This window comes from Delphinus delphis, chromosome 5 (genome assembly GCF_949987515.2).
Source record: "Delphinus delphis chromosome 5, mDelDel1.2, whole genome shotgun sequence".
Classification (NCBI taxonomy): domain Eukaryota; kingdom Metazoa; phylum Chordata; class Mammalia; order Artiodactyla; family Delphinidae; genus Delphinus; species Delphinus delphis.
The window spans coordinates 64615368-64726065 of record NC_082687.1 but is presented as its reverse complement, the minus strand read 5'-3'; the positions used below and the strand labels follow the sequence as shown (position 1 = coordinate 64726065).

The following is a 110698-nucleotide window of genomic DNA, read 5'->3' as shown; positions in this document are numbered from 1 at the left end:
TGGTGTTAATTATTAAGCCAAGATAAGACATCCTGCAGGTCTTCTTCAGTGTCCTCGTATTACATATTTTCTCATGATGAATTCTTCTGTGATTACTATTAAAACATACATAAGCCTCATAATATATTTTTCTCACTTCTCTTCATGATTTAGAAACTTACATCGTATGACTTACAATGTCATACAGTTCTAATAATTCTGTTGCCTAACTGTCAGTATACTTAGTAAATCAATATTTTCTAACTTAATAATAGAACAACTATTAAAAACTACAACAATGAGTGCAGAAGTTTCTTGTGTACTTTTCAGAACCTTTAAATTGCATTTTTTCTATTGATTGGTTATTTTTTTTTAATAGGTAAGAGATTTCGAACAAAAGTCATATGGTCATAAATTTAAGTATTTTCATTCAAAGCCCCTAAATAATAGACTTTAATATTGATTGAAGTAAATTAAATGAAATTTCATGGTTCTCTTTCATCATTTTTATCCACAGGCCTCTTTGGAAGTGAGCAGGCAACACAGAGGACTTGTAATATTTTTGTTTTTGTCCAATAAGGATCCGAAAAAAGATAAATCACAAACAAATATTAAGGGTTCAGTACAAATTCTAGTTTTGTTGGAGGCAATGAATATTCTAAAATACCTGAAAGTTTTTATAATGACATATAAGCTATAATTCTAATATAAAAAGAAATTTATTTATGAATTTTCTGATCTTTGATTATAAAGGCAGTGGCAAATAAAATATTCCATATATAAACACTTTAAAGCTATTTATTAAATATTTCTATTTGGTATCATCATTATCACTGTTTGAGCTATTAGTATCATCATAAATAGAAGTGTTTCTAATTGAAGATACCATCACATCTACAATGACTCTTTTGGGGTTTTCTTCCAAATCAGTCTGTATTGCTCCAACTTCTGCTAGCTTCCATTCAAGTTCTGCAATAAATAATCCATCAATAAATCAGATAAAAATCTTGGAACATCTATATGAAACAGAAGTTGACTCTAAGAAAATTAATGTGGAAATGATGACATATTTAGAACTAGATTACAATGAAAGTACTACAATATCAAGATACACATTGGATACAGCAAAGTTATACTTAAAGGGAGAAATTAGGGTTAAAATGTTTATTTTAAAATGACTGAAAATAGTGCTTTGAAAGTACAAATCAAGAAGTTAGGAAAAAAATAAAGTAAACCCAAAGAAAGCAGAATGAGGCATATAATGAAGAAAAGACTTTAGCAAAAGTAGAAAAACAAAATCAGTAGAGGTGACCAACAAAATCAAAAGTTGATTCTTTGAAGAGACTAATAGACACAATTTGGGCAAAAATGATCACAAGTAAAGGAAAGAAACCAAATAATATAAAGATTTTACATGGGGAATAACCAAGATAAAGATTTTAAAGCCATGAGACTACTATGAGAAAAAAAGTATGCCAATACATTTGAAAATTTTAGTGGGAAAATTTCAACAAAAATGTGAATTACGAAAACATATTCAACAGGGAAACTGAAAAGAATTGAACTGATAACCAAAATCCCCCAACTCTGCAAATTCCTTATTTGTTAAATTTATTCCTAAGCACTGTATAAATGAACAGACCATTTGTGAGGAAAATTACAAAATACACTTATGAGGAAAATTACAAAATATATTACATTATGAAAAGTAATACAATTGACCCTTGAACAACACAGGTTTGAACTGCAGGGGTTCACTTATATGTGGGTTTTTTTCAGTAAATGTATATTATAGTACTACATGATCCATGGTTGGTTGAATCCACAGATGCAGAACCGCAAATATGGAGGGCCAACTGTAAAGTTATGTGTGGATTTTCGACTGCATGGGGTCAGTGCTCCTAACCCCTGTGTTGTTCAAGGGCCAACTGTAAATATATTATATTTATGAGGAAAACTACCAAAAAATGAAAGAAGACCAAAATGAGTGACATGCTATATCTTATTCATGGATAGGAACATTCACTATTATTAGGATATCAAGTCTCCAACAATTAATCTATAAATATAATTCTAATAACTAACCAACAGTATTTCTCACAGAACTTGACTAATTCCAACATTTATATAAAATTTTGAAAAAGACTTGCCCTACTAGAGACAACTAGATTGTTACAAAGGTACAGTAATTAACACAGTGCTATATTGATTCAGGGATAGACAAACAGACCAGTGGAACATAGTAGAAATTTCAGAAACAGATTGAAGCATTTTTTTTAATCCTGAAAAATGACACTGGAAATATTAAAAGCCAGTGGGGGAAAAACACATCACATACATTAGGATGGTTACTATTTTAAAAAACAAAACAGAACATAACAGGTGTTGGTGTGGATGCAGAGAAATTAGAACTCCTGTGTACTGTTGGTGGGAGTGCAATATGGTGAAGCCCCTATGGAAAACAGTATGCTGTCGCTCAGAAAATTAAAGTAGAATTATCATATGATCTAGCATCTCTACTTCTGAGTATACATTCAAAAGAACTGAAAACAGGGACTAGAACAGGTTATTTGCACGTCCATGTTCATAGCAGCATTATTCACCACGGCCAAAGACAGAAGCAACAAATCTTTCCATCAACACATTAATGGGTAAACAAAATGTGCTATAAAAACATACAATGGAAGATTATTCAGCCGTAAAGCCTTAAAAAGGAAGGAAATCCTGACCCATGCTACAACATGGATTAACCTTGAGGACATTATGCCAAGTGAAACAAGCCAGTCACAAAAGGACAAACACTGTATGATTCACTGAGAGGAGTCAAATTCAGAGGTAGAAAGCAGAATGGTGGTTGCCAGGGGCTGAAGGGAACAGAGAATAGGGAGTTATTGTTTAAGGATATAGAGTTGCAGTTATGCAAGATGCAAAGAGTTCTAGAGATGGATAATGGTGACGATAGCAGCACAACAGTGAAAATATATCAATACTTAATGTCACTTAAAGATATACTTAAAAATGATTAAATAAAATAACATTATTTATAAATTAAGTCCCAGGTATGTAATGTATACCACAATAACTACAGTTAATAATACTGTACTGTATATTTTTAAATGGTTAAAATGGTAAATTTCATGTTATGTGTATTTTACAATTAAAAATTTTTTTTCAAATGTAACAATTTTAAAAAGCATGGACCCGATAACACACTATTCATGATAGTGATTGCTTAGTGAGGCAGAGAGGGGAACAGGATTAGGAATGGAAATACAGGCAACCTCAACAATATCTGTACTGTTTTTTTCAATAATAAACAAATAGCTGAAGCAAACATGAACAAATGTTCACATTTGTTATTTTTGGTAATGATTACATGAATATTTACTATATTATTGTCTGTATTTCTATGCAGTTTTTAAATTTAGAGGATAAGGTACAAGCTGAAAAAACAAGGTAGTAAAACAAAGAGGGGCCTTAGAGACTGGGAGAAGGAAAATTCTGGAACAATCAAAATACTGGAGGCCTTAGTAAGGCCAAAAGCAGTTTTAGGGGAATGAGAGAGTGAAAGGAAAGCTGTTAAAAATAGCTATTCACAATGGCTTTAATACGATTGTCTGAGAGAAAGATTTTAATAATACAGGATTAAAGCAGTTCCAAGAAATGACTAACTGAAGAATATGGTCTTAGAACTAGGTTAGAAAGTAAACATTATTTAAAAAGGTAAAAATATAAAGTCCTGTGCTGTGTACTGTCAAAAAGAAAATAGTAGTAGGCATAGTCCTTGTACCTGTTAGGGAGACAAAACTCAAAGGGAATTGGTTAACCAACAAAATCTGACAGTATGTAGGTAAGTGGAAAATAAGTTGTATAGAGAATATATGCTATAGAAATTCAGTAGAGAAGATGAAAACAGATTAGAAATTGGTCCAGAAACACATAATGGAATAAATGGTAACCTAGGAGACCCATGAAGGAATAGGGTTTGGATGGAAGAAAAAAGTAGGGTGAGGTATTTGGGGTATAGGGAAAGAGTATGAAACAAAGTATAAAGCCATAAATGAGTTAAGTGCATCTGGGGTAGTGGTTGAAGACCAGCCTGGCTGGAGCAGCAACTAGGAAGCACTGAGAAGTATAATTGTATAGATGGGCTGAAAGTTTCAAGCATATGATTCTGAATTTTTAACTTATTTGAAACAAGGAACCATTAAGGATTTAAGCAAATGCATGTTATGATAGTATTACTGTAGGAAAATTAATCTGGAGGCATCTAAGAAGAAAAAGAAGTAAGAGAAAATAAGAAATAAGAGGAAAAACCTTATGTTTTATGAAAATAAACTTTCATGATATATGTTAATTTATAGAATTTTTACAAATGAATTTAAAAGTAACATCATTACCTTCTAGCTTGAGATTTATCCCTCCACATTCTATAATTCCAATGAATTTGCCTTCTATCTGACCATTTTTATAAACAAAAATTGTTGGTAAACAATTGTCATGGTAGTGTTGAATACAGCTATTCACAATGGCTTTAACAAATTTAGTTTCAGGAAACTTTCTTGCTAGGAGACTAAGATGCTGGTTAACCAACGAACACATTGGGATGCTAAACAGAGAAACAGTACACACAACGTTGTTAAAAAACAAGACTACTCATCTCAATCTAATAAAATAAGTGAAACATCTCCATGACAAAAATATATCTTTAGATATTCTTTTAATATAAGAGCATATCAATTGCTATCCTCTATTTTTACCTTTAGTAAGGATGAACTATAGAGTTCTCTGATTTTTAAAAAAATATATTTATTTATTTATTTGCCTGCACTGGGTCTTAGTTGTGGCACGCAGGACCTTCGTTGCAGCATGAGGGATCTTTTAGTTGCGGCATGCAGTTTCTTTAGTTGCGTCTTGTGGGATATTTAGTTGCGTCTTGTGGGATATTTAGTTGCGTCTTGTGGGAGCTTTAGTTGTACCTTGTGGAATTTTTAGTTGCATCCTGTGGACTCTTTAGTTGCATCTTGTGGGATCTAGTTCCCTGACCAGGGATTGAACCCGGGCCCCCTGCATTGGGAGCACGGAGCCTTAGCTACTGGACCACCAGGGAAGTCACAAGTTCTCTCATTTTTATTACAAACACCGTCATAGCCTGGGAATGAAGCTTGCTACCACGGGAATTTGCTGCCTAACTGAAGCTAACCACATCTGACTTAGCATCAATTTAATCGAGCCAGTTCCTAGTTTATAGCACATGGAGGGGGTTGGGGGGTAGTGGGGGGGGAGGAGAAAGAAAGAAAAAAGAAAAGAAAAAAACAGGACATATCTAGGGACTCCTTAGCAGCTCTGAATTGAAACAAGGGGATCCCAACTCTTCATCAAGGGTTTATTTCCACATGAGATCATCACATCTGAAGTTATTTCAAGCTTCCTTGAATTCCTTTACTCTAACAAACTTCATCCATCCTTCTCTTTGACATGCCACATCCTGTTCCCCATCATCCAGAACTATTCTTCATCAGAAATTTAAAATTGATTGGAAATGTAACCAAAACCTACAATTCTTCCTGCTCTATCACTTAACTCTCATTACACTCACACGTTAATTAGTCCCTTTTCTCTCAGTCTATCACTCACTCACAGATTTATCAAATACTTTCAAAGCTAATCCTCTGCTTTATCCCACACTCTTTCCATTTCCTATGGGGCCTTTATTTGTTATTCTGCTTCCCTCTCTTCCTGTTTTCTTAACCTTTCCTTCTCCACTTTACATAAAATTACTAAATTTTTAAAAAAGTCCCTTTTAACTCTCCCTCTAATAAACTACTCTCTCTCCTTCTGGTCACAGCCTAGATGAAAAAGGTAAAAAAAAATCTCTATGTTCTGTTCACTTCCCTTGTTAAAGAGTTCTCCTTTTTTGACTTCTGTGATAACACTTTCTATTAATTTCCTTTTTACTCCTTTGACTTCCTTCTTCTGTCTATACCTCAAATGTAGATATTGCTTGTAATTATGTCCTAGACCCTTTTCTAATTCTAGACACATTCACTGGGCAGTCTCACCCATTCTGATATCAACAGCGGATGAACTTCATCTCCCCTCCTCCCTCAAACAAACAAACAAAAAAATCTGATCTTTAAAAAAAAAAAACACTGAATTTGATACATGTATTTCTCCTTTGTATGCATTTTCTCATCATTCATATAGAGCATATTTGAAACAACAGTGTAAAGAAATATTTGTGTGAACTGATGTTAATTAGGGAAAAGTTCTTTAAACAGACAAAATTAGTACTTTTTTCTCTTGTACTACACTTTATATGTCCTTTCAAAATATATATATAATGTTTAATTGGCCTCCTGTACTATACCATAAAAGCATCTTATTCCCCTTTGTATTCTCAACTCCTAAAACCTGTCACACCTATAGTTGAAGTCGAAGCTCTTTTAACTGAGTGGCTCATGCCAGGGCATACTGCATGCCCCAGGCAGGTGGTAACCCCTCTGGACTTTTGTCTGTTTTTTCCCTCTACACCTATTTATGCCCATTGCACATTTTATTATAATTAACAAATAAATAAAAATAGGACAACAAAAATCATTGTAGTTCTTACGAAAATCAAATGCATGCTTTGGAAAAACTTGATAAAGCTGAACCACTAAGAAAAAAATTGCAGTTTAGTTCATTGTAGGCCAGACAAACATAAATGATAGAGGAAGAATAAGGATTTCTGCACTCAAATTGCTTCACATGTACTTTTGAGTTCTTGCTCCATTTTTAAACAAACCCTGAAAACTGAAATCAATGGTAATGCGCTAGGTCTTATCAATATTTGGGGGAAGACTTGTATATTTTTTAATTTGGCTTTTCTTTATCAGTTTCTGGCTTTTATCCTCAATATATTTTGCTAAACTTGTTTCACAAATTTAAAAAAAAAAAAATCTCAACAAAGTGGGTATAGAGGGAATGTATCTCAACATAATAAAGGCCATATATGACCAGCCCACAGCTTATGTCATACTCAACAGTGAAAAGCTGAAAGCCTTTCCTCAAGATGAGGAACAAGACAAGATTGCCCACTCTTACTGCTTTTATTCAACATAATATTGTAAGTCCTAGCCAGAGCAATTAGGCAAGATACATAAATAAATAAATAAATGGCATCCAAATAGGAAATGAAGAAGTAAAATTGTCACTATTTGCAGATGACATGATATTATATGTAGAAAACCCTAAAGACGCCATCAAAAAAAAAAAAAACTGAATAAAGAATTCAGTAAAGTTGCAAGATAAAAAAAAATCAATCCACAAAAACCAGCTGTGTTTCTATACACTAATCATGAACTATCAGAAGGAGAAATAAAGAAAACAATCCCATTTATAATTGCATCAGAAAGAATAAAATACCCAGGAATAAACTTACCCAAGGATGTGAAAGATCTGCATATTGAAAATTACAAGACATTAATGAAAGAAATTGAAAAAGAAACAAACATGAAAGATACTTTGTGCTCATGGATTGGAATTATTTTTGTTAAAATGTTCATAGCACCCAAAGCAATCTACAGATTCGATGCAATCCTTATCAAAATGCCAATGGAATTTTTCACAGAAAGAGAACAAATAATCCTAAAATTTGAATAGAATCACAAAAAATCCAAATAGCCAAAGCAATCTTGAGAAAGAACAAAGCTGGAGGCATCTTGCTTCCTGATTTCAAACTGTATTATAAAGGTATAGTAATTAAAATATTATGGCATTTGCATAAAAATAGACACAAAGATCAATGGAACAGCATAGGGAGCCCAGAAATAAACCCACACCTTATATGGTTAATTTATGACAAAGAAGGCAAGAATATACAATGGGGAAAGGACAGTCTCTTTAATAAATGGTGTTGGGAAAACTGGACAGCCACATGCAGAAAAATGAAACTTGATCCCTATCTTATACCATACACAAAAATTAACTCAAATTGTATTAAAGACTTGAATGTAAGACCTGAAACCACAGAACTCCTAGAAGAGAACATAAGCAATGACGTAGGTCTTGGTAATGATTTTTTGAGTCTGACACCAAAAGCAAAAGCAATGAAAGCAAAAGTAAATGAGACTACATTATACTAAAAAGCTTCTGCACACCAAAAGAAACTATCAATAAAATGAAAGTCAACCTACTGAATGGGAGAAAATATTTGCAAATCATATGTCTGATAAGGAGCTAATATCAAAATATATAAAGAACTCATATAACTCAATATCAAAAAAACAATCTGATTTAAAAATGGGCAGAAGATCTGAATACACATTTTTCCAAAGAAGACATACAGACGGCCAACAGGTACATGAAAATATACTCAACATTATTAATCATCAGGGAAATGCAAGTCAAAACCACAGTGAGATATCACCTCACACCTGTTAAAATGGCTATTATCAGAAGGACAGGAAATAACATGTTGGCAAGGACATGGAGAAAAGAGAATTCTTGTGCACTGTTGGTGGGAATGTAAACTGGTACAGCCACTATGGAAAACAGTATAGAGGTTCCTCAAAAAATTAAAAATAGAACTACCATATGATCTAGCAATTCTACCTTTGGTTATTTATCTGGAGGAAAAAACCACTAACTCGAGAAGATACATGCACCCCCATATTCATTGCAGCATTATTTACAATAGCCAAGATATGGAAACAACCTAAATGTCCATCAATGGATGAATGGACAAAGAAATTGTGGTATATATACAATGGAATATTATTCAGCCATAAAAAAGAACAAAAATTTGCCTTTTGGGACAACACGAATGTACCTAAAGGGTATTATGACAAGTGAAATAAGTTAGACAGAGAAAAGCAAATGCCATATGATATCTCTTATATGTGGAAGCTAGAAAGAAAGAAAAAAAAAGCTCATAGATACAGGGCACAGACTGGTGGCTGCCAGAGGTGGGAGAAATGGATAAAGCGGGACCAAAGGTAAAAAAGTCAAAGCAGGGAATCACACAAAAATAATTTTAACTTAAATATTTTATTTTCATCTGACATATATAAACATACATTAATTTAGTAATCTTTGATATTGGCTCATGAGCTGCTCATCTATAGCTTTTCTCATCTAAACTATACCATAATACATTGTACCATAATACATCTGTATTTTCTCAGTGCACTCAGGCCAAAAAATCTCCCTTTCCTCTACAATATCTAATAAGTAATCAAGTTATATTGATTCTACCTCCTTATCTTATACCTATCCTCTCCTCTCTTTCTCTACTGCTTTCCTCCTTTCCTGTCTCATCTGAGCAACTTCAGATTGTCCTAAGTGGTCTCTGCGTTTCCAGTCATGGTTCCCCAAACCCATCCTAGACCCTACTGAGAAAGTTGGCTCAGCAGGAAAATCTCATCATGCAACAAATGCCCTTCCCTTGATTGTAAAATCCTCCAATGGCTCCTCACTGCCTTCAGGATAAGTCTGGGCTCCTCAGGGTAGCTTTCAAGGTTCTCTGTGGTCTGGCTCCTGCCTATCTCTCCAGCATTACTGTCTGCCTGCCACCATATTACTCAAGGTCCTCTAAAGCAAGATGATCCCTCTTATTTCTGTACCTTTGTTCAAGCTGCATACCCCATCGGAAATACCCCATTCAGTCTGTCTACTTCCTCCAACTCTGTAAACTCGGGGAATCTTTTCCTAATTTTTGAGGCCAAGACCAAGAATTATTTCACAGAAAGTCCTGTACTTCCACCCTCCAAGAGTTGAACTTACTACTCCCTCTTCAGTGCCTTTACTCTACTCTGTATAGAATTCAATCATAGCACCTAAAAGACATTATTATTACATCTAATTGTCTCCCTCTACTGAAATTTCTTTAATGGGAGAGATAGATGCCTTATATGCCTTTGCACCTCCAGCATCTACAAAATCCTCAGAAATCAGCTTAACACTAAGAGATGTTATATATCAATTTATGTAACAAAAAGCTAAGAGAAAAACAAATTAAATGCATTATATGTTTAATTTACATTTCAGAATATATGTATACATATATATCCTGATAAGTATAACCTGCTACAAATCTAGATACTGCTTTATTTTAGTGGATAGCATACTAAAGGTAATATTAGAAAAACATGTACTGCCTAACTTAAATCAGTTTTCCACACAAAGCAATGACATAAATACTTTATAAGCTTCAGTTACCCTCAAATAGGTGAAATGCACCCACAAATATCTAATTTAGAAGAATTTTATGATTACTATCACAATGAGAGCTGAGTCGGTGGTATGACCCACTTATGGGGTGGGTGGTGTTAATGGCAGAAGGCAGGTGGGCATTGGTGGTAGCAGTGAAAAGTACAGAATTAGGAGAGTACGGCACAATAGACTGCAGTGCAGGGAGAAAGTGGCTACCTGAAGGCAGTTCTGACAGCAAGCGGTAGGGAAAAGACTTGGTGTTGGGGTTCAAGGGCCAAAATTGAACCTCAGAAGATCTGTAAAAACTAAGGGAGACCTCTGACATCCAAAAACAAGTTAAGGGCCTAGTTATGATATTTGAGGTTCAAAATATACAGTTGGGTACGGGAATAATGTAGAAGCCCCAAATTAGAACTTGGACACAGGAGTAAGATTGAATAAAATCGAAAACAAGGCTGACTTGAAGTTAAGCCACTAGGTTCACTGGCCCAGAGTGAACTAGATCCCTTTAAGGTAACCTAAGCAGGCTGAGCCTATAAACTTAATGGCAAAGAGACATTAAAATTACAGAACTTAGGAATCTAGTTAAAAAACAAACTCTTACCCTCCTGTAAAATTTTTAGAAGGCAGCTAGAAACACAAATTTATCAGTTATACTTTACATTATTAAAAAGTTATTAAAAACTAGACTTTTCTAAAGAACATGTGTAACACAAATAATTGTTTTCTGTTTTATAACTTTGATTATAGATTAGTTTTCTTAATTTTGTACCAACACATTAATACATTTTCTTAATGTCAAGAAAACTAATGTTATTTTTTCTTGGCTGCGCTGGGTCTTAGTTGCGGCACGCGGGATCTTCGTTGTGGCATGTGGAATCTTTCAGTTGCAGCATGAAGACTTTTAGTTGCAGCATGTGGGATCTAGTTCCCTGACCAGGGATCGAACCCGGGCCCACTGCGTTGGGAGGGTGTGCTCTTAGCCACTGGACCACCAGGGAAGTCCCAAAACACATATTTTATGTAACTATCTTAGATTGCCCCCCCAGGAACTTTCTGAGAAGATCATAAATACTTAAACTATTATGAAAACAGATTCTTACTCTTTGAGTCCATCAAAGCATAACAGTTTGAAACAGACTAGATGAGACTAAAACACATTCAACCTCTTTTATGAATTTTTGAAAATTATTGGTCAAAACTAGTTATTTATCTAGATATAACCATTAAAGTAAATTTTATACTATGGTATGAGCATTCAAAACTAACATCTATTCTGCTAATCAGAATGGGTCTCAGAAAAGACATTCAGTGAATCACTTCAGTATATAACATTTATCACACACAGATCCCAGTATTATAAATGTCAGTGTTCCTCATACCTATTTGTGAAGAATGAAAATCGGCAGCATTTACACACTTGATTTTACCATATAAGTGGTATAGGTAAAATGGGAATTGATTCTTTTTAAGGCTTTAAACTACTCAAAAATTAATTATCAATCTTTTTAGTTACAATAAAAGTAATGTCTTCTTTTATGGGGCATGGTGTCCTATTAAAATTTGTTTGAGAAACTGGTGAGTTGGTAAACAGCAGGGTTCTAATTTGCCTAAGTTGCTCTGTTCAGAATTTCTCTGAGGATCTGAAGAGAGAAGAACTTTTTATACAGAGAATGAGATGAGGACATGAGGGCTACTGTCATGACCTCTGTTCTTATTTGGCTTGAAGCCCAGGCAGAGGGGCTGGGACCAAAAGCTAGAGGGACTGTTTCCATGAGAGATGTGTGAAACTATGGGAGCTAGCAGCTCCTCTGGCCGGGAGTTAGGGAAAAGTCCACTCTTCCTGGTAACTGTTACAGCAGGCTGGTGAGGCCTGGGGACATATGGGTTATACTTAATACAACTAGGCACTCTAAAATTATCTGTTTTGGGGGAATAAGGGAATGCAAGGGAATTATTCAGTTAAAGGAGACTTAAGAGCTGAATTCCCTAGCAGTCCAGGGGTTAGGACTCAGTGTTTTCTCTGCCGTGGCCCCAATATCTGGTCATGGAGCTAAGATCCTGCAAGCCATGTGGCTCAGCCAAAAAAAAAAAAGAGAGAGACTTAAGAGACTTGATATATCTAAATGCACTGCATGATCCTTGATTGGACACTTGTTCAGAAATATATGTATTTATGAAAGATTTTGAAGTCAGTTGGAGAAATTTGAGTAAGGACTGCCTGGGTATTAGGTAAGAAAATGGTTATATAGAAAAATGCCCTTATATTTTGAAGATGCATGCTGAGGTACTTCAGAGTAAAGCATCGTGTAATTTATTTTGAAATGGTTCTACAAATACACACACATACACATATAAACAAAATGATACAAATATGGCAAAATGTTCATTGTTGAATCTACCTGGCTGGTATTTAGGGTGCTCATTTTATCATTCTTTTTACTTTTCTGTATGTTTGAAATTTTCTATAAGTTTTTTTAATTAACTGTCAAAGAGTACTTATTTTTCTAAGAAGTATAACAAGTTCTTTAAATTAGACATGAAAATATATTAAAATACCTAATTTAATCCCTGAAGCCAATGACTCTACACATATATTCTTCTTTATTTATTTTTGGCTGTGTTGGGTCCTTGTTGCTGCGCGTGGGCTTTCTCTAGTTGTGGCGAGCGGGGGCTACTCTTCGTTGTGGTGCCTGGGCTTCTCATTGCGGTGGCTTCTCTTGTTGCGGAGCATGGGCTCTAGGCACGTGGGCTTCAGTAGTTGTGGCACGCAGGCTCAGTAGTTGTGGCGCACGGGCTTAGTTGCTTCGCGGCATGTGGGATCTTCCCGGACCAGGGCTCGAACCCGTGTCCCCCACACTGGCAGGCGGATTCTTAACCACTGTGCCACCAGGGAAGCCCATATTTTTCTTTTTTTAATTGAAGTATGGTTGATTTACTTTATTTTTCTTGATTAATCTTTGTTATATGCTTTATACAACATTAAAACCAGAAATACGTATATTAAAAATTAGTATATTAGCCTTTTGCAAAAAGCTATGGTAATTACCTTGATCTGTATAGGTGAATTATAACCCACACATCCTCTTCTGCATTTGTGACTTCATTCACATACTGATTTCCAGAAATTTCTCTTAATTCCCCAAATTTTTGTTTTTTCTTAAGAGCTTTCCATTCCTGTAACCGCTTTTCTCTAGTTAAGAAAAAGAAATTAAATTACATAAGAATATTGTTATATTCTTAAGGCCATCCCCATATACAATAATAATTTAGAGCAATGAATGTAATGCTAGTACATACCAAACACTTTAAAGAGTAACTATTAACGGCTTTACAATGCCAGTTTCTCTTTTTATACGGGTATTTGCTTTATCATGGGTATTGTAAAGTATAAGAAATTAGCTACTGACTTAATTTTTGTTTAAGACTAAGTCAATCATAGCTATAGAGAGTTTATTTAGACATTGGGTCAACAAATTCTCATATACGGCTTAAATAAAGGGAGAGTATACATAATAACTAACATTTATTGAGGGCTTACTATGTTGCTAGGTGCTGTTTTAAGTGCGTTAACTAATTTAATCCTTGCAAAAACTTTACAAAGTTAGCACTATTACTATCCCCATTGACATGCTCTTAACTGTCATGCTAAGCTGACTTTCAGTTCAAAGCCTTTGTGAATATATGCAATTAATTATTATAAATGTATTGCAGGTAGAGAGGTGGTAGAGAAAGAGTGATTGAGTATGGACTCCAAGGTCAGACTGAACTGGCTTTAAGTGCCAGCTCCCACTTACTAGTGGCGTGGACTTGGGCAAGTTATTTAATCTTTCCAAGCTTCAGTTTCCCCCAATGTGAACAAAACTAAAATCTGCTTGCATGGGATTGTTCGGGATTAAGTGTAAACATGTAAATTTCTTAGGGCAGTGTCTAGCACACCATGAGCCTTTCATAAATGTTACCTAGTTATTCATCTATAGAGAACCTTAAAACTTCGTTAAACAAATCTCAAAATTTACATACTTTGATTTAGCTGTTGAATACTTGAGTTTATGAAGCAAATCCAAATGGTTCTGACATATCTGCAAGTATGTTAAAAGTTACTGACTGTGTATCTCTAAGTACCTGGAAGTATTTACTCCCCTTCTTTCTCTGTGTATTAACTATATTTTCTTGTTTTCTGTACAGTAAGTCCTCTACATATGAACAAGTTCCATTCTGAGAACACATTCATTAAATCCAATTTGTTTGTAAGTCAACAAAGTTAGCCTAGGTATCCAACTAACACAATCGGTTATATAGTACTGTACAGTAATAAGTTTATAATACTTTTCACACAAATAATACATAAAAAACAAACACAAAAAAATAAAACATTTTTGATCTTACAGTACAGTACCTTGAAAAGTACAGTAGTGCAGTACAACAGCTGGCACACAGGGGCACTTTGGCATCTTTGAAAGTTCTCAACTTGAAGGTTTGTATGTAGGGGACTTACTAGATTCAGCTCTGGCATCTGGGGTCTTCCTGATCCTAGAGAGACTGCCCCTCTCTGAGCTAGCTAGTTCCCAAAGACAGCAAACACTCACCAGAAAGCACAGTCCTCAAATGCAAACCAACCAATCCAGAGCCCAGTCCCTCAACTACCTCTTTTACTGGGCTGAGCCACTATCCCCCTGCCCAAATCATCCCCTGGGCTTGGTACCAGACAATTAGAGATAGACACTACGGTCCAGAGCCTGCCAAATTTTTTCCAACTAGCCAATCCTAAGTCTGCTTACCCTGCCTAGCTCGTCTTTCCCACAGAAACTACATAAAGGCTCATATCCATCTTAGCCTCTCCCTCCTCCTGCCTCTTGACCAACTGGTGCTTCCCTGTGTGGCCCTGCATTGTGGGGCATGCCCCCTACTCTTGAGACCTGTGAATAATAATAATAATAATAATAATAATAATTATCTCCTGATCTGTTGGCTTCACCATACCTGAATATATACAAAATCCTGGGTCTATTTTAAAACACTGTGTCCTTATTTCACATATTAGAAACATGTCCAGTAAGACCACTCACTTTATATAACAAGTAATCCAAGCAAAATTAAGCCTAGAGGAGAATGTCAAGAACAGTAATCCAAGTCTAGGGCCCTCTCAGTTTTCAAACTGAAGGTCTTCAATTTTCCTTCTACTGGCCCAGATATTCAGAACTGACAGTCACTCCAGAGAGCTTTTGGGAGCCCTATTTTGTTTGCATTGAGTATTTGGCATCACTATCATTAATGTCCCTCAATTTGATCTCATTGGCTTAATATGTTTCAGAATTTTCAAAAAGTTTTTGTTCCAATGATGGCACTATGCCCTACTTAATGGTGCAGCTATCAACTACTTTTCTTCTTCCTCCACTCTTCCACCTTCTCCTCCTCATTTTTCTTTACTGTCAACAGAATTGGGCAGGGAAAGACATAAAAACCTGGGTTAGCTTTGCCATCAGGAAGTGACAGAGTGTTCAATGGCCTGCATTTTTCACCTAACAGTCATACCAGCTGTGATTCAGTCTCATAAACAGAAAGCCCTTTAGCTATTTTAAGCAGCAAGAAGCTTAATCTGAGGAATTAAGTGCTTTACAAACTTAATGGAAAGATGAAGGAGGAGGCTCCAGACTGGGCTACCAGGAAGACTCCCCGAACAACTTTGCAAAACTGGTCTGCCAAGGGAACAGCTTTCTCCGCTGCAATCCAGAAACTGGGGAATCTGGAACTAACGTTCCAATTGTGCCCTAGTATCCCCTACTCTGGTGATCAGAAAACCCCTGTAACAGTTGTCTCTAGGAACCTATCTCCTTAGCAGAGACTGGGAGAAAATATTTGCAAAAGTCGTATCTGAACTGGACTGTTATTTGAAATATACAAAACTCTAAAAACTCCACAATAAGAAAACAACCTGATTTAAAAAATGGGCGAAAGGTCTTAACAGACACCTCACCAAAGAAGATATACAGATGATAAATAAGCATATGAAAGGATGCTCCACATCTATGTCAACAGGAAAACAAAATTAAAACAATGAGAGGCCACTACACACCTATTAGAATGGCCAATATCTGGAACACTGATAACACCAAATGCTGGAGAGGACTGGAGAAACAGGAACTCTCGTTCGTTGCTGATGAGAATGCAAAATGGTACAGGCACTTTGGAAGACAGTTTGGCCGTTTGTTTTTTTTTTTTTTTACAAAACTAAACATACTCTTATCATTTGATCCAGCTATCAAGCTTCTTGATATTTACCCAGAGGTGTTGAAAACATGTCCACACAAAAACCTGCACACAGACGTTTATAGCAACTTTACTCATAATTGCCAAAAGTTGGGGACTTCACTGGTGGCACAGTGGTTAAGAATCCACCTGCCAATGCAGGGGGAACACGGGTTTGATCCCTGTTCTGGGAAGATCCCACATGCCACGGAGCAACTAAGCCCGTGTGCCACAGCTGCTGAGGCCTGCGCTCTAGAGCCCGCAGGCCACAACTACTGAGTCTGCGTGCCATGACTACTGAAGCCCATGCGCCTAGAGCCCGTGCTCCACAACAAGAGAAGCCACTGCAATGAGAAGCCTGCGCACCACAACGAAGAGTAGCCCCCACTCACTGCAACTAGAGAAAGCCCGTGCACAGCAACGAAGACCCAATGCAGCCCTAAATAAATAAATAAATAAATAATTGCCAGAAGCTGAATGCAACTAAGATGTCCTTCAATAGGTGAATGGATAAATAAACTGTGGTATATCCAGATAATGAAATATTATTCAGTGCTAAAAAGAAATGAGCTATCAAGCCATGGAAAGACATGGAGAAACCTTAAATGCATATTACTAAGTGAAAGAAGCCAATCTAAGAAGGCTACATACTATATGATCCCAAATATATGACAGACTGGAAAAGGCAGAATAGTGGAGACAGTACAAAGATCAGGGGTTGGCAGGGGAGAGGAATGAATAGGCAGACCACAGAGGATTTTTAGGGCAGTGAAAATACTGTGAATGGTACCATAATGATGGATATATGTCATCATACATTTGTCCAAACCCAAGAATGAACTGTAATGTACATTATGGACTTCGGGTGATTCTGATGTATCAATGCAGGTTCATCAATTATAACAAATATATCACTCTGGTGGGTAATATTGACAATGGGGGACGTTATGTTATGTGTGGGGCAGGAGGTATATTAGAAATCTATACCTTCCATCAATTTTGCTGTGAACCTAAAACTGCTTTATAAAAAAGTCTTAAAGGTTTTCTTTTGTCATTGCTCTTTTGTTTTGGCTTTAAATGAGGGATTTGCTTTAAATCAGCACTATCAAGACTACTACAGAATTTTCTCTTCTTAACAATAAGTAAAATTTTAAAAGGCTACAGGTTCCTTTTTCCTTAGATCCAAAGTGAGAGCAGAGACACTGAAATAATACTAGAATTTGGTGACCAGAATTAGAGTTGTACTTCTGATGTGGAATATGCAAGGGAAAGAAATTCTGTGTGTAATATCTCTTTAATCTCTGTGGCAGAGAGTGTTTGGGTGTTCATCAGTATAGCTTCCTCTTCCAGGACTCACAGGAAGACTATATTTGCCAGCATCCTTGGCAGTTAGATTAGGGCCATGAGACTGGATTACGTCCAGTGGAACATGTGTGAAAATAATATGTACATTTCTAGGACTTATCTCTGAAATGTCCCATCCCATCTTTCATACTGTCTTCCTGGTCCACAAGCCTGGATGTTAAGGATTCTGAGATGATGAAGCCCCTAACGAAATGTTCATTGCAGCACTATTAGCCAGGACATGGAAACAACCTAAATGTCCATCGACAGATGAATGGATAAGGAAGATGTGGTACATATATACAATGGAATATTACTCAGCCACAAAAAGGAACGAAATTGGGTCACTTGTAGAGATGTGGATGGACCTAGAGTCTGTCATATAGAGTGAAGTCAGAAAGAGAAAAACAAATATCGTATATTAACACATATATGTGGAATCTAGAAAAATGGTACAGATGAACTTACTGGCAGAGCAGGAATAGAGACGCAGACGTAGAGAATGGACTTGTGGACACAGTGGGGGAAGGGGATGGTGGGATGAATTGGGAGATTAGGTTTGACATAAATACACTACCACGTGTAAAACAGATAGCTAGTGGGAACCTGCGGTAGAGCCCAGAGAGCTCAGCTCTGTGCTCTGTGATGACCTAGATGGGTGGGATGGGGTGGGGGGGTGGGAGGGAGGTCCAAGGGGGAGGGGATATATGTATACATATAGCTGATTGTTTTCATTGTACAGCAGAAAGTAACACAACATTGTACAGCAATTATACTCCAATTAAAAAAAAAAAAGACCCCAGGTCCCTAGTCATCACCTGGAGAAGAGCTGCTCAGAAGAAGCTTGTAAAACATGCATCATCTGAGAGTGAGGAACTTTCTTGTGTGAAACCACTAAAATTTTGCACTTGTTTTACAGCAGCTAGCATTATCTTAATAAATTCTGCTGACGTGACTGTATCAATAGATTTGTGATTATTGAACGATCCTTGCATTCCTTGAATAAACCCTAATTATTCACTATATATGATTATTTTAATACACTGTTTTATTTGCTAATATTTCATTTAAGATGTTTGCATCTATGTTTCAAAAGTGAGATTAATCTAAAGCAGTATTTATCAAGTTGAGGCATGTGGACATCCCACATGAGAATTACTTGGGAATGGCAGGTTCCACAGATGGGCATATTCCTGAGACTCAACCCAAAGTTACTGAATATTACCTCTTGGTACTGGTCTCAGGAATGTGTATTTTTAACTTCATATTATGGATGGTTATTAACACTTACAGTAGTAAAGCGACCCCAGATGTGTGCATCTTCCATCAATAATTTCTATGGCCAATTCGCTTTCATCTCAACCCCCACTAACTCCCCATTTCAAGGGCTATTTTGAAGCAAATGTAAGACATCATGTCATTTCATCTGTAAATATTTCATTATATATCTCTAAAAGACGAGGATACTTTAAAATTTTTAATTCACATGGCATAATCATATCTAAAACAATGGTAATTCCTTAATATATTCAGATATTGTTCAAATAATCCTATTTTCTCCACTTAAAATTTTTATTTAATTGTTATAAAATATCCATAACATAAAATTTACCATGTTAACCATTTTTAAGTGTACAGTTCAGTAGCATTAAGTTCTGGCCCCATTTTTAAAGTTTATTCAAATGGGAATCCAAATTAGATTTATAGAGTGGTTATTATATCCCTTAAATCTCATTTAATACATAGATTCTTTTCCATCTATTTTTCCCCTAGAAATTTCTTTGTTGACGGAAACTAGATTGCTTGTCCAAACTTTCCCACGGTCTGAATTTAGCTTATTATATTATCATGACATCAATTCACACAAGAAATCAAAATTTTTAGTAGTAAAGCTAGGTGATTATTTTGACTAACCAACTTAAGATCCATGAGTCTATTATTTCCCGTCTGTACTAGCCTTGTCTGATTGTGACAGTAAGATTATATTATCAATAAATGTAACAATGTCATATGCAATTTATTAGTAAGTTTTTCATCTTAATAAAAACATAGGGATTATCTGTGCCTTGAAAAGTAGAGAAAAATCAGCTATACAATAAATTTTAGGAAGCAGGCTATCTTCTTAATTATGCTTTTCTCCCTCTTATTGTATCAATTTTGGAAACTATTTTTTCATTTTAAAAATGATGTATATGATCATGTATCAGATACTCTCCTGTGTCTGGCTTCTTTAATTCCATATAATGTTTTCAAATTTCACCAAAGTTTGTGTGTATCAGTAGTTTGCTTACTTTCTTACAGAGTAGTATTCCCTTTCATGAACACACTACAGTTTGTTTATTCATTCACCTTGCATTCATTTATCATGTTGATGGACTTTTGGGTTGTTTCCAGTTTCTGGCTATTATGAATATTCATGTACAAGTCTTTGTATTGACATATACCTTCAATTCTCTCAAGTAAATATCCAGGAATTTAACTGATAGGTTATATGTTAAATGCATATATAACTTCAGAAGAAATTGCCAAACTATTTCCCAAAGTTATCATATTATGAGAATTACAGTTCCTCCAAAATCTTTAGTTTTAAATTGTAACATAATTCATATACAATAAAATTCAACGATTTATAGTGTATAACTCAGTGATTTTTAAAATAGTCACAAAGCTGTGCATCCATTACCACTATCTAGTTCCAGAATAGTTTTACTGTACTAAAAGAAACCCCATATCCATTTGTAGTTATTCCCTATCCCCCCACCCCAGGCCCTGGAAATTAATAATCTGCTTTCTGTCTCTACAAATTTTCCTATTCTGAATATTTCATATAAGTAGAATCATATAAAATGTGACCTTTTGTCACTGGCTTCTTTCCTTAGCATAACATTTACAAGGTTCAGTCCTGTTGTAGCATGTACCAGTTCATCATTTCTTTACATGGCTGAATAATTTTCCATCGTATGAATACACCATATTTTGTTTATCCACTCACCAGATGATGGACAGTAAGTTTCTTTGTACTTTTTGGCTATTGTGAATGCTGCTGCTATGAACATTCATGTACACGTTTTGTGTTTTTGATTCTCTTGGGTGTACATATCTAGGAGTGGAATTGCTGGATCATGGTAATTCTATGTTTAATATTTGAAGAAATTCCAGACTGCACCATTTTACATTCCCACCAGCAATGTATGGTGGTTCAAAATTCTCCAACTGTTCACCAACACTTTTGTTATTTTTCTGTCTTCTTTATTATAACCACCCTGGTGGGAGTGAAATGGAAACTCACTGTGGTTTTGATTTGCATTTGCTTAATAACTAATGATATTAAGCATCTTTTCATGTGCTTATTTTCCATTTGTATACCTTCTTTGGAGAAATGTCTATTCAAGTCCTTTGCATGTTTTTTAATTATTTGTTTTTTTGTTGTTGAGTTTTATGAGTTCTTTATATATTCTTGTTAGTAATTCCTTATCATATATCTAATTTGCAAATATTTTCTCCCATTCTGTGGGTTGTCTTTTCACTTTCTTGATAGTGTCCTTTGATGCACAAATATTTTAAATTTTGATGAAGTCAAATTGATCTATTTTTTTCCTTTTTGTTGCCTTTTGTTATTTTTGGTGTCATCTGAGAAATCATTTCCAAATCCAATGCCATGGACATTTTCCCCTGTGTTTTGTTTGAACAGTTTTATAGTTTTAGTTCTTACATTTGGGTCTTTGATCCATTTTGAGTTAATCTTTATATATGATATGAGGTAGGAGTCCTACTTTATTCTTATGCACGTGGATATCCAGTTTTCCTAGCACCCTTGGTTGAAAAGATTTTCCTTTCCCCATTGAATGTTCTTGACACCGTGTTGAAAAATCATTTGACTATTTATGAGAGAGTTTCCTTCTGGTCTCTCTATTCTATTCCTCTGGTCTGTATGTCTATCCTTATGTCACTATAACACTGATTTGATTACTGTTGCTTTGTAGTAAGTTTTGAAATCAGGAAGTATTGGTCTTCCAACATTGTTCTTTCCCAAGATTGCTTAGTTTCTAGGATCTGGATGTGTTTCTTTTTATTCATTATGCCTTTAATTTTAGAGGCATAATGAATCCATACTTGGATTAATCCATACTTGGATTAATTTAAAATCCATATACATTTAAAGTATGTAATGTAAGTGCCTGACATTAAGCTTTTGATTACTGAGGCACCTATTTCAAAAGACATCCATCTTGAAAACCATACTGCCAACTGTATGACACAGCTACTAGCAAAACAACCAGATAAGGAATTAGGCTGCTCCCACCCATGAAAGTCTTTCTTTCAGAGAGCCCTGGGTAACCTAGATAACTGACCACTTGAGTGACCCCTCTTCTCCTTTCCTGTGCTCTAATTCCAGCTCTTACGCTCTACATTAGCCAATAAAGAGTCAACCCGTGAAACCTAGATACCCCATCAATGGACTGTAATAAAGGCACAGACCCAGGTCCCACTCCCACCCCTCCACCAGACCTGGCTGAGTGGCCCTCAGGCATGCTGTGTGTTCTTCAGGATTTCTGAGGAATAAATCTTGTTCCTCGAAGTTCTCTCAAAGTTTCTTGCTGAAGTGCATCCTACAGTCATAATATAAACCACAGGAACCGGTCCAATCACAGCTATGAGTAATACAGGAAGTGAGTGCCTCAGGCATTCCTAGCCAATAGCATCACTACTGATAGGCTGGGACTGACACAACAAAGTAATTACTGAAAAGGAAGGACTTACTTCTGCCATTTAGCTATTTCCTGTATTTCTATATCTTACATGCTTTTTGTTCTTCAATTCTTCCATCATTGCTTCTTTTTGTATTTTTGTATTGTGGTATACCATTTTGATTTCCTCTTTCCTTTTCTGTATGCTTTTAGTTATTTCTTAGTGATTACCTTAAGGATTAAAATTAATATCTTACAATAACCTACTGTGAATAATGCCAACTTAGCTTCAATAGCATACAAACACTCTGCTCTTATACATCTTCATCCCTCCCTCTTTATCTCATTATTGTTACAAACTACATTGTTATATACTGTGTCCATTAACACTGATTTATAATTATTGTTTTATAAACTTGCCTTTTAAATCATATAGAAAAAAGGGAGTTAAAACCCAAAAATACAGTAATATTGGCTTTTATATTTACCTATACAGTTACCTTTACCTATGATATTTATTCTTCGTATGGTTTTGAGTTACTGTCTAGTGCCCTTTAATTTCAGGCTGACAGACTCCTTTAGCTAATTTTTAGGGGAATTCTAGTACAGTAAGTCCCCGACATACGAACCTTCAAGTTGCAAACTTTGAAAGATGCGAACGTGCATTTGCATGTCCAATCATGTAAGTTAGTTCATGTGTTTTGTGTACATTGTCACAGGCATGCATCCTCTACAAGTGGTTGTACTTTTGGTACTTTACTGTACAGTACTGTATACAGTACAGTAGTACAGTATCTTTATTTCAAGCCCAGGATGTCCAGAAACAAGCGAAAAAGCAGCAGTGATGTAGCTGGTACTGCTAAGAAGTGCCAGCTGTTGTACTATACTACTGTACTTTCCAAGGTTAAGATTAAAAATGTTTTCTTTATTTTTTGTGTTTGTTTTTTATGTTTTGTGTGAAAGGTTTATAAACCTATTACAGTACAGTACTATATAGCCAATTGTATTATTTGGGTACCTAGGCTGCCTTTGTTGGACTTATGAACAAATTAGACTTATGAATGTGCTCTCAGAATGGAACTCGTTCATAAGTAGGAGACTTGCTGTAGTAACAAACTCACTTAGATTTTATCTAGGAATGTCTCAATTTCTCCTTCATCCTTGTAGCATAGTTTTGCCAAATATGGAATTCTTGACTGACAGGTGTTTTTTTTTTCTGTTGCAGCCTCTAAGATTTCTGAGGAGAAATTGGCTGATAGTCTTTTTAAGGGATGTGTCTTTGTGTGGGTCTCTGAGTTTATCCTTCTTGGAGTCCATTGAGCACCCTGGATTTGTAGATTTATGCCTTTTGTCAAATTTGGGGAGTTTTCAGCCATTATTTCTACAAATATGATTTGTGCCCCTTTCTTTCTCTTTTCCTCTGCTGTGACTCCCATACTAAATATGCTAGTTCACCTAGTAGTGTACCACAAGGCCAGTTAGGCTCTGTTTTCTCTTCTTTATTCTCAGACTCAATACTTTCAATTGTCCTATCTTCAAATTTTCTCTATCTTCTGCTGGTTCATATCTGCTTTTGAAGCCCATTAGTGTATATTTCAATTCAATTACTGTACTTTTTAGTTTCAGAATGTCTTTTTGGTTCCTTTTTATAATTCCAATCTCTTTACTGTTATTCTCATTTTGTTCATATTATGTTTTCCTGTCTTTGTCCATGTCTTCCTTTAGCTCTTTGAGCATCTTTAACTAAGTTGTCTTAAAGTCTTTGTCTAGTAAGTCTGACACTTTGGCTACCTCAGGTATATTTTGTATTGATTTATTTTGTTCCTTTGTCTGGGCCATACTTTCCTGTTTCTTTTTACACCTGATTTTTTTGTTGTTATTGAAAACTGAATATTTCATTCAATTGGTAACTCTAGAAATCAGATTCTTCTTACAACCCATGTTTTTGTTTCTGTTTTTTTACATTGGGTGTGTCTGTGCCAGGATCAGCCTCAGGTGAAAGCATAAGGTCTTCTCAGGTCTTTTCTGAGCCTTCAACTTTCCCAAGGCTTTCTACATTCCCCCATATATATAGTTGTTTTTGAATGTTAAAAAAAAAGAAACCAGAAGTGGCTCCTTAAAATCTCCTGGAAGCCACTTGAGCCAGTGAGGGTTGACACAATGAATGCCAGTCTCTGAGTCTGTACCTCTGCATTCAGAGCAGCAATCTGCAATCAGATCACAGAATCCTGATATTTGAGGACAAAGTCCTTATTGCCTAACCTGGATCCAGCAAGAAACACAGGATGCTGTTGAAACAGCTGCCTGCCATGGGGCTGGGGGGTGAGGGATGGATAGCTGTTACTACATCGAGAACTGAAATCAACCAATACTAACTGAAATTTACCAGCCAAGCTTTATGCTGTAAGCTACAAGTGTTCAGATAGACTCCAGAGTTCCAAAGCCATAATATCAGACCGTTTCTGCCAGTACAATTGCTACCTAGATGGACAGATGGATTCTTGGAGCTTTCTACTTCACCTTTCCTGCTGTCCACTTGGCCAGTCATTTTTAGAAAATTCCTCAAATTTGGGTTTCTATTTAAACATTCACCCACTCATTTTAGCATCTATCAGCAGATCCTGCCCATGGAGGATTATTACTGTGGTGTTTTAATGATGATCTTTCTATTTTCCTCATTCTGTCTACACTTATTAATTGGAATTCTTCAGTGAGGAAGAACTGTTACTTCCTCTGAATTTGTTCATGTATTCATTTACTTATCTATGTCACTATAGGATAAGGACTCAAGGATAATTATTTTATTATTTTATAATTCAATATTATAGTAATTAATTTTGTTGTTCAAGTTGTTCCAACTCTGGCCAATCTGAGATCTTTTAGTGTGGCTCCTGTGCCTTGAAAAAAGTTTTCAGCACTGCCTTAACTTTCTGATACTACAAAATGCCCCAGACTCATACTGTTCTTTCTCAACTCACACTGTTGAATAAAGCAATACTTTAAGAATCACCGGTTCCGGAGGAGACCTTCAAGATGGCGGAGGAGTAAGACGTGGAGATCACCTTCCTCCTCAAAAATACATCAGAAATACATCTACACGTGGAACAACTTCTACAGAACACCTACTGAAAGCTGGCAGAAGATCTCAGACTTCCCAAAAGGCAAGAAGCTCCCCACATACCTGGCCACGTGGCTGACAGGGTCTTGGTGCTCTGGCAGAGTGTCAGGCCTGTGCCTCTGAGGTGAGACAGCCAAGTTCAGGACATTGGTCCACCAGAGACCTCCTGGCTCCATGTAATAACAAATGGCAAAAGCTCTCCCAGAGATCTCCATCTCAACGCTAAGACCCAGCTTCACTCAAAGACCAGCAAGCTACAGTGCTGGATACGTTATGCCAAACAACTAGCAAGACAGGAAGACAACCCCATACATTAGCAGAGAGGCTGCCTAAAATCATGCTAAGGTCACAGACACCCCAAACACAACACCGGACATGGTCCTGCCCATCAGAAAGACAAGATCCAGGCTCATCCACCAGAACACAGGCACCAGTCCCCTCCACCAGGAAGACTACCCAACCCACTGAACCAACCATAGCCACTGGGGGCAGACACCAAAAACAATGGGAACTATGAACCTGCAGCCTGCGAAAAGGAGACCCCAAACACAGTAAGTTAAGCAAGATGAGAAGACAGAGAAACACACAGCAGATGAAGGAGCAAGGTTAAAAACCCACTAGACCAAACAAATGAAGAGGAAATAGGCTGTCTACCTGAAAAAGAATTCAGAGTAATGACAGTAAAGATGATCCAAAATCTTGGAAACAGAATGGAGAAATTACGTGAAATGTTTAACAAGGAACTAGAAGAACTAAAAAGCAAACAAACAATGATGAATAACACAATAAATGAAATTAAAATTTCTATAGAAGGAATCAATAGCAGAATAAGTGAGGCAGAAGAATGGATAAGTAACCAGGAAGATAAAATAGTGGAAAAAACTACCACAGAGCATAATAAAGAAAAAAGAATGAAAAGAATTGAGGACAGTCTCAGAGACCTCTGGGACAACATTAAATGCACCAACATTCGAATTATAGAGGTCCCAGAAGAAGAAGAGAAAAAGAAAGGGACTGAGAAAATATTTGAAGAGATTATAGTTAAAAACTTCCCTAATACGGGAAAGGAAATAATCAAGTCCAGGAGCACAGAGAGTCTCATACAGGATAAATCCAAGGAGAAACACACCAAGACACATATTAATCAAACTATCAAAAATTAAATACAAAGAAAAATATTAAAAGCAGCAAGGGGAAAACAACAAATAACACAAAAGGGAATCCCCATAAGGTTAACAGCTGATCTTTCAGCAGAAACTCTGTAAGCCAGAAGGGAGTGGCAGGACATATTTAAAGTGATGAAAGAGAAAAAGCTACAACCAAGATTACTCTACCCAGAAAGGTTCTCATGCAGATTTGATGGAGAAATTAAAACCTTTACAGATAAGCAAAACCTAAGAGAATTCAGCATCACCAAACCAGCTTTACAACAAATTCTAAAGGAACTTCTATAGGCATGAAACACAAGAGAGGGAAAAGACCTAAAATAACGAACCCAAAACAATTAAGAAAATGGGAATAGGAACATACATATCGATAATTACCTTAAACATGAATGGATTAAATGCTCCAACCAAAAGACACAGGCTCACTGAATGGAAACAGAAACAAGACCTGTATAAATGCTGTCTACAAGAGACCCACTTCAGACCTAGGGACACATACAGACTAAAAGTGAGGGGATGGAAAAAGATATTCCACACAAATGGAAATCAAAAGAAAGCTGGAGTAGCAATTCTTGTATCAGACAAAATAGACGTTAACATAAAGACTATTACAAGAGACAAAGATGGACACTACATGATGGATCAAGATATCAATCCAAGAAGAAGATATAACATTTGTACATATTTATGCACCCAACATAGGAGCACCTCAACACATAAGGCAAATGCTAACAGCCATAAAAAGGGGAAATCAACAGTAACTCAATCATAGTAGGGGACTTTAACACCCCACTTTCACCAATGGACAGATCATCCAAAATGAAAATGAATAAGGAAACACAAGCTTTAAATTATACATTAAACAAGATGGACTTAATTGATAATTATAGGACATTCCATCCAAAAACAACAGAATACACTTTCTTTTCAAGTGCTCATGGAATATTCTCCAGGACAGATCATATCTTGGGTCACAAATCAAGCCTTGGTAAATTTAAGAAAATTGAAATCATATCAAGTATCTTTTCTGACCACAACTCTATGAGACTAGGTATCAATTACAGGAAAAAATCTGTCAAAAGTACAAATACATGGAGGCTAAACAATACACTACTTAATAACCAAGAGATCACTGAAGAAATCAAAAAATACCTACAAACAAATGACAATGAAAACATGATGAACCAAAACCTATGGGATGCGCAAAAGCAGTTCTAAGAGGGAAGTTTATAGCAATACAATCCTACCTCAAGAAACAAGAAACATCTCAAATAAACAGCTTAACCTTACACCTAGAGCAATTAGAGAAAGAAAAACAAAAAACCCCCAAAGTTAGCAGAAGGAAAGAAATCATAAAGATCAGATCAGAAATAAATGAAAAAAAATGAAGGAAACAATAGCAAAGATCAATAAAACTAAAAGCTGGTTCTTTGAGAAGATAAACAAAATTGATAAACCATTAGCAAGACTCATCAAGAAAAAAAGGGAGAAGACTCAAATCAATAGAATTAGAAATGAAAAAGGAGAAGTAACAACTGACACTGCAGAAATACAAAGGACCATGAGTGATTACTACAAGCAACAATATACAAATAAAATGGACAACCTGGAAGAAATGGACAAATTCTTATAAAAGCACAAACTTCCAAGACTGAATCAGGAAGAAATAGAAAATATAAACAGATCACAAGAACTGAACAATCACAGGAACTGAAATTGAGACTGTGATTAAAAATCTTCCAACAAACAAAAGCCCAGGACCAGATGGCTTCACAGGTGAATTCTATCAAACATTTAGAGAAGAGCTAACACCAAACCGTCTCAAACTCTTCCAAAATACAGCAGGGGGAGGAACACTCCCAAACTCATTCTACGAGGCCACCATCACCCTGATACCAAAACCAGACAAAGATGTCACGAAGAAAGAAAACTACAGGCCAATATCACTGATGAACATAGATGCAAAAATCCTCAACAAAATACTAGCAAACAGAATCCAACAGCACATTAAAAGGATCATACACCATGATCAAGTGGGGTTTACGCAGGAATGCAAGGATTTTTCAATATATGCAAATCAATCAATGTGACAAACCATAATAACAAACTGAAGGAGAAAAACCATATGATCATCTCAAGAGATGCAGACAAAGCTTTTGACAAAATTCAATACCCATTTATGATAAAAACCCTCCAGAAAGTAGGCATAGAGGAAAAACTTACCTCAACATAATGAAGGCCATATATGACAAACCCACAGCCAACATCATCCTCAATGGTGAAAACTGAAACCTTTTCCACTAAGATCAGGAACAGGATACGGTTGTCCACTCTCACCACTATTATTCAACATAGTTTTGGAAGTTTTAGCCACAGCAATCAGAGAAGAAAAAGAAACAAAAGGAATCCAAATCAGAGAAGAAGAAGTAAAGCTGTCACTGTTTGCAGATGACATGATACTATACAGAGAGAATCCTAAAGATGCTACCAGAAAACTACTACAGATAATCAATGAATTTGGTAAAGTAGTAGCATACAAAACGATTGCACAGAAATCTCCTGTATTCCTATATACTAATGATGAAAAATCTGAAAGAGAAGTTTAGGAAACACTCCCATTTACCATTGCAACAAAAAGAATAAAATAGCTAGGCTAAGGAGACAAAAGACCTGTATGCAGAAAACTATAAGACACTGATGAAAGAAATTAAAGATGATACCAACAGATGGAGAGATATACCATGTTCTTGGATTGGAAGAATCAACACTGTGAAAATGACTATACTACCCAAAGCAATCTACAGATTCAATGCAATCCCTATCAAACTACCAATGGCATTTTTCACAGAACTAGAACAAAAAATTTTACAGTTTATATGGAAACACAAAAGACCCCAAATAGCCAAGAAATCTTGAGAAAGAAAGATGGAGCTGGAGGAATCAGGCTCCCTGACTTCAGACTATACTACAAACCTACAGTAATCGAGACATTATGGTTCTGGCACAAAAACAAATATAGATCAATGGAACAGGATAGAAAGCCCAGAGACAAACGCATGCACATATGGTCACCTTATCTGTGATAAAGGAGGCAAGAATATACAATGGAGAAAAGACAGTCTCTTCAATAAGTGGTGCTGGGAAAACTGGAGAACTACATGTAAAAGAATGAAATTAGAACATTCCCTAACACCATACACAAAAATAAACTCAAAATGGATTAAAGACCTAAATGTAAGGCCAGACACTATCAAACTCTTAAAGGAAAACATAGACAGAACACTCTATGACATAAATCACAGCAAGATCCTTTTTGACCCACCTCCTAGAGAAATGGAAATAAAAACAAAAATAAATGGCACCTAATAAAACTTCAAAGTTTTTGCACAGCAAAGGAAACCATAAACAAGACCAAAAGACAACCCTCAGAATGGGAGAAAATATTTGCAAATGAAGCAACTGTCAAAGGATTAATATCCAAAATTTACAAGCAGCTCATGCAGCTGAATATCAAAAAAACAAACAATCTAATCCAAAAATGGTAGAAGACCTAAATAGACATTTCTCCAAAGAAGATATATAGATTGCCAACAAACACATGAAAGGATGCTTAACATCACTAATCATTAGAGAAATGCAAATAAAAACTACAGTGAGGTATCACCTCACACCAGTCAGAATGGCCATCATCAAAAAATCTACAAACAATAAATGCTGGAGAGGGTGTGGAGAAAAGGGAACCCTCTTGCACTGCTGGTGGGAATGTAAATGGATACAGCCACTATGGAGAACAGTATGGAGGTTCCTTAGAAAACTAAAAACAGAACTAAAGGAACTAAGGTTCCTTTTCTAAGAAACTAAGGTTCCTTAGAAAACTAAAAACTACCATATGACCCAGCAATCCCACTACTGGACATATACCGTGAGAAAACCATAATTCAGAAAGAGTCATGTATCACAATGTTCATTGCAGCACTATTTACAATAGCCAGGATATGGAAGCAACCTAAGTGTCCACTGACAGATGAATGGATAAAGAAGATATGGCACATATATACAATGGAATATTACTTGGCCATAAAAAGAAACGAAATTGAGTTATTTGTAGTTAAGGTGGATGGACCTAGAGTGTGTTATACAAAGTGAAGTAAGTCATAAACAGAAAAACAAATACCATATGCTAACACATATATATGAAATCTAAAAAATAAAAATGGTTCTGAAGAACCTAGGGGCAGGACAGGAATAAAGACGCAGACGTAGAGAATGAACTTGAGGACACGGGGAGGGGGAAGGGTAAGCTGGGACAAAGTGAGAGAGTGGCATGGACTTATATATACTACCAAATGTAAAACAGACAGCTAGTGGGAAGCAGCAGCATAGCACAGGGAGATCAGCTCGGTGCTTTGTGACCACCTAGAGGGGTGGGATAGGGAGGGTGGGAGGGAGATGCAAGAGGAAGGGGATATGGGGATATATGTATATGTATAGCTGATTCACTTTGTTATAAAGCAGAAAGGAACACACCATTGTAAAGCAACTATACTGCAATAAAGATCTTAAAAAAAAAAAGAATCACTGGTTCCTTTTATTGGAAAATAGTATTGTGAATCAAGAGCTGAATTCTAGGTGTGTTCATTGCTACCAGAGTATTGCTGCTTCTAACACAATTCACTGATTTTTTTTCGTGTGAAAACAACCTTGTATTCCTGGGACCAATCCCACTTGATTGGAATGTATTCTTCTTCTTTTAAATTGCTGGACTTAATTTGCTAATATTTTGTCAAAATTTTTCGTACCTATATTTATAGGAGATATTTTTCTGTAGCATTCTGTTTTTGCAATTTCTTTGTCAAGTATTTGTATCAGGATAAGTTGGGAAACCGAGGCACCTGTTCTAATTTCTGAAAGAATTTGTTTATGACTGGTAATTAATTATTCATTAAATGACAGAAATCCTTGACAAACATCAGGCTAGAAGGAAAACCATGGCCCTCTTTTTATTGGCCTTCTATTGATATTTTCCACTTTATTCACATGTAACTTGATGAAGTTCTACTGTATATTACTGAATAGTTTTTTATTTAAGCAAAGGCAAAAAAGGTCAAAAAAAAATCCATCTTATATAAGGTGAGTTAATTTTAAAATGTTAAAAGTTAGTTTTGTTCTTTGTAAAATACAGTCTGTAAACAAAAAAGGACTTTTTCCTTAGTTTCATTCTTACAATACTTCATTCAAAAACTCATAAATTATCCAAATGAACCACTGTACCTATATATTTCAATAGCTCTCATATCTTCATCATCAAATTCATCTTCAGCTTCCTTCAACTGTGCAAGAGTCATCTTTTCGTATGGTTTAACTAAAACAAAATAAGTTGTAGATAACTGAGTTATTTAAAAGCCAATTTTACTTTAGAGTCACATGTCTAGAAAAAACAATATATTAGATAAATGGAGATCAAGAATATCTTTAATGTTGCAGTTTCTCCAGCATATAAACTATACTGTGGCTGACTGCTTCAGGTTTGTTTAAAGTGCTATTACTCCCTCAGAGTTCACAGAACTACCAGGCTGCATTTAAAAGCAGATGTGAAAATCAATTAGACCTCATAAATTTAGACTTCCTCAAGTACCTGGAAATTTTAACAAATAATACATTTTATATAGAATGATCGAAACAGAAAGTAATCACAAGGTAGAGAAATATGACAGAGGGAAAAAAAGCTCACTAGATTAGATACCAGGGCATTTCAGCTCTGATATTAACTAGCATGTAACTTTCAACACATGAATTAGAAACTTTAAGGGGTCAGCATCCTAATTTCAAAAGTATGGGTGGGATTTAAATTATTTCTAATGTCATCTCTCCCTCTAAATTCATGAAATACATGATCACTGTCATAACTGTATTATTCCCTTCACCCAGCCCACCAAATGCACAACTATACCCATTGCTTCTTTCTGTAAACGTAAAACCATTTCTTCAATTTCATCTTTTGGCTCTTCTTTTGGAGGAAGAATGCCAAAATCTCTTAAAATGTCATTCCATTCTGTATCTTCATTTGGATCCTATATAAAAAAAATAAAAAATCTATTAGCACAGTTGTGCATTTTAATATTTGTAAAATCGATTTCCAACCATGTAATTGTTCATGAACTCTACAGGTAAACTAGAAAATTAGTTTCAAAGAATAGAACAAAATGGCCTACTTTTTTCCCATTTCCCATTTCCATAATGCAACTACATACTTTGATAAAAAGAATACATCCTCTACCCTCAAAGTTACACTGAGATGTTTAATAAAAAATAAATCTGAAAAACATATATCAAATGTTAATGAAGAAACTTGTAAGTCACGTTAAATTCTCTGAAGACTATAATAGGCAAAACCAATTCACATCATGCAAAATACTGTTTTCTTTTTCTACATAAGCATTGAAGACCTCAAGGTGGGCTTGCTTCTCTTCAGCTATATAGCCTCATGGAATCCTTACTCCCAAGTTAAATCTTAGAAGAGGTTAGGAATCGTTTCATAGTTCAATTTTTGTCTAACCATAATTTCTTTCTTTGAAACTTAATCTTGTTTTCCATGTTACTTAGGCTTTGATGTTTTATTTGCTGCTCTTCCTGAAATTGTCTGTCATATATCAACTATATTGTCTTTCTAGTCTGCTGTCCCTTTTCTCTGAGGTTTTCAGAGAAAACGAGAACTTAATTATATACATGAGTAAATACTGCTGCAAACAAAGTAAAGGATAGCCTTGAATGAGCTCCACCTCCGGGTATTCACATCCTGCATAATCCCCTCTCCTTGATTATGGGTGGGAACCATGGTATGCTTCTAATCAGTAGAATATGGCAAAGGTAAAGGAATATAATTTCTTTGATTTCATTCCATAAGATCGTAATTTCCATCTTGCCAGCATTCTCTCACACTTGCTGGCTTTGATAAAGCAAGCTGCCATACTGTGAGGTCCCCCATGGAGAGAACTATGTGACAAGGAAAATGTAGTCAACAATCAGCTAGACGCTGAGATCCTCAGTCAAATAGCTTCAAAAGAACTGAATTCTGCCAACTACCATGTAAATAAACTTAGAAGGGGATCCTTCAGATGTACTCTGTTGTACCTTCAGATTCAACCCCAGCTCTAGCTGACACTTTAATTGCAACCTTGTTGGAGACTCTGAAGCAGATGGCCCAGCTAAGCAATGCCTGGATCCTTGACCCATAAAAACTCTGAGATAATAAATATGTTATTTTAAGTCACCAAGTTTGTGGTGATTTGTTATGCAACAATGGATAACTAATACAAGCATCATCTTATTTCTCCTCTTCACCCTATTCTTTGGGCAAAGTTTTGGTTTTTTATTCACACTGGTCTTTTACTGGTCTCTCTATCCACAAAATCTTCTGATCTCCATTCTTTCTATATGTCTTAAAACAATTAAGTCACCATCAGCAGGAGTTCTGCACTTGGTAATGGCAGACTAGATAATTTGGATCAAGCCTCTTACTGAGAACAGCTAGTAAAACTGGACAAAATAGATGAGAATTAATTTGAAGGCACTGAAGAATCAACAAAGCAGTGAAGAGAATTATGGTAAGAAAATCCTGGATGAGAAGTAGACCCAGAGAAAGAAGCTCTATGTTTGGGTCCATTCCCCTTCAATCAACTACCAATTCTGAAAGAGGCCAAGAGGCTGAGAAATTGAATAAAGGTGCACAGATTCGAGCATAGTGACCAAAGACAGAAATCAATAAGAAAATGATAACTAGGAGATCATCATATATTTGGAATTTAAAAAAAATTCTAAATGACCAAAGGGTCAAAGAAGAAATCACAATGGAAATTTAAAAGCATTAGGAATTGAATGATCATAAAGCCACGTATCAAAAATACGTGGGTTGCAACGAGAGCAGTTCATGAAAGGAATTTTACACCCTGAATTTAACATATTAGAAAATGGAAAAGGCTTACAAATTAATATATAAGCATCCAACCTAAAAAGCTGGGAAAGAACATCAAAATAAACCAAAGGTAGAAGGAAGGAAATAATAAAGATGAAAACAGAAATTAATGAAATAAGAATTGAATATATAATAGAGTGGGTTAACAAGGCCAAAAATTGGGTCTTAGAAGAAGACTAATAAAATAAACACTTGCCAAGACTGATAAAGAAAAAAATGAGAAGACATCACCAGTATTAAAAATGAAAAAGGGGAACTTCTGACAGATAATACAAATATTTAAAAAGAGAAGCCTCTCTATTGTGTCTTGCTCATATTTTTTTCTACTTTAAGGTGGAAGCTTAGATCAAACTATAAACCTTTTTTTTTCTTTTCAAGCACACATAGAATTTTATTTTTAGAGTCTTTTTTTTAATTAAAAATTTTTTTAATATCTTTATTGGAGTTCTTTTCTAATTATAACCACTTAAAGCTACAAATATTCCTTTAACAAATTATTTAGCTGCATCCTACAAGTTTTGGTATGCTGTATTTTTATTATTATTCAGTTAAAAATATTTCTAATCTTATGATTTTTTGCTGACATTTTTATTTGGAAGGATACTGCTTAATTTTCAAATATTTTGGACTTTTCTAGGTATCTTATTAATAATTTCTAAGTTACTTCTGCATGGTCGGAAAACATACTTTAAGGTTTTGATTTTTTGAAATACATTTACTTGTTTTATGATCCAGCATATGGCATATCTTAGTGAATGTTCTACATAGTGTGAAAAGAATGTGTATTTTGCCACTGATGGGCTTTTTTCTCCACAAATCAATAGATTGTTGACAGATTTGTTCAGATCTTCTACTCTGCGATTTCTGTATCTAGTTGTTCTATCAATTACTAGGAGGAGGGGTGTTAAAATCTCTAGTTATGATTGTGGATTTGTCTACTTCTCCATCAGTTTTTGCTTTATGTGTTTGAAGCTTGATTATGCAAATCCTCAGCTATATTTATGATATTTTCCTGATGAATTTCTCCTATCATTATAAAATGTTCCTTTTTATTTCTAGTAGTAATCCTCATCTTGATGTCTATTTTGTTTGTTACTAATATAGTTTATACCCCTTATTCCTAAGTACTGTTTAAATAACATGTCTTTTTCAATCCTTTTACTTTAACCCATCTGTTTCTTTGTATTTAAAGTGTGTCTCTTTTAGCAATATGTAGCTATGTATTGCTTTTTAAACTATTCTGATAATCTCTACTTTTTAATTTAAGTGTTTACTCCATTTACACTTACTATAATTGTCTTTTTAATTTTTATTGGAGTATAGTTGCTTTACAGTTTTGTGTTAGTTTCTGCTGTACAGCAAATTAATATAATTGTTAATATTAGATGTAGAGCTACTATTTTCCTGTTTTTAATTAGTATTGTTTGCTTTATTGTTCCTCTGTTCCTTTTTTGCCTTCTTCCGGTTAATTAAATATTTTCTAGAATTATGTTCTTTGCAACTGGCCTTTTAGGTATACATCTTTGCATTATTGCTTTAATAATTGTTCTAGAAATTATAATGGTATCTTTAACATATTACAGTTAATATTGTAGTATTTTTACATAAAATATGGGAACCTCACTTAGTTCCATTTACCACTATCCCATCCTTTGCCTTACTGCTGTTATATATATTAACATTTACAATATATTTGAACCCCTAAAATACAATGTTACAATTTCTACCCTAAACAATTATAATGTCTTTTAAGAAAACTGAGAATAAATATATTTAGTTTTTAGAATTTACCCACATATTTATCATTTAAGGTGCTCTTCACACTTACTTTTAGATCAAGTTTTCCACCTGATGTAATTTCCTTTCAGTCTGAAGAAACTTCTTTGCATTTCTTACCCTTCAGGTCTGTGGAACCTAATTCTCTCAGTTTTCATATTTCTGAAAATATCTATTTTTTCCCAGTTTTTTTGATGGATAGTTTAGCTGGATATAGAATTTTGGTTTGAAAGTTTTCCCTCCAGGATTAAAAGCAGTTTAAAAAGCCTTCTGGCCTCCAATGTTTCTGATGAGAAGTCAGCTGTCAATCATATTGCTGTTCTCCTGTATATACAAAACATACACACCTTTACATTATGTCTTTTCTCTGGATGTTTTCAAGATTTTATCTTTTGATTTCAGAAGTGTGTCTATGTGCTTGGTGTGGTTTTATTTGTATTTACCCTCTTTGGAGTTCCCAGAACTTCTTAGATTGTTAAGTTTATGTCTTCCCTCAAACTCTGGACAATTTTATCCATCATCCTTTTAAATTTTTTCCTGCCCCCCCCACCCCATCCTTCCTCTCCTTCTAGGATTTTTTTTTTTTTCTGGTATGCAGGCTTCTAACTGTTGTGGCCTCTCCCGTTGTGGAGTGCAGGCTCAGCAGCCATGGCTTATGGGCCTAGCTGCTCCGCGGCATGTGGGATCTTCCCAGACCAGGGCACGAACCCGTGTCCCCTGCATCGGCAGGCAGACTCTCAACCACTGCGCCACCAGGGAAGCCCCCCTTCTAGGATTTTTGACAGGATGTTACATGTATGTTAACCATGTATTACAGTTAGATGTATGTTAAACAATTTAACAATGTCCCTTCAGTTCACTGAATCTCTATTCACTTTTAATATTTTTCTCTCTGTTCTTAACGTTGGACACTTTCTATTGATGAATCCAAGTTCCCTGACTCTTCTGCCATCAGCAATCTGCTGTAAAGCCCATTCAGTGAATTTTTTATTTCAGTTGTTGATCTTTTCAGTTCAAGAATTTCCATTTGGAGAGACGAGGTGAAGATGGCGGAAGAGTAAGACACGAGATCACCTTCCTCCCCACAGATACACCAGAAATACATCTACACGTGGAACAACTCCTACAGAACACCCACTGAATGCTGGCAGAAGATCTCAGACCTCCCAAAAGGCAAGAAAGTCCCCAAGTACCTGGGTAGGGGAAAAGAAAAAAGAATAAACAGAGACAAAAGGATAGGGACGGGACCTGCACCAGTGGGAGGGAGCTGTGAAGGAGGAAAGGTTTCCACACGCTAGGAAGCCCTTTCACGGTTGGAGACTGCTGGTGGCGGAGGGGGAAAGCTTCAGCGCTGCAGAGGGGGAAAGCTTCAGCGCTGCGGAGGGGGAAAGCTTCAGCGCTGCGGAGGAGAGCACAGCAACAGGGGTGCGGAGGGAAAAGCGGAGAGATTCCCGCACAGAGGGTCAGGGCCGACAGGCACTCACCAGCCCGAGAGGCTTGTGTGCTCACCCACCGGGGCGGGCGGGGCTGGGAGCTGAGGCTTGGGCTTTGGTCAGAGCGCAGGGAGAGGACTGGGGTTGAACACAGCCTGCAGGGGGTTAGTGCACCACAGCTAGCCGGGAGGGAGTCCGGGAAAAAGTCTGGACCTGCTGAAAAGGCAAGAGACTTTTTCTTCCCTCTTTGTTTCCTGGTGCGCAAGGAGAGGGGATTAAGAGCGCTGCTTAAAGGAGCTCCAGAGACGGGCGCGAACCATGGCTAAAAGCGCGGACCCCAGAGACGGGCATGAGACGCTAAGGCTGCTGCTGCTGCCGCCACCAAGAAGCCTGTGTGCGAGCACAAGTCACTATCCACAGCCCTCTTCCAGGGAACCTGTGCACCCGGCCACTGCCAGGGTCCGGGGATCCAGGGACAAGTTCCCTGGGAAAACGCACGGCGCACTGCAGGCTGGTGCAATGTCATGCTGGCCTCTGCCGCCGCAGGCTCGCCCAGCACTCCGTACCCCTCCCTCCCCCTGGCCTGAGTGAGCCAGAGCCCCCGAATCAACGGCTCCTTTAACCCCGTCCTGTCTCAGCGAAGAACAGACGCCCTCCGGCGACCTACACACAGAGGCGGAGCCCTCAAAGCTGAGCCCCTGGGAGCTGTGAGAACAAAGAAGAGAAAGAGAAATCTCTCCCAGCAGCCTCAGAAGCAGCGGATTAAAGCTCCACAATCAACTTGATGTACGCTGTATCTGTGGAATACATGAATAGACAAAGAATCATCCCAAATTGAGGAGGTGGACTTTGAGAGCAAGATTTATTATTTTTTCCCCTTTTCCTCTTTTTGTGAGTGTGTATGTGTATGCTTCTGTGTGAGATTTTGTCTGTATAGCTTTGCTTCCACCATTTGTCCTAGGGTTCTATCCGTCCGGTTTTTTTTTTCTTCTTGTAAAAAAAAATTTTCTTTCTTAATAATTATTTTTTATTTTAATGACTTTATTTTATTTTATCTTACTTTATCTTCTTTCTTTCTTTCTTTCTTTCTTCCCTTCCCTCCTTCCTTCCTTCCTCCCTCCCTCCCTTCTTCCTTCCTTCCTTCCTTTCTTTCTTTCTACTTTTTCTCCCTTTTATTCTAAGCCATGTGGATGAAAGGCTCTTGGTGCTGCAGCCAAGAGTCAGTGCTGTGCCTCTAACATGGGAGAGACAAGTTCAGGACACTGGCCACAAGAGACCTCCCAGCTCCACGTAATATCAAACAGCGAAAATCTCCCAGAGATCTCCATCTCAACACCAACACCCAGCTTCACTCAACGCCCAGCAAGCTACAGTGCTGGACACCCTATGCCAAACAACTAGCAAGACAGGAACGCAACCCCACCCATTAGCAGAGAGGCTGCGTAAAATCATAATAAGGCCACAGACACCCCAAAACACACCATCAGACGTGGACCTGCCCACCAGAAATACAAGATCCAGCCTCATCCACCAGAACACAGGCACTAGTCCCCTCCACCAGGAAGCCTACACAACCCACTGAACCAACCTTAGCCACTGGGGACAGACACCAAAAACAACGGGAACTATGGACCTGCACCCTTCAAAAAGGAGACCCCAAACGCAGTAAGATAAGCAAAATGAGAAGACAGAAAAACACACAGCATATGAAGGAGCAAGATAAAAACCCACCAGACCTAACAAATGAAGAGGAAATAGGCAGTCTACCTGAAAAAGAATTCAGAGTAATGATAGTAAATATGATCCAAAATCTTGGAAATAGAATAGACAAAATGCAAGAAACATTTAACAAGGACTTAGAAGAACTAAAGAAGAAACAAGCAACAATGAACAACAAAATAAATGAAATTAAAAATACTCTAGATGGGATCAATAGCAGAATTACTGAGGAGGAAGAACGGATAAGTGACCTGGAGGATAAAATAGTGGAAATAACTATTGCAGAGCAGAATAAAGAAAAAAGAATGAAAAGAACTGAGGACAGTCTCAGAGACCTCTGGGACAAGATTAAACGCACCAACATTCAAATTATAGGGGTTCCAGAAGAAGAAGAGCAAAAGAAAGGGACTGAGAAAATATCTGAAGAGACTACAGTTCAAAACTTCCCTAATATGGGAACAGAAATAGTTAATCAACTCCAGGAAGCACAGAGAGTCCCATACAGGATAAATACAAGGAGAAACACGCCAAGACACATATTAATCAAACTGTCAAAAATTAAATGCAAAGAAAACATATTAAAAGCAGCAAGGGGAAAACAACAAATAACATACAAGGGAATCCCCATAAGGTTAACGGCTGATCTTTCAGCAGAAACTCTGCAAGCCAGAAGGGACTGGCAGGACATATTTAAAGTGATGAAGGAGAAAAACCTGCAACCAAGATTACTCTACACAGCAAGGATCTCATTCAGATTTGATGGAGAAATTAAAACCTTTACAGAGAAGCAAAAGCTGAGAGAGTTCAGCACCACCAAACCAGCTTTACAACAAATGCTAAAGGAACTTCCCTAGGCAAGAAACACAAGAGAAGGGAAAGACCTACAATGACGAACCCAAAACAATTAAGAAAATGGGAATAGGAACATACATATCGATAATTACCTTACATGTGAATGGACTAAATGCTCCCACCAAAAGACACAGATTGGCTGAATGGATACAAAAACAAGACCCAAATATATACTGTCTACAAGAGACCCACTTCAGACCTAGGGACACATACAGACTGAAAGTAAGGGGATGGAAAAAGATATTCCATGCAAATGGAAACCAAAAGAAAGCTGGAGTAGCAATTCTCATATCAGACAAAATAGACTTTAAAATAGAGACTATTACAAGAAACAAAGAAGGACACTACATAATGATCAAGGGATCGATCCAAGAAGAAGATATAACAATTGTAAATATTTATGCACCCAACATAGGAGCACTCAATACATAAGGCAAATACTAACAGCCATAAAAGGGGAAATCGACAATAACACATTCATACAAACACATGGAGGCTAAACAATACACTACTTAATAACGAAGTGATCACTGAAGAAATCAAAGAGGAAATCAAAAAGTACCTAGAAACAAATAACAATGGAGACATGACGACCCAAAACCTATGGGATGCAGCAAAAGCAGTTCTAAGAGGGAAGTTTATAGCAATACAATCCTACCTTAAGAAACAGGAAACATCTCGAATAAACAACCTAACCTTGTACCTAAAGCAATTAGAGAAAGAAGAACAAGAAAACCCAAAGTTAGCAGAAGGAAAGAAATCATAAAGATCAGATCAGAAATAAATGAAAAAGAAATGAAGAAAACGATAGCAAAGATCAATAAAACTAAAATCTGGTTCTTTGAGAAGATAAACAAAATTGATAAACCATTAGCCAGACTCATCAAGAAAAAAAGGGAGAAGACTCAAATCAATCGAATTAGAAATGAAAAAGGAGAAGTAACAACCGACACTGCAGAAATACAAAGGATCATGAGCAATTACTACAAGCAACTCTCTGCCAATAAAATGGACAATCTGGAAGAAATGGACAAATTCTTAGAAATGCACAACCTGCCAAGACTGAATCAGGAAGAAATAGAAAATGTGAACAGATCAATCAGAAGCACTGAAATTGAAACTGTGATTAAAAATCTTCCAACAAACAATGGCCCAGGACCAGATGGCTTCACAGGCGAATTCTATCAAACATTTAGAGAAGAGCTAACACCTAACCTTCTCAAACTCTTCCAAAATATAGCAGAGAGAAGAACACTTCCCAATTCATTCTACGGGGCCACCATCACCCTGATACCAAAACCATACAAGGATGTCACGAAGAAAGGAAACTACAGGCCAATATCACTGATGAACACAGATGCAAAAATACTAGCAGAGAGAATCCAACAGCACATTAAAAGGATCATACACCATGATAAAGTGGGATTTATTCCAGGAATGCAAGGATTCTTCAATATACGCAAATCAATCAACGTGATACCCCATATCAACAAATGGAAGGAGAAAAAGCATATGATCATCTCAATAGATGCAGAGAAAGCTTTTGACAAAATTCAACAACCATTTATAATAAAAACCCTGGAGAAAGTAGGCACAGAGGGAACTTTCCTCAACATAATAAAGGCCATATATGACAAACCTACAGCCAACATCATCCTCAATGGTGAAAAACTGAAAGCATTTCCACTAAGATCAGGAACAAGACAAGGTTGCCCACTCTCACCACTCTTATTCAACATAGTTTTGGAAGTTTTAGCCACAGCAATCAGAGAAGAAAAGGAAATAAAAGGAATCCAAATAGGAAAAGAAGAAGTAAAGCTGTCACTGTTTGCAGATGACATGATACTATACATTGAGAATCCTAAAGATGCTACCAAAAAACTACTAGAGCTAATCAATGAATTTGGTAAAGTAGCAGGATACAAAATTAACGCACAGTAATCTCTGGCATTCCTATACACTACTGATGAAAAATCTGAAAGTGAAATCAAGAAAACACTCCCATTTACCACTGCAAGAAAAGGAATAAAATATCTAGGAATAAACCTACCTAAGGAGACAAAAGACCTGTATGCAGAAAATTATAAGACACTGATGAAAGAAATTAAAGATGATAAAAATAGATGGAGAGATATACCATGTTCTTGGATTGGAAGAATCAACATTGTGAAAATGACTCTACTACCCAAAGCAATCTACAGATTCAATGCAATCCCTATCAAACTACCAATGGCATTTTTCACAGAACTAGAACAAAAAATTTCACAATTTGCATGGAAACACAAAAGACCCCGAATAGCCAAAGCAATCTTGAGAAAGAAAAACGGAGCTGGAGGAATCAGGCTCCCTGACTTCAGACTATACTACAAAGCTACAGTAATCAAGACAGTATGGTACTGGCACAGAAACAGAAATATAGATCAATGGAAAAGGATAGAAAGCCCAGAGATAAACCCACGCACATATGGTCAACTTATCTTTGATAAAGGAGGCAGGAATGTACAGTGGAGAAAGGACAGCCTCTTCAATAAGTGGTGCTGGGAAAACTGGACACGTACATGTAAAAGTATGAGATTAGATCAATCCCTGACACCATACACAAAAATAAGCCCAAAATGGATTTAAGACCTAAATGTAAGGCCAGAAACTATCAAACTCTTAGAGGAAAACATAGGCAGAACACTCTATGACATAAATCACCGCAAGATCCTTTTTGACCCACGTCCTAGAGAAATGGAAATAAAAACAAAAATAAACAAATGGGACCTAATGAAACTTCAAAACTTTTGTACAGCAAAGGAAACCATAAACAAGACCAAAAGACAACCCTCAGAATGGGAGAAAATATTTGCAAATGAAGCAACTGACAAATCTCCAAACTTTATAAGCAGCTCATGCAGGTCAAAAACAAAAAAACAATCAACCCAATCCAAAAATGGGCAGAAGACCAAAATAGACATTTCTCCCAAGAAGACATACAGACTGCCAACAAACACATTATAGAATGCTCAACATCATTAATTAGAGAAATGCAAATCAAAACTACAATGAGATATCATCTCACACCAGTCAGAATGGCCATCATCAAAAAATCTAGAAACAATAAATGCTGGAGAGCGTGTGGAGAAAAGGGAACACTCTTGCACTGCTGGTGGGAATGTGAATTGGTACAGCCACTATGGAAAACAGTATGGAGGTTCCTTAAAAAACCGCAAATAAAACTACCATATGACCCAGCAATCCCACTACTGGGAATATACCCTGAGAAAACCATAGTTCAAAAAGAGTCATATACCAAAATGTGCATTGCAGCTCTATTTACAATAGCCTGGAGATGGAAACAACTTAAGTGCCCATCATCGGATGAATGGATAAAGAAGATGTGGCAGATATATACAATGGAATATTACTCAGCCATAAAAAGAAACGAAATTGAGTTATTTGTAGTGAGGTGGATGGACCTAGAGTCTGTCATACAGAGTGAAGTAAGTCATAAAGAGAAAGACAAATACCGTATGCTAGCACATATATATGGAATATAGGGGGAAAAGTGTCATGAAGAACCTAGGGGTAATACAGGAATAAAGACACAGACCTACTAGAGACATAGGGACATAGGGACTAGAGACATACATAGGGACATATATACACTACCAAACGTAAAATAGATAGCTAGTGGGAAGCAGCCACATAGCACAGGGAGATCAGCTCGGTGGTTTGTGACCACCTAGAGGGGTGGGATAGGGAGGGTGGGAGGGAGGGAGACGCAAGAGGGAAGCGATGTAGGAACATATGTATATGTATAACTGATTCACTTTGTTATAAAGCGGAAACTAACACACCATTGTAAAGTAATTATACTCCAATAAAGATGTAAAAAAAAAAAAGAATTTCCATTTGTTTTATTACTGTTTCTATTTCTCTGTTATGATTCTCCAACTGTTAATTCATTTTCCTTTAAGTCCTTGAATATATTTATAATAGCTGCTTTAAATTCTTCATTTGCTAATATCAACATCTGGATAGTGTCAGGATTTGTTTCCATTGCTTGCTTTGCTTTTGAATACGAGTCACATTTTGAATATGGCTTTTCATTCTTTTTCTTTTTGCTTATATAATTTTTATTGCATACTAGACATTCAGGACGATACATCATAGAAATTTATGATTTTTTTATGTTCCTCTAAAGTATGTTGATTTTCATACTTGAAGGCAGTTAACTTCGTTGGACTCAAACATCAAACTACCTCAGTTGAAATGGGCAGCAGCCAAAACCTCAGATCAGTTCAGTTCTTTGACCTTCTAATGGCTGCTTTTTGCCAGGCATCTTGGGACCTCCTATATATATATGGAGTTTGGCTGACAAATAAGGATTTGTGTGGATTTTATATGCAGAATTTAAGGATCATCCCTTCTGTGTTAATTTCCTTTCTGAGACTTCCTCACGATTCTCCCACCACTCTACCAGCCCAGGATTTTGCCCTCCAACATCTCTATTAAAATGGCAGTTTTCTGCCACCCCATGCCATATGATTGTAAAACGCCCTCAACTATATCTAATCTTCTTTTAAACTATTGTGATAATTTTAAAATATATTCACAAATTCTTTCATGCACCTTTTTGAGAGTTGAAGCTTAACCCACTTCCATTGAGTATACGCTGAACCTGCTGTCTCACTTCTAATAAACTGAAAATATGATAGAAGTGACACTACGTGATTTCTAAGACCAAGCCACAAAAGGCACTGCTGCTGCTTTTTCCTCTCAGTCTCTCTCATCACTTGCTCTGGGGGGAAACCAGTTGCCGTGTTTTGAGGACACCCAATCAGCCTGTGTTAGTCTGCTTGGGATGCCATAACAGAATATCACAGACCAGGTGACTTAAATAGAAATTTATTTTCTCACAATTCTGGAGGCTGGAAGTCTAAGATCAAGGTGCCAGCAGGGTTGCTACTGGTGAGAACTCTTCTCCTAGTTTGCAGGAGGCCATCTTCTTGTTGTGTGCTCACATAGCCTTTCCTCTGTGTGTGTGCAAAGAGAGAGAGCATGCTCTAGTGTCTCTTCCTCTTCTTATAAGGACACTGATCCTATCAGCAACATTTTGTAGTTTTCAGTGTACAAGTCTCTTGCCTCCCTGTTTATGTTTATTCCTGAGTATTTTATTCTTTTTGATGCAATTATACATGGAATTGTTTTCTTAATTTCCTTTCTTATTATTCATTGTAGTGTATAGAAATGTCTTCATCAAATTTTATGGTCACTTTTTACAGTCTCCTACTCTTTGAAGATAATTTCAATTTGGTCTTTCGTTTTTTTAAACATAATAAGCATAGTTATTTTATACCTGTTTCTGATCATTCAGATAACTGAAGTCTCTGCAAGTCTGTTTTTGTTGGTTCATACTCATAGTGCCCTGTTCCCTTGTGCCCTGTTCCCTTGTGCCCTGTTCCCTTGTACCCTGTTCCCTTGTGCCCTGTTCCCTTGGTTACTTTTGACTGATTTCTGCTTGATGTCCTTGAAAACTTATCTCCATGAATTCTAACATAAAGATGTCTTCCTGCACGAGGGTTTGCTATTTCTTCCAGGTATTTACGAGCACTACAGTATATAACTAATTTATATCAAATTCACAGTTTGAAGTTTGTTGGATCACCCAGACAATATGCCTTAGGTTGCAATCTATGTGAGAGCTCTCTTGAGCCACACCTTCTTGGGGATAGGTTGTACTGCTTTTCTTTTTCTCCCCTGCTCCACTAGGCATCAAGATGACCTTCCCTGAATTCCTCTAGACATGGGTTTATACCTGGTTCACACTCCTATTAGTTTCTCATGCTTTCATGGACCATACCCTTTGATTCCTCATCACCCAGTGATTACATCCGGGAAGAACTGCAGATTGCTAAGATGGCCTTGTGGTAAAACTGGCTTTAAAGCTCTGGAAATCCATTCACCTGCTTTTCCACTTTCCCTTTGATTTTGGTCTCATCGTTTACTATCACGTTATCTCTGATGCTTTTAAGGAGATAGGTTTTACATTCTAGCCAGCATTTTTACTTGTTTTCAGCAGGAGAGTTGGTCCAAATAACTGAGCCCTCTATTATCAGAAAATCCAGCAGTCACCTTTTTAAAAAACCCTCCCTGCACTTTGCACCCCCTACCACCCTATCTCTCTTTTCTCCTTCCTACTCAGACTTCATAAAATAATTGTCTATATATGCTGTAACCACTTCCACCTCCCATTCACTCTTCAACCTACTCCAATTTGGCTTCTACCTCCAACAGCCCTTTCAAAACTGTTCTAAGCTCACCTATGAGCTCCATATTGTTATTTTCAATGGATTTTCATTGTATTTGATCTCTTAGGCAGAACTGGGGAGAGTGTGTCATTCTCTTCTTGTTAAAACACTCTTTCTTGATATTCATGATATCACATACTTATGGTTTTATTCATACCTCTCCGTGACTGCTCTTCCTTAACTGATCTGGGAGTTAGTTGCAATGGGAGTTAATAGTAAATGCTCTATACTCTGATCTTCCCTTCACTTTTAGAAATTATCTATGAAATTGTAATAAGAGAAGTAGAAATAGGCACCGCAATCTATTTGATAAAGGTATTATGGCATTTATCATGACAGTTATATCTGACTCTCTCTTATTCCCCCACAGTAAGCTCTTTCAGAACAAGTCCACAACTACACATAAGCACTGAATAAATCAATGAATAAATAAATGAACAAAGATTAATATGCTGTCGTCTCTACTCTCAATTACATTTCAGCCTATTTCTTGAAGAGCAGACAAAAATCAGGAAAAATTTGCAATGTTTTTACATAGGGAATAAAATGCACTTGCTAGGAATCTATTATTAACACAGAAGGAATATCCTTTAAAATTATATGTAGTTTGTGTTCAAAATATCCTAATAAATGATACAGCATAAACGATTTCCAAAATTAAATATGTAAAACTAGAAAAATCACAGTGGTTTTAATCTGAGATAGCAGGTGGGAAGAAGCTTTTCTGAAGTTCGAAATGAGAATTTTACTCTGATTAAAAAAAGGAAATAAAAGCACAGCCTTCTGCTTAATAATGCAGCTTTAGATAGAGGAGCAACCTTCTTACGAATTAATGGAAGTTTAACAGAGTTTTTGTGATCAGGTAGGAGAAACTCCAGGGACAGCTGGTCTTTCTCAAGACAGATGCGACTTATTAGGGTTTCCTCTCTGACCTTTTTAAAATGTAGTGGGGCAGGATACTTAAATTTAATTACACTTGGGCTAAAGCTGACGGTCTATTTCTTAAGTCAGAAATAGCGCAGCAGTAAGATTTCCAGGATATAGGTGTGAAACGCAATCCAAAGGCTTTCTCCAGCGACAAACGGAAGTCTTTCTTGAGTGTTGAAAAAACGGCGTTATCCTAGAGGTAATTTGAATTTCTCTCCAATCGTGACAGAGACGCAAGCTGAAAACAAATGTTAGAACCTAACCCCTGTAGGCCGCCCTCCCCATCGTGCTCAGCCTCAGGCCCAGCCAGGGACCCCGCCGGGGTGTCCAGGCTCGCCGTAGGCTGCGACTCCCACCTGCATGGTGTTCCGCCTCGCCCCTCACACGCCGGTGTCGTCTAACTCCTGGCGGGGACTCCTGGCTCCGACGTCCCCTCGAAGCCACAGGGGAGCCCGCCGAGGTCCTAGCTGTTCCCACTGCCCACGGGGAGGGAGACGGGAGAACAAGGGCCTCTGACGCACGTGCGCCTGGCGCAGCTCTGTTGCCAGGCAACGCGGAGGCGTGGCCTAGGAGGTGGCTGTGGGTACTGACGCACCTGGTCTTGGGCATTTATCCCAAGCAGCGCCTCTTCCGTTCACGATACTGGTGCCGGCATTCCTCCCACCCTTCCCTCCACCACCTCCAAAATCACGCGTTGTTTCCGTGCCTCGGGCACCGTTCAATCCCTGAGTCCTGTCTTCATGGAGAAGTAACAAAATCCTGGGGAGAGAACTCTTCAGAGTAGAAGTTCTTAACGTGGAACCCATAGCCTATATTTGGATGGACTTCAGGGGGTGCCTAGCCCCAGCCCTCGATGCACACATAATTGTGTTGTATGTGTAAATTTTGGGGGGTATTTAAGGACCAGAGCTTTCATCAGATTCTCAAATGGCTCTCTGCCACCACCTTAAAAACCCATTGCTTTAGGAGACAGAAGCTCAGACTTTAGGTAGGAAACCTAGGCAGTTTGGTTCCTTGGTGTTTAGTTGAAGGGAAGGGTGTTTACTGGGAGCTGCCAGGAACATGAGGAAAACATGATGTTATTGCCAAATAAGGTTATACCCATGGTCACAAAGATGCGAAAAGATTTGGAAAAGAAGAAAAAGTGTTTTTAGTGACACAGTTTTAAACTTGGGCTCAGCACTGGACTACTCGGTCTGTAGTGCCCAGTTAATACAAATCGTACACTCCTAATAGCCTATATGTTTTGTTTTGTGTGTAAAATATTAATATTAAATATAAAATATTTTAAAACATCACACTATTTTTGTAACCATGTTTTGTTAAGTTTTCTTCTTTTTCTCATTCCCCTCCTCCTCCTCTCCCCTCCCCCCCTTCCTCCCTCATTCCCCTTCTACTCCTCCTCTTTCTTCTTCTTCTCCTTCTTCTTTTTAATAGCAGGGGAGCCCCCCAAAATGTAAGCGGCCCAAGTCTCTCTAGATTCCTGACAGGCCCTGGGAGCTGCTGCTTGAATTAGCAGTCAACTCCCTTTCTTATTTTGACAATCTAAAATCCAGGCTAGTTGAATTACTGTGCATAGCACTAGCTAACACTGCCTATGCATTTAGAGCTTTAGAGCCCTTTTGTTACAGAATTAAGTCCTATAGACCCTGATCAGCCCCTAGCTGGGCAATGGCTCTCTGCCTTGGCGGGGGGAGGGTTCTTTTTCCATTCACATTCGAGCAGCCAAATAATGAAGCCAAAGCTGAGATCAACGCAGCACAAGCTTTATTCAGTGGCCAAAGAATGGAGAAGCAGGAACTAAGTTCACAGATCTACTTCTTGCCCACGTGTCCAGAGGGCTTTAATTTTAAAGAGTAAAGACAAAGGGAGAAGGAGTGAGGTTAATGATGGGGAGGCATATGCATTAGTCTCCTGGGGAAGAGGCAGAGTTTTTTCCCAAGGGAATGGAGTGCCACCCTTTTTTATCCTTTTTTGGTCCTTAATATCCAGTCTTGGCCACCAGTAGGTGTGTCATTTAATATGCAAATGTAGTAAAATCAGCATATAATGAGATTCAGGGTCTGTTGGAGGTCAGATCTGTCACCATCTTGGTCCTAGCTGGATCCATCTGGTTTTTGTTTGTTTGTTTGTAGCTTCCTTTTTTATTTCTGGACCCTTTAAAGATTTATGTTAACTCTTGCTAAAAGTGGGGGTTGGCAGGTTTTGAGCAAAGACCTGGAGCAGCTCTGGCAACATTCTCTGTCTCAAGTCTGCATCTCATCTAGGCAATTCATTTTTTTAAAGAAGACACTTTTTGTTCTCTTCTGCTCCTTCTTTCTCATGTTCTTCACGTGGGTTGACAAGAAGTGAAATTCAGGGATTCTGTTAGAAAAAGGCATAATTTAAGCTATAATCAGGGGTCATCATTAGTAAGACAAAGGCTTGTTAGGTACTCTGAACAATGTAAGAACTAATCCTATCCACACAGAGAGCCAGCCTTCTCTAATCCGCCAGCAACCGGCTGGTAGAGTAGGCTGTTATCCAAGAGGCCAGGTCAGAAGGGAAAATCCAGGGGAATCTGAAGGGAAAACCCAGGGGAACCTGAAGGGAGAGAATCTCAACATCCATATGAGGTTAATTGTGCCCACTAGACACTGATTTGATGTAAAAAGTTCACCCACTGTGTTCATGATTCTCTACCAGTAAGACTGCATTCTTTTTGGACAAGGCTGGTTGCCTTTCAGATGCTGCAAGGTGAAACAACTAGGTAACTAAGAACCTACTGTATAGCATAGGGAACTCTACTCAATACTCTGTAATGACCTATATGGGGTAAGAATCTAAAAGAGAGTGGATATATGTATATGTATAACTGACTCACTTTGCTGTACAGCAGAAACTAACACAACATTGTAAATCAACTATATTCCAATAAAAAAAAAGATAAACTTAATACTACTACTTGGTAGAAAAAGCTGGCCTCCTGTTATGTTAGTAGCAATAAGACATCTATTTTACAGTGTATATATCAGAACTTGTTTATTGGAATATTGGATGGATCATGGCCAAATCCTCCAACTAGTATAGTTTTAGTTGGTATTCATGTTCTAAGATTGTTAGCTATTTGGTATCCTGGTATTTTGTAAGAGCTGGTGATTTTGTCACTGAAGAAATCCAAATAGAATAAACTAAATTCGCTCATTAAAACTCAGTTCTACTGACTGCCTTTAATAAAAATATCAAAAGAGCATTGTATATGAGTACCATCAATAGCCTCAAGGATCTAAGGAACATAATTATTCACAGCTTTATTATACACTATCTATCATTACAACACTAAGAAAAAATATTTTAAGATGCTTTTTAAATTTTCAACAAATTAAACATTTCAATCTCAATCAACTTTTACTGAGAATGCTTACAACACAGGGATTCTCAAACATGTTAAACTTAGCAAGGATTGTTTTTCAGAAGAAAAAAATGTCAGTACATCTTGTATTCCATAGCATTGTTTCTGCAGAAAATAGTTGGCATTCTGTTAAAAAAAAATTGAATTTAGATTCAAGTATAAATGGGTATATGAATGCATGTATATAATGAGCATATATACAAGTCTATATACACTTCCTTTATATATAGACATTTCTATAAATATTTTGTCATGTATGATAAAATTGACATCTGAGGTATTTCTCAGCTATACTTCAATCTGCATATTTTTAATTATCATTTAATCTCTCTCTGATGAAATGCTTATTCTGTATGCCAGTATTTTCCAAAGTTTTACAAAAATTACTTAACTGTATAAAAGTAGTTTCCTAAAGCTCATTGATGCCAATAAGATTTATGAATATGTTGCATTTATTCCTCATGTATTTGTGACTAAATCATCCTATTTTATATCTAACCATAGTCTAAATAAATATAAGTCACCAGGACAGAGTAAGATCTCAGATAATCAGATGAGAAAAACAAAGAAAAATTATTATTGAAGTGTTTCTCTATTGACAAGATAAAATGAAATCCTGAGTGAATTAGTATATGTGGGCCCTAATTTTGGAAACAATCCAAATAAAGCTATTTTTCTCAGTTTCAGAGAGAACTTTTTGCTAACTTGATCAAATCATGGATTAAATTCCATTTCACATTTATGAGCACTCTAACACTTAGTTTAGTGTTAAAATCAAACATTTTTTCCATTTAGTATTAAACTATTTTTTGTTCACATTTTATAAAATGCCTCAACATTTGTAATATTATAAAATACAGTTCTTTTCCATTAACTTTTTGTTCTTAGTTCCTTGAAACAAGAAAAATTAGGAATATGATTGTTCATATTCTTTTTTTAAAATAAATTTATTTATTTATTTTTGGCTGCGTTGGGTCTCTGTTGCTGCACACGGGCTTTCTCTAGTTGTGGCGAGCAGGGGCTACTCTTCGTTGTGGTGCACGGGCTTTTCATTGCAGTGGCTTCTCTTATTGCAGAGCACGGGCTCTAGGCACGCGGGCTTCAGTAGTTGTGGCACGCAGGCTTCAGTAGTTGTGGCTCACGGGCTGCAGAGCACAGGCTCAGTAATTGTGGCTCACGGGCTTAGCTGCTCTGCAGCATGTGGGATCTTATTGGACCAGGGCTCGAACCTGTGTCCCCTGCAATGGCAGGCAGATTCTTAACCACTGAGCCACCAGTGAAGCCCTGCTCATATTCTTGATGTGAACATAACAAGCCTTTGTTGAAACATGAGTTAATACCAAATATAGTTTAAAAATTCAAGTTCATAATTATGCCCCATGAGAACATAAAATTTTTTCTTCACTTTTCCAATATTTATATCTTTTATTACTTTCTTGTCTGAGTTGGCTAATGCATAAGAACTATATGAAATAAAAGAGAACAGAGCATCCTTGTTTTGTTTCTGATGTTAATAGAAATACTCTAAAATGTTTTACTATCAAGTCTTCTACTGACTTTGTTTCAGACCATTATATAAATATTGTTAATAAAGATTCATCTCTTTCTACAGGATCTTCTTTGAAAACATTAGAAATTGACATGGAACTTCACTGAAAGCATCTACAGGCATACCTCAGAGATACTGCAGGTTCAGTTCCAGTGAATATCTCAATAAAGCAAGTCATACAAATTTTTTAGTCTCCTGGTGCATATAAAAGTTATGTTTACACTATACAATAGTTTATTAAGTGCACAGTAGCTTTATGTCTAAAAAGACCAATGCACATACCTCAATTTAAAAATACTTTATTGCTAAAAATTGCTAACCATCAACTGAGCCTTCAGAGATTCATAATCTCTTTGCTGGTGGAGGGTCTTGCCCAGATGTTAATGGCTGCTGAGGGATCAGGGTATTAGTCGCTGAAGGCTGGGGTGACTGTGACAATTTCTTAAAATAAGACAACAATGAAGTCTGCCACATTGATTGACTCTTCCTTTCAGGGACAATTTCTCTGATAGCATGCAATGCTGTTTGATGGCATTTTACTCATAGTAAAACTTCTTTCAAAATTGGAGTCAATCCTCTCAAACCCTGCTGCTGCTGCTGCTGCTTTTTTTTTTCTTTTAGGCTGCAGGATCTTAGTCTCCCACCAGGGATCGGACCTGCACTCCCTGCAGTGAAAGTGTGGAGTCTTAACCACTGGACCGTCACGGAAGTCCCCCTGCTGCTGCTTTATCAACTAAGTTTATGTAATATTCTAAATCTCTGTCATTGAAATTGTTGTCATTTCAACAATTTTTACAGCATCTTCACTGGTGTAGATTCCGTCTCAAGAAACCACTTTCTTTGCTCAGCCATAAGAAGCAACTGCTCATCTGTTAAAGTTTTATCATGAGATTATAGCAATTCAGTCACATCTTCAGGCTCCGCTTCTAATTCGAGTTCTCTTGCTATTTCTACCACATCTGTAGTTACTTCCTCCACTGAAGTCTTGAACCCTCAAAGTCATCCATGAGGTTTAGAATCAGCTCTTCCAAACTCCTGTTATTTTAACCTCTTCCTATGAATCAAAAATATTCTTAATGGTATCTAGAATGATGAACCCTTTCCGAAAGGTTTTCAATTTATTATACTTTGCCTAGATCCACTGGAGGAATCACTATCTATGGTAGCTATCACCTTACACAATGCATTTCTTAAATAATAAGACTTGAAGGAATTATTCCTTGATCCATGGGATGTTGTGTTAGGAGGCTTGAAAACAATCTCGCTGTACATCTCCATCAGAGTGCCTGGATGACCAGATGCACTGTCAATGAGCAGTAATATTTTGAAAGGAATCTTTTTTTCTGAGCCGTAAGTCTCGATACTGGGCTTAAAATAGTCAATAAACTTTGTTGCATAAGATATGCTGTCATCTAGCTTTTGTTTTTCCATTTTTAGAGCACAGGCAGAGTAGATTCAACATAATTCTTAAGGGCCCTAGGGTTTTCTGAATGGTAAGTGAGCACTGGCTTCAACTTACAGTCACCAGCTGCGCTAGCTCCTAACAAGAGTCAGCTTGTCCTTCAAAGCTTTGAAACCAGGCAGTGACTCCTCTCTAGCTTTGGAAGTCCTAGATGGCATCTTCTTTCAATAGAAGGTGGTTTTGTCTACATTGAAAATCTGTTGTTCAGTGTAGCCACCTTCATTAATTATCTTAGCTAGATCTTCTGGATTCTGCTACAGCTTCTACATTAGCATTTACTGCTTCAACTTGAACTTTTACGCTACGAAGACAGCTTCTTTCCGTGAATCTCATGAAACAACCTCTACTAGCTTCAAACTTTTCTTCTGCAGCTTCCTCAGCTCTCTCAGCCTTCACAGAATTGAAGAGAGTTAGGACCTTGCTCTGGATTAGGCTTTGGCTCAAGGGAACATTGTGGCTGGTTTGATCTTTTATCCAGACCACTGAAATGTTCTCCATATCAGCAATAAGGCTACTTCAATTTCTTATTCACGTGTTCACTGGAGTAGCGCTTTTAATATCCTTCAAGAACTTTTTCTTTGCATTCACAACTTGGCTGTTTGGCACAAGGGGCCTAGCTTTTGGCCTATCTCGGCTTTTGACATGCCTTCCTCACTAAGCGTAACCATTTCTAGCTTTCAATTTAAAATGAGAGACGTGTAACTCTTCCTTTTACTTGAGACCTTAGAGGCCATTGTAGGATTATTAATTGGCCTAATTTAAATATTTTTGTGTCTCAGGGAATAGGGAGGCCTGACGAGAGGGAGAGTGACCGTGGAATGGCTGGTCAGTGGAGCAGTCAGAACACACATATTTATCAATTAAGTTTGCCATCTTACATGGGCGTGGATCATGGCACCCCAAAACAATTTCAATCGTAATGTCAAAGATCACTGATCACAGATCACCATAATGAATATAATGATAATGAAAAAGTTTGAAATATTTTAAGAATTACCAAAATGAGGCATAAGACACGAAATGAGCAAATGCTTTTGGAAAAAACAACACTGATAGAACTGCTCAACACAGGGTTGTCACAAACCTTCAAACTATAAAAAACATAATATCTGTGAGGCACAATAAAGCAAAGCGCAATAAAATGGAGGTATGCCTGTACTGGGTTGATTGTGTAATTTTTCTTTTAATGGTGAAAATATTTTCATAGACTCCCTGATATTGAACCATCTTAGTTGCTGGAATGAACTTCACTTCATGGGGTCATATAATTCTTTCAATGTATTGCTGAATACTATTTACTAATATTTCTTTTAAATGTTTGCATTGATATTTATAAACAGGATTGACCTACAGCTTCCTTTCTTATGCTAACTTTGTAAGGTTTTGGTATTAGTATTTGCTGACTTCATAAAAATATTTTGAAATTTTTCTTCCTTCTCTGAGCTAGAAAAATCCGAAATTCCTGGTCCTAGTACTCTTGAGGGGAGAGTTTCTAGATAACACTCTCGATTTTTTTTCCAAGGCCATCAGTATGCTTAGAATATTTTTTTCTTTTTTCTGAGGTCAATTTTGGTAGTGTCTACTGTATTGTATATTCTCCATTTTATCTAGGTTTTCAAACTGATAGGCACAGAGATTTGAAAAGAACTCTTATGATTCCCATTTCTTCTGTATCTGTTTTAATTTCCCTCTTTTCATTTGTATTTTTGTATATTTATGGTTTCTTCTTTTCATTGATTAGGCTAGGAAAATTAGGATAGTTTATTTCATTTTTTATAAAGAATAAGATTTTTGGTTTATTTACCAATTGTTGTATTCTACTATTTTATAATTAATTAATTTCATCTTTCATTTTATAATTTTCTTCCTCTGCTTTCCTGAGGTTCACCTTGTTGTTCTTTTTAACTTAATGACAAATTCCTAATTCACTCACTTTTTCTTGCTTGATAGTGTTTAAAGCCTTAAATTTTCCACTAAATATGGTTTTGTCAGAGTCTCATAAGTTTTAACGTGTAGTGTTTTCATTATCTTCATTTTCTAGATATTGTATAATTTTGGTGTTATCTTCTTTAGTTGGAAATAACGTGTTTTGATTTTCGTTTCTATGAGAAAATATTAAGAATTTTACATTCTTAAGCTAAATATGTATGTATTAAAGGGTTGAGATAAATTATATGAATGAAATATTTGCAAAAATATGTTCAGCATAGAATCTGCATTGAGGATTACATACAGTTAGTAGAATATAGTTTTATTTCTGTGGTGTAAATTTATCAATGTGCATTTGCATTTAATTTTAAAATTCATAGCCTAATAAGATATTAAGATTAACATATTTATTAAATGTGTAGGGCCATTCAATAGCTACTAAGTGTCTACTGTATCTCCAGCATTGAGGTGGAAACTCTGGGAGTCCCAAAGTAGAAGTCATGCTTTCATGTCTTTCCACATTTTCTTAGTTCTCTGGAAATGGTAAATCACAGCTCTTATAAAGAATCTTTGAATATAGGTCATTTGGAAGTCAGAAATGCATCCAGTCTGTAAGTTATGGCCCACTATTGTGGACACTGATTACCAAAATAAGAACATGATCCCTGACACATTCTACTTGCACAGTAAATGATGATTAGGTCAGTGTCTGCAAAACTGATGACAACTATTGTGACATAGTGTGAGGAATGCATGACATGGGCAAAGCAAATCTGGCCCTAAAATACTAGCATTTTACATCATATGAAGTCCTCACAGCCTCTATATTTGCAGTATTTATATAGAATATTAATGTACACATGCAATCAAATAATAGAAATAAACTGAGCATAGGTTAACTTGTGAAGATCTGAAAATGACAGAAATTTTCAAACTGGGTTGAATTGTGATGCACATACCATTTTAAATGTAACCTTCTGACCTTCTTCCATTGCGTGGCTGGAAAATAATAAGTGAGAAACAAATCAATGTAACTAAGGAGAGAAGTTAATTTTCATAGAAAGCAGCCTAATGATCTCGTTGAGTGGTATTATTTCTTCCTTATCTATATCTGTTATTTTCCTCCTTCTTTCAGTCCATTCTCCTCCAATTTATTGTTAGAATTAGTTTCCAAAATGCAAATCTTACCATGTAGCTCTCCTTAGACTTTATAATAAAGTTGTAATTGCTTAGCTAAATATTTCATTGGCTAATATTTCTTTAGCTAAATATTTCATTAGAACTTAAAGAGTAATACATCTTTCAGACACTCATTTCCTACATGAAATGTTATGGAACTAAACTGTGAAATAGGTGAATGTCATTTGGGGTATTTACAAACATGAGTAGTGGATTAGAGAAGAGATCAGAGATGCCATGATATTAAGGCAATAAGGTGGCGACAGAAGTGAATCTCAGACTGTAACACTTGCTGTCAAATATCTTTAGATAAACTATAAAACTTAATTAAAACTTATGAGTTAATGTAAAGAAATGCACAGTGAAAGCATTTTTCAATGTTGATGGATTTTTTAAAAAATATAGTATGTGCATACCCTGAATAAAAAGAATCCTCTACTTTGGTCTATAATAGGACCATGGAATTCTTCCTGGAAGAGAAAATGAGGGCATTACAAATCAAACAACAGTAAAAATAAGTGCAAATGCTTCTTGAGAGTATAGTTATTTTCAGCTATCATAATTAAACAATGAGGGAATCAAGGACTTGAGTATATAATTCATATCAATAAGTAATTTTTGTATCTCTACTGGAAGAATTTTCAGTGATACTAGCAATATCATCAGCGTGTTGTATTTTAAGGTAATTTCCTTATTAGTCTAACAGATACTATTTTCATGAAATTTGTCAGTTGTACATATATTCATCAATAAGTAGGCAGAGGACATTTCATAGATAATTAACTATATTTAAAATCTCCCCTCAGTAGTTTGTTAGAATGAAATGATTTCTTTACAATACATATTGTATGTGCTAACACATGAACAGGCAAAAATATAAAACAGAATTGTGTCATAGCTAAAATACATAATATATCTATAGAAATTTAAATTGAAATTGAGGGACAAATTTGGTAAACTATATTTATTCAATGAGACTTCAGAAGAGATTTTTCCCAATAAAATTATATTAACAGAAATGGTAATGAAAAAAAAACCAAATAGGAACAAACTGATTATTCATAATGCATGTATTTTGAAGTGTTTCTTTTCTCAAAATATTTCATTTCAAAGTTAATGGAAAAAAATATTTAACATTTTATGATTTCCATAAAGTTGTTTCTTATAGCTTCCTATTTTCAATAGCAAGTTATAAAAGTATCAGGACAGCAATTATATGAAATTTGTCATCAAGACCTTTTTCAAGTATTCCATAATATAAGTACAATCACATTTTTAGATTCTAAGAAATGGCCCTGACATCTATTAAAATTCTAAAATCCCTTCTTTACAACAAATGTATCTTAAATTCTCAACATTCTATATCTAATTCTCATCCTGATTATTAAATGCCCCCAAATTACTTTAAAGATTGAAATTTTTAATATTTAAAAATGTACACATAAGAACTTTATATGGTTATATAAGAACAGCTGTGTTTTTTATATTACACAGAAAAAAAGAAAAGTGGGACAGATGTAACTTAAAATGTGCCCAAATTTAAAAATTTCAAACTCAAACATACAGGTCTTTTTAGTCTTATTGGAGATAGAACAGTATATAAAAGAATTTGGGTGGTAGAGCTGAAAAACATGTGGGGATGGAAGTGAGGATGTCTAGCAAAGAACATGTAAGAAAAGGGTTTGAATGCACTAAAATCTGAAAACTCATTTTATTTAAGAACCCAAAATATTTCACTATCAAAAATATGGTTTAAAATTAGGTGACTTAGGCCCAGCAAAATTAATACTTTACTGTAATTTTCTAAAATTCATGTTTTACATTTTTTTCTCTTAGAGATTCCTAGAAAACCTGGCTTGCTGCAAATTACTTTTAAGAGCTATCATTTGTCCAACAAGATATTACTACTAAGTCAGAGTTCACACTTCTATATAGTTATCTGTAAATATAGATAGTCTCACTCAAGGTGGAACATTTAGATAAAGTACCAAACCGCCCACAATACTGAGTAGCTTTGATTTTGCAAATACTAACACTGAAGTGTTGTAGTAAACTAATAACTTGCTGGTGTATTTTAAGAAACTGGATCTTTAAATTGAAATCTTACACTATTCATAAGTCGGGAAGACACTTCACAACGTAAAAGTTAATTCAAAAAAGCATATATTACTTCTAGAAAGTTTGATGAAAACTGATTTGATTTTTTTCATATTGGAAATTCTAAAATTTTAAGGGGCTACTACAGTTCCTCTTACATTTCTCATTAACGTTGGCAGCAGTATTGTCTTCCATGATGGAAGCTTAGTTCAACGATGTGAAGGATTTAGGGAGGAAATAGTGATCATAAAAATAAATTTTGATGAATTTATTTGCCTAAACTGTATGTGTTTTTAAAAGTATTTGCAAACTTTTGGTAGTAGAATAAAATTAATATGGTATTTAAATTAAGAAAAAGTTTAACAGTAAAATAATAGAAATATTCAAGATTAGACTACAAAGGAAACAGCATAGTGAAAAAAGAATATTTGCCTAGACTGGAAGTCAAGAGATTGTTATAATCTCTAGTCCCACTTACTACTATGATCTTGGGAAACTCCTTTAACTATTCTGAGTTGTGTTCCTTTTTATAAACTGGGGATAACAATACTTGTTAAGTGCCAACAGAGTTGTCAAAAGAATAAAATGAGATCCTATAAGACTAAAAACTATAAGGCATTCCAACAATGTAAGGCATTACTTAAAAATAATGCCTAGAAACTTTCATCATTGAAAGAGTTAGGATTCTTTTCAAAGGACAATAAAAATGCCACAGTTTCTAGTTTAAAATGTGTTAACTCATTTATGTTCCTCTTAGTTATGTTCATCTTAAACACAGACACTGAGTTTGGGCCATATTTTTGTTAACTGTGGAAAAAACTAAATACCTACGTTTAATGTCTGATATATTTATAATACTTCATGAGCCTTACTCTTGTTAATGCTTTAATACCTGGATAGAAAGCTTGTCATTCCAGCCATCTGCCGACCTGTACACAGAGGGGCAGTAAATGGTCCTTGATCTTTTCTCCTATTCCTATCTAATGACTAGGCACGCTGCCATGTCCTTTCTTAAACCAAAAATGAATAGGTTTCCTCACTGGGAGGGGCACGGCCCTTGGAAGGAAGTCTAATCCCGGTTTTCCTCACTGCCCACAACCTGGCTTAGAAGGGACATATAATGGGGAGGAGGACAGTTCTCTTCTTCCTGAGTGTGAAAACACTTCTGCGAACAGATGCTCTTCTGTAGGCTACCTGGGTGTTACATGAGGCTTACCCAGAAGAAGATCTTATAAACCACCACCACAGAGAATGAACAGAAAGGGCTGCCACACACAGAGTGGCGAAGCAAGCATGCAGTTTTTGTTACATACGTCCACTTTGAACCTCTTCATTCTTCTCTCATGCAGTTGTGGAACGAGCTGCAGCAGCGGATGCAGGACAGATGACTGAGAGACATGAACACACACACGTGATGAGCACAGAGGTTTCTCAGCATTGGGCATAAAGACGGCTTCCTATTTGCTTTTGTTTTTACCCACCATCCTTGCTCCAGACAAAAAAGAACAAGAAAGATGTGACGTAAGACAGTCCTTTGTGAGCATTTCAAAGAGCTGTGGAGAATAACCAAGAGATGGAAAAAAAGTTCCAGTTTTATGCTGGGACCTTGGTCATTCTATTGACGATGCTCTTTCCTGAGGGCCTGAGTGCCATCTGCAGCAGCCAACAAGAGCACCCACCTGCATCTTTGAGAAGCAAAAAAGCTGTCTGTCTGTTTCCAGACTTACTCAGAATGATTTGGGACACATGAAACCAACTCTGTGAGAATCAGTTTTCCATCATGAACATTTTTATCTGGAAGATTATACTGTACACACATCTAGTAACCTTCTTTATAAAATATATATTTCATTTAAATTGAACATGTGGAACAGTACAACAGGAGACACAAAAAAATGGCAATGTGTCATTGCTAGTGAAAAATGTGACTAAGATGCATTTTCTCAAGATGTAAAGATGCCGAGCAGAAGAAAATGAAAGCACATTTGAGACATGCGGCTACCTGATAACAGTTTCATTTGAAAGGCATGACTTCAATTGAACCTTCTCACAAATATTAAATTCATTCATCAAATGGACTACTATAAGCCCCATATAGTGGTTATTTGTTAATCAATTCAACTCCTATTTCATTTGAAGCCAGTATAACCTAACTTTCAACTCCTCACATGTAAGAATATTCAACAGGATAAACATTTAAAACTGAGTTTATGGTTACAGTTACTTTCCCACAGGTAAACACATGTTTAAAATATACTATGCTCCTCGTTTCATATATTGGTCCATGGTAGTGAGTCACAAGCTTAGAAAGAATATTATAGTCAAGTAATTATTAAGTATTCTAGATTGAAACACCAAAGTAGATTGGTTAGCATTTTAAAAATCCATGCATACAAAAAGAAAAACTACCACTAAAACTACACAATTTAGAAGTAAAATGAATTCAAGTTATTGGTATCTGGCTAATCTTAGAGAGTAAATTCTCAAATTAAGTGCCTAGTTACAAATAAGGAGCTCTTAGGAATACAAGTGGTATTTCTAGTTATATTTAAATACATTTTTGACAATCATCTTTTAAAATAATTCTTAAAATGACTTTGCATAAGTCTGTTTTTCCCTTGCACTAATCACCATCTAAAACAATATGTTTTATTTAATCATTTGCTTTTCTTTCCTCTAAAATGTAAGTTGCATGACATTTACTGCTATATTTCTAGTACCTAGACTTGTGCTTGGCACATAGTAGATACCCAGTAAATAATTGTTGAATGAATAATTGAATGAATTTAATATACTTGTAGTTATTGAGATATAAAATAAATGTATAATAAATATTGAATTCCATTTGTTCACCCACATGTAAACTTTTAAAGAAAAAAACATGAATTTTGATCTACTCTATTAAGATAAACTGCAAAAACAGGTTTAAAAAAATACTAGTGATTACTAATAAGAAGTAATTCTACAACTTACCACAGCATTTGAATTGGCCAACTTTTGTGTCTTCGAATAATGAAATAAGAACTGTTAAAAAAATAGTGAGCTTTACTATAGATAATTAGTGGTTTCCTTGATTATTTTCTAATGTATATATTTATGGAAATAACCTTACCCTTTTGGTATTATCTTTTTCATCTGTTTCCTATTGAAAAGAGAGATATAGAAATGTCATTATATTATATTAGAAAATCGTAATATGTATAATATAAATGTATAGCTTAAAATTTATAATTTATTATAAGATTATATTATATAATTTTTAAAATATATGACACATATGTTATACATAAAACATAAGACTGCAATTGGTTAAGCATATATTACCCTAAAAATAAATGGGCAATTAATCCAAAGCTTTATAAATAAAAGTATGTTTATAAATAAAAGTATGAACAAAGATCTTCACTACAGCATTATTCATAAGAGTGAATAACTAGAAACATCCTAAATGTTCAGTAGTGGTGGAATAGGAAATAGTGATATGATCACATGATAGAAAATTCAGGGAAAAAGACTAGAAGGAATCACATCAAAATATTTGTAGTTGTTATCATGAAAGAACAAGATTATCAGTTATTTTTGCTTTCTTCCATAAACTTTTTTATAGTCCTCTCTCCCTACAAAAATCTGTCTTTAAGGACAAGACATATCATTCCTTTTTTGTTGTTCTTTTTTTTCTCATTTGCTTTTAAAATAAATAGAAACTCATGGATAAACACCATTGCCATTTATTTTCTCTTAATTAGGAAAAAACTCAATTAAGTGTTTTGGAAAATGTCACTATTAAAAACATTGGGAAAAATACAGTTGTAAACACTTATTTAGTTTAAGAAAACATTTATGCTTTAAAAATATCAAGTTTTCTTTGAATTACCGTATGTGAAAGTCATGGAAGTCAGACCAAACCGGTGATCATAGGTTAAACTGCTAATGAAAAATACATTCTAAATCTAAGGCTCTTATCCTTAATAAGGTAATTTTAAAATTACTTTACCTATAAGATACAGAACATAACTGAGGTATGGTACCTCATGCCACTTTTCAAGTTCCCATTGCCTCACTTTGGGACAAAAAGTTCTCACACAAGAATCAAATAATAATTTTAATAAAAACCGAGACATCACAGTAAGAATATAATTTTCAAACCGACATTGACAATATAGTTTGCTTTTTTTGCATTCTTAATGTCCTCTCTGACAAAGTACACTGTCCTAACCTCTGGGCTTAGAAAAATGCATCTGTTCTCCAATTGTAGTATGATTCAAGAAGAGAGAAAGAGCCAAAATGACCTCAAATTTCCCTCATCAGAACTAGAACACATCTTATACTTGAAGGGGACATACCATTTTCCAATTAGATGACTGCAAACTCCATTAATATAACCCTAAATTCTCAGGCATCAAAGAAACTGAAGTATTTGCTTCTTATCCAAAGTCAATTTATGCTCTTCTAGTTCCTCTTGGCATGCTTCCTAAATTGGGTATATTTTCTTCCAGGAGGAAATCCAAGATACCACTGAGCAATTTTTTTTGCCTACAAATTAAACACTATTTGAACCTTACCTGGGGCTTTGGTAGAGTCCCCATAATTATGAAGCAAAGCTCCTCCAATGCATTGGATGCCTAATGGAAATGGGAAGATATATAGGCCATGCTTCTGCGTTATCATCATTTGCATAGAAGAGATAACCATAAAATGTTAGGATCACAAGGACATTCCAACCGTTAGGAGAACCACTGACCGAAACTGCCCGCCCTGGCCAGGCACCACAGTAACCACTTGCATGAGTTATCTTACAACAGGAGGTCCTGGTAAGAATGTGGAACTAACAAGCTAGTACCAACCGGAAGAATTCAGGAAAGGTCAAAAGGAGAGAAGAGACTCCAGTCCATATGTTACTGAGTCCAAGCTCGCTCCGCTTGCCGCACAACAGGCCAATAAATCGGAGACGAGGTGTTGAGGCAAGGAATACGACTTTATTTGGAAAGCTGGCAGACTAATGTCTCAAAATAAGCATCTTATCGTGGTTTGGATGCCAGTTTCTTTTATAGCACAGAGACGGGGAGGAGATTAGGAAGTAAAAAGGCCATACGTTTTGCAATAACCCCTGGAATGGCCAGCCTGACGGAGGGGATGTGTTAATTTCTTCTTTCTTGCAGCCATCCACAGGTGGACAGGGTCTGGATGTTTCCCTGAACAAAGGCACTTTGGTTTAACATTCAGGCAGAGGGGCAGGGTTCCCCGAGGCAGGCCATTATGTAGAGACAACATCCTTTTATTGAACAAAAGCAATGGGAAGCAAAGGTTAAAGTAAAACAAACAGATCCAACATGTAGTCAGATTTGGCTTTTCCCTGTTACACATATGTCCTACCAACCTCCCAGTATCCTTCTCGCTGGAATCCATCTCGGCTGAGTGATGCGCGCGCCACCAGGAAGGACCCTGAGTCGGAGTGATTGGCCAGAGATAACCCGGAAACTAGCCCCATGACCATAAAACCCGAGACTGCAAGCCATGTGGCAGAACAGTTCTCCTGGTTCCTTTACCCAGCTGCTCTCCGCCCGGGCTCCCCTTCCCAATAAAGTCTCTTGCTTTGTCAGCACATGTGTTTCCTCGGACAATTCATTTACGAGTGTTAGACAAGAGCCCACTCTCGGGCCCTGGAAGGGGTCCCCCTTCCTGAAACACAACTACACCAAATAGAATCCTTGTGGCCCACTGACACTCTGTTGGAATCCCTCGATTTCTCTCATGACAAAAACTTGGCTCCTAAAAGTAAAACCTTCCTTCCAAAGAGGAAAAAAAAAAAAAGTTACATATTGTCTATATGCACTGATTAAGGCTTCCACTGTGGGTCCAGATACAAAATTCTCAGTATTGGGGGCTTCCTTGGTGGCGCAGTGGTTGAGAGTCCGCCTGCCGATGCAGGGGACACGGGTTCGTGCCCTGGTCTGGGAAGATCCCACATGCCGCGGAGCGGCTGGGCCCGTGAGCCATGGCCGCTGAGCCTGCGCGTCCGGAGCCTGTGCTCCGCAACGGGAGAGGCCACAAGAGTGAGAGGCCCACACACGCCCCCCCTCAAAAAAAAAAAAAAAATTCTCAGTATTTGCTAAAATTCTATGAAATTCTGTGACTGAGAGTAACTAAGGCAGTGCCAAAAAAAGGATTATTCTTCCCACCTTGCAGCAAAGTCTGAATCTACATGCCGAAGTGGTGAGCCTTGCTGAATAGTACTCATTACTGGCTAATTTGAAAATCCTTCAATTGCTCGCAAACAATGGGAGTTTGGAGGAGAAGAAGCCGTGTATGGTGCACCTGAGTTCCCACCCTTCCAGGCTGCTGACTGCATACCCCAGGGTCAGGTTTTTCAAAGCACCTGAGCACAGAAGCAGGGCAGGGCTCTTGTGGTTTGCAGCCAGCTGGGTGTGGTGAGGTGGAGCCCAACTGGACAAGCAGGGGCGAAACCCACCTTGCACAGAATTCAGCATGGTCACACCAGGAGTAATTGATTACTTAATAAATACATATGGGAAATAATGAGGAGCTGAAACCGTGTAGGAGTGGGGTAGGGCTGTGGAGTTGAGCGGCCTGCAACTCCAGAGCAGTGCAAATTCCATTTCTCCTCTTTATTAGCTGTGTGACCTTGGGCGGGTTACCTAACCTCTCTAAACTTCAGTTCCTGCAGCCGTAAATCGGGGGTGACAACATCAACGCAGAATTCTTGGAAGGATTACGCGTAGGTAAAGCTCTTAGCACAGTGCCACATACAGAGCAATTAGTTAACAATAGTAGCGCTGAAAAATGTGTGACCTGTAAAGCTTGATTTAACAACTGCAGTTACTGCTAATTCAGAAGACGTGTCATAAAGGATTGCTCAGGGCCAGCAAGATCCTCACCCTTTGAACAACAGCACGTTTAACAGGATTGGCTATAGTTTAGGGATACAGTTGGAGTCATGAAACAGCGTCTCTGAGCATCCCACCTAGCATGTCAAAGGCCTGCTTTGTTCTCTTCTATTTGTTTGCCTGCCCAATGCAAATTGTTGGGATATTTATTAATAGTATTAAATGGCTCATATTTAAGTAGTATTTCAATAAATTATCAAACATTTTCATATACATAATCCACACTTTGTCTTTAAAACACAGCTTGACATATACAGGATGGGAACTGTTATTCTCACATATAAAGCAAGTGAGATTCTAAGAGACTGTCACTTGCCCAATACTACACACGGCTAGGTCGTCTGATCTACAGGTATCCCTGTGTTGCACTGGTATTGACTGTTAAGCCTACGGTTGGGAGTTGGATGAGAGAAAAAGTAGAGCGTGAACACTGATACATCTTTTCTCACTTTTTCCCTTCAGGACTGGGTATGCAGCTCACCCCCAGAAAAATCTAGAAATAAATCCCTGAAACTTCCTCTTATGGCCCATCTAGAAATGCTGAAAAAATACAAAATAATTTTTTTAAAAATCTAGTGATACCACGTGTCTCTTAACTCAAAGAAGAATAAATTTAGTGATATGAGTGTCTCCTTAGAAAACAGCTTCTAAGCCAGCTGAGGCTTGGCAACAAGACTGAAGTTTGACAGAAAAAGTTTCAAAACAAATTGCATTTTCTCCAGCAGCTTTTTACATGAAGCCATTATTCACTGAGCTACAACTATTCTTTAAGGATTTTTCTCATATGAGATTTTTAATATTTTATTTTTTATTTGTGGAACTTTTAAAGAGCCTTTATTTTCTATTTGGTAAAAATGTTTTGAAGAAATATTCAGATAATCACATACATAATATAATAATAGTTAACAGGAAATTAACGATTTTTAAAAAATGGTATCAGTTAGTGTAAAAGGTTTCATAGTAAATTTACAAAGCTCTCCTCAAAAGGTACAGCCTCCAAATCCAATAAAAGCTTAGTTTACCTTGATGGTGTTTAGATGAGTGCTTTAAAATTCATCCTTTTAATTTTGAAGACATAAAAGTGATTCTGAGGGTGTTCCTGAATTTCCAATGTAATGCAAAAGCTTGTGTGCTGATTAATATCCACCACATGTTATATATCCGTCAATGCTCCTCAAGCAATTTGAAATATCATTCATAAATGTTGTCTATTATGATTCTGGTCTTGCTTTATCACTTAATGCCTCTAACTTGCTGCAAGTGATCCTCTGCAGGCTGAGGAACCGGTCGAGGCAGGAGAAGGGCTGCTTCTCCACACTGGCCAGGATGACATTCTGGAAGGACTACGTGAAGGACAGGCATCGCGCCCTGGCCAGACCATGTAGGGGTTCGCCCCAGCCACACAGCTGACTGTGTTGAGAGGGTTGAGCCAAGAGCCTCTGCTGAGCCCTCTCCTCTGTTCAGGAGGCTTAGTGATGCTGATTAAGAAAGTTAAGACACCAAGCCTAACACTGCTACACCTGCACTCAGAGACAGAGCTGCAGACAGAGGGAGCAGCGTCCAGTAGAGACGTGTAAGAAGGACACACTTGTTTCCCACTGCTCGTGTTTCTGAGACTGCTGGGACATGGGACCCTTTGCTGCAGTGCTGCAAGGCGGGAACCTGGACAGACCTCTCCTTGACCAACAAAATAGAAAGAAACCATGTGGGACTAAAAATAACTGAGTGTATGCACAGTTGGGGCAAATTATGAACAAAAAGATACAAACAGACCAAAAAACCTTACTGCCACTTCTGAAGAGCTGGGGGCCAAAAACAGGGTGTGGGGAGCAAAAGCAGGGTACAGAGCGTGCTCCCTGCACTCAACACCACCAGAGGAGTGGGCCAAACACTTACGCCAGTCCTCCAGCCTGACCGCTGGACACACCCCTACCCTCACCTCATATAAGGACCTAGCTCGCCCCCCTCGGAGAGTGAGCAAGGGCACCTGTTACTCATTCTAGCTCCCCCTGCTGCAGCAGGGGCCCCAGTAAAGCTTTGCCTGAATTTCTTGTCTGGCCTCTAGTCAATTTCTATTGATTAGGGAAGGCCAAGCACACTGGTCTGTATCATTTCCAGGTACAGAAGCTAGACCACCACTCCTCTCTCCCCAGTCCTCTTAACTCTTTCCCGTGGGAAAAGGAGTGAGTTACCTGACAGATGATTCAGAGGAGGAAATCGGGCACGCTCTGTTGAGCTCTTTCCTCTTAGAGAGCCAGCTCCCTGGCCAGTTGTTCTTGCCTGACTGCTGCCCCGTGGCAGAAAACCTGATTCTGGCAGGAGGCTTGAGTCACAGTCTAACCTCAGTTTAATTCTGGGGGTGGTTTTGGCAGACACACTTAGCAGCAGATCTAAGGCCACATTCACAAGTTGACTTTTCAGTTACAATGACATTTTGATCTCCTAAGTCTGACTCTGTAAGTTCATCTCTCCATGGGTTGCAAACTCTATTGAGGGCCAGGATATTAGTCCCCCAAGAGAGCAATGGATTCATTATTTTTAATCTAACACAGAATTTGATTTTGAAATTAGCATTTTAATTTCAAAAATATGGGTATATTATCTGCAAATCTATTTTTTTTAGAGATAAAAGCCCTAGCACTTTACACCATAAACTCAGAGCACTCATTATTACCTGCAGATGCTGTAATAATTTCTAATACGTTGACACTTTAGTAAGTCCATAAAGTAATGATGGGTCCAAAGGGAGAGATGGAGTATTTCAGCATGACACAAATGCTTACATCACTGTGAAACACCTCCATTTGGAATTACCTGAGGCAGAGGATCCATGGACAGGAAAGACGAACAAGCATCATCTATCTGTAGAAAACAAAAATGCCAGTTACATCTTGGAAACAGAGAGAAGACAGCGAAAAATGGAAAGCAGCTTTTACGAAGTCAAGTTACCTATGCAACATTAATTAAAGTTCCACGACTGTTCAGGACTCTGGATTTGGGAGGCAGGAGCCTTTTACACTATCTAAGGAAGTCCTGGAGTTGGGATTTCCCCAAGATTCACCCCCAGGCACAGGGATATACATCCTCATTAACAGTCAGTAGGGATCATCAGAGCATAAAGATGCTTCAAACATTGAAGGGAAAAACTTATGGTATTATTCGGCCTGAGAAACCTGAGTAGTGACTAAAGAATGGCCTCAAAATTAAGGAGCACCCTGCTATGTGGTTCTTTAAATCCAATCATATCTACATATAAATCTAATCACATCATCTAAATTAACATGATAATAGCATGTGTGCTAAATGACAAAGAGTGTAAGTAAAAAGTCTTACACAACATGGGCCATCTTCCCGTTCTCTACCAAGAAGCCAGCATGAGAAAATAGTTCTATTTTACAGTGAAGGTTTACTGAACTATGCTTGCCAACTAGCTGTCCTTGGCTTTTTGGGTTTTTTTTTTTTTTGCCAACTCATTTAATTTTTATTTTATATTGGGATATAGTGGATTTACAACATTATGTTAGTTTCAGGTGTACAGCAAAGTGGTTCAGTTATATATATACATATATCCATTCTTTTTCAGGTTCTTTTACCATATAGGTGATTACAGAAGACTGAGTAGAGTTCCCTGTGCTGTATAATAGGTTCTTGTTGATTATCTATTTTATATACAGAAGTGTGTATATGTTAATCCCAAACTCCTAATTTATCTTGAGGGCTTCTTTCTGTGGAGTTATTTTTTTAAATTAATTTTATTTATTTATTTTTGGCTGTGTTGGGTCTTTGTTGCTGTGTGCTGGCTTTCTCTAGTTGCGGCGAATGGGGTCTACTCTTCCTTGTGGTGTGTGGGCTTCTCATTGCGGTGGCTTCTCTCGTGGAGCATGGGCTCTATGCATATGGGTTTCAGTAGTTGTGGCTTGTGGGCTCTAGAACGCAGGCTCCATAGTTATGGTGCACGGGCTTAGTTGCTCCGCGGCATGCGGGATCTTCCCAGACCAGGGATTGAACCCGTGGCCCCTATATCGGCAGGTGGATTCTTAACCACTGAGCCACCAGGGAAGTCCCTCTGTGGAGTTTTGATGAGATGTTTAGGAGGCCTTGCCAAAGACCTTGTTTCCACTGTTCTGCACACACATTTGTGAAGCACTTTCTGCTGAATGTTATTACAAAGCTCTGCTGGGGGTACACCAGATCTTGGTAATGGTCTCGTGAAGGTTGAAAAAAGGATCCATTTCTTCAATTTTTGTTGCACATTTAGGGAAAAAGCCTTCAGAGAGAAAACTTGGACCCTCTAATGCTTTGATGTCCTCATAAGTAAACCTCATGGTGGGAACTCCAAGATGGTTGATGAAGTAATCGGCCTCATCTTGCATCTGTACAGAACTGATATTTGTTTCTGGGCACTCATCTCTTCTGGAACAGTTGAAATTATTTTTCTCAGCTACCAGTTGCTGAAGAGATGGTGAAGCTACAGGGTAGAGACTTGAGTTACTGCTCACAGGACTGTGGAGACTAACATAAGCCACAACATTTTTCTGCAGAACCTTCTTGAAATCCTCTCCCCATTCATATGAGCCAATATTTCCAAAAGCTGTTCCACCCCATGAACAGAAAACAATAGTGCGGTCTGGTCTCCACCCTTTCTTGACTCTTAACATCAAGGCCCGAATAAAAGCTGTGATGATGGCAGTGCTGCTGGACCATTCTTGTCCATTATAACTGTATGCGGTATGATGATGGCTGCCAACTATGATATAACGGTCTGGAGATGTCGAGCCTTTTTTTGTTTGTTTGTTTTTGTTTTTGCGGTACGCGGCCCTCTCACTGTTGTGGCCTCTCCCGTTGCGGAGCACAGGCCTCCAGATGCGCAGGCTCAGCGGCCATGGCTCACGGGCCCAGCCGCTCCGCGGCACGTGGGATCTTCCCGGACTGGGGCACGAACCCGCGTCCCCTGCATCGGCAGGCGGACTCTCAACCACTGCGCCACCAGGGAAGCCCCGAGCCTTTTAAATATCCAACAACATTAGTAACTGTTTCAAATTTTGTGACTGTCTAAATCTGCATGCTGACAATTCTTTCGTCATTATTTGGAAGTTCTAGAGGGCTACAGGCACTGTGTGTGATTCTATCTTTCAGCGAAGAGATGAGTTTTGCAACGAGAGATGCTGAGATGGGGTGCACTAGTAGAGAGGTGAGGTTTGATCGGTTTTGTCTAAAGCTTCCATCTGCTAGTGTTGGAGGGTCTCCTGCAGAGGCTGGGGGGCGGCTGTGGCTCACCGTGGGGACAAGGACACTGGCAGCAGAAGTTTTGGGAAGTACTCCTTGGCGTGAGCCTTCCCAGAGTCCACAATTAGCCCCACCAAAGAGCCAGGTAGGCTCCCGTGCTCTGTCCTCAGCTTTTATCCTTAAAAGAAACCTTGAAAGATCTTAAACTGTAGTATGAGATTTATACTAATCATTAAAAAACTGTGCTGAGAAGTTAAGCACTAAGCTAGGTGTCTAGAGTTATCTATGGCATTTATTTCTTTGGCGGCCTTTTAAAACGGGACTGGAAAAAATGGTACTGATTCTTGTCTGTCTGGGATGATTTAGGTTGAGTCCTATTTATGGCATAACAACTCAGGGGCCCCCTTCTAGTTTCAGAATTGTTTGTTGAATTTAATTTAATTGACATTCTCACACTAAACTGAAGGGGGATAATCATACCCTTTAGTCGTAATTTCTCAAGCTCCTCTGGTTTCCAAGTTGAACATGAACTAATATATATAATTCTGTAATTTAGAGAATAACAAAGGTATACGGTATGATAGAAAAGCATACGTTTATGTCTCCTTTTTATGTTCACAGAACTTATCCTCTCTATATATCACAAATACTGGGAGAATTGTTTTATTCTATTTGTCCCTTGTGTCCATCCACCTGCTCCCTCTTCCATGCCATATAAACCCAGAATCATGGATACAAACACACACAGACAGTGGTAAACTTCTTGAGGGCAGGGGCTACCTAATGTGCCCAAATAAGTGTTCAATAAATATTCTTTAATTAAATTGCATTGAGTTTGTGGGGAAAAAAATAAAAAGAGAAGTCAATTGAGAAGGGAAAGCGAAAAAGATACCCTTTTAAGCTTCAAATTGTGACTAATGCTTTATGTATCACCCCCAAATGCGATTTAATTTGCTCTAGTAGGGTAGGAGGAAGTGGTCCCTCTCGAAATTGTGGTGATGTTTAGGTATCTGAAGACTTTACATGCTCAAGGGGAAAGCTGTCCACCCCCAGCCCAGGCTGCTCATTTGTATGAGGTGGCCGTGTCCAAGGACAGCGGACCCTTGAACTTCAGGGCTCACTAATCAGTGCATCAATATGGCTTGGATAAAAACATCAGAATAAGAAAAAACACCAATTAATCAAATTAGGAGATAACTGCAAAGCTTTTCAGTCTTTGTTCTCCTTTCTTTAAAAGGCATGGCTGCACTGCCCACCCACTCTCCCTTTGGGTAAGCATTTGTTCACTTCACTCAGCTTACGGCCCTAATGGTTTTAAGTGCCACTAATGCTTTTGAGAACTCTGTGGAGTCCATCGACGAACCCGTTTGAAAATGGTTAGGTCTCTGTATACGGTTTGAAAAGTATGTGTTTCTAGCATCTGAATAGCCATGTAATATTTAAAACCTCCAGCAGAAAGCTTAACTATATGTTCTTAGCATCTTCTTTAAGTATCTTTTTCTATAAAAGAGCGTACAGTGCTTTTACAGCTCCATTTGAGTGTTTCCCCCAGCATTATCATCTAAAAGTTTTTTTCAAAGATTTTCCTCAGAAATATAATTTCAAGCCAAACTAAATGTTTCTGTACTCTACATTCATATCTGTTTTTAAATTATTCTTCATCTTGCTTATATTTTTCTAGCATGTATTATGATATACCAAGGCAGAGGCCCTTAAAATAGTCTTACAAATTTCTGTGCTATTTAAGACTCTTTAGTACTTGGCCCTTATCATCTGTCTTATCTTTGCCCTTATGTATGTTGTTAGGGGGTGGCTTAGGTATAAAGGGTATTCTCCTCAGTTCATAGCTTTCTATCATCACTGGACTCACTTTCTTTATCCTTTTATATTTCCATTTCATACTCCTATACCATCCTCCCATAAGCAGCTCTTCTAATGTATTTGATGTGTATCCTCTGTTTATGTTCTTATAAAATCTGTACTGCTGTTTGCTGTGCACATATGGTATTTTCTTACTTTTTTTCTTTTTTTGCGGTACGCGGGCCTCTCACTGTTGTGGCCTCTCCTGTTGCGGAGCACAGGCTCCGGACGCGCTGGCTCAGCGGCCATGGCTCACGGGCCCAGCCGCTCCGCGGCATGTGGGATCTTCCCGGACCTGGGCACGAACCCGCGTCCCCTGCATCAGCAGGCAGACTCTCAACCACTGCGCCACCAGGGAAGCCCTTACTTTTCTTAACTTAACACTATACTTTAAGACCTCTCCCTGCTCCTGGATACCTCTAGTGTGTTACTCCTAACTGCCATAGAATATTTATAATGTGCACGCACTACATGTTGCCTACCTACTCCCCAGTGATGCGAGGCCGGTTCCCTCCACTCCTCCCATTACCTCCTTGTATCTGTCCTCCACATATGGTTCTGTAGGAGAATATGTTTGGGCTACATACTCAGGAGAGGGCATGCTAGACCATGGGGATATCTAGGCGGCTTTCCAGATGGCTACACCAGTTGACACTCTCATCAGAAATGCATGGGGATTCCTACACCCTACATCCTTGCTAACGTTTGCCATTCTCTAGATTTCAATTTTTTGCCAGTCTAACGGATAGAAAGTGACAATATTTTTGTCTTAATTTTCATGTCATTGTTACTAATGGATTTGAGCATCTCTTTAGATGCTTGTTGGTCTTTAGGTTTCCTCTTTGTAAATTGTTCTATAATTTGACTATTTTTACTTTGGATTCCTGTCTTTATCCAATTAGCTAGAATTTCTTAGATATTCTAGAAACTAATTCCTTATCAGTTTTAGGCTCTGTCAATATCTTCTTTCAAAGGCTCCTACATTTTTTCAATGGAGGCCTTTGTTGAAAGAAATCTTTACTTTTTTTTTTTTTTTTTTTTTTTTGCTGTACACGGGCCTCTCACCGCTGCGGCCTCTCCCGTTGCGGAGCACAGGCTCCGGATGCACAGGCCCAGCGGCCATGGCCCACGGGCCCAGTCGCTCCGCAGCATGTGGGATCCTCCCAGACCGGGGCACGAACCCGCGTCCCCTGCATCGGCAGGCGGACTCTCAACCACTGCGCCAGCAGGGAAGCCCAGAAATCTTTACTTTTAATGTAATTCAAGTCATGAAGTTTTGGGCCTTATAATTTATGGTGGAAGTTTTTTATGGAAAAACTTATGGAAATTTTTTATGGAAAAACTTATTAAAATTTGTGGAAAGAAGCCTTTCCCTGTTCCTAGCTCACAAAGATGTTTTTCTAATAGAAAAGATATTTCCTATTAACTCTATAATTTTACCCTGTATGTTTAGACCTTTAATCCACCTGGAGCCCACCTTTGTATGGGGTGTTAATTTTACGTTTCTCTATACAGTGAGCCAGTTTCTCAACCCTCATTTGTCGAACAATCTGTCCTTTTGCCTCTGAATTTTAGTGTTACTTTTACTATAAGTTAAGTTTACGTGCACATGCATTTGTCTCAGGTTGTCTTAGGTTGGGTTCCCCCAGAAACAGACCTTGAGATAAGGATGTGGATATGAGTAGATCATTTGGAAGATAACCCAAAAAGCACTGGTAGAAGAGTGGAGAAGTAAAACAGGGAAGGGAAGGAATCCAATCAAGGGTATGTTATCAAGCAGGTTACCACCATTGTAACTGGGATCAATCTGCCTGGGGTACTCTGAGACACAATGCAGAATACATCTCAGAGTTATCCCACCTGAGGGGAGAGGCAGCTAAGGTATTCATCCACCAACTCTCTTGGGTCACCAACTGATGGCTATTCCTGTGGTGGGGGCATTTGGTCCCAGGCACTTCTGGTCTGTCCTGAGCATAGGCCAAACAGGCAGAGTCACAGGTGCTCGCAATTAGAAACAGTAAGTTTGGAGTGTGCTAGAATGGTGAATGACAAAGGGATATGACAGGGCACTGACCGTGTCTGCTAAACTCTCCAAGCTCTAGTCTCAGTTCCACTGGTTCATTCATCTATTCTTACGCCCTCACCATACCTTTTTTATGAGTACAGTTTCTTAGTATATCTTGAAATCTGGTAGGGCAAGTTCTGGCTCTTAGCTCTCTATATTTAAAATTCCCTTAGCCATTTGTAGACCTTTATTTTTCCACATCAATTTTAGGTTAAATTTATAAACTTTCCAGAAAGAAGTTAAGTGGAATTTTGATTGGGTTGCATTTATTTAGGTCCTTGTTACTGGACCTAAAGTTCATGTTTTGAATACAGACCTTCAAACTGAACCACAGAATATAGGAACTCTCTGGTTCAGAGCTACAAATAACAAGGGGTCTTTCCATAGGGCCTTTGCAGCCACGGACTTTTTAAATTACAAGTCATGACCCACCACCGTCCATCCCTTAGTTGATAACTTTTGTCTAGACCAGTATGATGACTCCAGACCAACATGACACAATTCACTAGTTTTTAGTGTTATTTACTGAGTTGTGCAAACTTTGCCAGTCAATTGTCCATAATACTTATTTAAAACATTAAAAAAATTTTTTTGTTTTTATTTTTTATTAATTTTTATTGGAGTATGGTTGCTTTACAACCATATGGTATGTAAACCATATGGTTGCTTGTGTTAGCCTCCACTGCACAACAAAATGAATCAGCCATACACATACAGATATCCCCTCTCTTTTGGACTTCCCTCCCATTTAGGTTACCACAGTGCATTAGGTAGAGTTCCCTGTGCTATTACAGTATGTTCCCATCAGAAGTTTATTTTATACATAGTATCAATAATGTATATGTGTCAATCTCAGTCTCCCGATTCCTCCCACACCACCACTTTCCCCCTTGGTATGGACGGATAAAGAAGATGTGGTACATGTATACAATGGAATACTACTCAGCCATAAAAAGGAATGAAATTGGGTCATTTGTAGAGACGTGGATGGACCTATAAAGTGTCATACAGAGTGAAGGAAGTCAGAAGAAGAAAAGCAAATATCGTATAAAACATTTTTTAAATCTCTCTTTTTCTTGGTGATCTACCCTTTTTCAGTGTATGTCTTTTTTTATCTTTATCTTCTCCTCTGCCTTTTTAAATCAGTACTGCCAGTGCTTATTAACATTTTGAAAGAACAAACATATGATTTTGTTAATATTGTGGAGTTTTTCTCTCCTCTCTCTTTTTAATATTTATTTCTGCCCGTATTTTTATTATTTACTTCATTCCTGTTTCTTTGAATTTTCTCTGATGTTCTTTTCTCCCACATTTTTCAGTTGAATGCTACGCATATTTGTTTTTAAATTTTCTTTTTTCCTGATAAATATATATGAAGTTAAAATTTCTTTCTAGCTACTGTTTTAGTTGTAGCATACAAATTTTGACTCATAATATTTTTATGTCATTCTTTTTCAGTCTAGGGCTATTTACCGAAATTCCACTTATTTTCCTAACAGATGGGATATTTAAGTTATACTTTTGTTAATAGTTTCTAACTTTATTGCATTATGATTGCAAAACATTTAAAATGGATCCTAAGTGATGAAAACTTTCTTTGTCTTCTAAGACATGGTCTGTTTTTTTAAAATGCCCCAATTATTCTCAAAAAGAATGTTCATACTGTTTAGTACAGGTTTTTAAAAATATTTCTAATAGTTCAAATTCAAATTTATTAATTGTACTGTTGGGTCTTTGACATATCTACTTGTGTGCTATTTGCTTTAACTATCAGTTTTGAGAGAGGAATATTAAAATATCCAACTACAAATGTTCATTTATCTATTTTCCCCTGAATTTCTATCAGCTGTTAAATAAATTTTGAGATTGTTCTGTTAATATATATTAGTGATGGCTGTACCTTTTTGCTCTGTTGTTCTTTTACCAGCATATAAGATCCTGCTTTGTCTGTTAAAATGGTTTGTGTATTTGAATTCTATTTTATCAGATATTAAGACTGCTACTCCAATTTTCTTGCAGTTTATATTTGCTTGGTATGTCATTTTCCATTCTTAGCCATTTTTTGTTTTCTGCTTTCAGTGTGACTCCTACAGAGATCATATTACTAAATCTGTTTTTAAAATCCAGCCTGAGAATCTCTTTTAAGGGGTGTAGTTTAGCACATTCATATTTATTATAATTACTCTATTGTTAGGACACATTTCTGCCACCTTAATTTACCACTTACTGTATTTTTGGTTTCTTCTTCATCTTTCCTTCTTTCACTTGATAAAGAGAATAATTCTGAATTCAGAATGTCAGTAAAATCACAGTTGTCCCAAAGCTCAATTACATTATTTCACTTCACCATGATAATTTTAAAAAGGGTAAAGTTTCCACTAGTTTGCGTAAGGATAATTCTTTACCTCATTCCACAACTGTAATTCTTGTTCCAGCTGTAATCCTTGAGGCAATATTGGAGCACCTAAAAATAAAGTTTTGGATGATAAAGTTTTGATTTACTTTTGGATGATATTTCTCATTTTTCACTGTACATCACCACCCTCCTATTTCAACTAGATATTTCAACATCTGACTTAGTATAAAGAGACATAATTATTAAATAAACCTTAAAACATTACAAAGACATTACTCTCAAGAGTGAATTTCTTATATGTCTACACAAAAACTTGTACATGAATGCACATAGCAGCATAATTCATAATAAGCTCAAAGCAGAAACAATGCAGATGTCCATCACCTGGTAAATAGATAAACAAAATGTAGTACATCCACACAATAGAAAATTGTTGGCAATAAAAAGGAATGAACTACTGATATATGCTTCAACAGAGACGAATCTCAAACACATCATGCTAAATCAAACAAGCCAGATGCAAAGGATCAAATACTGTATGAATCCATGCATATGGAATGTCCAGAGAAGGCAAACCTATAGTGATAGAAAGACGAGTGGTTGCTTGGGGCTGATGGTAGGAATGCGGACTGACTGCAAATGGACATAACAGATCTTTGGGGGGTGATGGAAAATTGTATTGTTGTGATAGCTGCACAAATTTTTTTTTTTTTGGTGGAGATGAAACAATACTTTATTTGTTAAGGAGGAGTAAAAGTACAAAAAGGCTTATACGACAGAACATAAAAAAGTGAGAAATCCATTGTACTTAATTCAGAACGCTTGAAGAATCATCTATGCCACTATGTATGAATAATGCAGGGGCAGAAATTTATTACAGACACATATATTTTGGTTTGGATTTAGTGCTGGACCTTGTTTGACTTAAATCTTGTAAAGAATGATATTCAACTAACTGAAATAACATTTTTCAAGTAAGACAATGCCTCCAGGGTATTGCCAGTGTGATCCTGAAACAGAATTTGGATGATGAAGTATCAGATAAAATTTATGTAAATGGCATGATGTTGTAGCACTTTAACTATGATGAGTGAGGATCTTTTTTTTCTTCTGCTTTTTTTCTTCCCAGTTTTATGAAGATGTAATTGACATACAGCACTGAATAAGTTTAAGGTATACAGCATAATGATTTGACTTACAGATATTGTGAAATGATTATCACAATAAATTTAGTTAATATCCATCACCTCATATAGATACGAAAAAAAAAATGTTTTTTTCCTTGTGATAAGAACTCTCAGAATATACTGTCTTAACTTTCAAATATACCACAGAGCAGTGTTCACTACAGTCATCATGTTGTATGTTACATCTCTAGTACTTACTCGTCTTATAACTGGAAGTTTGTACCTTTTGATCACCTTCATCCAAACTTATCTACCATAATCACAAATTAATTTAAATTAAAAGACAAATGAAAACTTCCGAAATGTATGAAACATATTTAATAAAATGTGATGGTAAATATCCTTATAATATACAACTCTTTCAAATCAATACAGAAAAGAAAACATTAATAGGCAAATGACTGCCCAACTCCTTAAGTCTACTTAAAAATCACTGAGTTGCAACATAATAAAGGCCATATATGACAAACCCACAGCCAACATCATTCTCAATGGTGAAAAACTAAAACCATTTCCACTAGGATCAGGAATAAGACAAGGTTGCCCACTCTCACCACTGTTATTCAACATAGGTTTGGAAGTTTTAGCCACAGCAATCAGAGAAGAAAAAGAAATAAAAGGAATCCAAATCAGAAAAGAAGTAAAGCTGTCACTGTTTGCAGATGACATGATACTACACATAGAGAATCCGAAAGATGCTACCAGAAAACTACTAGAGCTAATCAATGAATTTGGTAAAGTAGCAGGATACAAAATTAAGGCACAGAAATCTCTTGCATTCCTATACACTACTGATGAAAAATCTGAAAGTGAAATCAAGAAAACACTCCCATTTACCACTGCAACAAAAAGAATAAAATATCTAGGAATAAACCTACCTAAGGAGACAAAAGACCTGTATGCAGAAAATTATAAGACACTGATGAAAGAAATTAAAGATGATACAAATAGATGGAGAAATATACCATGTTCTTGGATTGGAAGAATCAACATTGTGAAAATGACTCTACTACCCAAAGCAATCTACAGATTCAATGCAATCCCTATCAAACTACCACTGGCATTTTTCACAGAACTAGAACAAAAAATTTCACAATTTGTATGGAAACACAAAAGACCTCGAATAGCTAAAGCAATCTTGAGAAACAAAAACGGAGCTGGAGGAATCAGGCTCCCTGACTTCAGACTATACTACAAAGCTACAGTAATCAAGACAGTATGATACTGGCACAAAAATAGAAATATAGATTAATGGAATAGTCTAGAAAGCCCAGAGATAAACCTATGCACCTATGGTCACCTTATCTTTGATAAAGGAGGCAAGAATATACAATGGAGAAAAGACAGTCTCTTCAATAAATGGTGCTGGGAAAACTGGACAGCTACATGTAAAAGAATGAAATTAGAATACTCCCTAACACTATACACAGAAATAAACTCAAAATGGATTAAAGACCTAAATGTAAGGCCAGACACTATCAAACTCTTAGAGGAAAACATACGCAGAACACTCTTTGACATAAATCACAGCAAGATCTTTTTTGATCCACCTGCTAGAGTAATGGAAATAAAAACAAAAATAAACAAGTGGGACCTAATGAAACCTAAAAGCTTTTGCACAGCAAAGGAAACCATAAACAAGATGAAAAGACAACCCTCAGCATGGGAGAAAATATTTGCAAAGGAATCAACGGGCAAAAGATTAATCTCCAAAATATATAAACAGCTCATGCAGCTCAATATTAAAAAAACAAACAACCCAATACAAAAATGGGCAGAAGACCTAAATAGACATTTCTCCAAAGAAGACATACAGATGGCCAAGAAGCACATGAAAAGCTGCTCAACATCACTAATTATTAGAGAAATGCAAATCAAAACTACAATGAGGTATCACCTCACACCAGTTAGAATGGGCTTCATCAGAAAATCTACAAACAACAAATGCTGGAGAGGCTGTGGAGAAAAGGGAACCTTTTTTGCACTGCTGGTGGGAATGTAAACTGATACAGCCACTATGGAGAACAGTATGGAGGTTCCTTAAAAAACTAAAAATAGAATTACCATATGACCCAGAAATCCCACTACTGGGCATATACCCAGAGAAAACTGTAATTCAAAAAGACACATGCACCCCAATGTTCATTGCAGCACTATTTACAATAGCCAGGTCATGGAAGCAACCTAAATGCCCATCGACAGACAAATGGATAAAGAAGAGGTGGTACATATATACAATGGATTATTACTCAGCCATAGAAAGGAACGAAATTGGGTCATTTGTTGAGATGTGGATGGATCTAGAGACTGTCAGACAAAGTGAAGTAAGTCAGAAAGAGAAAAACAAATATCGTATATTAACACATATATGTGGAACGTAGAAAATGGTACAGATGAACTGGTTTTCAAGGCAGAAATAGAGACACAGATGTAGAGAACAAACGTATGGACACCAAGGGGGGAAAGCAGTGGGGGGTGTGGTGGTGGTGGTGGTGGTGGGATGAATTGGGCGATTGGGATTGACATGTATACACTGATGTGTATAAAATTGATAACTAATAAGAACCTGCTGTATAAAAAAAAGAGAAAACCTATTTATTAGGTTTATAGACATGTGTGCAATTAAAAAAAACAAACACTACTGTTACCTTGAAAAAAAAAATTGACCAACTCAATGAAACCTTGTGAATACAATGTTAAAAAGTATAACTATGGGGCTCCCTGGTGGCGCAGTGGTTGAGAGTCCGCCTGCCGATGCAGGGGACACGGGTTCGTGCCCCGGTCCAGGAAGATCCCACATGCCGCGGAGCGGCTGGGACCGTGGGCCATGGCCGCTGAGCCTGCGTGTCTGGAGCCTGTGCTCTGCAACGGGAGAGGCTACAACAGTGGGAGGCCCGCGTACCACAAAAAAAAAAATATATATATATAACTATGAATCATAAAATTTAAATTTAGTATGAAAAGATAAGAATGGAAAATTATATTGAAGCTATGTGGGACTATGTTTATAGACAACAGGAAGAGAAAATAAAAATGTAAATATTGCTTGATAGGATAATGAGATTAGAGGTGATCTTTTAAATTTTTCATTGTTATGCTAATATAATACCTTTATAAAAACTAAAAATCGTCAAACAACACATTTTTTAAAAATTGTGGTAAAATACACAAAACAGAAAATTTATCATTTTAACCATTTTAAAGTGGACAGTTCAGTGATATTACGTCAACAAATTTTTAAAACTTTCAGATGGCACCTGAATAAAAGATGTGTTGTCCATTGGTGATTTTAACGTATCTGGAATAGAACTAAAGTCACCACAAAACTTTTTCTGGGAAATTGGCTGATCATAAACATAAAAAATTTATTTTGCTTTATATTAAACCTTATTGTTTTACTGCTTCAAAATTCAAATTTACTCACAAGAAAGAGTCAGTTTCATATCAGATTTGGTTTCACAAATGCTGCTCCTGCTATTCATTCTTATCACCAGAAAAAAAAGACTATTTGTGACTAATTATAATATGCTCTAGAAAATAAAGAGTTAAGGTCTCTTAGAAACAATACAAACGTTATCAGTAGAAGTAAATTATAGCAAATTTATATATTCAGGAGAATGTGAAACTTATACCACTGATTGTTAAAGGGTTTTAAAAGCTTTTTATTACATTTGGTAACAAAATTATAGGCTTAGTTGTAAAATCCAGGGTTAACTAACATTGGGAAAATTATACATTACAGTAAACATTTAGAAAATGTTTTTCTAAAATGTTCAATCTAGGTCAATAAAATTGTCTGTAGAAGTAAAAATAATAATAAAATAAAATGTATCATGTCCTTTAACCTTCATACCAACGTTTTAAGTTAGCTATTCTACTTATTCCCATTTTAAGATGAGGAAATTGAAGGAAGGAAAGATTAAGTAATTTGCCTCAGGTCACCAAAATATACACATGACAGAAGCAGATTTCAAACCAGACTCCAAATCCTGACAGATTTTTTTTTCTAATTCTACCACTTTTCAGATGTCTCGCCTTGAGTGCACAAAAATTTGTGCTAGTATTTAATCTATGTTCTAATAATAGTAATAGTATTTCGCTACATTTTCTGTACCCAGCATTAGAAGTAACTTACAGGGGTCATGTAGTCCATAGTAGAGAGTTGATTTGTTTGAATCCCCTTTCATGGGACAGCTATTCAAGGTGGACAAATGAACTTACACACTTCTCAATTAAATATTTCCCACCCTAGCACAAATGTATATCCCAAAGTCACTGTTGTCTGGTGGATATTACTTTGAGCTGATTCTGTTTTCAGGAGGGGATAAAGCTTCTCAAATTTTCATGCAAAACACCTGGTGATCTTACTTAAATGAGCTTCTGATTCAGTCATTCGGGGACAGGCCCAAGAGTCTGCATTTCTAGCAAGCTTCCCGGTGATACCTGATACCGATGCCGCTGGTCTATGAATAACTGTGAATAGCCAGGGGGAGTGAGCACCGTATTGTAGAAAGAAACAGAGGATGCCTCTTATTTGACAGAACTAGGGAGCTCAAATAAACATTTTAGGTGTAACCTTTTTAACAAGTCTGAATATTTCCAAAAGGGGTATATGAATGTCGTCATGAAAAAAATCTAAAATCCATAGGCCCATTCCTTACAGCTTGGATGCATTACTCATCTGTTTTTACTAAGAGTGCACAGCTTTGAAAAATAGGAAGGTAAAAGAAAGAGGAATGGAGGGAGAGAGCAGTATTTGATTGAAGAGAACCAGAGTCAAGTATGATGCAGGGAAATGCACAAGGAATTCCACGTGTTGGATTCAGTCTTCACCTGCCTGTACTTCTGATTTCTCCACTCAAGGTACCATGGTTAATCTCTGTTTGACAGGTCATTCCTGTTTAAAGAATACAGTTTCCTATTATTTCTTCTCCTGACCAACCCCCATCCTCCAGTAAAAGTGGAAGCTCCCCCTCCCTCCTGCCTTACCAAGAGCATGGAGAGTTTGCCTCCTTCCATGTCCCCAAGCTTGCATGGGCCACACCAAAATTGCCATTTTGTCTAACCTAGTCCCAAGCACTTATCTAATCGAAAGGGGGTACTTTGGGGCTCTTACACGAAACACAGTCTCAGGGTAAAAAGGTTAGAGAAGCCAAAATTTCAAAATGTTTACCTATAATTTATAGAAAACTATTAACATCCTATGACTGAATCCAAACACAAGGGAAGAATTTTCCCCCTTTGTCTATTTGTTAACTGAAGTTGATGTGATTTTCCTCTCAAGATACCCCAGATGTGGGCTTTATACTAATCAAATAGCCATACTAGATACTTTCGCAAGTATTGCCAGGGACGGTGCCGCTGTCATCTACAGCCTAAAAACTGCACTGTTTTTGATCAATCAGTTTCAAGTTAAGTGAAATCTTTAGTCTTACACTGTACAATCTAACTAATGCAAATAATATGGATAGACAGCTTGTGATCTGTAAATATATCATGTGTAAGAGAAAGAAAAACAGACTTGATTATTCTAAAAGTGGTATCAATTTTCTTTTCTCATTGCTAGTACTTAACTAGTGTAGTGTTTGGAAGTCAGAAACTGTTACTGCTGACTGAATTTTAGGAATTATTCCATGAATAAGGGCCTGAGTAGGAAAAGACACTTCTCAATTTAGTCTTGGGCACTTGATCACTTATTGTCGGAGGCCACATCACGCGACAGTTTGTTGCAGATATACAAATGTGCCCCTCTTTCAGGAAATGTCCTTCTTTATTTTAATGTTCTCTGAATAGTAAACCATTTCCAGCCACCGAATCTGTGGCTGGTCCTTTACCTTCCCATTGCTATTTTATGCTCTGCTAACTCATTTTTGCCAAGGACGTTGTACTTATTGACATGATTTTTTTTTCCTCTGGCATTGTGGCATTTGCTTTGTTGTTTTTCAATACATCCACTTGCGTGTTGCGTAACGATTAATCTTGGTAGATTACCTCCCAGTTTTGCTTATGTATGTCATGCTTCCCCTCCAGTGCTATCTTTAGGGTCTCAGGACTAGGGCAGATCAGACTAGGAAAAATTCACCCTCTTCCCTCCCCATCACATTTTTAGAGAGATAAAATTAAGTTTTTGGTATCAAGAGCAGATCTGAAGGGGAAAGAAGACAGAAAAGGGTAGTCTATGGGGTCTCTGTGTAGGGAAAGAGGTATCTCATCCCTTTGCTTGAGAAATATTGGGGATATTTATGAGATGATTGGTCAACCACCAGATATGCTCTTTTGAAAATAAAACCCAAGACTTGCCTTTTTTAGAAATCAGCTGCTGCTTTCTATAGTTTCTGCTCAATCACCAGAAGACTGAAAATTCCCCTGCCTCCCCACCAAAAAGAAGTTACCTCCCACTGATGCAAAAATCACTGCAAGCATATAGTACGTAACATGCATGGAAAGTACATTTGCTTTACAGAGGAAAAAAAATAAACTATGATTATCTGCTTCCTTAATAAGGTAAATAAAAATTACCAAACTAATTTTACCGATAAACGATTAATATTACTTTGCATAAGTCATGCTGTAGCACTGCTGAATATGTGATGGAGAAGGTTTAGGTCTCCTAGCTTCTGACTGCTTAGATTTCATAGCCAAATTACCTTGCTTTTCAAGCACGGGTGTTCCCACCTCCCTACGTCTCCAGTTCCTTAAGGAAAGGGGGAAAACAATGAAAGGACAGAAAAAAAAAAAAATTAGGAAAAGAATAATAGTTTCAGTTCCCCCACCTCTACCTGAAGGCTGGGCTACGTGCTAAGAAAGGTCCCTACAGTTATGGTTTCAAGTCCCTAACATTCTGAGCAATGATGAAACAGTCAGCCCTCCTTTATCCTACTGACAGGAAGGAGAGCAGAGGGAAACTAAGAGGACCTGCTGAGAAGCTAGAAAATTCATGATCTTAGTAGGTCAGTGGCTGTCACTGGAGGGGCCCTGGCTCAGAGCTGGGAGATGAGGGATGGTCCCCTCGAGGTACCTGGAAAGGTAACCTTAAGGGAACAGGGAAGTGATCTCTCCACTGGTACAAGTTGCATCTGCTCTACACTGTCTCCCAAGCTTCAGACACCCCTTCCTGACCTTGCTTTTGCTTTTCCCACACCTTTCCTCTAAGCAAAGCTCAGGAAGTCCCTACTGTTATCAAACCACATCTGCCTTCACTGGCTTTAGCTGTAGCACTGACTGAAAGCCCGGCTGGCACATTTGCTTCTCCAACTCCGCATTGTAAGAAGGTCTCTATTCCTTTTCCTGATCTGGTCCCTGAAAACCTATGAGGCACAGAGCTGACTCTTTCCCCATCTATACGGCCAGAACGGGGCATGTTATTGCTCGGGATTATCTGCACAGACAGGAGCTTATTCACCAAGGAAGTTGAGCACTTTGCAAGTTGACCTCGCATCAGCAGGGGAAGTATCAAACCTACTCTAGTTTTGCTTCACTGTCAATCCCTCCAGTGATTGCAGTCAAAGGAAAAGCATTTTCATTTTCACTGTTTTAACTCCCATTACCCGAGGGAGCCCTACAAGTTTCCACCGACCTCAGGCTGCCCGGCCTGGGGATTTAGGCCAGGCCCAGTTCCGCGCTCGAGCCCGGACACTGGCACCTGCGCCGCTGGCTGCCCTGGGGCGCCGACCCGCTCCTGTGATTAAGAGCGAGAACCTGGGGAGCCCTGCGGCACGAGGGGGTGGCAAATCTCAGAAGCCAAGAGAAGAGGCAAAAAAGGGAGGGAAGAGAGCGCGGCGATCACAGCGGGGAGGAGTGGCGCGGGACCAGGCGGTGGCGCGGGTGCCCTGGGAGGCACGGGGTCGGCTTACCTCCGCAGGTGTCCGCGCAACAAGACAGCAGTAGTAGCAGGAGGATCGGGGACGCAGCGGCCACCTGACCGGGGGGCGGCCCGGGGCGACGGCTCGCGGCTCGCAGCATCCCGGGACCCTGCACGGCACCGGCCCGCGCTCCAAGCGATGCTCTGGCTGAGCCTCTGCGTCCCTGGCGCGCTGTTCGCCCAGTTCGGCCGCCAGACTGACCCACCCGCACTCTGCCAACTTTTAAATCTCGCGGACACGTGGGCTGAGGCGGCGAGGTCCCCGCGCGCGTCACCTCCCCGCCCCCGGCCTCCCTCGCGTCACTCCCAGCCCGCTGCCGGCTCCCGCGCCCCCTTCACAAGTTTCTGACTCAGAGTACCACTCATTTTCGTCGCCCCCACCCTAGGGTCTCTGGGATAGATGAGAATGGAATTAAAACGAGGCGAGTCTCTTCCCTTCTTTGGAAGCAATGAATGGGAGCTGGAGGGAAATGGCAAGCCAGGCGGCCCGAAGAGGCTGGGATGCCGGTTTTTACGCTGGACGGTGGCGATGCTCTGCCTGGGACACCCCTTATGCACCTTCCTCGGGAAGCCTTCTCTGCCCCTCCCTCCTGTCCTAGCGCTCCAGTCACCACCTCGGTGCAAGCACCTCTGTTCTGTTCCCTTGCTCATCCTCAGCTCCTGGCCCAACGCCCGGGGCACGTTAGAGCAACACAGGTTCATGGAGGTGGTGTTCCCCAAATTCCTACCTGGTCTGAGACCTTTTAGGGAAAAGCAGTTGTCTGTTAAAGACGGTTAAGAAGAAAGGGCTGCTGAGGTTTGACCACACCACATTTCTAACAGTTCTAGAAGGTCTCTGGCTGTCCTGTGGAATTCCAGTCCTAAGGTAACTCCCTTTCGTATGCATTTTTCCTGCTGTCACTCCCTAGCTGTTGCATTCTGATTTCCAGAGTGACCTGACTTCTGCTATCCCTCTCCATACTTTCCTTCTTAAGCAGAAACATCCACGAAGCAGCCTCCTCCAGGACACCAGCTGATACAGTTTTAATTTCCTTCTCCAGAAAGATGGAAGACTGATCTTGTTTGACCTCCTTTTGAAAGGAACGCTGAGGAAAGGGTAGAAAAGGAAGTACATTAACATTTCTTAAGGGACATCTTTATGTCAGGCACTTTCCCGTGCTATTTCATTTAAAATGCACAGCACCTCTGGGATATGAAAGTATTATGATTCTCATCTGATGATGCTTAGAGATATTAAACAATCTAAGGGTATCAGCATGTGAGGGAGCCGCTGGCCATTCTACTCTCTGAAGGTGCTTCTCCTCTATATCAGGGATTTTAATGGATCAGAACATGCACTGTGCAACCCACCATATGCAAGACATGTCCTTAAGAATACAACATTTAGTAATCTTCCTAAAGGAAATCACAATTTAATAAAGGACCCCAAACCCACACTCAAATAGCTGTATTACAAGGCCCATTGGGATGGTGCTCAGGCAGAAATACAGAGAGGCAAGAGAATAACCCTGATAGATAAAGTGAAAAAAGAATGCCTACCACTTTAAAGTTCCTTGTACCCATGAAGCATGTGAACAAGGCCAGATTATAGAGTCTGGTCCAGGTTCAAAGATGGATGAGAAGAGATTTGAGTCAAGACTGTGTGTACCTTGATTTATCCCCAAAGTAGTAAAAAAGTAGTGCAAAGACTAAATGAAATAAGGATGTTGGCCGGGGGAAGAAGGCTCTGGTTTCCCATTGCCTTCTTTTGTCCCCTGGGGGCGCAGTGAGAGATCACTAGTCTCAGCCACTTGTGTGGGGTGAGCTGTCAGTGAGAGCAGAAAAACCTGAAAATAGTGGGCTTGATGCTTTTTATACCCCCAGCAGGTCAGGAGAAGAAATGACTTGTGTATTACGAGGTTTTTTCCTGAATGAATCAGGCTGCTCCGGATGTTCCTGTACAGGGCCCTTGGTACACATATGTAAGAGTTTTCTGAGTTATATACCTAGGAATAGAGTTATTAGGTCATAGGGATATCTAGTTAAACACTGGATTGTTTTCCAATATGTTGTACCAATTTACACTTCACTAGCAGCGCATGAAGTTTCCATTGCCGCACATCCTTGCAAAAACCTCTGCCACCCTGGTGGGTGTGGTATCTCACTGTGGATTTAATTTGCAACTCCCACTACTGATGAGGATGAGTATCTTTTCACAGATGTATTGGCCATTATTGTTTTCTCTTCAGTGAAATGTCCATTTATCTCTGTTGCCCATTCTTCCCCTTTGGGTTGTTAGTTTTTTTCTTACCCATTATAGAAATGCTTTATGCATCTGGAGCTTTTGTTGGTTAACTGTGTGGCAACTATTTCCTCCCTATATGTGGCTTTTCCTTTTACTCACTGTATATGAGTTGTTATTTTGAAGAAATGCTTAAGAAATGCTTAAAATGACTTGCAGACAAACGGTCGTGCTATTGTGTGACTTGGATGATAAGAGAAGATGGATGAGGGAATGAGGGAAAATAGATACTTTATTTACCTAGGAGCTAAGTGGGGCGGGGGTGGGGTGTGGAATTCCACAAATATCTAAATGGGAAGAAGCTGATTCCCAAGGTTCCCTTTTGTCCAAATATTCCAAAGAAGCAAGATCCCAGATCTCTACAGTGGAGGCTTAACAATTTAGTTAGGAACATTCCAATCTGTATTTAGTTCACATTCATCTAACATGAGCTTATACATCAGTATCTACCACCAGGTATAGTGCAGCATCTAATGCATTCCTACTTACTCTGTTCAAGACTGAAAGTTTGATTCTTGGTACCATGCTGATTCCTCTCACCTATTTATCTCTTGCAAATTGGCAACTGGACTGTGCTTTCTGTTTACAACCTGTAAGAATGAAGGCTAAATTAGATCATGGACCTACAGATTAGTGAGACCTGCTAGCTTGTGACAGGGGTATCTAGAAAAGTCATCATGGAGAGCATTAGGAAGCGGGGGATGGTTGAATGTCAGGAGAATGGGAGAGTCAGCAACAGATGGAAACTCAGGCAGGCAGTAGTTGGCAATAGCTAAGTCTAGTGAAGTCTAATAAAGAGACCCAGCTTTAGGAGCTGAGAGTAGGGGCAAGATCTGGAAGATTTAGGAGTTCTAGGCAAGATAGCCATGCATTCCTTCAAATATTAATTGAGCACCTTCTAGGCTCCATTCTAGAAGCTTGGGATATAGCAGAGACCAAGTCAGTTAAAGTCTCTGCCTTCATGGAGTTGACAGATTTTCAAGGAGAAGTAGATAATAAGCAAGGAAAGAAAACAGAACAATTTCAGATAGTAGTAAATGCTATAAAGAAAACAGGGTAATGAAATGATAGAAGGTGACTGGGAGTTGGGGGAAAGATACTTGACACAGGATTATCTAGGGTTGCCTCTCTGAGGGGATGATATGAGAGGCCTGAAAGATAAGAAGAAACCAGAAAGATCTGTGAAAAAAGAGCCTCAGGCAATGGGACCATCAAGTGCAAAGGCCCTGGGGCAGGAACTGAAAGAAATGCCAAGCCTGAAGTTTCCAGGAGGAGAAGGAAGCCAGTGTAACTGGCACAGAACTGGTACAGAGTGAGTAAGTGGAATATGCGGAGCTGATGCTGGGAAGTAGGCAGGGTGGGGTCCTGATCATTGAAAGGTCTTAGAGACCATGGGAAGGAGTTCAATTTTTTTCTCTAAGTAAAATGGGAAGTCTTTGAAGGATTTTAAGTAGAAGAGTGAGATGATTCGATTTACATTTGCAAAACATCACCCTGGCTTCAGTGGAGAACAGACTGTGGAGGACCCCAGTAGAAGCAGGGAGAACATGGTAGAAGTCCACACCAGAGCCATAAAACTGGAGGAAGTACTGATGCATGCTACAACATGGATGAACCTTGAAAACATTATGCTAAGTGAAAGAAGTCAGACACAAAAGGTTTCAAATGGCATGATCCCATTTATACGTAATATGCAGAAGAGGCAACTCCATACAGACAGAAAATAGATCAGTAGTTTCCAGGGGCTGGGAAGAAAGAAGAGTGACTGCTAATAAGAATAGAGGATTCTTTTTAGGGGCATTCTTTTTAGGGTGATAAAAAGTGTGCTGGAATTAGACAGTGATGATGTGAATATACTAAAAATCATTGAAGTGTACACTTTAAAAGGATAAATTTTATGGTATGTGAATCACATCTCAATTTAAAGAAAAAAAGAAAGAAGTTCAGGCCAGATACGATGATGATGACCTGTGGCAGAGGATGCTGGCAGCCTCTGCAATTTAGCACAAGAAAAATTTGTCTATTTTTGGCATTAAATATCCAAATTTTGTTATTTAACAAATAACAGTACAAAATAACAAATTTTGTTATTTAACAAATAACAGTCCTGGATGTTCTTGGTAACTATGAAATCCTCCTCTAGAACTTTGTGAAGGCATTCACCTAAGACATGTCTGTATCAATGACATGTCTGTATCATGCTATAGTCATTAACTAATTTTTTCAGGGCAGAAAATATATACTTCATAAAACCCAGATGGAGAATGTTGGTCTTAATAGTCACTTTGATATAACTGTTATTTATGAATAGCATCATTATATAAATAATGGCAAGTGGATTTTGTGATGACCTGTTCTAAATGGTTTATAGGACACTCACTCATTCAGGAAACATTTATTAAGCCAGTGTCACCTGTAAGATTTATAGACTAACAAGATGCTGAAAACTCTGCATCTTGTTTTATCTTTTCTAAGACCACCTGTACCTTGTCATGCATCTTCCCAATTTTCTGTTACTTGCTGCTTAAGTTCATGCAGGATGATCCACTTAGAAATACCACCCTAATATCAAATTTGAAATTTAGAGAAAAGTTTTTGCTTAAGGGTATCTAATACTGAAGAGTAAAGTTCTGTTGAGATTATGGAAGTTAAAAGCAAACTGCTCCAAAGACTCAATTTAGCCTTTGGTCTCTAAATAGAATTCAGGGGAGAAGCCAACTGTGGGGTTACAGAGCAAATGTTCAAGGCGAGAGGGTCATTTGTGGCAATTACAAGAAAATGACCAAATGATTGGGGGTCTATTTGCTTCTGAAGATGGGTATCTATTATTTAGTGACAAGGATACTTTTCAGCTCTTTCCACAAACAACTTTGGCAGCTGGATGAAATTCCCAGTTTATAACTTGAGTTTGCCTTCTCTTTGAACAATAGTATTTCATACATTTTATAATAACTCCAATAATCCTAACTTTTCCTTTTCCCATCTGCGCCTTCAAACTAGGTAGATATCGACCTCTCTGCTTCCAGGAAAATCTCTCGACTCAGAAAGACTTTTGGATGAACTACAGTGTACTGAGAAATCAACGCAGGAAAAACACTCTTCTAAGAGACAAGAAAAGAATAATGAATACAAGAAATGGAGGACCACAGACCAAATACATCTACATTTCTTAAGGCTTTCTGTTGTAGGATAATTAACTTTGCCCTGATAATGATGTAGCAGCTTACAAAATTTAAGAAATGCAACATCATCCTTTACAGGAGAGGGAAACTCTTCTTATTTTCTCTAATTATTTGATAAAATTTATTTTAAACAGTTTACAGGAATAAAAGTCCTTCCGCTTGAGGTTGTTTTTCAGGTTCATCCGATGCACATAGTGAGTGAGATGTGGACTAATGGTGAATAAAAGATTTGTATGTTCAAGAGACATTCTTGCTAATGTCTTTGCACAAGGATCTAGCTTTCATCTCTTCAATCTCTTGCATTCAGGAGGAGCTGTGGGTGGAGATACTGTTGGTGAATTCTCTAAGTACAGGCCAGAGAAGGTTGCCATGCAGCCTGAAAGCAGCATAGATTTATTGCAGAGAGACTTTAGAGATAAATTCCTTTTGAGAAAAGTAATAAGAGAATTTCTTAAAAAGCAAAAAGTCAATAACTTTTTGCAGTTACACTGGTGCCCACAGGGCTAGATTTTCACATGATAGATGTTCTGAGGGTAAAGCCATTATAGAAATGCAGCACTGTTATTACTAATTTGAAACATGACGTTAAAAAAAATTCCAATCCGTTGAAGGCAGAACCTTTCTCTGTTCCTTAAATTGCAATTAAAATATTTATACACACTAATGAAAGATTTATTAGATTTTCTTGACATGCTTATGAATCACATCTTGGCAAAGCTGGCAGCAAAACAGATACTTCCAGACACAGGAAGTTTTATAAAAATGGAACCTAAAATTAAATGACAGTTAAAAAATACAAGGATAAAGTAAAATTTATTATTTCTACACAATAAGTTGTACAACAATTTTTTATCACTAGACTGGTTTTTCAATCTATTTAAAAATGAGTCAAAACAATTATATTTTCTAACGACATCTGTATTTATGAAAAAATATGTAATTTCTTTACATAGGTGTGTTAAAAGAAAATTTTTTACTGCATTTGGTCAAAGGTAATTGAAAGAAAGGAAAAGAAAATTGATATTATTTGATCTTTTAAAAAATGCTAGAATAAAATAATCAAAAGAGACCTGGAATGAGTTTCTGAATATAAAAATAAGCACCATTTCAGTTAGTATCATAAAAGGAGTAATGACTACTCATTTTATCTCTAGTGTCTCAAATACTTTTAGCTCTGATTTTTTAAGTGGACCATAACAGATAACTTGAGTTTGCTCAATGTATATGGATGTATGTCATGTTGTATATGGATGTATGTCATGTTGCTCTAAATTAAATACTAGAAATTTAAGACATTTCTGAGAAGAATAAAATTAGTCAATGTTGAGTAGTTCATTCTCTTTGTTCATCTATGAAGTGATCAAATCCCTTTTTCTCAAAAATTAATCACAGGTCCTTTTTTATGTTTTCACCCATTAGTACATATGTAAGCTACTTTCAATCTTGAGTTTCAACCCTGATTTCAGAGTTTTTAAACAGCTTAAAGGGAAAAAGCAGAAGTAGGCAAAATAATAGATTTACTTCTTAGAGAAAACTGAAAAATAAAATTAAGGCAATCATTGCCTTAATTCAGTGTGTTTCCAAGCAGATCAACCCTGATATTCTCATCATGACATCCATATGTTTAATGGTTTAACTACCACTTGATTTGTGGCAATTGTAGTTGATCAATAAAAATAATTTGAGCTTCTTTTTCTCATCCTTCTATCCTCCTGTACTTTTATTCTCTTTAAAAATATACCAAAGAATTGCCTTCAACTCCTTTCCTATCCTACCACATTATACTCTATCATATAATAGAGACCTTCAGGAATGTTGAGTAAATTCTATATTGGGCAAAGCACTCAAGGCAAATGTGTTACATAATTGATGATGTCTCCCTTCCCTGATCCCTGGATAGTAAATAGCACCCTCTTCCTCTCAGCACTTCCCGTCTCCTTTACACACCTTTTTCTCCTTAACACTTATTACCACTTGACATCATACTAGATACTTCTATCTATAGAGTTGTTGGTTTGTTTTTTTATTTGTCTCCCTTTGCTAGGAGAATACCAACTCAGGTTTTTAATCCTTTTATCCTTTTAAAAACACTTATGGTCACTTTCATATTGTTCTATAACTCAAGTTCTCGGTGTTAAGAGTACTTGGCATGTAACAAGCACAAAAATATATATACATGAATAAGGAAAATAAAAAACTGATCTATAAAACTTTCATTTATAATAGTGTACAACCTTTAAGCATATATCTACTGTATAAATGGTGATACACCCTATAACTATATTGGAATGATAAAGCGATCTTTCATTGTCCTGGGTTCTGTTTCCTATTCTGACCTAGTGAGTGTGGGAGACTTGAGAAGATGGAATTTATAAAGAAAAGAGTCAATCAGCATATGGTAGAAAATAAACATAAATATAGAAATGCTGTTAGACACTGGGATTATGTAACCAGGAGAGCAAGAATTCTTGGAGGCAGTATGACCTCATGATTGAGAACTTGAGCAGAGGACCTAGACAATCTAGCTCTTGATTCAGAGCAGCACCACCTACTGGCAGCAAGACGTTGCAATACTAATTGACCTTTGAAAGATCCAGTTTTGATTATCTGTAAACTAAGAGTGCATAAATTTTTTTTGCCTGCATAACATCCCTTCCTTTTTCTGTAAGAATCTCACATGATTCAAGGATTGATCCCTGAATTTGCCTCAGAGCTATAGCAAAGGCTTTCTCTTTCTCTGTGAGTCTGACATACATGGACCATGTGGGTTACCACATGCAGAGAGGCTGTCTTGGAATGATACCAAGTAGCCATGAGAAATGGAGAGACACAGAAAGAGAGAGAGATGGAAATTGTTATATATGCTGACATCTGGCCAGGCCTGAAGCCAGGTCATCCTTTGATGTTCAGAGTTAAGTAAATCAAAAATTTCCATTTCTTTTAAGTTGGGATTCTTACATTTGCAACAGTGACCGGCACGAAATAAGTGCACAGTAAGTTTTACTATGCTGGTGATGACTAACAAGTAGATGAGGAAGAGAAATCATTAAATAGAAGAGAGGGTTTTGAAAACTCCTTCTAAAGTTTTACTCCATTATTGTGTATTTCATAATGAAGACTGTCAATGCCGAGAATAGGAAGAACAGACACAAGAAGGAGAATTCATTTACTTCCATGAAACTTTCAAGATTTAGACCCACCAATTTTTCAGGAAGGCAGAAGGAGGAGATGGGACAAATGACTACAACGGTCTTTTACCATCCAGACCTCTTCCTAAACACACAGCCCAAGCTCTCATAAAGTTTATAAATTTTTTATTTTGAAATAATTATAGATTCACAAGAAGTTGCCAAACAATTTACAGAGAAGTCCTATGTGTTCTTTGCTTATTTTCTCCCAAAGGTAATTTCTTGTATAATTATAGAACAATATCAAAATCAGGAAAGTGACATTGGTACAATCCATAGAGCTTATTCAGATTTCACCAGTTTTACGTGTACTTGTGTGTGTGTGTGTGTGTGTGTGTGTAGTTCTATGTAATTTGTGGTTCTATGCAAATCTGTGCAATTTATGAATTGCACAGATTCTTATAACCACCATCACAATCAAGACACAGAGCAATTCCATCACCACAAAGCTCCCTTGTACTACCCTCTTTTAGCCATACTCATCCCCTCTCCTCACCCCTAACTCCAGCAGACACCTGCTTTTCCTTTGTTATTTTAAGAATGTTACATAAATGGAATCATATACTATGTTACCTTTGGAGAATGTCTTCTCCCCCACACTCAGCATAATTCCCTTGGGATCCATTTAAATTGTTATATATTACCAGGAGGTTGTTCCTTTTTATTATATTACATTTAACCATTCACCTACAGAAGGGCATCCAGTTTTGGGCTATTGTGAATAAAGCTGCTGTGAACATTTGCATACAGTTTTTGTGTTGACATAAGTTTTCACTTCCGTGAGATAAATGCCCTAGAGTACGATTGCTGGGTCATATGGTAAGTGCTTATTTAATTTTATAAGAGATTGACCAACTATTTTCCAGAGTAGCAGTACCATATTACTTTCCCATCAGCAAAGAGTGATCCAGTTTCTCTGTATCCTTTCCAGCATTTGATGTTATTGTTATTTTTGATTTTATCTCAGCCATTCTGATGGGTGTATAGTGATATCTTGTTGCGGGCTTAATTTGCACTTTCCTAATAGCCATTGATGTTGTGCATCTTTTCACTTGCTTGTTTGTCATCTGTATGTTCTCTTCAGTGAAATGTGTGCTAATGTCTTCTGCCCATTTTCTAATTAGATTGAGTTTTGAGAGCTCTTTCTGTATTCTAGATACAAGGTCTTATGTTGAATATGTGATTCACAAACATTTTCTTCCAGTTTGCAGCTTGGCCCTCCTCCTCCTCATAAAGAGCAAAATTTTTAATTTTTTTGAAACTAGAATATTTTAATTTTTATTAAAAATTTTCATTGAGGTATAACTGATGTACAATATTATATGTTTCAGGTATACAACATAGTGATTCACAATTTTTAAAGGTTATACCCCATTTATAGTTATTATAAGATATTGGCTATATTACCTGTGTTGTACAATATATCCTTGTAGCTTACTTATTTTATACATAGTTGTTTGTAACTCTTAATCCCCTATCCCAACTTGTCCCTCCCCTCTTCTCTCCCCACTGGTAACCACTAGTTTGTCCTCTATATCTGTGAGTCTGTTTCTTTTTTGTTATATTCACTAGTTTGTTTTATCTTTTAGATTCCACATAGAAGTGATATCATACAGTGTAAAAATTTTAATTTAGGTTAGATGCAATTTATCACATTTCTCCTTTTATGAGTCATGCCTGTGGTGTCAAGTCTGAAAGCTTTTTGCCCAGTGCTAGGTTCTGAAGCTTTTCTCTTAAATATAAAAGTTTTATATATATATATATATATATTTTATTTATTTATTTATTTATTTTTTGCGGTACGCGGGCCTCTCACTGTTGTGGCCTCTCCCGTTGCGGAGCACAGGCTCCAGACGTGCAGGCTCAGCGGCCATGGCTCACGGGCCCAGCTGCTCCGCCGCATGTGGGATCTTCCCAGACCGAGGCACAAACCCACATCCCCTACATCGGCAGGCGGACTCTCAGCCACTGCGCCACCAGGGAAGCCCCTGAAAGTTTTATATTTTTGTATTTTATTTTTAATTAAGTCTGTGATTATTTTTAAGTTAATTTTTACATAAAGTATAAAGATTAACTCAAGTTCTTTGTTTTTTCTTTCTTTCTTTCTTTTTTGCCTATGGATGTCTAACTGCTCCAGTACTGTTTTTTGAAAAAGCTCTCATAAATTTTTTTTAACAGTTTTTTAAAAATTTATTTTATTTATTTGTTTTTGGCTGCATTGGGTCTTCGTTGCTGCATGCAGGTTTTCTCTAGTTGCTGTGAGCAGGGTCTACTCTTCGTTGCAGTGTGTGGGCTTCTCATTGCAGTGGCTTCTCTTGTTGCAGAGCCCCGGCTCTAGGCGCGCAGGCTCAGTAGTTGGGCTTAGTTGCTCCGCGGCATGTGGGATCTTCCCGGACCAGGGCTCGAACCCGTGTCTCCTGCATTGGCAGACGGATTCTTAACCACTGTGCCACTAGGGAAGCCCTATCATAAACTTTTAAGAATATTAAGTTGCCTTTGATTGTGTTTTCATCCTTTTGGTATTATTTTAAAAGCTGTTCAGAAAGTGGGATAACCACTTTTTATTCAAAGTCAATTTAGGATAATATTGTTTGTTTGCTTTGATTAGATTTTACTGTATCTGCAGCCTCTGAAAGCCATTTTTGCTAACAGATCAATTGCATCTCATTACATCTCAGGAAAGGGAACAGCAGCGGCGCCCCCCCGACCGCCCCGCAAAAAAAAAAAAAAAAAAAACAGAAATGCTGTGAACTTTTCCAGACCAGAGAAAAATGCTGCTTGTAAAAGTAATAATATCCATGTCCCAAGGGTCCCATCATTTAGCCTAGTTTCTTCCTCTTCAACAAAACCTGGCATTTTTATGGGAATTAATGCGATCACAAGAAAAATCAACACCTCAAGCATTACATGGAAACTGTTTTCAAAAAGCCCATGTAAGGAATAAGTCAGTAAACTGTTTCCAAAAAGCCCATGTAAGGAATAAGTCAGTTTACAGTAAGCGTAGATCAAAACATATGCTGGGACAAGACCTCATTTTCAAGAAAACATACTCCGGTTGGAACTTGAAAATGTCAAAGGAAAGAACTGCGTGATCCTTCTGTCAACTGGAAAATTACACTGGAAAGTGAGTATGGGTCTGGAGATGGATGGAATAATAGTCTCTTTCCCCCTGCATCCAACACAAAGACCTTTACAATCCTCGGGAAAATTTATGCAGGTTTGTGAATACCCTAGAGAAAGAAATCAATCCGTCAGAAGACAGGCGAATTACACACTGCTGCTGCACACATGTATGTCCTTTGCCTAACTGTGGCTTACATATGAACACGATAGAATAGCATCAGATAGTATGCTTGGGGCTTCAAAATCCAATATGGTTGATTTACTAAGATTTATAGCTGCAAATTTGACCATTTCCTCAGCAATATATGCCTGTGAAATGATGATGATGATATAGCACTTTATATATATTATTTCACTAAGAGGCGGTTGCAAAAAAAGATAAAAAGAAATACACCAAAATGGTGATTGTGATTGTTTTTATTTTCTCTCAATTTCACGCGTTTTACAATGTGGCCAATTTACCTTTTAAATTAGAAATACATGTTCATATTCAAAAGGTCATCAAGCTATACACTGAACACTTTGCATTTTATCATATGTAAGTTATTTCTTTAAAAAGTACTGAAAAAATGGAGTGAAGGAAATGCATGTGCAAAACACGCACTACCTATAAATCAACTTTGTTATTTTTCTTGAGGAAAAAAAAGACTTGAGAGACATACCAGTTAAGGGCAATGTACGGAATTTGTTTAGATACTAATTCAAACAAATCAATTATATACAAATAAACAATTAGGGGATTCAGAACTGAATATTCTATAGTATTAAGGGAAGTATTGGTATGATTCTAATGAATGTATAATTTGCATACAATAAAATGCACAGATATTAGGTGTTCAGTATGACCAGTTTTAATAATTGTATCTGCTTTAACAATTTGGGTAGCCACCGCCCAAAATAAGATAAAGATGTAGACGTAGAAAATTTCCATCACCCCAGAAAGTTTTCTCCTGTTCCTTTCCAGTCAATAACCCCCAACTCTTACCTCAGAGTAACCAATTTCTAGCTTCTAGCACAACAGATTAATTTCACCTATTCTTGTACTTCATATAAAAAGATCATACACTAACATACTCTTTTGTATCTGGCTTCTTTACATATCATTACATATCATTAAATTCCCCCACTCTAAGTATACAATTGAATGACTTTTAGTAAGTTTACCAAGATGTGCAACGATCATATAATCCAGTTTTAGAATATTTTATCACCCCAGTAAGATCCAGTAGGCTCGGGCTCCAGATGGCACAGTGGTTAAGAATCTGCCTGCCAATACAGGAGACACTGGTTCGAGCCCTGGTCCGAGAAGATCCCACATGCTGCGGAGCAACTAAGCCCGTGTGCCGCAACTACTGAGCCTGCACTCTAGAGCCCGTGAGCCACAACTACTGAGCCCACGAGCCACAACTCCTTAGCCCTTGTGCCACAACTACCAAAGCCCACGTGCCTAGAGCCCGTGCTCCTCAACAAGAGAAGCCACTGTAATGAAAAGCCTGTGCACTGCAATGAAGAGTAGCTCCCGCTCACCACAACTAGAGAAAAGCTCATGTGCAGCCAAAGACCCCAATGCAGCCCAAAACAAACAAACAAATAAATAAAAAGAATCAGAGCAGAAACCAAAATTTAAAAAAAAAAAAAAAAGATCCAGTAGGGTCATTTTCAAGTAGTCCCCATTTCTGTATCCAACCCAGGCAGCTACTAATCTATTTTCTGTCTCCACACATTTGCCTTTTCTGGACAACTCATATAAACTGAATCATACAATTTGTGGTCTTTGTGTCTGGCTTCTTTCACTTGGCATAATATTTTTAGGTTCATCCATGTTGTAGCATTCCTTTTAATTGGCTGAATAATATTCCATTGTACAGATAGACCATATTTTATTTATCCATTCATCTCTTATTGAGCATTTGAGTTGTTTCAAATTTGGGGCTAGTGTGAAAATGCTGCTGTTAACACTCACATGTGAGTTTTTGTCCTCATATATGTTTTCATTTATCTTGTGTAGATAAGTAGATGCATTACCAGGTCATATGGTACATTTATGTTTAACTTGTAAAGAAGCAGTCAAACTATTTTCCAAAGTGGCTATGTCATTTTACTCTCCCACCAGCAAAGTATAAGAGTTTTAGTTTTTCCATATCCTTGTCAACATCTGTTCCTGTCTTTTTGATTGCATCCATTCTAATGAATATATATCAAATAATGTTTTTGAGATCTATCCATGCTGTTGCATATACTAGTAGTTAATTTCTATTTATTGTTCAGTAGCATTCCATTGTATAAATATGCCACTTTAAAAACAATCCATTCTCCTGTTCATGGACACTTGGGTGGTTTCCAGTTTGGGGTATTATGAGTAAAACATTATCAACATTCTTGCACAGGCCTTTCTGTGCACTCAGATATTCCTTAACTTAGGATGGGGTTACTTCCCAATATACCCATGGTATGAATATATCATAATTCGAAAGTGAATTTAATACATCCAACTTACCAAACATCATAGCTTAGCCTAGCCTACCTTAAACATGCTCAGAACACTTACATTAGCCTACAGTTGGACAAAATCACCTAACACAAAGCCTATTTTATAATAAATTGCTTAATACCTCATGTAATGTATTGAACACTGTTTTGAAAGTGAAAAACATAATGATTGTCTGGGTACAGAATGCTTTTAGTGTATTGGTTGTTTACTCTTGTGATCACATGGCTGACTGGGAAATGTGGCTCACTGCTTGGCCCAGCAGCATGAGAGAGGATTGTACCACATATTGCTAGCCTGGAAAACATCAAAATTCAAAATTCCAAGTATGGTTTCCACTGAATGCATATCACCTTCACACCATTGTAAAGCTGAAAAGTCCTAAGCCAGGACCTTCTGTATATGTTTTTGTTTCTTTGGGGGTAAATTCCTAGGAGTGAAATTGTTAGGTGATAGTGTAGATGTATATTTAACTTTATAAGAAGCTGTAAAGTAATTGTGCTATTTTACACTCCCAGAACCAATGTATGAGAGTTCCAGTTGCTCCACATGTTCACCAACTTTCGATATCAATCATTTTTAATTTTAGCTTTCCTAATATTATTACTTTTTAAGGTGATGATAGGATTGGAGCTAATTTTTTGTGTGGCCTTATACTTTAGTGATAATGCTGAAATTTTTACAAATGAAATTAAATGTTATCTTGATTCATAATAATCCAGTGGGGGGAGGGGCAGGGAGTGAGGTTGAGTTGGATGGAACATGTTTTGATGGTTTTGTAGCTGGGGAATGAATGCCTAGGTGTTCATTGAACCTTTCTAATCATGTGGTTTGAAATAGTCCTAATAAAATGTTAAAAAAGTAAAAAAATTTTAAATATATGTATACATTTTAGAAAATGAACCAAGTATTTAAACTGTTGAACCAGCCACAATATTTCACTTGGGAACGTCTAAAATTTGTTCCTTAGGTATTACTTAGCAAATAACTGCCTCAGAGTACTAAAAGTTAATAGAGTATAAGTGCCTTACATACAACTTCTCCTTAAAAACTACCCTTCTTGTATAAAAGAATATCATTGTTACATTTAGTAATATAACAGCTCTATTGTCCCATGATTTGATTATTTCAGAGAGAAACAAGTCTTTTTTTTTTTTTTTTGCGGTAAGCGGGCCTCTCATGCCCCCCCCTCTCCGGTGCGGAGCACAAGCTCTGGACGCGCAGGCCCAGCGGCCACGGCCCACGGGCCCAGCCGCTCCACGGCATGTGGAATCCTCACAGACCGGGGCACGAACCCGTGTCCACTGCATTGGCAGGCGGACTCTCAACCACTGCGCCACCAGGGAAGCCCAAGAAACAAGTCTTAATAACGAGGAAATGTTATCATTTAGAGCTTTTCTGACTAACATGGGTGATTCTCACACAGGCTAATTCTTGTGAAATCCTGATGGTATCAGTTGTACCATCTAAGAAAAATCTATTGGCAAGAAAATAGAAGCATTCATAATAACTTTTTTTCTCTAAGTACTTTGATTATCCTAGGAACATGGAAAACTATTTAAAGTCACTGTAATCAATGTAGTAAGTGCTCAATAAATATTTGTTGAATGATGTGCCACCCATGATTGATTGGTGGACAATAAGATAGGTATAGCAAAAACCTGCTGACCAAAGTTCAATTTCCTAAGGCCTTAAATTGAATGACCTGGTGCTGGGATCCTGCTTTTCAAGTAAAGTTTCTTTTAGAGCTTTGTGTATGTCAGCTTGGAGTCTGCCATTTGGGGGGATGGTTACCCTGTGTGCCATAGTTTACTGTGAATCTGGGATGTGAATATAAGCTCAGAGGGCTGTGAGGGATCGTGGATTTAATTTTATTTTGTGTCTCTGTATATAGGGGAAATTACAATACAATACATACTTTTTTTGGTAACAGTTTAACATCAAATTTATAAAGATATTAACTTGAAATCATGGTTCCCTAGGTTTCCTGGCAAAGTGTGGAAATCTTTTAATTAAGCTTTTTAGTGATGGAGTGTTTTCAGTCTGTAAAGTGTGATATTCGAGGTTAAAAGGAGTAAAACAGGTTGTGAGGCTTTAGGTAGGTATAACTCTTCCTTCCAGTAAGACTTTCCAAAAAACAAATTGGCTGTAAATGTTGGACTATGTTTCCTAAAAATAAACAAATATTTATCAATTATAAGAAATATTGTTTACATGTAATTTATATTATATAGAAACTACTTTAAAAGATTTTCTCCTCAATATTTCAGAGAAAAAAAGAAATCTTGGAAATGCTTCCTAGAAAAATTGTAAAAAGTACTACCACTTGCCCTTGATTTCAACTACATAAATCTATAACCTCCTATTGGATATGTTTTCTTACCTGTTTTGAAATCTCTTTGTAAGATTATTCACATTTCTACTAAACAGAATTTTATAATCATAATCCTGACATTACACACCTGAAACTCCTGTATATTAAACTAAAAAATGTCAGGAACGCAATATTGTGATATAAAAAGATAGGCATTAACCAGTAAAATAAACGTCAGAAATTTTTCTCTTTAAACGTTATCTGTCACTTTAAGGAAAATGTTTAGAAGTGTAATTGTAAACATTAGAAAACTGTCAGAATAAAAGAAAATTGAAATCTAGAAAAACAATAAAGTCACTGTAATCAAATTATTATTAAATCATTAGCATTATTTTCAATAACTTAAGGAGACTAAATAACTTGTCCAGATGACAGATGAATAAATGAGAAAGAAAATTATCTTTGGATATAGATTTCTAATGTATTATTTTTGTTCTTATTTGTTAGAAGTTAGTTATAATATTTATTGGTGATATCAAAACTGCCAAACATTAGCATTCTCATTTATAATGGTTCCTATCAGTAAGGACACACTCAAAAAGGACACCATCGAGACCCAGTCACACAAGATAACTGATCACTCTTATGTCAAAGGACAGCTCAGAGAACACAGCTCATTCTAAACATCATCCCTAAGCATTATTAACATTCTCTTGGGACAGAAGCAAAGAAGGCTCTCATTGCCTGTCAGTAGCTCTGACGGCCAGACTTTCAGTTCCAAGCACACACTGTGCTTATTTAAAACATAAAGATATCAAGTGGATAATGTCTCCTTTCTTCTCCAAGGTTTGACTGATGATTTCATTCTGTGACTTTCTACTCTGTGAGGATATGATTTCATGAGAGTCATTTTAATTTTCCAAGAGAGAACTGAAGTGTTACTTTTTTTTGTTATTAATAGTGAAATCTTAAAATTCGTTTGACTCATTTTTGAATCTTATACACCAAAAAATGACACACTCCAGGCATCCTGAATTATTTTACTTTATCCTGTACAACTCTAGATTCATGAACCGTACTTAACTAAGCTCAGCTGGACTGTGATTATGGTAAATGTAAATGGCTCTAGAGATGCCCTAAATCCTGTATCTCCTCAAGTGAAGGATCCTTAAACATCACAAAAGTACCTGAAAATTATATGCCTGTCATGAATTATATCAAAAATAACATCAGCAGAATGTCTATTTCCAAATGCCTTTTTTTGTACAGAAATACACGTAACAGAAAAGTGAAAATTTTAAGTTTATAAAAGTTTGTTTTATGAACAAACCTTCTGCCAACTTAGGTATTTAAAGTGCCCTTGCTTTGGCAGACATTATTGAAAATACATTTACTATTTTTTCTCAATCTCTTGGAGAAATTTTCATTTCAAATGATTGAGTTATTTGATGTACATGACTACTCTTTTCAACACTTTCCATGCACATTTTTTTCTTCTAGTAGTGACCTTCAAACAGCATTTTCTTTCATGATATAAAAAGTCCAAGCTAAGCCTCATATTTTTCTTTCGTATTTGGATGTTTCTCGTGGATGTGTCATGCCCAAGGCAAGACGGAGCTGCACATAAGGAACAAAGTGTGTCTCCCCATAAGTGACTAAGAGATGCTGCATTAGAGGCAGCCAAACATACCAACAACAGTCATTTTTGTTCCAACTGCCTTTTGAATAATCATTTCTTATGAGCTCCACCATCCAGACCTCCCCACTACTTGTAACTATCAACAGATTAGCTAGAGGATAAGCAATGGGGTTCAGTAACAATATACTAAATTTTGTGAGGGAATTTATATTAGCTAGAGATATTCACGAGTTTGTAGTTTCATAAGTTCTTAAGATATATCATGGGAGAAGGCCAAGGGTCCACAGAGTTACTATACGTATTTTATATATGAGAAAAAGAAAGTTCACGGACAGTAAGTGACTTTCTCAAGTCTGATTCATACCCACATCTGTCTAACAAGAAAGCCTATTTCCTTCCGCCATGAGTAGGACCTTCTAAGCAGTGACACTTGAGCAAACATTCTGGGTACAGGTGATATTTGCCCTTTGAACTCCAAGTTTGAGCTATGTAATGATAATAATAATAATACAGTCCACAAACCCATAACTGCAATTTTTAAGTCACAAAAGCCCAAACTAGGTTTTATAACTCATTTGGCAGAGGAATCTGACATGACCTGAATTAATTTGGTGGCAAAACTTGGCCTGAAATGTAAAGACTACTCATAGCCCTTATTTATAACATTTACTTTGAGTATTCAACATTTTGCAGCAGAGATATTTATCTGTTCATTACAGGATTCTTCCCCAGACCAAATGGGAGTTTTTTTGTAATTCATGGTAAACATATGATGTTATTTTTCAAAAGCCAAAAAATTCTGAATTCTGACACACATCTGCTCCAAGGGTTTTAGGCAAGGAATTAGAGATCTGAAGGACAACAGCAACAATAATAATAACACTGATAGTAAAAGTTGAATTTTACAGTTTTATATCATCTTTTTTATAAAATAATTTCATATATATATTTAAATTTTATTTATTTATTTATTTTTGGCTGTGTTGGGTCTTTGTTTCTGTGTGAGGGATTTCTCTATTTGCAGCGAGCGGGGGCCACTCTTCATCGCGGTGCGCGCGCCTCTCACTGTCGTAGCCTCTCTTGTTGCGGAGCACAGGCTCCAGATGCGCAGGCTCAGTAGTTGTGGCTCACGGGCCCAGTTGCTCCGCCGCGGCATGTGGGATCTTCCCAGACCAGGGCTCGAACCTGTGTCCCCTGCATTGGCAGGCAGATTCTCAACCACTGCCCACTTCGCCACCAGGGAAGCCCTCACATATATTTTTATTGCATTTGTCATCATAATGTGAAAACTTCCTAACTTCTTTGAATAGGTTTGCCCTGCTTATCTATTTAGAGGGAAGAAAAAACATGACTCAGCTCTTGACTCCATGAAGTCTCTTGGTCATATGTAACCTGACATCAAAAGACCTGGCTTTTGTAAAAAGTGCTGCAAAGAACATCAGGGTGCATGCATCCTTTCGAATTATGGTTTTCTCCGGATATATGCCTAGGAGTGGGATTGCTGGGTCATATGGTAGCTCTATTTTTAGTTTTTTAAGGAACCTCCATACTGTTCTCCATAGTGGCTATACAAATTTTTTTTTATTAATTTTTATTGGAGTATGGCTGCTTTACAATATCGTGTTAGCCTCCACTGCACAACAAAATGAATCAGTCATACACATAGAGATATCCCTCCCTTTTGGACTTCCCTCCCACTTAGGTTACTACAGTGCACTGGGTAAAGTTCCCTGTGCTATACAGTATGCTCTCACCAGTTGTCTATTTATACATGATATCAATAATTTATGTGTGTCAATCTCAGGCTCCCAATTCCTCTCACCCCACCCCTTTCCATCTTGGTATCCATACATTTATTCTCTATGTCTGTGTCTCTAATTCTCCTTTGCAAATAAGATCATCTATACCATTTTTCTAGATTCCATATATATGCATTATTATATGATATTTGCTTTTCTCTTTCTGACTTACTTCACTAAGTATGACACTCTCTAAGTCCATCCACGTCTCTATAAATGACCCAATTGCATTCCTTTTTATGGCTGAGTGATACTCCATTGTATTGGCTTCCCTAGTGGTGCAGTGGTTAAGAATCCACCTGCCAATGCAGGGGACACAGGTTCAAGCCCTGGTCCAGGAAGATCCCACATGCTGTGGAGCAATTAAGCCCGTGCACCACAACTACTGAGCCTGTGCTCTAGAGCCCGTGAGCCACAGTAACTGAGCCCGTGTGCCAAAACTACTGAAGTCCGTGTGCCTAGAGCCTGTGCTCCACAACAAGAGAAGCCACTGCAATAAGAAGACCACGCACTGCAACAAAGAGTAGACTCCGCTCGTCTCAACTAGAGAAAACCCACACATAGCAACAAAGATCAATGCAGCCAAAAATAAATAAAGTAAATAAATTTATAGAAAAAATATTCCATTGTATATATGTATCATATCTTCTTTATCCATTCATCTGTTGATGGACATTTAGGTTGTTTCCATGTCCTGGCTATTGTAAATAGTGTTGCTGTGAACACTGGGGTGCATGTGTTTTTTTGAATTATTGTTTTCTCTGGGTATATGCCCAGTAGTGGGATTGCTGGGTCATATGGTAATTCTATTTTTAGTTCTTTAAGGAACCTCCATAATGTTCTCCATAGTGGCTGTATCAATTTACATTCCCACCAACAGTATATGAGGGTTTCCTTTTCTCCACACCCTCTCCAGCATTTATTGTTTGTAAATTCTTTGATGATGGCCATTCTGGCCGGTGTGAGGTGATACCTCATTGTAGTTTTGATTTGCATTTCTCTAATAATTAGTTGAGCATCGTTTCATGTGCCTCTTGGCCATCTGTATGTCTTCTTTGGAGAAATGTCTATTTAGATCCCCCCTCATTTTTTGATTGGGTTATTTGTGTTTTTGATATTGAGCTGCATAAGCTGTTTGTATATTTTGGAGATTAATCCCTTGTTGGTTGCTTCATTTGCAAATATTTTCTCCCATTCTGTGGATTGTCGTTTTGTTTATGGTGTTCTCTGCTGTGCAAAAGCTTTTAAGTTTAATTAGATCCCATTTGTTTATTTTTGTTTTTATTTTCATTACTCCAGGAAGTGGATCAAAAAAGATCTTCCTGTGATTTATGTGAAAGAGTGTTCTGCTTATGTTTTCCTCTGAGAGTCTTATAGTGCACTATTTACAATAGCCAGGACATGGAAGTAATCTAAATGTCCATCGACAGAGGAATGGATAAAGAAGATGTGGTACATACACACAATGGAATATTATTCAGCCATAAAAAGGAATGAAATAGTGCCATTTGCAGAGACATGGATGGACCTAGAGACTGTCATACAGAGTGAAGTAAGTCAGAAAGAGAAAAACAAACATCATATAATATCGCTTATATGTGGAATCTAGAAAAATGGTACAGATGAACTTATTGGCAGAGCAGAAATAAGAATCACAGATGTAGAGAACAAATTTACAGTTACCAAGGGGGGAAGGGAGGGTAGGACAAAATGGGAGATTGGGATTGACATATTTACACTATTGATACTATGTATAAAATAGATTACTAATGAGAACCTACTGTTTAGCACAGGGAACTCTGCTCCATGATCTGTGGTGACCTAAATGGGAAGGAAACCTAAAAAAGAGTGAATATATGTATATGTATAACTGAGTCACTTTACTGTACAGCAGAAACTAACACAACATTGTAAAGCAACTATACTCCAAAAAAAGACCTGGCTTTTAACTTCTTAAAATAGAAATGAATTCAAATCAGAAACAGAGAATGCTGGGGTGTGTGTGTGTGTGCTTGTGTGTGTTTCTTTTTTCTAAGTTTTTCTTAAATAGAAGCCTCTCTGGTGATTTGATTTAAAGAGGAATGGCACTAAATTTTTATTTAGTTGTCTTAATACAATTTGACCACAGTAACAAATTAAGGGCTTTAGTGACCAGTGTTGTGAAATAGGGTTCTGGCAGATATTAAGAAAATGACAGGATATAATTCTCATATAAGCATAAAAAATGCTTCTTTGCCTCATAAATTATGGATGATCAATTGTACATATTTAATCAAGATATTTCTTTACTCTCTAGAAAATTTTAAATTTAAATCAAGTTTTCAAAGATTAGTGGTTTTCTAGATCAGTAGTTTTCAAGCTTCTTTTTTCTGCCTCAAAACACAGAGGGATACAACATATTCCCTTCAGTAACAGCAATTCACAAAATATTTACACAGCCAGCAACAATTCCTATGCCTGGAGTCCAAGAGAACAAGACAGTGTATCAGTTTGGGTTTTAAGAAACATCCAATACATTTCATTTATTTCCTTTTACACGTTCTAGATGCTCACTTCTTATAGCTTGAACTTTGCTAGCCTAGGTTGCAGGCTTAGGGTGAGGGGAATCTAGAATGGATGATAGAGAAGGTAGATAACAAATATCAACTATAGCCTTGAGATCATTTGCAGCAGTAGGGAGTGTAGCTTGTCCCATTAACTGTCCTGACTTGAGTCTTTTGTAGGGATTGTGGCCAGCCACCATCTTGAGGGCTCTGGATTGCACTCAATGTAGGGTCGGGCCTCAAGCATATAAAAATACTCTTTTCAGTGAGTATATTCTAAGGGATCAGAGGTTATCTCCTAGGAGTTAGTCAGGGGTCAGTCCTATAGAGATAGGCTTTCTTTGGAATACACAGGTTTAGGGAAACCCAGACCTGCTAAGTTAACCTTTCACTGCACACATGTATTGGTTTTATCTTCCAAACTAGAGCACATGGTCCTCAAAGAAAAGGATCATATATTTACACAGTTTTACCTGAAGTGAATACATACTTGATTGTCTCTTTGCCAGAATCAGAGCAAATCAGCATTTCAAAATCCCTGAACTTAGTTTTCTCCCAAGAACATGTTTCAGTATTACATTTTGAAAAATACTCTGGAACTGCTCTATAAAGCTGGTTTGACACCCATGTTGATTGCATGCAGTTATTATTTACCTCCGTGAAAAGCTCAAGGATCCCCACTCTTGTTGACTTTCTACTCCAAATGTGGATCAGGGTCAAGGGCAAGGTTATTTTATTGGATCACAGTGCCAAGAAGGAATTTCATTGTTAATGCAGAGGAGTGAAAAGTCCAAGCTTTCCCAGAATCATGTCTTTCTGACGCTTCCTTTTTGGCTCTCTTCCATAAACCCCAAACCAATTAAATCAGAATATCTGGAATTTGGGACCAGGACCCCAGGCGATTGTAATGTGAAGCTAGGGCTGAGAACCAGTTATGTAGAGGGCCAAGATTCAGGTGAGGGGGCTTCCCTGGTGACGCAGTGGCTGAGAGTCCGCCTGCCCATGCAGGCGACACGGGTTCGTGCGCCGGTCCGGGAAGATCCCACATGCCGCGGAGTGGCTAGGCCCGTGAGCCATGGCCGCTGAGCCTGCGCGTCCGGAGCCTATGCTCCGCAACGGGATACGCTACAACAGTGAGGGGCCCGCGTACCGCAAAAAAAAAAAAAAAAAAAAAAAAAAAAGATTCAGGTGAGGGCTCAGACAGGCAGGTGTGGAAGAATCCTTCTAACCTACTTAGCCTGGTTCCAGCCTAGACCTCACTGAAATGTGGTCTATGGATCAGCAGCATTGACTCCACCTGGAAGCTTGTTAGAAATGCAGAATCTTAGGCCCTACCCAGCTAGATTAAGTCAGAATCTGAA

The 110698-nt window shown here is 37.5% G+C and overlaps 2 protein-coding genes across 2 annotated transcripts; both read right to left on the bottom strand.

Annotated features, from left to right (window-relative positions):
- Positions 1-653: 653 nt before the first annotated feature.
- Positions 654-48233, bottom strand: PDCL2 (phosducin like 2). Its single transcript, XM_060011743.1, has 6 exons — positions 48070-48233; positions 32689-32809; positions 32010-32100; positions 13223-13366; positions 4380-4588; positions 654-948 (listed from the first exon to the last, which is right to left on the bottom strand). The coding sequence occupies exons 1-6, from the start codon at positions 48073-48075 to the stop codon at positions 791-793; spliced, it is 729 nt and encodes a 242-aa protein (XP_059867726.1). The 5' UTR covers positions 48076-48233; the 3' UTR covers positions 654-790.
- A 1241-nt stretch (positions 48234-49474) lies between these two features.
- NMU (neuromedin U) lies at positions 49475-85588 on the bottom strand. The gene is made up of 10 exons (XM_060013173.2): positions 85567-85588; positions 77782-77840; positions 69040-69087; positions 63883-63942; positions 62433-62462; positions 62294-62344; positions 60634-60708; positions 57640-57693; positions 57004-57043; positions 49475-50077 (listed from the first exon to the last, which is right to left on the bottom strand). The coding sequence occupies exons 3-9, from the start codon at positions 69055-69057 to the stop codon at positions 57008-57010; spliced, it is 324 nt and encodes a 107-aa protein (XP_059869156.2). The 5' UTR covers positions 69058-69087; positions 77782-77840; positions 85567-85588; the 3' UTR covers positions 49475-50077; positions 57004-57007.
- Between the last annotated feature and the right edge of the window lie 25110 nt (positions 85589-110698).

Excerpts from the sequence above, each read along its gene's own strand:
- NMU (XM_060013173.2), bottom strand. Across the intron at positions 62,345-62,432 it reads AAAAAGATAATACCAAAAGG|TTCTTATTTCATTATTCGAA; the intron begins GTAAGGTTATTT and ends TTTTTTTAACAG. Across the intron at positions 57,044-57,639 it reads GAGGATTCTTTTTATTCAGG|CCACGCAATGGAAGAAGGTC; the intron begins GTATGCACATAC and ends ATTATTTTCCAG.
- PDCL2 (XM_060011743.1), bottom strand. Across the intron at positions 13,367-32,009 it reads AGAGCTATTGAAATATATAG|AGAAAAGCGGTTACAGGAAT; the intron begins GTACAGTGGTTC and ends TTTCTTAACTAG. Across the intron at positions 949-4,379 it reads GATAAATCTCAAGCTAGAAG|AACTTGAATGGAAGCTAGCA; the intron begins GTAATGATGTTA and ends TATTTATTGCAG.